Raw genomic sequence first — 144179 nt, 5'->3', positions numbered from 1 at the left:
GTAAATGATAAATTCTTAAATATATTTTCAGAATTTTTTCAATTTTATTTATTTTACATGATTTCTCTCTTAAGACAGACAGAGCTTTTATATCTTATTAAATATACTTGCTTACTCATTGTAAAACAATGCACATTTTTTTTTTATTGTAAAGCAATATAAAATGGGCTTTAGAAGCTAATAAACATAGAAAAGTAACAAAATAAACTTCGATAAAATATCAGCAGATCTTCTATAAGCGAATTAGTGTAACTACTTGTTGGATGGCTGTGGAATGCTCGAATCGAATACAGTAGCAAATAAAAAACCTCCGTTCCTTTTAATAGTTACAATAATTTATTCAATAATTATTGTAATTTTTAAAAGGATTTTCTTATATAAAAATAACGCAGTAATTTTTATATATTTTTGCAATACATTTAGCACTGTATAAATATATCAAAATTATTAATTATTCATTATGAACAAAATATTCTTCAATGTTTCATAATCTTATCTGTATGCGGCTTGAGTATTTATCGCCGATAGTTTATTGGTTGCTTGCGTAACTGTAAATTGTTTTATTCCTCGTGCAGTGCAGCGCGTGGCGAATATTATGAGAAAGCTAAGCCGGAAAAATTAAAAATACAAGAGCACGTGCATTTAACATTTAATAATTAAATTTAACATCTAAATATAATAGAATTCGGAAATATGCAATCGGCAAAAACCGGCAACGATGAAAAAACAAATAAAATGAATTAAATAAATATCTTTATTATATGCGGCTTAAGTGTCTGTTTGTCCCCTATAGTTTATTGGTTGCTTGCGTAACTGTACTAGCCAATGGGGTGAAGTTGCCACGGCACAGGGTTGCCGCTTCAATTGAGACGTAGACAATTTCCTGTAAAACTTGCCTTTACTATGACCATCCATAAGTCTCAGGGCCAAACGCTTAAACGTGTTGGCATATTTTACCTGAGCCTGCATTTGGACACGGTCAACTTTATGTTGCCTGTTCAAGAGTTCGTGAAAGAACGGACATAAAATTAAAAATAATTCATGGTCCTCTGCAAGGCAAGCTTAAAAATGATGGAACGGTCTACACAAGAAATATTGTGCACAAAGAGATCTTTGACATGTGAATTAACATTTTATTATTTAAATCACCTTTATTTATTGAGCTAGCGGTGGCTCTTAAGAAATGTACCGCCAGTGGTTTCCTTCATTGCACTCTACTTTAAGCAATTAAGCAAGCAGAAGGGGAAAACCCCGTGGGGCAGTAAGCAAAGGGGCGCCCTCGCCGCCTGCCCTGGGTAATTCAGTTTGAATTAGCAGACACCTTCGCACAAATACTTTTAATTACAATTTATAATACCTAGAACAGCGGTCATTTCGTAGTACCGCTGGGCTTTCTAGTAAGGATATAAATTAATATGAACTGAATTTATTGCTTTTAGATCTCTCAGTCTGTTATTCATAACAAATTGATAAACATATATCAATCTACAGATATGAATCTGTTAGATAAAACAAACTGATAGACAAATTAAGCATTACGTTTTTCTGAATGGCATCACATTGAGTCTTCACTATGCGAAAGGCAGGTAAATTATTAGTTTATGTCTTCGCACAAAGGAATATCTCTTTTGGTAGATAACCCTTATCCCTTGCATGTCTTGTCATAATCCAGATAATCCATATACTAATAATTTCTCCCCTCTGCGGACTGCGAATACTTACCAAGAACTGATATTATTCCTTCCGTTCTTCCTTACCGTCAGTTTCTGAGGTATGATTTTATCTATGGATTTTATTTAGCTAGGACAGGATTTGATATCCTAAGTGAAAATACTACATCCAAGAATGACCTTGGTAAATTGGTAAAGAAAAGAATTAAAATCGGTGCAGATGTTATGCAAAACTATCAGCTTCGAAGGCAACTACATGGGAGATGTATTAAGATGTAGAGGGAGCACAAATGTGGTGAAGAACGGGGGGGGGCAGATTACATCCATTACGTTTTGTAATTAATCAGTTACTTAATAATCTGAATCTCCATAAGCCATGTGCCTTTCTTTGTCAACGATTTCTATAAACTTCTAAAGACATATATGAAAAAGACTTGGATGTAATGGTGTTATATGAAAAAGACTTAGATGTAATGGTGCTGTAGAAAAACTGATTTCACAGATACATAAAACGTTGAATCCGTAATGAACAGTAAGAATTTTGATTGCGTAGAATGTTGATCCGTAATGAATAGGAAACTGGCAGTCGAGGCAGATTAAATCTTTCTTTTTATTTCAGTAAACATGTTGTGGCCACAAACAGCTTGGCCCACTACTCCTATTTCAAAATACACTGCTGGCCACCGTAAATGCAACACCCTGAAGGAAGCATGCAAATAACATGAAATTTACAACATGCATTAGCGGAGGTGAGATATGCAAATGATTAGAATTTCAGCTCAGGCGCCCATCACACGCGCCTGTGGCGCCACTTCAAAGCGCTATTTAAGGCTTGGAGTTTTCGACGATTTCAAGTTCGGCAATTGTGTTTTTCTTATGGTTTTTACAAAAAAAAAAAAAAAAAAAAAAAAAAAAGATAATTTACGCCTCGTAGTAAACAGCGATCATCGTTTGATCAAGTATCCGAGTTCGACAGAGCGACAGAGGAAGGATAGTGGCCTACCGAGAGTGTGAATCCGTGTTTCAGTAAAGTCGTCTTGGACGAAACCAAACAAATGTAATGCGGATATGTGACCGTTGGATGCAGGAGAGTATGACTGACCGACGTGCTCGATCGCATCCACCTCAGTGCACCACTTCACGTGATGACAGGAACATTGTGCACATGGCAGTGAGGGATCGCTCAGTCACATCAAGAACCATAGCAGAGCACATTCAGTCTGTAACGCATCATCCAGTATCTGCACGTACTATTCGACGCCGTTTCCAGCAGAGTGGTCTGTCCGCAAGACGTCCATTGCTTCGTTTACCCCCTTGACGCAGACGTCTCTGCCGCCAGTGGTGCGATGAGAGAAGGAGGTGGACGGCAGAGTGGAATGAAATAGTCTTTACTGACGAGTCACGCTTCTGTCTGTAACACCGACATCGTGGAGAGAGGATGCTGAACAGCTGCGTTATGCACCGCCACACTGGTCTGCATCGGGTATTATGGTTTGGTGTGGTATTGGATATCACTCTCGCACTCCTCTAATACGCATTGCCGGTACTTTAAACAGCCACCGCTATATCTCCGAGGTGTTGGAGCCAGTTGTCTTTCCTTACCTTCAGGGCTTGCCCACAGCCATATTTCAACGGGATAATGCGCGACCACACGTGGTACACATTGTCCAAGAGTTCTTCGCCAATCGCCAGATTGAATTGCTTCGCTGGCCGGTTCGCTCTCCGGATCTTTCGCCGATAGAAAACATGTGGTTCATGGTTGCTGAACGCGTGATTAGATTACATCCCAGCTGCCACACCAGATTACATCCCAAGCTGCCACACCAGATCAACTTTGGCAACGTGTGGAAGCTGTTTGGTCTACTGTACCCCAAGAACACATCCAAAGTTTCTTTGAATCAATGCCCAGGCGTGTGGCAGCGGTGATCTCCAACAATGGCGGCTACTCTGGCTACTGATTCTGGAAGGAACCACACTTCACAGAAGTCTATAAATTTAATGATTTGATACTTGGTCAACATGTTATCTAGTAAATAGATTTTGTTGTGATATCTCTTGTCTTTCTTGGTGCTGCAATTTGGGTGGCCAGCAGTGTATTTGCATTTTTAACAGTTTCAGAGCAAGAAGATAGTAGCAGGCAGCAATCCAGCTAGGCCGAAGTCTAGAAAGCAAGTGCAATAGTGTTCAAGATGAAATCTTAATTCAGAATAGGTTAGTTTTGGTTCTCAGTGTAGCTGAGTGGATATTTAATACAGATGAAAATTATTATTGGCTCTTTGACTTTTAGTTCCATTTATATCATCGGTGTTATGTAAGAATCATATGAGGTTGATTGGTCTCGAAATGATGCAGTGCAGAGAGAGGTTACTATTTTAAGAATGAAGAAGAGGTGATATACCAAATTAAAATTAAGCATCAAAGGTCTATTGATAATTTAAATTATAATTTATCTTTTACATATTTTTTATTTTTTTTACCTATATACATATACACACACATCTCTCTCTCACTCTTTATATATATGTGTGTATGTAAAAAAATTATTAAAAAAAATAAACAGATTTCTATAAATGTTTACTAGTGGGATAATTAAGAATCTCGATTCATTTACCGCACTTGCTAAAAATAAAAATTTGTAACCCTAAAACTTTGTTTAGCGGTTCAGCAAATTATAATATCCAGCGCATTGAAATTGTACATCGAACAACATTCATCTCAGTGCTTGTTAAAACTGTCAAGAATGCTTATTTAGCTCTAAACGATTGCTATTAAGCTTAAAACCATTGCCTATTTTGAGAACATGTAATGGAATGGTTAACTGGAAAATTTATTATTAAGGCCTTTTATTTGAATGGTAGTTATGTAAATGTAAATGAAAGATACACAATTTTTTTTTTTAAGTCCAAAGGGGCATTTTGCCCAGAAAGACTTTTCCTAATTTCGTTTTGGCATTTTGCGTCGATTCACCATAAACGGCGAATCACTTTTTTAAATTGTTGCCACCAAACATTAGAACCCTGTATTATATTTAAAAGAAATTAAATAATGAAGAATCTGCATGAATGTATGCATGATTCTCGCATTGTGATAAAACAACGGTACCTAGAGATATCAAATTTTGAATAACTCAGTCCTTCACTCGAATATGGGCATCTGGAAGCCCTAATCTGGAATTTGTTTTATTATCTACTTCTTATTTTGAAAAGCATTTATGAGTTTTTGATTAAGAAACTCAACGATTTCATAGCGAGCAATGGCAACACTGTACGGAAAGAAAAACATTTGTATCTCCAGCACGTGAGACTGTGTATGGGCAATTGCAAAGATTTTAAAATTATTTTGCGATACTGCTGTTGAATTGAATATTATGGTTTAAGTACGAAGAACATGGTATTTAATAAATAAAGGTAACACACGTAAACAAACGCCAATTTTAGGCTTAATATAAAATATGAAATCTTTCTTTCTTTTTTTTTGTTATAATGACTATTATAACAAAATATTAGACATTAATAAAAATTATTAATAACAAAATATTAAATAGTCATTATATTTGTTATAATGAATATCAGTCCTGTAATCGAAACTTTACTTGCGATTACAGATGACACCGGTTTATTATGGATAGCAATTGCTCCACTTATACAAAATCAAGGTACATTTAATCATTAATTACATTAATTAGTAATTGGATGGGAAATTCAATCTTTTTATGCCTTTATTAAGAGAAAATCTTGTTGACTTCAACTTTCACTTAAAGAGTTAAATCATTCTATACAGTCTGATAGATTACTGCATAGTGCAAGACGGCGGTCATTGTTCTGTGAAGTGCATTCTATTACAAGGAAGTGAGGTGTTAAGGTGAAGGCTGGATTTACCGATAAGAAATGTATATCTAGTAACATAAATTAAGGTAGAAATAAAATCTGGCAGCAGCCTCCTGTGCCTCCCAGGGTCTGCGGAGTGACGCGTGTCTCTGCAGCATGCATCTTCACGTGCGCGCGCACGCGTCTCTTTGCGGGGGTCAGACCTCCCTTCACACATGTGTTGCTATATTTTGCATGCGGAGGACCGAAATTCATTCACCGGATGTTGGGTCTATTTGTTTTCGAAAAAGATGGAGATTTGTTTTTGCGCTGCGCCTAATATACTGGTGTTTATAGGGAGGTCACAGGGGTCGTGAAGAATGACCAAATAAAACGAACGGAAAGGCGAGAACTGTCTTGAAATGGGAAACCGTTTTCCGGATTACAACTGACGAGCTGGCGTAATTTTTGTTTTATTTTCGCTTTTAGAATTCTTTCCCCACCTTTTTTATCTTGATGGTCGGTTGACGAACTTTCATCTCCAATCTACCAGCTTGCATATAACTATTGCCCTACTTTCCCCACCGGTCTTCGGAAAGCTGACTTTGCAAGTATCATTCTCTATAGTCTTTAATTAAATTCCTAATCAGGATTCATTAAAAAATGCTTAATTACGCAATCTCATTTTAACACACTTTAAAAAAATATTTTTAACTCTCATTATATTCTTTTATACGTGATATTAACATAATTTCAAGGAACAACAAAAGTAATAGTATATAAATGAAATAGATAAGAGTGATTATATTCAATTCATTTAAATTTGGTTCCTCTTTAACAATTTTCATTTAAATTCCGTTAATAGTCATATAACTTTATTTTAATCTAATAAGTACGCGTGATGGCATTTAATAAGTACGCATGATGTCATCTTTTTCGAAGATCTTTCTATCTATCCGATGCCATAAAATTAAATTCAATTAATTTGATTTTCGACTTGATTTCGAAATACGATCTCATCATTCCTTAAAATCACGAGATTGAACAAAAAGAAGATCAATGTGGGATTAAATCCGTTTCTTTAAAAATTCATCATTGTTGGCAATCGCGCGAGAAGTAAAATTTGAAATATTTTTGAAAACTCGCCATTAGAAATTCTAATAAAAACCTCCGTATATGAAATTATTTTCTGATGAATCTGCTAGCGTAAAAACCAAAATTTTGTAGCTGTAAGTTTGACTGTCAATCGAGGATATATGTTAAAATTCAGCAGTAAATAAAGAAGATCTATAGAGAGTTCGGAAAAGCATTCATGTGTAATACTGTGTTCTCATCTCAAATACATATGTACGAAGCATATTAAACAGATTAGTTGGTAAAAGAGGTTAAAAAAATAATTTCAAAATTTGAGCGAAATCTACAAACAAACTGAGAAATTAAATAAAATTGGTGCAAAAATAAATCCAACTATAAAAATAGCTTTTTACCCTCTCCTTTCAATGGCATAAATTAATGGTATTTCATATTGCCGTTTTAAACTTTTATAAGATATTTCTCCCGCCGTCTTAGCATGCCTTCGTAGTGCAGTGGTCAGCACGCTAGACGCGTATTCCAGAGGTCTGTGGTTCGATTACCGGCGAAGACTTTGCTCATTTTTCACTTCTTCCTGACAAAAATAACCTAATGACTCTACAGAGGCGGCGGAACTAAAAGGGTGTGGTGGATGATGATTCTCGACATCCAAAATTTGGCGATTGGGTCCCCTAAAAGCCTCAGTCGCCCCTTAAAAAGGGATGTATATAAGGTATTTCTCCTGCCTTCGCAGTGTAGTGGTCAGCACGCTGGGCGCGTATTCCAGAGGTCGGTGGTTCGATTCCCGACGAAGGCGTTGCTCATTTTTCACTTCTTCCTGTTTCAAAAATAACCTAATGAATGTACGTTTTCATAACTCATCAAAACAGTTATGAAGCAGAAATAACTGTTTGAAAAACAAATAATACAAGAGTTGTTTAGGTATAAAGATGTACTTGCGTTTGTATTATTGCAAATTACTTGAAAAGCAGAACAAATCTTTTCCATACATAATACAGCAGAGATTTGAAATTCTACCAGATCTGAGAGTTTCATCTATGAAAAAGATAAGTATCATTCATTATCAGAGCTATTAAACGTTTTAGTTTTCAGGATATTGTAACTTCATTTTGGTAATGAATTTCAAGAGTTTTCTTCGGATTAATTTCGTATTTGAGGTAGTTTTGCTTTTTAAACAACGTGAAAAAATCTGATGTGGACGTCACATGACTTCCTGACTTATTTACGGCCAAGTTGAAAATGCCATCAAAAATTGCAAATTTCGGAATTAAATATCCCAGTCAATTTTTGTCGTATGGGAGTCAAACTTCTAATAATTTTATTTTTTCATAAGGAGTATAAAATGTTCCCAAACGTAAGTACAGAAACCGGGAGACTGCATTAAAAGTTAGATTTAGTTAGTTATCAAAAATAATTTTTTTTGTTTTAAATTTGGCATTCCCAGAACATGAGAGCATGAAAATTTTCGTCGTTTAAAACACTTATACATATGACTACGAAAAATGACTGCAAAAATCAAAGCCAGGTAAGATCTTTTAAGTCGGGTAAGGGAGTGGGTATATGTACATATATATGTATAATTTATTTACTAAAGAATTATTGAGTATATTATCTACTTTGAGAAAGTTAGCAGAATTTTATATGAATGAAGTAACTTAGCATTTAAAACTAAATCCTGAAAAATTTTTAAAAAGAAACATATGAATCATGAAAAAAATTGAAAATGTAAATATTTAAAAATGAAAAAGTAACCAACAAACCAAGTAATTATCATCATTGATTGGAAATTGGTTGACTTTTCAAGGGGAACAAACCAATCCGCGATTAATTAACAATAATTAATAAATGCGAAGGTGTTTCGTCAATTCATCTTCTGGCCATTTATGTATATTATGTACATTTCCTTTTGTACATTTTATTGCCCCTTATCTACTGTGAATGTTTTTTCAACTTTTATATTTAATAATTGTTTGCAAAGGTGTGTGTGTGTATTTAATTATGGCAAAGCACACTAGGGCTATCTGCCTAAGAGGAGGGATGACTTCGTGGAGGACTTTTTAAGGGAAACTGGCTCGTATACACGTTACACATGGGGAAAACCACGAAAACGCCCATGCAGCCAGCCCGTTCGCGGGATTCGAACCTCGGACCGAACTACCAGTGTTCAGCGACTTTACCGCTCGGCCGCTGGTGGGCAATTGTTTGCAAAGATTGCCTTCTGTTTATTATGTTTATAAAGATTACTTTGAATTAACATGAATAAAAGCGAGGGTGTCGGGGGGACACTTTACTCAAGGGAGAAAATATTACTACTATTCAATTTAACGATCATGTCTCACAATTAAAAAAAAAAATATAAACTTAATGGAACTGCCACATTAATAATGAATTCCATACAGTACATTAACTTAAATTCATCTCACTTAAAAGCTACTTACTTGGCTAAACTCAGCTTACTTAATACCAGTTTGGCATCATAATTCTTACTTGAGTAAAAGACGAAACATCTTCGCATTCATTAATTATTGTTAATTGATCGGGCGTTGGTTTGTTCGCTTTGAAAAGTCAACCAATTTCCAATCAATGACGATAATTACTTGGTTTGTTGATTACCTTTTTCATTTTTAAAAGTTTACATTTTCAATTTTTCATGATTCATATTTGATGTTTCTTTTTAAAATTTTTCAAGATTCATTTTTAAATATTTTTATAAATAAAGTTACTTCATTCAACTAAAATTCTACTAACTTTCTCAAAAGAGATAATATATACTCAATAATCTATCAGTTGAATAAATTATTATTTTATTACTTTGCAGCTTTTGCGCAAGTATCAGGATATTTCTTACGATTAATTAATATATTTATTTTAATTCATATATATATATATATATGTATATACACACACACATTTTGTTCTGCCGATGGCAATAAAAAAAGAAAAGTGCACAACTAGAGGTTATGGCAGTCCTATGTAATAAATTTGAAAGTTCTACAACTAATCGTTTTTCAGTCATGCGAGATACATGCATACATACATACATATGTACGTATGTTACGTATAAATGTCACGAAAAAATCCCCTTTGAATGGATTTTAAATCCCGTTAATCGTATCATTATTACATGCATTGTATATTTGATCAATCTCGAATGTAGCAATATAGTTTTACATCTGCATAAATGATTTATAATTAGCAGAATATAAATTAAGTACTAAAATAAAATTGGAAGAAAATATCTTTAAACTAAATCTGCTATTTATTTATAAATATTATATTCTCAGCAAGGAATTATTATCTCCATTTCTTTCAAATGATTTATTTTTATATTTTCATGTTAGTTTCTTGCTTTGAATTTTCAAGATTCTCAGTTAACAAAGCCTACCACAATCTTCATTAGTTCGAAAATCTAAATTCTATTGATTGAACTAGAAATCATCTTTGACAATATAAAGTCACATAATTTATAATCAATTTTTTTTTTTTTTTTTTTTTTTTTTTTTTTTTGTAAGATACTAGAAATCATGTGAAGCTAGCCACATAAATCGCTAAAGCTTCTTAGTCAATCTCGTACAATAGAAGTCTTGTCAGCATGAAGATTTTGCAATTAGAGGGGAAAAAAACTGCTCATTTTTCAGAACTGAAACAGCCCTAATCCAGTTCCAGAATTATTTTTAAATCCCACGGTCCTTTGACGACTTTGGTTACATTTTTTCCTTCCTTACACGAGGTAAAGGAAGTATTGTAATCGCGAAGATTTCGGGTAACATATTTCAACGGAAACATCCATTTTGACCGCTCTCGCATCCATTCGAACAATGTTTTTGCGTGACAAATGTATGTATGGACAGAATAAAGGACTCCTTTTCCCAAAACGGATTGTAAAATGAATTTAAAATGCATTCAAAAGAGATTCTTTCGAGACGTCTGTGCGTATGTTCGTACGTACGTATGTCTGTATCTGGCATAACTCAAAAAGAGTAGACTTAGAACGTTGAAATTTTCTACATGGAAGTGCTATAATATGTAGTTGTGCACCTCCTTTTTCGTTGCAATCGCCCTCACCAAAAGTATATATATACATCTAGCCAATCTGTTACCCAGATGGGTGAGCTAAATTTTTTATTCTTATATGTTGGTAGATTGTGCATTTTTTGCTTTAAAAGCAATTGAATTATGTTGTTCTTATGTTACGGTTAAGGTTTTTATACCTTTAGTTAATCTGCATGCAATAGTTGTAGAATTATCAACAATTTAAAAGTTGTTTGAGTGCTATTAAGCCTAAAGAAACCGCCATTAGTTTACGTTTGAAACTCTTTAGTAGAATAGGGAATTAGTTTACGTTTAAAACTCTTTAGTAGAATAGTGAATTAAGTCAGATTCTAAACCAACTTCAGTGTCTTTTCGCCGGCCTGGGACGGAAAGTAAAGTTTCAGTTTTGTACACCGAAAAATCTGTCTTCTTGTCCTCTGGACGGATTGTTCGTTTTTGGGTAGAAACTCTAATTTTACTTTGGCTGTTTTTAAGTGTATTTCGTGTTTTATTTACAATTTTCAATGAAGGTGTTTTGAGTTTTATGTTAACTTGCCGCGAAGTGAGAACTGAATAAATGCAAAGGGAAATACATCTCAAATGAAATTCGAGGAAATGAGCTTAAGTGAAGTGCAGCAAAGAATGTGTATAATTTAATAGGCGCTACAAGGAAGTCATGTGGTGTTGACAAATTCTTTTCCAAAACGTATTGTAAAATAGGTTTAAAATGGATTCAAAAGTAATTTTTTAACTGATATGCAGCAGTGAAATATATTGGAATCTCCGTCACAAATTTGTATTATATTTAACGTTATTTATTACTCACAATAAATTATCATCTGATACTTTATAAATAAAATTAATTTTTAATTTGTAAATGATCACATTATTTTCTTCACTTATCACCGATTTTTTCCGAAAGAATTAAAAGTGATATTTAATAAATGAACGAGTTTTTTTTTTCCTTTTAGCATTCACATTTTATTCTATCGTTTCACAAACTAACATAGGTATTAAATTTAAGAATTATATTCTCAAAAGACTTGATGATTTTTGAGAGTTTTTTTATGTTCTTTGTAAGATATTCATTTTTTGTTATCTCTCAGATTTAAGGTTCCGCTCGAATATTCGGCAAATATCTAATATCATTCAGTAGATCTAAAAGAATAAAAAAGTCAAATGGAACTTTCATAAAAATAATAATGAGTTTTAGGAGGAAAAAAAAATTAAAAAAATTAAAAAAAAAAGATTTTTTAAAAAAATGTATAAAATTTTTTAAAACTGACGAAAAATATTGTCGTGTTCTTTGAACAAATGAATTTGAACTTATTAAATTGAAGCATTGAAGTCTCCAATTACAAATAACTTATTTTCGAAGCATATTTATAATAAGTTGACAGAGATAAGGGGAAATTCACTCCGAAGTTGATTCGAATTTTGTAGCATATATGCATATCCCCATACTAGAAAGCCCAGCGGTCATACAAAATGACCGCTGTTCTAGATATTATAACTTCTAATTAAAATGATTTGCGCAAAGGTGTCTGCTAATTCAAACTGAATTACATAGGGCAGGCAGCGAGGACGCCTTTTTACTTACTGCCCCATGGGGTTTCCCCCTTCTACTTGCTTAATTGCTTGAAGTAGAGTCCAATGAAGGAAACCACTGGGAGTACATTTCTTAAGAGCCACCGCTAGCTCAATAAATAAAGGTGATTTAAATAATAAAATGTTAATTCACATGTGAAAGATCTCTTTGTGTACAATATTTCTTGTGTAGATCTTTCCATCATTTCTAAGCTCGCCTTGCAGAGGATCATCCATTATTTTTAATTTTACGTCCTTTCTTTCACGAACTCTTGAGTAGGCAACATAAAGTTGACCGTGTCCAAATGCAGGCTCAGGTAAAAAAATGCCGACACGCTTTGCCCTGGGACTTACTGACGGTTATAGCAAAGGCAAGTTTTACAGGAATTTATCTACGTCTCAATTGAAACGGCATCCCTGTGCCGTGGCAACTTCACCCCATTGGCTAGTACAGTTACGCAAGCAACCAATAAACTATAGGCGACAAACAGACACTTAAGCCGCATATAATAAATATATTTATTTATTTCATTTTATTTGTTTTTTCATCGTTGCCGGTTGCATATTTCCGAATTCTATTATATATAGATGTTAAATTTTTTTTTTGTTAAATGTTAAATGCACGTGCTCTTGTATTTTTAATTTTTCCGGCTTAGCTTTCTCATAATATTCGTCCCGCGCTGCACTGCATGGGGAATAAAACAATTTACAGTTACGCAAGCAACCAATAAACTGTTGGCGACAAACACTTAAGCCGCTTATATATATGTAGATTATGTATAATAAATATCTTAATATTACTTGGATCTTCAAATGGCAAACAAAGCATTTAAATATTTATTTTAAAAATTTAACTTTACAGTGTTGATATACGATGCCACACTAAGCCTGCTCAAACATTCTTGAGTATTACACTAGGCTGTCCAAAAATTTCGCGAGCTAGAGCTACTTTTTTTTTCCTTTCCGGTGACATCTTGATCTAGCAAAGCGCTGTCAAGGTATAAAAAATAATCTAATTTTGTAGCAGACAGATAGTTTGCGATCAACTGTAATGGCGCCGCATTTTTGAACGACAGCTTGCGATTGATGGCTTGGTTGCCATCATGTTTTATATAAATGTTAAATAACTATACTTGGGCCAAACGTAACCTGAAAGTATTATCAAAGTTACCTTGAGCCTTCCAGCAATTTCTCAGCGCTGAATGACTTTTGAAATCGATATATCATGGAAAAATACTGCTATTTTTCTGAGCTTTATGATGAAAGTTTAGGTTAAGAATTAGCTCTACTTGAATATTTTTACCCAAAGTTTCCTAAACATAATTTTTCAAACATATTATTTTTAAACAGTAACGTAGATATTATTTTAAAATTAAAATGCAATTAAATAAACATCTTATATAAATATATATCTTAAAATGCATATTCAATCACTTGTTGATATGCATTTTAAGATATATATTATAAACAAATAAATATATATCTTAAAATATATATCTTAAATATATACCTTAAAATATATCTTAAAATATATATTATATAAATATATATTATATAAATATATATCTTATATAAATATATATCTTAAAAGGATAATGATATCTTAAGATATATATATTATATAAATATATATCTTAAAAGGATAATGATATCTTAAGATATATATATTATATAAATTTAAACAAATTTAAATTTAAATTTTAACAAACACGTATAAAAGTAAAAAAGCAAATTTAAAGCCAAAATAAAGAAAAAAAGCCAAAATTTTTAAAAAAATTTAAAAAAATGCGCAAACATATAAAAGATTTAATTCTCGAACTAATCTACAATATCATTTAAATTCAGAAGCATAAGCAAATCAAGTGCAAAACCAATCCATGAAAATAAATTCACTAATTTAGCAAATTAACATTAAAAGAAACAATTTTTTTAAAAATGCATAAGTGAATGACCGTTGAGTAGGCAGGAGACAGACTTATCAAGGGGAAGTTGCCTCAAAACCTAACTCTCCAATCATTCAATTCGTGTTTCGTCATTCATGCAGGCAAGGGTAAAAGTCAAAACCAAAAGTAAAGAGAAATACCAATAAAGTGGTACCCCTAGAAAATAACATTTAAGAATTAAAGTTCCAAAAGGAAAAGACTAATGAAGTCTTTTGAGAAACAAGCAAGTAAAGTCAAGTATTAAATTAAACTTTTTTTAAAAAATTAAATTTTTTAAAAAAATTAATTTTTTATATAAAAAATAAAAAATAATCTAGAAACCAATGAATTAAATCTTTTATATGTTTGCAAATTTTTTAAAAATTTTTTTAAAAATTCTTTTGACTTTTTTTCTTTATTTTGGCTTTAAATTTGCTTTTTTACTTTTATACGTGTTTGTTAAAATTTAAATTTAAATTTGTTTAAATTTAAATTTCATTCCTTGCAGCAATGGCGCAAAGAATATTTAATTAAATTTGTATTTAAATTAGATTTATTTAATTAAATTCAATTTATTTTATTATTATGAAACTATATTATATAAATATATATCTTAAAATATATATCTTAAAACATATATCTTAAATATATATCTTAAAATACATATTATATAAATATATAATTTATAAATATATATCTTAAAATATATATTATATAAATATATAATATATAAATATATATCTTAAAATATATATTATATAAATATCTATTATATAAATATATATCTTAAAATGATAATGATATCTTAAGATATATATTATATAAATATATAAACATAAAGTATATTCGTGTTTAGAATACCAATTTGTATTGGGTGTGTGCGTAAACATAAAATTTTCTTTTAAAAGGAAGATAATTTTTTCTCTTCCTTTCTCTAGTTTTCTAAACATACGGATACATTCTATCTATAGGCCCCCAGCGGCCGAGCGGTAAAGTCGCTGAACACTGGTAGTTCGGTCCGAGGTTCGAATCCCGCGAAAGGGCAGGCTGCATGGGTGTTTTAGTGGTTTTCCCCATGTGTAACGTGTATACGAGCCAGTTTCCCTTAGAAAGTCCTCCACGAAGGCATCCCTCCCCTTAGGCAGATAGCCCTAGTGTGCTTTGCCATAATAGAATACACAATACACAACACATTCTATCTATATAGGAATGCATTTTTGTTTGGTTTATTACCTCTAAAATAAATTACCATAAAGATACGACATTCAATCTGCTTTTAAAAATTTTAAATATTTATTCTTAAAAAAATACAAATGGGTTAATTCTTCAGTTGAATCGTGACTTTTCAACTTTAATTTAGGCAAATTACACTATAACTGCAAACAAAATAAACGCAACTAAACACTTTTCCCTTTTTATACCTCAAACACGGTAATTAAGTGACAAAATGCATTTAAAATTTTTAATACATTAAACGCTCTGTGAACGTTTCAGAGCACTTTTTAGCTCGCGAATGAAGGTAACATGATAAGTGTTTATTCCCCCTAGAAGCTTTTATTACAGGCAGAGCCAGCGCTAGAAACTTTGCCGCCCACGGCTTTTAAATTCTGTCACCCAGTGCCTGCCTAAAGCGCTAAAATTTTTTCTGCTCCTAAATTCGGCTGCCCGGTGCAGCTGCACTCGTAGTGTCAGCTGAAGCACGAGCTCTAACTATAGAGAATTTTTTTTTTTTTTTTTAAGGAATGATAAAATAAGGTGATTTTACCAATTTAAAATAAATTTGATGCATGAATTACATAGTTCAGCTACTATGCGATCATTCAGTGTTCTCGGTTGTCTGCGGTTTACAACAGCCTCAATTTCTTTTCTATAAATTAAAGAAAATTTGTTTTAATTCTTTACAAGAGAAAACTTTCTTACTACCAATTTAATACCAATTAGTATTGGGGGTGTGCGGAAACATAAAATTTTCTTTAAAAAGAAAACTAATTTTAACTTTAAATTATTGTAGCGAAATATAATAATTAAAATAATTATAATTACTGATGTTGTGGAAAATGCAGACATTCGCAGATACATAGAAATTTGTAATATTCATTGCGGTATGAATTAAACAAAATTTCTGAAATGTAGTTTTTAACGTCTATCATGGGAATTTTAAGTTATTATCTTTGAAATTGACTAAAATATTTTGTGATATGCGGTGTTTTACTTGATTTGGAAATGGTAATCAGTCCAATAACCTCAAGAGAGATAAAGCGGATTATCGCTAAGTCTGAAAATATTACAAAGTCTTGAGAAGTTTAAAATAACCTTTTTATTTAATCAGACTTTAGAATATAAACTCACTCTCTTGTGCTAACAATATAGCTAATAATATAACCTGGTCGACAGAAAAGATTTAGTGATAGTGAACATAAACAGTAAAATCACACATCCCTTCTTTTGTACAATGCTAGAGAGAAAATTTTACCAAAAGACGCAGAAGAGCAGAAGACGTTAAAAGTTATGATTTGTTTAAAAAAAAAATTCAGAACAGATTATCCAATCAATAAGTGCTCTTATAATGTTAGTCAGAATCAAAATTTGCAGCTAAATACGTAAACACCATCCACAAACATAACAATAACATTTACTAATTACAAATAATTAAGTAAGACTACAGATTCTGTTTTAGGAAACTCTTAGGCTCTTTTTCGAATATATGATATTTAACTAACATATATGAATTATTCATCTTACTAAAATAAAAAAATATTACATTATTATACATTAATATTATTATATTAAAAATAAAATTGTACATAAATATTATTACATAAAAAATAAAATCACATGTCAAGATAATTATATTGAAATATTTTAAATATTTTTTTTTCTAAAACACCTTTTTTAACAATTCATCAATGAGGCTGACATTAAGCCAAAGGATTAAAACCGGGCAAAAGTAGCAATTTCATTCCGGATAATGGTTTAGATCAGGATTTCTTAAACTGTGGGTCTCGACCCCTAAGGGGGTCGCAAAAATTTTTAGCAGTCTTGATTTTCTTTAACTTATTATAATAATTTTACAATTACCAAATATTTTTACACAATGTATCTGAAAATAGACAAAGAAAAGACAATACAGACAAAAAAAAAAAAAAAAAAAAAAAAAAAAAAAAAAACCCGAAAACGTGTCGACGCATTCTTTTTATAATATAAACTATAAGGTATTTCTCCCGCCTTCTTGGCATGCCTTCGTGGTATGGTGGACTGCACGCTGGGCGCAGAGGTCCGTGGTTTGATTTCCGGCAAGGGCGTTGCTCATTGTTCATCTTGCCTGCTTCCAAAATTACCTAATGTCTCTATAGTGGCACCCGAACTAAAAGGGTGTTGGATGATGATTCTCCACACCCAGGATTTGGCGATTGAGTCTCCTAAAAATCCCAGTCGCCGTTTAAAAAAGGGGAGTATATAAGGTATTTCTCCCGCCTTCTTGGCGTGCCTTCGTGGTGTGGTGGTCTGTATGTTGGGCACGTATTCCAGAGGTCTGTGGTTCGATTCCCGGCGAAGGCGTTGCTAATTTTTCATATTGCAGGCTTCCAAAAAATCCTAATGTCTCTACAAAACGTTCATTTTCCTTGCTTTGCACGTGACGCCGTCATTTCGTCTGTTACTTATTTAAAATGTTCACATTGTTTTATGCCTTAAAATTATAAATTAAAGTTAATGACCTAAAACTGCGATAGTATATTACTGTACTAGTGAAAAAAACTGACAGTTTCACTCATGCCTGCGTCGGATTTGCGCAATACTTATGGGGGGTCCCACAAAATTTTTGTAAATATAATGGAAGTCCTGGGGGTCGCGAAAAAAATCTCAGTGATAAAAAGGGGCCGCGACTGAAAAAAGTCTAAGAAACCCTGGCTTAGGTGATAGATTAAGGTGATTTTGCATTTTGCAATAGCAGTAGCATTATGCAACAAGCAAAATGTATGCAGATGCAACATGTAACATCTGTATACGCATTAGCGAGACCAAAGAAATGCAATGAATTTATAAAGTATCATTTAAGTTTCTAACCAGTTATTTTATGTTAATGTGCTATCTTATCAGACTAATTTTCATTTCCCCACCAGAACGTAAATTTCTTGCTCGCTCTATATTCAAATGAGATGGAAGTAGAGAGCATTTAAACGAAGGTTTTAGAAGGTAAAATTAAAGTGTGTTCTGCCTGCTTGAAGCCACGTTGCTAACTTTGATTCTCTAGAGACCAGTATTCTGCGGCGTTTAGATATTCTTGCCATGAGGCCTTTTTTACTTCGACTTCGGTCAGACCCAATTTGCTCTCTAGTTATACTGTGAAGCTGTTAAGCTATACTTAATTTCATAAGTTTTAGATCATCCAATACCTATAAGCAATTCATAGTTGTTGACTTCTGCAAGCACGAGTTGATGCCGACACTTAAACTTTATTTAAATTATATTTAATTTATGCCTTTACACATTTTCCTGTCTCTATGGTACTTACAAAACATAGTGAAAACTCACCAGATGTCTTTTAGGGTCCTGATTAGATTTTATGCTACCTAAGAAGTCCAGACTCTATTAATAACTGATGCACTCTGGGAAAAACACCAGATCTGATAAATAAGTATTGAAATTTATAATGTAAGTCTACTTAAAAATCTGTAAAAATATTTCATATTAAAAACTTGTGTAACATTTTAAAATATACATTGTGATAAAAATTTCTATCACCTCAAAAGTCTTTTGACTAATGAAAAACAAAGAGAAAAAAGAGATAAATTAAAATCGAATAGAAACGTAGTTATTGAGAAAAAAAACTTGCTTAGAATCACGGCATACTAGTATAATGTACAACTGTCTCTAGCTACAATGCATAATTATATTCAGTCCGGCGTGTCTTATAAACAACAATTATTGCTTTTCGGATAACTTTGCTAGAAACTTTCATAATTGCATCCTAAACCTACCATGTTAGGAGATGGTTAGTTGATCTGACATGTTGACCTGACATGATCTGACCAGTACCAACGGAAAGATATCTAAATAAATAAGTGATAAAGGGAAGGATGTGATATTATTAAGCAAGTACCTGAAGAAATTCACTATGTGGGATCTGGAATTATCTTCATAGAAGATGCCACTCCAGACATACAGCAGTATAGGTAGCATTGCAGGTGTACTTACAACAGTATAGGTAGCATTGCAGGTGGTAGCTGGATACATAAAAACGACCACGAAGGATCACTCTAAGCTAGCTGATGTCTCAAGAAAATATTCTGCTAAACTATACAATGTGGTATGTGACAAAAGAATGACATTCCACAAGGCTGGAAGGAGTGAAGCGTTGACAGGGTTTCCAACACGTATGAATTTTCAAATTACAAGGCGTAAGACAATGATTACATCATTGTCGAACAGATATTGCTCAAATCTGATATAATCCGCGCTTTACGAACAATCATAATTCTTATGTAGGTACTTTTATCGAAACCAGCAAACGGAGATGTCAAGCCCAGCGTCTTTCAGATTTTTTGAAAGTCTGCATTATGACGGTACATGTCATGGAGATAAGAATACGTAGTACAGAAAGGCAGATAAATGAAGCCCTCACTTTTGCACAATTTACCTCAAGCGTCTTCCAAGCAATTATCTCCTAGAGGCGCAGTTGCAATGATGATGCCCGGGCCACAGTTGGCACGTGTGGTTCATTAAGCCTTTAAATCAGCGGTTCTCAACCTTTTGACTAATGTGTACCATTTAAACAAAAATTGAAAAACTTTAGTACCACCTCTACATTGTACAATGATTATATTTTTCAGTTTCCCAATGGAAATATTAATACATAGTATAATAGAGGGACCCGAAAGTAATGTCGTTTCTGTGCATGTCGACAACATGCTAAGGGCAGAAGTGAAAGCAAATCCATATCAAACACTCTTAACCAACCTTGGTCGACCATTCAAGAACGTTTAAAGCAGAATGGAAAAATAAGCAAAGCAGATGTTTGAGTCCCCCATAATCTGTCCGAAGAGGACAAAACCAACCGATCCATCACATGCAACGTATTGCTTCAACGGCACCCTACAAAGCCGTTTTTTGACCATTTGATTACTGGAGACGAAAAATGGGTCCGATATGATAATCCAAACGCTAAAGGCAGTTTTAATAGGGGTTACAAAGGGTTTACATCCCCAAAAGGCGCTTCTGTGTATTTGGTGGAGTATTCGCGGTATTGTTCATTTTGAATTGCTGAAACCTGGACAAACTGTTAATGAAGATCTTTGTTGTGAACAATTGGATCGAGTGAACCAATCTTTAATCAAAAAATATCCGGCGATTGTCAATAGAAAAGGCATTATTCTGCAACACTACAATGCAAGACCGCACTGTGCAAGACGAACACTGGAAAAATGAATGAATTGGGATAGGAAATGCTGCATCACCCACCATACTCGCCCGATATCGTACACTCGGATTTCCATTTATTCCGATTTCTACAACATTTTCTTACTGCCAAAAAATTTGAAAATTCGAATGATGTCCAAAATGACATCTTGAGATATTTTACTCAAAAACCAATTGATTTATATCGGTCCGGGGATTGAAAATCTGCATACTAGATGGCAAAAGGTTGTTGATAACGAAGGTGATTACATTATTAATTAAAAATAAAAACGTGTTAAAAATTTATTCGTGAGAATTTAATGTAAGGAAGCGACATTACTTTCCATCCAGCCCCCCCCATTATATTTGAAAAAAAGTAACTTTTCCCACAAAAAAATTTCTGTACAATTCAAACACCCTTTGTATGATCAGCTACAAATTTCTCAAATTTTTAAAAAACATCACAATCTGCTACCGAGCCAGCAACTCCAAGTGGCACCTTGTTTTAAGTATGAAAAACATTTTAGGAAGTATGATTGTTCATTACCACAATGTTTTAGCTAATAACAACTGTGATTGCCAACTTCTTGAGAACATTAAATATGTGGATCCTTATCACAGACACATAGTCACAGGAAATCATTGCATCATTCAAGATTGTAACCTGCGACAGCTCATGCAACTAGGAACCAAATTTTAGCCCACTTTCCACCTAAGTAAGAACTTTCGCCTGAAGCAGTTCAGCAATGATTTAAATAAATTTATTATTTTAGCTAGCAATCGAGCAAACGTGATCTGTAATTTATCTAGTTTTACTCAAATGTACAATAAGAAACATCTGGAATATCAAATGAAGCTTCTACAAGAACGTTTCATCATCACCAAAATAGACAAAGCGAGTAACAGTTTCAGTATCATTTGAAGAAAATTCTATTATGACCTTATTCAAAAGGAGTTGCACCAGCGCTTATCTACAAGTTTCTACCAATGCTAAAATTCTTCTAAAAATATTTATAGCATTGCATAGAAGACTCAAAATTCGTCCCAACAAATTGAATAAGATCGCTAATCTCTATGCACTTCCTAAATTTCATAAAACCCTATCAAAATCAGATACATTGCTAATAATACTAAAAGTTATTTAAAATAAATCGGTTATGTCTTTGCCCAGAAACTTAATTCTTGATATCATTAATAATTTCGATTTTCATGATATAAATTGCAACTGCATGATTAGCAACAACGAAAAAGTTCTCGAGACGTTTAATATACTTAAAATAGAACACATTCAATGTTACGACTTCGAAAAACCTTTACACCACTTTTACCTTTAGAAGAAATTCATAACAGCCTACTTACTCTCCCTAATTTCTTTCCACAGATCCTTACAATAGTTGCTAAAGAAGACTGGAAGCATTTCCTCAGCAATATACTATTTAACAATTAACTGCAATTTGACAACAATATCTTTAAACAAGCACAAGGAATTCCAATGGGAGGAAATTGCTCGACTGCAATCTGTGGTCTCTTCCTTTTCACTCAAGAATTTAAATTTATACGTTCACTTAATGATGAAGAACGCAAGTATTACCAGCACGTATTTCGATATATTGATGACATTATAGCCTTTAACAACTTCAACAAACTTGAAAATGCAAATATTTATCCCACTTGCCTTAAGCTTAATATTACCAATGCACTGCAAGATGATATAGTTTACCTTGATCTTCAAATTCTTAATTACAATCTTATTAAAATTTTTGACAAACGCAGAGATTTCAAATTTCATACACTCAAACTCACTAACTGGAATTCTAACATTTCAAAAAGGATCATAATTAATACTATCAATTCTCAACTTCTAAGAATTAAAGGAACCTGAAATAACACAGACCTTCTACAAGAAGAAATACGTTTCGTCATTAACATCTTAAAAAGCAATCTTATTTCAAAAACAATTATTAAAAATTCCTTATAAAAGCTGGCATTTACCTTTTATTTTAGATTATTTGGTTTGGAGATATGAAATTTTTTACCCAAATGCGATAGGAAGGTAGATGATGGATAGCTAAATCAAGTGATCTAATGTAAAAATGTAACATAGTTTCTTAATACTACATCACTTTTTTCTCTCTTGACTTGGCACAGAAATTCAGTAAATTTATTATTTAATATCACTATTTTCTGGCCAACCCTACCCTTTTATTAATTTTAAACTTTGATTATTCCACTTGCTCTACTGTAGTAGAAGCATGGTAAAAGTTCTAAAAAGTACTGTATTTATTTTTAGATGTTAAGTGCTTCTCAACCAAATTGCAGTTAGAAAAATTCCTCTCACAACAAATAATGTTTACAGCAATTCTGAGTAAAGGTCGCAGAAGTATTAAATTATTTATAACTAGCAGCCACACGGCCAGCCTTCTGGCTTTTAAATGTACCGGGAAAATGCCTGAAGGGAACACCAAATGTTAAAATTAAAAACTGCGCAGAATTTTACTCTGCAGAACAACTTCAGAACTTCCCCCCCCCACAAATTAAAAAAATATTACATATAATAAAATTACAATGAAATAAGCAATATCCCTTAAGACAAATATTAATTATCCTAATAAATATATTAACCAACCTCCCGTTGCCTTCTCTCAACAAACGTCCAGTATCCAAGAGAAACATTAAATTTTAAAACTGCACAGAATTATCGCCCTCATTGTTTTAAGTGGCAACAGTGCTGATTTTCAACAGTCAGCAGTCCAGTATACAACTGAATGAAAAACTGTTGCTAAGACCTGCGATGAAATCAAAAAGATAAGATAAAAAAAAATTGATTCGAATTTTGAAAAAATCGCTTCGAGGTGCACTGGCTCTTTTCTAGATGCACCTATATAACAAATTTCGTAGCCCTGGGTCTATTAGCTTACGCGCAGCACGAACGAAAGACACACAGACTCTTTCTTTTATTATATGTAAAGATTGCGTTCTGAAGACTAAAATTTAGATTAAACTACAAAAATTCATTGTGATTGTTCTTTGATCTTTTTGTTTAATTTTTCCAAGCAGTAGCAGAAATAAAATTCCGACGAATTTCTCTCTCAGAAAAAAAAAAAAAAAAAAAAAAAAAAAAAAAAAACTCACTGTGATGAGTTCATATTCATATCACTGTTATGATAGGATAACTGACAATTGTAGTTTTCATGTGCAGGCTTCGATGGCACGAGAAAAGCGTAGCAAGGTCACGAAACTGTTGAAATCTATTTATAATTTCTTTGAATGCTATGTCCACTATAAAAACAAATTCTCTTTTCAACTTAATTTCATATGACAGTTCAGTAATTTGTGATTTGTCACTTAACCAGTGATAGAGTGAATAAGATGGCTGAATACTACTGATAGTTTGATATGGGGGCGAATTTCTAACAAAAGTATAGCTGCATGAGCTTTTCCTAGTTTACCTGATGTGCAATTTAGAGTATATAACGATATAGAAGGCGTCTCAAAAGGTCGTTGCCAAACTTAACATGCTGGTCTGTCATACCATGAGAAACAAGATTTACATAAAAACTTGCGTCCGAAAATGCGAACGGCGACCGCTAGAGGGCAATTTTCGCAAGCGTAGAGGGGAAGAAAGAAAGGATATCGAAAGAGGTATTAATATGACATTTATTATCGAACATGATTAAATCATAGAAGACGTCACCTCGCACATTGTGGACTTCATGTAGTATATCTACAGGCCTAAATCTAAGAGAGTCAGGTCGGGATATCACGGTGGCCATGCGACTGGTCTGCCTTCCCAATTCAGGGATCAAGATATCCCTATTGAGATATTCCCGCAAAATGTGCAGGGGCTCCACCGTGTTGAAACCAGATGTTTTGGCATGTAGCTCCTAGAACATCAACCATGACACCTGGCAACACTCTTTCTCCAAAATGTCAAACAAAATGTCCATAAAGAACTGAGTTAGCAAACCGATTCATCCTTCTCCGGCAGCGTGCTCGCCTGAAATGATCACACTTCTCGATTTCACATAAGCCTGCAAACATTGCCCTCTAGCGTTCGCCGTATGGATTTTCGGACACAAGTTCCTATATAAATCTTGTTTGACGTGGTGTAACAGACCAGCATGTTAAATTTCGCAACGATCTTTTGAGACACCCTGTATTCACGCAGCATAACACGAATAGAAGCCAGTGTAGCCAGCCAGTTACTTGACTTATTTTTAATGTAAAAAAAATATGATGTGTACACCACATAACTTCCTTGTACGGAATATTAAATTTTACGCATTTTTTCTTGCATTTCATTTAAACTTATTGGATTGATTTGCGCATAAACCACAATAGAATAAATGCATTCATTAAAATTCACTCTAGTATTTGTTTACCATAGCGACACTCTGGCGCTAGATTCACTTAACAGTATTAATAATTATATGACAGTTAACTTATATAATAATTATATAACGGAGACTAAGTTAACTGTTCTATAATCCAATAACTATGTAACAGTTAACTTATATATTTCGTTCATATTATAACTCATAGTGCACAAAATTTATACAATTTAAAGAATAGAATTATCTAATCGTTGCCACATGTTCTATTCAAATACTATAATAAAGCTAGAATGATGTATAAAAGCAAACAAAACAAAAAAGAAACAGTTTTCCACAGACCATTGAGTATTTCGTATTCAATTAATTCAGTTTTCCCTTCGCGAGAAGGCAAAAATACATAAAAACTCAAAATATCTGTATTAAAAATTACGAAGTAAATTTTAAACACTTATTTCCTCGAAAACATTCCTGAAAGGATTAAGCACGATTTAATTCGCAATAATAAATGAAGGCGTTATCTTTGTTGTTGCGAAGCTAAGTTTCTCTAGATTGGCAACAAATCCACTATCCTGCTGTTTCAAATGTAAACAAGCAATGGCCGCCATCAAAAAAATTATTAGGTCTAGCGGCACATAAACAACTTTAAAATTGTTGATAATTCTAAAAATATTGCATACAGATTTACTAAAGGCATAAAAAGCTTAACCGGAAGATAAGAACAACATAATTCAATCATTTTTAAAGCAAAAAATATACAATTTACAAACATACAAGAGTAAAGAAACTGAGATCACTGACCCGGGTAACACAGTGGATATATATATAAATATATTTGTATACGCTTGGTGCGGCCGATTGAAACCAAAATACGAGGTGCACATCTACATGTTATAGCAGTCCTATATACAATATTTCAACGTTCTGAGGCTACTCGTTTTTGAGTTATGCGAGATACGTACGTACGTACATACGTTCGCACAGACGCCACGAAAAATTCTCTTCAGAATTCATTTTAAAGCAATTTTATAATTTTTTCTTAGGCAACGAGTCTTTTATTCTGTCCTTACTTACAGATATCACGCAAAAACATCGTGAAATTGCATTCGATAGCAGTAAAAATGGATATTTTCGTTGAAATATGCTGCCTGAAACTTTTCACGATTACAATACTTCCTTTTTACTTCGTACAAGGAAGTAAAAATCAAAATGCTTAGGAAATAATCTTTGTAGGTTTTTTGCATATTAAAATTAAAATATATCGCTTTAATTAAACTTAAAAATTTTCATTACGTATTTTTATACGAATTTCAAAAGTTACAAACAAATGCTCTTTTTCAATTACGACGATTTAAAAGTAGCTATTTAAATTTCATTTCAGACGTTGCTTATCTGGTCAAGGTTGAGGACACTTCAGCTGACCATTTCTTGGTCAAGGGTGCTTTTAAAAGAAACATCAAATAAAGAGTCTCTTGAACTGAATATAAATTGTGACATGATAAAACAGATGATGAGCTTTCGAGGTCAGTATTAAAACACAAAGATAAAAAAGAAAAAGCTCGTTTTATATAGCATGTAGTAGCTGGCAGATAAACAAAAAAGAAGCATGAATTAAAAGAAAAAAAATCATCTCTGCTATTCGTCTACGATATCAGTTAAATTTTGTCGCCCGGAGACGCAGCTGTGAATGGAAGGATAAAAAAGAAATTGGTTTTATAGTGAATGAATATTCTTCGGCTCACCTTACTATTGCGTAAAGAAAGGGGTAAAATCGCTGTTCTCCATTAGTTCGCTCGATTCCCGGGCTCCAAGGATTATCCAATTACAGAAGAGAATTTCGTACGGCCGACCAATTGGATTTTCTTTGACACAAGTTGCTTTTAAAGTTTTCTGTTCTTAATTGGCTTAAAAATAGAGATTTGTTTTTGTGTTTATTTAGGTAAACACGCCTACGAAACAAATTTAAAATAAGTTTTTAAAAATCTTTGTCTGATGCCATTCTTAAGAGATTATATGAATGGTAACGCAAGCGAACTCTACTGAAGCGAAAACTTCGCGCTAACTACGAAAAAGTAAAGATTTCTTAATTATTATTTTATTTAAGTTTGTTTAATTTCAATAAATTATTGATCTGAGTAATTATTTATGCATTAAGTGACGAAAAGCAAATTGATTTTAGATGAGCATTTAGCAAGTTTATAGTTTATCATTTACAATAATATATTATTGATTTTAATTTGCAGTATTGAAACATTTTTATTAAAGTGATAAGAAATTAATTTTAAAAATCTCCTCTAAAGAAAAATTTTAGACGGGAACTTTGTAAAGGTGATTTTTCTCGTTATTTCTTATCTGTGTTAAAGGAATATCAGAGAATTATTTGCTTTTCGCTTATTTTTTCAGATATGACTAAAAAACGTATTTTGCTTTACAGTTAATAGTTATTAATAACATAGATTAATTTTTCATTTGGCAAAAGAATACAAAAATTTAATTTTTAATTTAAAAAATTGTTTTTTTTTTTAAATAAAACATCGCTTTTTAGTATAACATTTCTGCATTATTTAATGCAAATTCTATATTTTAAAAAGATACATTGATACATTTAATTTTGTTTCAAAATATTTTTATGTATTAGATAATTATTAAATAAATATTAGATAATTATAAAATTATATGCTTTCTAGAATCCCTTTCTCAATTTTTACTTCCTTGTACGAAGTAAAAAGGAAGTATTGTAATCGCGAAAAGTTTCAGGCAGCATATTTCAACGAAAATATCCATTTTGACCGCTATCGAATGCAATTTAACGATGTTTTTGCGTCATATCTGTACGTAAGGACAGAATAAAATACTCTTTTCCTTCAAAAAATTATAAAACTGCTTTAAAATTAATTCTGAAGAGAATTTTTCGTGGCGTCTGTACGAACGTATGTACGTACGTACGTACGTATCTCGCATAACTCAAAAACGAGTAGCCTCAGAACGTTGAAATTTTGTATATAGGACTGCTATAACATGTAGATGTGCACTTCGTATTTTGGTTGCAATCGGCATGTTTGTAAGTTGTACGTTTTTTGCTTAAAAAATGATTGAATTATGTTGTTTTTATCTTCCGGTTAAGGATTTTTTGCCTTTAGTAAATCTGTGTGCAATATTTTTAGAATTATCAGTAATTTTAAAGTTGTTTAATTGCCGCTAAGCCTCTTTTTAATGGCGGCCATTGATGTTTACATTTGAAACAGGAGACTAGTGGATTTGTTGCCAATCTAGAGAAACTTAGCTTCGCAACAACAAAGATAACGCATTCATTTATTATTGCCAATTAAATCATGCTTAATTCTTTCTGGAATTTTTTCGAGGAAATAAGCGTTTGAGATTTACTTCGTAATTTTTAATATAGATATTTTGAGTTTTTATGTATTTTTGCCTTCTCGCGAAGTGAGAACTGAATTGATTAAATGAGAAATATTCAATCGTCTGTGAAAAACTGTTTCTGTTTTGTTTTGTTTGCTTAATTTCTTTTATACATAGTTCTAGCTTTATTATAGTATTTGAATAGAACATGTGGCAACGATTAGATAATTCTTTAAATGATATACATTTTGCGCCTTCTGAGTTATAATATGAATGAAATAAAATACTGTTAAGTAAACCTAGCGCCGGAGTGTCGCTATGGTAAACAAAGTGAATTTTAAAGAATGCATTTATTCTATTGTGGTTTATGCGCTGTCGGCGAAGTAGGTTTAATTCAATCTAATAAGTTTAAATAAAATGCAAGAAAAAGTGCGTATAATTTAATATTCCGTACAAGGAAGTCATGTGGTGTACACATCAGATTTTTTAGTATAATGATTATGATTACCATTTCTTTTCCAAAACCGAAGAAATGGAAATGTGCAATATAATTTAATGTTGCAATTTACATATAATAACTTTGTTGTAAGATGACATAGTCTCATGTTAAACATTAAATGCAATAAATGAAGGTACATGTTAGCTCATAAATACTTTATTGAAAGTGTGATTTAAGTAAATTAAATTAAAGTAAGGAATTAAGTGCAACAAAAATTTCTGCGCTGATTTGCAGCCAACTCGTTTGTGAAAGATAACTGGTATTTAATTTTGAGTTACTTCAAGTTAATTGTTGATTTAAAACTTACATAACTATTGATTCAATGGCTTAAATAATTTTTCTATTTTTTAATTAGTGAGTTCCATTTCTGTAACGCCGTAAAACATAATAATATTTATTATTATTATTTACCTATTTCGGCTTAAGAGCACTATACGAAAGGGAAGGATGCCTTCGTGGAGGACTTTCTAAGAGAAACTGGCTCATATTAACACGTTACGCATGAGGAAAATCACAAAACAGTCATACAGCCAGCCGTTTCTTGGGATTCGTGCCTCGGACCGAACTACCAGCGTTCAGGGGTTTTACCGCTCGGCCGCTGGTGGGTGGTAATAATATTTGAAACTAGTTTTATAAAATAATCGTCTGTTCTTTAATGAACTTAAAAAATTCTTATTAATTGACTTTACTTAAAATTATTTCATGAGCAACATTTGCATAAAGTAAAGTGGAACAGAGTGACTTAAGAAAAGTTGTTTAAAGTCAAAAAGCATAAGTGACTAATGTGATACAGAACTGAAATTTGGGGCAATTAAGTATTTCAAAAAAGCAAGTATTGAAGAATGCATCAAGAAATTATTGTACAGATTATTTTAATTTTTAGTTCAATGTACATTAGTGATAAAGCGATGCTCGATCTAAGCTATATTGTTTTATAGAGAAGTTTCACATCTGAATAGAAATTAAGCGAACTCAGAATGAATTAGAATAGAATGTCTTATTAGATTTTACACTAATTTTACACCAAACCAATTTTTACACCTAATGATTTCTTCGTTTCTCTTAGCTAATTGCTTCTCCTTTAAAGAATCCCAATAAGAAAAATGTTATAATAATTTGAAACAAAATCTTAAAAGTAGCCTTAATATACTTTAGGAATAGGAACATGTATTGCATTTCTTTCATCTTAAACATTAATTTATTAAAAATTTTATACATAAAAGAACTTTTATTCTTCGCTAGGTAACTCCAGATAAATTGGAATTTTTATAAGGCTTTACACTGATTTTCATGAAAGAAAAATATAAATTTACTTTCATCTTTTTTACTTTATGATTTACTGACCAGGAGTATCTTGCAATTCAGTTACACGCATCTAAGTGAATCGAACCCATAGTAAGCTATGCGTTATATTTTATGCACTTAATGTTAATGAGCCCAAAGTTTCTAAATGAAGAATTTAGTTTAAGGGTATAGAGACATAAGATATTTTTTGTAAGCAGGGGAAGTGAAGTGAAAAATGAGAAACGTCTTCACCGGGAATCGAACCATGGTCCTCTGGAATACGCTCCCAGCGTGCTGACTACTACACTACGAAGGCATGCTAAGAAGGCGGGAGAACTACCTTATAAGGGTTTCTAATGAAGGTCAAAGATTGAATGATTCTTAGAAATTTACGACAGTAATTTTTGATCATCGATATTCTGAAACAAAAATTATAATTAAAATAATTTCGAAATATTTTTAATTCGCAGTAGCAAATATAAATTTTAAATAGCAGAGTGTAATAGCAAAATAGCAGCGTAGTTTTAAAAATTAAAAATTTTATCTATGCTTTTGTAACAATTTTGAAGCATACTTTCTTCAAAATATATTCTATTTATGGGAGTAATAAAATATTAAAATCTCCAGATCTAACCGTTTAAAAATATGGACATGTTACCTATGATTTGTAAGTCATAAATGGTCTGTCTGTAAGTAAGATTCTTTAACATATTTTTAGAATATCAAAGAATTTTTGGTATTCAAAGAATGAAGAAATTTCTGCAAAAGTTAGCTTATCAGGATTTAACACAGAATTTTCATTTCCATATTTCTTTAGAACGAAACGAACGAACGAGACAATTAAAGAAATGCATCTGGAACGCCTTATCTCCAGAGACGAAGATATCTTCAAGTCTTCTTCCTCCTCCCCAGTATCATCCATCATCTTAGACGATTCTGAGCAAGAGGTTACGGAATGGTGTGACTTTCCAGAAGTCCAGCCACTAACGGTTTTTCCACAAGAAGAATTTCCTTCTTGTCAGAGTGAAAACCTTCCGAGTGGTGAAAGTTCTTTACCAAAAGACTTAGCTGATATACCATTCGGAACACTCTTGCCTCCTGCAGTAGGATTAGATTTTAATAGCTCTACTTCATCTCCGTTGTTCTTCGGGGAAGACAGTGAAACAGAACTGATTCATGATCGAGGAAACTTGGACGATATAACTTCAGTTACTAAAGACAATTCAGCTTTTAACCCAAATATTAATCAACAATTTCATTTCATTACGAAATGCACCTCATCAGTCTCGGATACTCCAGATGTTACTGATTCTAATTCATTATCACACGATGTGCCATTAAATATGACGTGTTCTTGGAAAAGCTGCCCAGATTCCAGAATTAAAAACGAAGAGGAATTCCTAAGCCACGAAAACTTCCAGTATAGATGGCTCGAAGAAACACATTTGTCTAGCCTCGAATCCGAAGATTTGGCAACTATTTTAGACTATGAAGAAAGAACAGCAGAAATGGACAATGAATCTCTTGATTCTTTGCACTTCAGATCAAATAATGCTTCGCATACGGAGCAGGATGTCTGTCAGTCTCAACCAGAGTTAGTGGACTTCAAGACCTTTCCTCCTAAGACATTAAATAAATATGAATCTGAAAACAATATTACCCATTCATCGTCAAAGATTTCAACAAGTAAAAGCTCAACGATTCAGATTGGTATTGGCAACTGCCTGTCTTTGCAAACTTATAAATATTCTGGTACCAACCAAATTAAAAAAGAACAATGTTCTGAGACTCAAACAGAACTTCTAAATTACTACACAAAATCCTTGAATGCGCCATATTATGTGAGAAATGCTAGTAATAGTTCTGCTTCCCGAATGAAACGACATCAAAAACAGTCAAACTCACCTAATGCTGAACATAGTTCTCCAACACCACATATATGTCTTTGGGTAGACTGTAAGACAGCATTTCCATCCCAAAGCACGCTAGTAAGACATATAGAGAAGTGTCATGTCGACCAGAGGAAGAGAGAAGACTTTAGTTGCCTATGGATCGGTTGTCCAAGAAAGTTAAGACCCTTCAATGCTCGGTACAAGCTGTTAATTCACATGAGAGTTCATTCAGGAGAGAAACCCAACAAATGCATGGTAAGTCTTTCCATTATAAATTTGTTCATGTTTTTCTTTGCTTTCAAATTTTTAATATTTAGAGTAAAATGCGAATACTAGTTTGAAGTAACTGGTTGGCGGCTCTTAACGATTTTGTAGCAAGAGAACTCAGTATCCTGTGGGCTGCTAAGACAGGTTTTCGGGACTGAAGCTCTTAAAATGAGAGCTCAAATCAATAATGTTTTAGGAAAAAAAAAAGTGAAGAAAATTTACTCACTCAGAAGCTTGGTTAATACCAACTCGAATATCACAGTAATGCAGATAAATGAAATTTGGAATTCGAATGAAAAATTAGAATTTAGTTTCTGGTGATTCGAAGATCATTTTCAGATACATGAGTGTATAGAAAGTAGTTGAAAACAAACGCAACAAAAGTTTAAATATTTGCTGCAAAATTTAACCGCACCTTCCAGAGATGTTTCAAAGATCTGTAAGGTAAATTTAATTTTTATAACAGTTATTTTAATTTCGAAGCCCTTTCCTATCAATTCTTGTTTCCATTTACAACTCCCTACCAGAATGAGTTTTTAGAATCGCGTTCAATGCAAATGACTTAGAAGAGGTATTTAAGGAAGGTTCAACTATGTTCGACAGAAAATGCAAGGAATTCTAAGATACGCGTATTTGTCTTCGGGCTAAGTCACTCTTGAAGCTGTTACACTCTGCCATATATTACGTGCCTATGGATATTCGCCGGTTAGTTTAATTTAAGAGCCAACTAGACTTAGATAATTGCATTTAGCTTCGGCTAAGTCTCGTTTAGTTAATTATAGTTTAGTTTCTTATTTCTTATTCTGAGTTAAAGCCCGAGTAGAGGCTTCCTGTAAGCCCAAGAAGGAGCCGACTGTTATTCTTGTATGAGTGAATAAAAGGGTATTTTAACCCCTCTCTAGTCTACGTCTTTAATGTTTTGAACTCAGGGATAAGTCATTACATAGTTCACTACGTCCCTCAATGTTCATTTTAGACAAAATTAGTGAGGAACCCTACATATCTATTCTTTATTTACTATTATCATTTGAAACTATTCTTGATTCACTAATTTAATATATAAATAGATTATCACTGAATATCACTGATTAAAATATATATTTAGATTTAAAATATATATTTCTTAAAAGTTACTTTTGATTTACTCTAATCATAAGAAACAAGGCATTTTAGTAAGTGAGTTTCGGCGACAATTAATTGCCAATTAATTAATTGTCATTCCTCGTCAGTCATGCTTAAGATTTAACTTTAAATCGGAAATTTTAGGCTTATTTTTAGTACAGTCAGGATCCATAAAATTACGAGAAATTTAACCTTACAGTACTTCTTTCTTAGAGAAGCATACACTTTTATAGAATTTTGCTAAAGAGCATTTTTTTAAAATATCATAAAGTATTCTGTATTACTTGCTTATCGAAGAAAAATGCGTTTTTTATTCATTTATGTTAGAAAGCAGTGGTTTCTAGAACGGGCAAGAACAAAATCTTTGTAATGCTTACTTTCTTATTACACAATTATATAACATTTACCTGTAGTTACTATTTACTTTATAATTACCAATTAAGTTTTAATAGTTGTATATGTTCATTTATTATTTATTAGTTCATTATTATATTACTTTTTTCTAGGAATCCTTTTGTTTTGCTTCCTCTTTTTCTCTGAGTAAATATATATAGACTACAATAAATCGCAATCACGTGACGTGAGTCGCGACTCATATCCGTATAATGGAGTATGTAAATTGCGCCAGAAATTGCAAGCATATGCATGCGAATCGCGACGTTATGCAAATTGTGCCAAAAATTGCAAGCATATGCATGCGAATCGTTGCGTTGAAATGTTTAGAAAACATTGTTGTAAAGTTTTTAGGTTACCTAATCAGAATTTTATCTAAGTTCCATTACTTTCATTTATTTTATTGTGTTTTCTCTATCCTTTGCAGAAGATAGAAATTAGTAGAGAGTATTTAAGCAGTTGGCAGGAAGGAGTAAAAGGTTATTATATAGAAGTGTGTGAAAATGAAAAAGTAATGATACTGATTTATAAGAAATCACGACATTGAATTGACGGTAGATTTTATTTCAGCGGAGGCATTTTCAGCGATTCAAACGCGATCGCTATCTTCAGCGCTAAGACAGTGTTTCAATCGCTGAAAACATTTCGGCTAAAACAAAATTTGCGCCAAACTGCGCTGTTGTGTTCCTTACGTAAGGACGTGGAAGTAGTTCTAGCGGTTGTTCCGCGACTTTCACTCGCTGCCGGTAAGCTGAAAGCCAGTGAGTGTTTTCAGCCGGTAAGCTAAAAGCCAGTGAATGTTTTCAGCCGGTAAGCTAAAAGCCAGTTTTTGGTTTAGAATACATGACAGATAAAGAAAACGGAAAGCTTTTGAATTCTTTAGGTCAATAACCGTTCAAGATAGAGTTATCGTTTAAAGTTACTAATACTTTTATAATTTAAACTTACTAGTAATTAAAAATTTTTAGTAACAGTGGCTCTTTAATCCTAATAATTTTATATCTTAACCAAGCGTAGATACAAACAAAATTTTATAGTTTTTTCGTAATTTGAGACATTGTCTTCTGCCAACAGTAATTATTTCAGAGTAATAGCAAAGACTTGGCTTTAAAAGTAACTTACAAGTTCTAGCTTTAAAATGAAGCTGTTTTCAGGTTCTACTAGAGTTCATAAAATATTGAATTCACGTTACAGTGGTGGTTAAATATACTGTATCAACAGATGCTTAAACAAATTCATTACATTTAAAATACTGTGACATTCATTACTTTTCGATAGTAAAGGCAAATATGTTCAGTAAAATGGGAATAAAAAAAAATCTGAAAGCTTTCAGACTTTATATTATGCCCACAGAGGCTTTTTTACATTTACACACAAATACACGTTTCGAGAACATTTGGGTAACGGCCCTTTGGCCTAAAATATTTAAAAACAGAATATCTTTAGAATTTCCAACAGACAGTCGTACGCAGGGGATAAAAGTGTTTTTTCCTTACAGTGTTGCCCCTGCTCGCTTTTTTAATCAAAAATTCATTCAAGGTTTATAAAATATGAAATAGACAATAAGACAGATTCCAAATTTGTGCTTCCAGGTGCCCATATTCGGATGGAGTACTACGTTATTCAAAATTGGATGCTCTAGGTGTCGTTGCTTTTTCACAGTGCGAGAAACATATATACATTCATGCAAACTCTTCATTTTTTAATTTCTTTAAATATAATACAGAGTGATAATATTTGGCGGCAACAATTTGAAAAGTTATTCAACGCTTTTACTGATTCGAAGCGAAATGTCGAATGAAATAATTCTTTTCGGCTAAAGCACCTTTGGTCTAAAAGTGTTCAAGTAAAATGGAAAACTATGAAACAAATAAAATTAAACATAAAATGTTTTCAAAATGCTGCTGCATATTTGAACCAAACTGCAATTATAAGATTTCTATTCGAAAAACAACAAACAAATATACAAATCTGGTAAGCGTCATCTGTTTTATTAGAAGCATTTATTTGAATTTATTTCGAATAATGAATATTTTTGAAAACTGAAGGAAGCAAAATATAATTCCGTCTAAGATAAAAATGAAAAATTTAAGTACTTTTTACAATGGTACTGAGTTTTTCCGTCTGTTCTTCACTATTTCTTTGTTTCTGTAAATATTGATTCATTTAAAAAAAAATCGATTTCAGTTTATCATTAAATTACATTGAAAGATTATACTGTTTTAGTTATAACGCAGAAAATACAATTTGAAAACTTTTAGATTACAGTCTAACTCTTTAAAAAATTTATCGCTATTGTTTGTAAAATTTAATATATACATAAAAAATTAGATCAGATTTTATATTCAAGTCTTCAAGATTTAAAAAAAAACTGCAACCTGATCTTGTTATGAATATTTCAATTTAAACCTGAAACATCTGTAAGCAAAGCAGTTATCATATGCTTACTAACTTAAGAAGTAGTTCCTCAATTGTAAGAGATAAAGAAAAAATATCTTATATTTAAAAGAAGTGTTCTGAAGAATAAAGTTAAATGGTAGGAAGAAAAAAAACTCCCATATTATTATTTCATTATAAAGTAAAGCCACGTGGAGATTTATACTCTTATTTATTAAAGAAAAACGTAATTATTCAAAGAGTAGCTGAATTTAATAAAATTATGTTATTTTATACAAGTTGAAAATAAGAATGCTTATTTTACATTTCTCCTCTTTTGAGACCTATTTTCCTTTAAAATTTGGAGATTTTTAAATAATTTTGCATATGGAACTTAGTAAGTTGATAACTCTCACAAATGGGGAAATGGAAAAGCAAATTTTCCCCTTTTCTCTAAAGTAAGCTGAGACAACTACAGTAAATGTACTAAAATAAATTTAATTTGTATTTTCCCAGTTTTGATGAAAATTATTCTTTTCCCCTTTAACTATTTCAAAACATTAAGATATATGTCAGTTTTTTTAGATTTATTTTACATTTTTTAAAAAGAAATTGCCCCCAAAAATCTTTTGAATATTACTCTTATTAACTTGGTGTATGTAATAGATGTTTTAATGTTAATGTAATTTAATTATATGCTGTTTATTCTCTAACGATTTTTCTACGAAGTAAATTCTTCTAAGGCAATCTTAATTGATTATTATAAAGCATGTAAAATGTGCTTTGTGATGATCAGTTAGCTAATTTATCTCTCGGCATTTGCATACTGAATTTAAATTTTATGTGATTATTTTTTTTAAATATTAACAATAAAAATAGTAATAGGTTTTATTTTTTTCTGCTAATGTTTTTACATTGGATCGCTTGTTCACGATGCTTGCCAGAAATATTTCTTTTAAGTGGTAGTGCTTTCTATTTTAAAGATAAAAATTCAGAGAAGTGAGAACAATAAGTTAAATAAAGAGTTTTCCTCTGATATATTATTTTAAAGTAGCGTTATAATAATTAAACTTTATATTAATCTGAGAAAGTTTGCAAGGTGCTAGAATATCTGTGAATATTGTTTAAACTTGAGATAAAAAGGTAAAAACATTGTTTCAAATGCTGGCTGAGAGAATCACAAGATAAATTCTTTGAAATACGTTTGCGCATAAAGACGACGTGGTGTAAATCTTAAAAAGTCTTTTGCATAGCCGTATCATTCCCTCATAAATTCAAGTGAAAAAGTGGTATACCTAAGGGACAAAATATATTACGGAAAAAGATATTTTAAAGTCTGGAAAGTCTTTCCATGCGAATCTTTTTTTAAACTGTAAGCATTGGTAGCTTTTATTTTTTACTTATGTTTTGTTACTTATGTTCTTTTGTTTTTTACTTATGTTACTTATGTTTTCTGCTTCTGATCCAAGTAATACTTTTGGGAATTTAGAAGAATTGTGTAGTTTTTCTTAAATTTATTTGTTATTTCATTTGATGGCATGATTTACAAAATATCATATTACATGCAGTTTTAATGATCTTCTATTTTTTTTCTTTTCCATTATTTTGATCACATTACTCAATCTAGCAAAATATTCAACTTGATTAAAATTTAAAGAATTTCAAAAACACGAAAAACTCTTAGCTGTTATTGCATTGGTAGCTTTTATCTTTTATCTATGCTTTCTGCTTCTAGTTTAAGTAATTCTTTTGGGACTTAAAAGAGCTGTAGGCTTTCGCAAATTTATTTGCATTTCATTTGATGGTATGATTCGCAGATATGATATTATATGCTGTTTTAATGATTTCCTTTTCTTTGCTTTTCATTGTTTTGATACCCATAATTTAATCTAGTAAAATATTTAACCTGATTAAAGTTTACACATTTTCAAAAACTTGAAAAACTCTTAAAGCTGTTATTATTTTCATTTCACTCAGATTATCTCCGAATTCGAAGATCGAATTCGAGATCCTTAAAAAAACTGCTGCCAGTCCATAGGGAACAAGATCTTTCACTTATATTTCTTACTGTGAAAGAATACATTACTTATCAAAGTAAAAGATAAGAATAATTTGAAAACAATCTATGCTTCTATATACCTCTCACAAATGTTTTCAGATACAGTGCCGGTATTATAATTTATACTAAGATACACTTCTGATGTCATTGATTAAATGTATGATATCTTCTGTAATCACATATCTTAATCTGTTCTCAAAAATAAAATCTAACGACAATGATGAAAGTGTGTACCAACATATTGTTACGTATCTGGTGTAGTGATTAGCGATGCTGATTCGCGTACCAATGGGCCAGGCTTCGAATCCCGGGAAAGGTATAGAATGCTTGTGAGTGTACAGTATCTGTGCGGAAAAAGGAGGCACTTCAAATACATGGTGAGCATACATGAAAGTCTTTTCAAGAGAGAGGTTTGTGTTGGGGAAGATATGTGGGTGACCCTCGGACTGACCCCCTGGTGTTGTCCCTCAGAATTCCGTCCGCAGTGGAAGCATAGCAAATAGGCCTAGAGACACATAACATGCCTAGAGGAGGGTTCCCAACCCTTTCTTATCCCATATATTCTCCCTATTGTTTAAAGATGATTCTATCACTCTTTTTCAAACTCGAAAGATAAATATGTATATATATTTATTTAGATTCTGATGAGTATTTTAACGTGTTTTATAAATTAAATAACAAAAGCAGAAAATGTTGATAAATGCAAAAATTTTAATAAAAGTAGTTTTTCGTATTCATAACTAAAATAAATAGTTAACAGATCAATAAAAGGCTGATTATGTTTCCCTCTTTGTAGCTATGAAATTCCCTCCGCAGGGAATTCTCCTTTCGATGACAATTCTTAGCCTGCCTAGACAGATGCACATGTGCCAGCCTTGCTTCAACCTGTATCAATATACACTGACTATCAATTATAAGTATTTGGACACCTGTGATAGAAAAGAAAAACTAACTTTATTCAAAATCAATATTTGGTAGCGTCTCCACGAGGGGTAATTACAGCGTGGACCCTCCAGGGCATACTTTCCACAAGTCTTTGTATGACAGCTAGTGGTATTTTCTTCCACTCGGCTTGGAGGAGACATAGACGTTCCTTCACCGATTTCGCACGGGTAGTGCACCCCTGAATTCGGCGATACAACTCGTCCCAGAGGTTCTCGATAGGGTTCAGGTCTGGACTTTGGGCAGGCCTGTCCATTCCATGAATTTGATTGGCACCATACCAAGCCTTGGTTAACGTCGAAACATGACAACTGACATTGTCCTCCTGAAAGTAACAGGGGTCCAACCCGTAAAACTGCCAACGTAGGAAGCAAATTGTCATCCAAAATAGTGCAGTAGGCATCGGAGTTGAGCTTACCATGAATGGGGACCAAGGGTCCCAGCCCATACCAGGAGAAACACCCCCAGACCATAATTCCACCTTCGCCGAACTTGACTGTTGGCACAATGCATTCTGGCAGGAGACATTCTCCAGGTAGACGCCAGACCCAGACCCTGCCATCCGAACGGTAAAGGGTGAACTTTGATTCGTCAGTCTAAAGAACCCGTTTCCACTGATCTACGGTCCAATTTCGATGTGCTTTGCACCATATTAACCGAGCAGCGCGGTTGGACTTTGTGATCAAAGGCTTATGGGCAGCAGCACGACCATGAAAACCAAGCAGATGTGCTTCCTTACGGATGGTATTCATTGAAACAATACTCCTGGATGCCTGTTGAAACTCCTCGCGGATGAGGGCCATCGGTTGGGTGCGGTTCTTCCGAATTTCTCTGGACAGCACTCGTCGGTCTCTATCTCCCAGTTTCGTTGGTCTGCCGACTCGGGGCACATTCCGACAATTACCGATCACCTTCCACTTCTTAATCACATAGGCCACTGTCGATTTTGGGTAGTTCAGATCGCAGAATATGTCCCTTAAGGATCGGCCACATTTGTGATACTCGATAATTATACCTTTCTCGAAATCAGAGAGCTCCGAACTGCGAGTCATCTTGCATGCGACTAAAGCCGATGCTGTTTCCTACACGATATATACCGGCGGAGTCCGTGATGTACCTTAGGACCGCAGATATCGTCATTTGCATAGGTGTCCAAATAGTTATTGGTAGTCAGTGTATATATTAACTATCTCTTTCTTACTTTCTAGAAATACAGATACATTTGAATTTCAGGTCCAAAATCCTTTTGGCACAGCTAAAAAATTCATACATTGCAACAGTAATTAAATTTCATTAACATGAAAGCAACATAGTTTTCTTTTATTTTGTTATTGTTGCTTTTTATGATAAATTTTGTATAGATATTTTTTCTTTTTTATAAAAAACTTTTATAATTGGATAACTTCTTCGACGCAATTAAATTAAGGTGGTCATATTTCACAGGCAGTAACTGATCTGTAAAGAATCATACTGCAAGTTAAGCTTTTATTTCATTATTTTTACTTACTTTCTTGTTCGAAGTAAAGGAAGTATTTAATCTGGAAAAATTTCGGGTACCACATTTCAATGGAAATATCCATTCTGATCATTCCCGAATCCATTTTGACTTTTTTTTTTTTTTTTGAGTTGATGGACAAAATAAAGGATTATTTTTTTCCAAATAGATTTAAATGGATTTTTTCTTGACGCCTGCACGTATGTACGTATGTATCTCGCACAATTCAAAAACGATTAGCCTTAGAATGTTGAAATTTTGTATATGAGACTATAATACCTAGTTATGCATCTCTCTTTTGTATTGCAATCTACAGTACAAAAAATTATATATATATATATATATATACATGTATCCCTCTTACTCGGTCTTTATTTGTGCAATCGTTATTCGTAGTCATACACTTCCAGTTATAGAAATGCTTTAAATGAGAAAATATTCATATTTTGGCGGTGTCAAATGAAAAAAAATATTTTAAACAAGTAATGAAATGTAAAACTTTTTTGGTCTTCCGGTTTCTATATAGTTGCGATGTTTTAATACTCATTATGAAAAATAAAAATGCAAGAAGTTTGTCTCCCGAAGACAAAAATTGATCAATATTATTTAATTTCAAAATAACTAAAAGCAGAATAGCAGAAAATCAAAATTTGTAATGTTTGATTTCATTTTCAACTTGTATTGAAGGATCGGCTAATTCAATTAGAATAATTCGAGAAATACAGTTTAATGAAGTGCAACAAGAAATGTGTATAACAGACCGTACAACTAGATCTTGTGTGGCATCCACATCAGATTTTCTTTTGACTTGATATACGAGTACTGTGTATCACAGAAAAATAGCATTAACATTTTCAAAACAACTATTTTTTCGTCGTTAAGTAAGCACTTCTTAAGATTTAATTAAGAGAAAAATTTCTTAAAAAACCTTTTTGGCAGCAATTCAGCTTCTCTGCATTTACTGACAGAATTTCCATGATGCTTGGTACAAAGCCGTTTGAGTCGAAATGAAGCTCGCTTAGCTTCAATAGAAAATTAATTAGTCAGTATAATACTAATTTCTTAAATTTATATTATTTACATAATCTCCATTCCTGGGAGGAAAATTTCCTACTCCTATCATCATTAAAATCACTCACTTAAATTAAGTGGTAGTCACTAGCGTGTATCACTTTAGTGTGTAGTCACTACACGCTAAATACGGAATATGATCTTTAACATCTAGAATCATTAGGTTATTTTAAAAGAATGTGCAGTGTCATCTCTGGGACTCGAACCTGGACCTCTCAAATACGCGCTGAGTATGCAACCAATAACACCACAAAGGCTTGCGGTAAAGAGGGAGAAAATGCCTTATAAACAAAAAGCTTTGGATAAAGCAATCTGAATAAAACCATTAAATATTAGGGAAGAAATATGATTGGAATCACTAAGCATTAGAAAAATTACTTCGAATAAAACCTTTAAACCTTTAAATTTCTTCTGGAGTTCTTGTAAGAAGAGATGGACGAAATTTTTGAAGAAGACTTTATGGTTTAATTTATCAAGGATAAATTACTAAAGAAAGCTTGAAAAAATTACTCTCCACTGCAATTAGTAAGATAACTCACTAATAGCACATAATTGACATACTAAAGAGAATTAAATTAATAGCTAATAGTAAGTTATTCTTACTAATAGAGAATGGTTTGCTTTTTCCCCCCCCACACAGATAGTTAATTTCACAAGACAAATGAACCTTACATTCTTTGCTATTAGTTAGATTCGTATCAGTAGAATTTTTAAAGTCCGAATAAATTTAGATCAAATTAGAATCTTTTCTTCATGCTCAAATTCGAGAAGAATAGTTTTTACTATGACGTCAGTAATTACGTCAAGTTGGACAGAAAATAGGATTTCACGAAAAGATCGTTTAATCGTCGAATTAAGAACGGAAGAGTAAATTTCCTCTTCTCAATGCCTTACCATATATATTCATTATGAGAGTTTAATTAACTGTGCATTTATTAGTTGAATTTGAAATTAAACTAATTTAATTTCATATTTTAATGATTAATTTTAATGATTGATATTTTAATGGTTTTAATAAGAATGTTTACAAAATCGAACGCAATAAGACGTTATAAAAATCAAAGGCAATTTCAGAAAACTTGAAAAAAAAAATCTTATGTGTGTACCACATGACTTCCTTGTATGGAACATTAAATTAAACGCATTTTTTCTTGCATTTCATTTAAACTTATTGGATTGAATTAAATCTACTTCGTCAATAGCGCATAAACCACGATAGAATATATGCATGCATATTAAAATTCCCTATATATGTTTACCATAGCGACACTCTGGCGCTAGCTTCACTTAACAGCGTTACATTTCGTCCATATTATAACTCAGAATGCATATAAATTTATATCATTTGAAGAATTCTCTAATTGTTGCCACATGTTCTATTCAAATACTATAATATATCTAAAACGATGTGCAAAAGAAATTAAGCAACCAAAACAAAAAAAGAAACACACAGACGATTCAGTATTTCTCATTCAATTCATTTAGTTCTCAGTTCCCGACAAAGCAAAAATACATAAATACTCAAAATATGTATATTAAAAATTACGAAGTAAATCTGAAACACATATTTCCTCGAATAAATTCCGGAATAGATTAAGCATGATTTAATTCGCAATAATAAATGAAGGCGTTGGCGTTATCTTTGTTGTTGCGAAGCTTAGTCTCTGTAGATTGGCAACAAATCTACTATTCTGCTGTTTCGAATTAAAACAAATAGAATCGCCATGTTATTTAAAAATTAGGTTTAATCGCACTTAAACAGCTTTTAAATTGTTGATAATTCTACAAATATTGCTTGGAGATTTCGTAAAAAAATAAAAACCTTAATCGGAAGATAAGAACAACATAATTCAATCATTTTTAAAGCAAAAAATGCACAATTTACAAACATATAAGAAGAAAAAAAACTTAGATCACTGAGCCGGGTAACAGAGTGGATATATATAAATATATTTATATACTTTTGGTGCGGCCGATTGCAACCAAAATACGAGGTGCACATCTACATGTTACAGCTGTCCTATATACAAAATTTCAACGTTCTGAGGCTAGTCGTTTTTGAGTTATGCGAGATACATACGTACGTACGCATAGAAACCACGAAAAATTATCTTCAGAATTCATTTTAAATTAGGTGTACAATTTTTTGGTGCGAAAAGAGTCCTTAATTTTGTTCTTACGAATAGATGTCAAGCAAAAACATCGTTAAATTGCATTCGATAGCGGTGAAAATGGATATTTTCGTTGAAATATGCTGCCTGAAACTTTTCGCGATTACAATATTTCCTCTTTACTTCGTACAAGGAAGTAAAAATAAGCTGTATCTGTATGTAATAAATGGAATTAGGCACAACTTTTTTTTTAATTACAATTAATTTAATCGAAACTAACAAGTGCTCGTCAAGGCTGACTCACTGCTTGAAGGTCACGTGGAATCAACCAATAAGTTAACTGTGTGGGATAGTGAATCAAATTTAGATATATTTTTAAACTAAAACTTAGTCATAAGAATCGATGTCCATTAAGGTTGTTGGCCATCAGTGACCTACATGTTAATGGTCATTAGCAATCAACTCATATGTCACTTGAATGTAACGGTACAGTAAATTAAAATACAACATGCGGGAAGGGTGAAAAGACCTTTTTATTCATCTCAAGAAAAGTATTTGCACTTGGCACTTCTAGTACTTAAATGTCCACGCCAATACCTTTGGCTGTAATAAATGTAAAATTAAAACTAAGCCTAAGTGAAATAATCAGCAGAAGCTGCAAAGAGATATTTTAACGAGTAGTTGGTTCTTGGTCCTACCACCGATGTAGACTAACCGGCAGTTCATGTGCAGGACCGTAAAATAGCAGTGAAATGCCGAGGCTGAAGGGCAGAACACGCTCGGTTTCAAGTAACTCGTACTTACTTAAATAGTATCTTGCTACACTATTCTTCAAAACACGCGAAACTGAAATCTCATTCTGGTAAGAAAGTGTGGGTTGAAACCGAGAGCAATAGGAAAGATTGCTTCAAAGTAAAATTAACTGCGAATTAAATTAAATAAGCCACCAAACACAAATTTAATTTTTAGCATTAAAATATGAAAATAAAAATTTAAATAAAATTATTTATTGATGTACAGAATATCAGTTTGATAGGTGATTAGTGGAGGTTGATATTTGTGATTTTAAAACTTAATATATAAGATTTGACTCGCTTTCCGATTATCGAGTCGTACCACGTGTTCTGATGATAAATAAACATAAGAAAATATCTCTGACTTTTTATACATTGTCTCGGTTTTATCTTATTTCTGATCTGCATGTGAGCATTTCCGCGTCTTTTGGCAATGTACAGATTGCATTTTAATTTCATTTCTCTCGCAAAACAAAGGCTGTTATTCTGATTAGATTATGAACGCATTAAAAATTAGACACAAGCCCTTCAGTATAATTAATTTTACTTCTGATTCGTATTACTGTGTAAAAGTAAAATGCTAAATGTGAGTTTATTACCCCATTATGCTGTCATATGTTGACGGATATATTGGAAATAATGTACCGGGTGATCAAAAAGTCAGTATAAATTTGAAAACTTAATAAATCACGGAATAATGTAGATAGAGAGGTAAAAATTGACACACATACTTAGAATGACATGGGATTTTATTAGAAGAGCAATAATTAGAAAAGCAATGATCTGATCAGAAAAGCAATAATTAGCATAACAAATTAAGACAAAGCAAAGATGATGTTCTTTACAGGAAATGCTCAATATGTTCAACATCATTCCTCCACAATAGCTGTAGTCGAGGAATAATGTTGTGAACAGCACTGTAAAGCATGTCCGGAGTTATGTTGAGGTATTGGTGTCGGATGTTGTCTTTCAGCATCCCTAGAGATGTCGGTCGATCACGATACACTTGCGACTTCAGGTAATCCCAAAGCCAATAATCGCACGGACTGAGGTCTGGGGACCTGGGAGGCCAAGCATGACGAAAGTGGCTGCTGAGCACACGATCATCACCAAACGACGCGCGCAAGAGATCTTTCACGCGTCTAGCAATATGGGGTGGAGCGCCATCCTGCATAAAAACGTTCGTTCCAGCAGGTGTTTATCAGCCAGGCTGGGGACGATGCGATTCTGTAACATATCGGCATACCTATCACTCGTCACGGTAGCAGTTTCAAAACCAGAATCACGCATTTCCTCGAAGAGAAAAGGCCCGATAACAGTAATCTGTCGGACATTTTTTTAACTTTTGTTTTTGGTTCTAATAAAACCCCATGTCATTTTAAATATGTGTGTCAATTTTTACCTCTCTATCTACATTATTTCGTGATTTATTAAGTTTTCAAATTTATACTGACTTTTTGATCACCCTGTATGTAAGTGGACTGCGAATCGGATTAACATGCAGACTGTCAAGCATACCGAAGCCAAGGGAGATTAGATGAAGTACCTAAAAATTGCTGTAACATGTATGTGTACGTACGTGTAAATGTTATACTCTGGAACAAGCACTGTTAGCGTGCGAAAATTTATGGTCGGAAATGTCAACTAAACTAAAAAGAAACATTTAAATATGCTATGATTGTTTCTTATTACATCAAGACATTCAGATATATTTCTATAGCACACTTTGATATCTGTGTCATCAATGGCTTTCCAGATTAAAACGTATATTAATAATAATATATATACATCTGTTGTATTAATATTAAATTTTTGCCTAAATTTCGTTATACATGAAATGACGTGATCGAAACAATCGAAGAAGCGGCGTTTGCAATCAATGGTTATGTGTTAAAATTAATATATGCATTAATTCCGTGATATCGCTAACTAAAACTCTGCAAATTTGTTTCACTGACAGAAGTAAGGAATTTCATCAACAGATGGCAGTACTGCTGTCATTAGATCCGTTGATGAAATACGTTTAATGCAATACTAAAGCCAAAGAACGTAACGAGTTAACAAACGTAATTAACAGATGTTTTCGACGTGTATTTTCTCAGTATCTTATTTTGCTTCTAAGGGGATTAATAATATTCATTGCAGTTCTATATGGAGGCCTGTATTATACTAATATTTATTTGGTAATTAATTTACTGCATTAAGTGCTTATCGTATTGTCAATTAATTATATCATTCTGGTCAATTAATTATATCAATACTAGTAAAAAATCTATAAGGTTGCTTAAGAATTTACTTGTTACTTAACCTTGTAAACTCCAGTTGAAGAATCAGGCTTAAGTATTTTAAGTTTCGGCAATCGTTTAATGTTTTGACCATTGAAAGCTCGTCTTGCTACAGTTTGCACTTCTATGTATTTCACAAAGATGTGTGAGACTTTTAACCCACAGTTGAAGTTCATAAGAATTCATGGGTTTTTAAAAAAGTCGTACATGAACAAGGAGTAGATCATTCATCTTGTAAATAAAGTTAAATACCTAAATATTAGATACATTAAATTAACAACGTGTAGTTCTCTCTCATGCCTCATTGGTGCCAAACAATATTTACCTCTAAGAATAGTAACGACAGAAAATATTCTTTATTGTAACTGTTAAGTGAGGGTTTTTTTTTTCGGAGATTTAAAAACAAGTTTCCTTTGCAGAACTCCTGCAAGTATACGAAAGAAATACATTCTAGATAAATAAAATAGAACGTTGGAGTTCTAAAATCAGTGCTGGTCATTTTCTTTGCTTTTTGAAGGTTTAATTGTTTCTCAGTTTTTATTTTAATTACTATTACGCCTAGGTTTTTATCTGAGGGGAAAAATGTGACAAACTCATTATTAGGCGGCATGCAAAACATTATTTTAGTTAAAAAAGAAATTATTTTTTCAAAAATTATCCTACCTGAGGAAAAATATGTAGGGCAAATAAATGGTGCCTGTAAAATGGTTAAATAAGTGAAAAAATGTTTTAAGCTCAAGATGTAAATAAAACGTTTGCTATGAAAGCAAAAAAAAATGTAAGAAGTGGTGTGAGCAATTAAATTAAAGAATGATAAAAAATAATACAAATAAGATATTTATCACGCTTTGTTTAACTTTTCAAACAGAACTTATCAAGGGGTTAGCATTTAAAACATTAAACGGAACGATTAATGAGTGCCGAAGAATTCTTTATTTTTCTCGACATTATTTGACTCAAACGGTTGTAATATATATATATATAATGAAATTATGATAAATATAATTAAGAAGTATACATTGTTTCAAAATCTAACCGTTTGTTGCTAGCAAAGTACTACATTAATTCGGCAGATAAATTTAAGAATTGTAATAGTTTTGAGAATTTGCAGTTTGCTAGTCCGCATAATTAAACCATAAAACATAACAAACCACAATGAATTGCTAGCTTAATAGTAACGTAATGTTATGAGACGCAAACCACGGAGAACCATGATTATATATACTTCCCATTTTATTCATTGTCCCAGTGTGCCTCATTGAAAGAGCACAAAATTATAAAATGGTTGGACACAAAATATGTTTGCCAAGGCAGGAAATCTAAAAAAAACTGTGAATTAGATACGTACGAGTGTCACTGATTACTCGAATATATGAGGGATATTCCGTACTTTTAAGAAGTACTTTAAAATATTTCGCATAAGGAAAGGCTAATGACTTCAAGTGTGCACACATCTACATTAAAAGTTGGAGCTTTTTTCTCACCCTCTACTCTTCTCTTGAGTTTGTGCAAAGAGTGGTCCTTGAAGAACATTTTCTTTATAAAAAGTGCATTAAAATGACTTCACCGCTCGTTAAATACGCGTTTAAATGCTATTATGCTGCACCGTGGACAAATCTCAAGAGTGGAATATGTCAAGAGAATGTTATCTTCTTCCGATGGCCTATAAACCTTACGAGTGTCTTATCTGCAACGTAAGATACGTGCAACAGCAATAGTAACAGCCTGATCTCCATTTGCAGTTCGGCCCTATCGTAGATCCATTCTCTCATATCTGTGTCCTCAGTTGCAGTTGCAGTTCCCACGCTAGCGCATCTTCAAGGGCGGAAGTTTCATTCACTGGTCGCACCCACTGCTCTGTATCTCCAAGATTTTTTAACGTCTAATTTCTGTTTTATAAGATAACTTTTTTAAGTTTTTATTTTGTGAATGGAGCAGAGGTCAACTAGAGACCAAGAAACGGCCAAAGTACGTGTGGAGCTATGATTTCCTTCACCATTTTTTTTCGCCCCCTTCACTAAATTTATATGGTTTATGATTCTAAAAGCAATTCTTTTTATATTTTTCTCGCTTTTTATATTTTTTATATTTTATATTTTTATATTTTTTATATTTTTTCTTGACAGTCGGGTATACTTTTCTAATGCTTATAAATTACATAAATAAATATACTACTCAACGGTTGTTGAAATTAATTCTCGAATTTCAGAATCTAAAGAAGTTAAGTATAACTGTAAATTTGATAACAAGTGATGTCGTTATAGCTTGAGAGAAGTTAAGTCCAACATTCCTTACATTGTATTAATTTGTTTTTATACCTTTTGATTATTTTATTTGCACTTGAGTAAAGACGAATCTTCAGACGAATGTTTCCAATATTTTGAATGTTGAACTGGCTATTGGTTTAGTTATTGTTCGATAAAATTCCAATTAAATGCTAGAGATATTTTGAAAAAATTCAACGCTTTTAAGTTAGAATTATATTTTATGATTACTTTAACGCTCTAGAAAGGAAATAAATTTTACAAATTTCTGGTGCATTATATTTTTGTAACATAAATATAGGTTTCTTTGTCTTAAGAAGCATATGCGAAGGAAAGTAACATTCATATACTTTGTCCGAAATAAGCTGTCAACCTGCACGGGAAAATTTAACTTATCACGTGATTACAGTTGTAAATAATGTCAAAATTTTTACGAGGCTTTTTTGTTGCAATAATTTAATTCTTTTAACTTCTCTTTTTCACTTAATTCCGTACCAGAATGGAGATTAACAGAAGCAAAGTGTCATACCGATGTGTCGTTAAGGGACAAAGATCTGTGCTTGATAAGGTATAAGTTTTATACCTGTCGTTTTTCACGTCGAGAATGGGTACATAAAATCCGTCCCTAGGAAGTTCTGTTGTGTAGCTGGCTTTAGGGAAACAAGAGAATGAAACTCGGATGCCTTCACTGGGAAGGCCCAACATTGTGCAAAAAAACATTTGCACAGTATATTGTTTGGTGCAAATGGTGCACTCATAGAAGTAAAACGTGGGAGATAATGAAGCTGGAATAACATAGGAATGACGTTGTAATAACACTATAACGTAGGAAATAATAACGGTGTGCTAAGTAGTGATTATCTAACATTTTTAGATTCTACACCTTGGCCAAATGTGAAAGTCTACTGTAACCTACTTCTACAGAAAGTTCCTGTACAGGTTCAAGAATGTTTGAAGAACTATCGATAACTATAGAATAATCTATAGTGGCACATTTTATTCCGCTTAAAAGCATGCGTATTATAATACCTAAATCGATCTCAAACTTACTAGCTACCATCAGTAGTTCGTCGAAAGAAACGTTTCCGGGAATCTTCACTTCCGGGATATTTGACTGATTAATTTAAAGTAAAGACCACTTTTCTAGCAGACACCTGCGCAAGACAGAGCTATGGATGAAATATTTTTCCTGGTCTCGTAAAATGTTACGTGTACATGCACAAGATGTTACATCATCGAGCGCAAGTGTTTTGGTTAGAAACCTCCCATTGAAAGAATGGTCCGAAGGGAGAAATACGGTTCTCGGAAAAGTTTTGTCCATTGTTTATGTGATAAGTCCATTACTCGATAGATGGAACCAATGAAAATTGCCTAAGCATGGGGTATAACTCCGGCTTTGATTCTGTTTTAATTAAATACTACCAAGGCCTGAAAAATCCTTGTTTAGGAAAAAAGCATGTAATACAAATTGTAGTCTTCACGCATGTTGATACAAAATATTACTACAATAAACGTGTTGCATAAAATAGAATTATTCGATACCATTGGCTTAATAAATTTAACAAACTCCTCTGACTAATCAATTCATATTTGTAAAGCGAGAAAATAAGAATAAATAAAGAATATCAAACTTCGTTCTTCGCTTTTGATATACCAAAAAGTAAATTAGTGTCTGCTCTATGAATATAACCGTAGAATAATTGTTTGTGAATCCAAATATAATTTAACTGAAGGTTTTGAAGAGAGGTGTAGAGTTTTAGAGCATTTAACATAAATTATTATGCTTTGATGTATATTATTTTTTACATTTAGTTTTAATGTATGAGCACAATGTTCTGATTATCATTTTGTCACTGACTTACAATCTCAAATGTACATTAATTACACCCATAAATGTATAAAATTAAATACGTATCTTCGTAACTTCGATTTTGCATCAGTCGGGTATGATAATATCAAAAATAGAGGATGTTTCTAAATTAATGGAAAACACTTTAAATTGTGATAGAACCCTTCCTATCAGACACTTTTTATCACGGGATGCGCAGTCGTACATTAAGCAAAATGGTAACGAAGGATACGTTTCCTTGTCCTGCCACGCTATTTTTCACTACGTGGAAACATATGATACTTTTATATTTTTGTGAGTTTTCGTATATTACAGTAATATAAAATCTGAAAGATGTTATTATTACAGAGTAATTGAATAGAGTGAATCTAAAATCATGCGGCACAAAGCATAATCTTTAGCTTCTTTACTTCCAGAATCTTACTGATTGAATCAAAGTTTCCTATTACAGGAAATCAGTATATTAGAGTACAGTATAAAAAAGGCGAATCAGTACTGAAACCATTATAGGCAGAATTAAAAATCACTGGATTATTTCAAAAATTCCGTAAAAACTAAGAATAACAGCAAAATAATTTTACTTCAGAATTTTGCTGGGCTAATCTTTGGAATATGGTAACAGGTAGTTTGGCGACATTTTGGTAAGGCGATAAAGGTTACTAGGTAGAACTTTAGCAATAATCTGAGAAATACACAGTTCGAATCACAGATTATTTTGTCTCAGAGAAATGAGAGATCATGAGACATATCATGTGACATTTTCCGGAAAATTCCGATCGTGATTTTAGCTAATAAGCACTTAGAAACAATTTCGCTGCTTAAGTGCAGAGTCGCCCACTTATTTGTTTGGCGCTTTTTACAAGAGTAAGAAGAAATGGATTTTTGTCAATTTTCTTTGACTTTTTAAGTGAAAATAGGTCGATGGATAAAGTCAAGCGTGTGCGCAATGCAATTTTTGTGCAATTCTGGGATGTTTTTTTAAGTGAAAATAGGTCAACGTGTACATGGATACCGCGTATGTGCAATTCTTAAAAACGCGCGAAGCAGTGGGCGATTCTGCACTTTCTCCCAATTTCGCACCTAATCTTCGTCATGATTAAGCACTTTTGTTCCATAAAAGTTCTAGCATACGCGTAATTCGGCTAGCAGATTTTTGGAAAAAATGTTGAGTTAAAAAAAAAAAAAAAAAAAAAAAAAACTAGCAGGTTGTTGTAGCAGGGTTGGTCGCCAAATTTTCGCCAAAAAATCGCCAAGTTACCATAATTCGAAGATTCACCTTTTGCTGTTAGATGAAATTTGATTATTATCTTTCTTTTAAATAGAAAGCTTGTTTAAATACATATTGCTTAAAATCATTATGCAATACTTTAGACTGTCATGCACACATGCTGCAAGTAAATGACATAAGCATGCGGTCGCGCCATTCTTAGATGCATTCAGCATATATGGATCTGCGGTAGCGATATAACCGATGATGAAACTTTTAATTTCTGTAGACCTGAGACTTCAAAAAAGTCTCATAACCAAAAACTCACAGGAATCAAATTCATAAATTAAGAAAGCGCTATAGTAGGGGAAATAAAGTTTGGGCAAACGGACCTTGTAAAGGCAAACCCCCTTTCAAGGATGTGCTTTACAGGGGTTGCTGTTATACAAAATGTTACATTATATTGCATAAACTTAACTGTCTCTATAAACTTCTTGCCCTAAATTATGGTAACACATTCTCTTGCAACATTTTCAGGTAGCGGTGATTTGTTTTCCAGCCACTTGCTGAACATAGTTAGTTCTTCCGTAAAGAATGGTACATTGATGATCGATATTGTAAAACCATGTCACATAGTTACTGGTCGTGAGTATAGCACATAGTACATAGTACTGGTCGTGGTCATACAATGGCTTGTATGTCTAGGATTGTCCTTTATTATTTGATTTATTTATTTGATAGTTATATGTATTAATACAAGGAAGCTGTGCTTCATCTGTCCATCCTTCATCTGAGAATTCATGATGGATCATCAGCAGCCTTCTCAGTGTTCATGTAGTGAATCCCTATAGCTTATGGATATCAACTGGTTGCAGTTGATGCTGTGATAGTAGGTGCGGTGATAGTTAACCAATAACACGAGAATAGTTCCTTAACAAGAATAACAATAACCGATAACAATAGAATAGTTCTTTAACAATAACAATAACCAATAACTCTAGAATAGTTTTTTAACAATAAGAATACTAGTAACACTAGAATAGTTTCTTAACAATAAGAATACTGGTAACACTAGAATAGTTTCTTAACAATAACATTAACCAATAACAAGAGAATAGTTTCTTAACAATAACAATGACAATAACCGATAACAATAGATTAGTTTCTTAATGAACAATAACACTAGAATAGTTTCTTAACAATAACAATAACCGATAACAATAGAATAGTTTCTTAACAATAACCAATAACACTAGAATAGTATCTTAAGAATAAGAATAACCAGTAACACTAGAATAGTTTCTTAACAATAACATTAACCAATAACGCGAGAATAGTTCCTTACAAGAACAATAACCGATAACAATAGAATAGTTTCTTAACAATAACAATAACCGATAACATTAAAACTCTATCTTATATTTATCTTCGATTTCTTTACCAAGTGTACGAAGTCTATTACCAACGTTTTCATTAGAACAGCTATATAAGTGGAATTCTGTCATTCTAATGCATACTTGATTGCATATTAATTTATTCACGTATGGAGAGAAAATTTAGTACTAGCTATTGAAATGTTAAAAGTTATAGATACATTATTTAGTTGCTATTTATTGAAATCCTAAAACTTACAGGTACCTTATTTAATTATTATCTGTCGAAATGTTGAAAAATTGTAAATTTTTTGCATGGGAGTGTCAAGTTCAAATATAATATTATTTTGAAGACAATATATAATAATAAATATTGTCTTGAAGAAATATAGAATTAGTATTTGCTGCAAAAATTTTACTTCAGATAAAATGGCATATGCTTTAAGTACATAAACTTCTTTTTATCAGTGTGAAGCAGCTTCGGTTTATGAATAAGCACTATAGAGAAAGTTTTGAATTCAGAATGCATGTAATTCGGATATCTGATGAACAACACATGTGCTGTGATAGTAGTTAATATAAGTAATATAATGTCGCATACATAATAAAAATACTAATATTGTTAATAATAATAAGAAGAAGAGGAAAGTACAACAATACTGTAATAATAAATTACGGAAGTTTTTATTAACCTCGTGCTTTTAATTCGAGAAAACAGATCATATAAACCTATTCATAAGGGAAGTTTAAGTACGAACTTATATTTGAATAGGGCGGAAGCATTTTTACCCTGATGTGAAACTAGTTTTCCTTTCGAGCGAGCAGGGAACGTCTAACATGGCGCATCATGTGAGAAACACCATCAATTCTACCTCAAGAGGAAAACAGAAGGAAATCAATGGCAGAACAATTGTTTATTTATCGAAAAAAGTATTTTTTGGTGCATAAAACAAGAATAAAATTAATTCGGAAATTTAAATGTTTGGAAATTAAAATTAATTTGGATGGAATCCCACTGACATCGGTGGAATGGGTACTGAAGAACCGGAATTTGATTATCATTGATGGCATGGTTGTCAAGGCTAAATAAAAAATGTACTCAGCGGGCAAAAATTTTATATTTAAAGGTACTGAAGAACCAGAACTTCACTGCGGTTGTTGACATCATTGTAAAGGGTAAATAATACATACTTGGCAAAAGCAAATTGAAAAGTTAAGATGAAATGCTAACGATGCTAAGTGTAAGCGGCAATATAAACAGTAAGACTAGTTGTTAGCCTAATGATGCTAAGCCAAAAGGCTAAGCGCTTAAGCTATGCGGATTTGCTTAAATGTGTGGAAGACCTTAAATCGTCCTATAATAGTTTAACTGTTTAGTTGTGAATTATCAAATAGGGAAACTGAGGTGGCTCGTTGGTAAGTATGGTACACCGTAAACTGTGTCTTTCATAATCCGTGTTTTTAGAATAATTAAAAGCAAAAGAAAAATTAGAGATTTGTTTTGAAAGGAGAAAAAATGAGCTTATTAACTATAAACGTGTCTTTTTTAAATCTCTAGAATTACCGGTTTGCAATCTATTGGAACATAGAGACGTTTTTGGATCTTCCACACATCAATAAAGTGCTCAGTGGTTGACGTAAATGTCGTGTAAAATTAACTCACTTTCGGGAGATAATCGGTGGCAGGAAGGCAACAAAACTCATCTGCTCACTTGTCATCCCGCTCAGGAAAGGAGCAAAAAAACTGACCTTTGTAACGTATCGTCTTTTTTAACCGTCTTCGAAGGATGCTAATGATGGAACTCTTTCGGAGTCAAGGTTAACCGATGGATTTCAAGCCCAACTATGTCTTTACGATGCGGGGATATCTATCTACTGCGGAAACTCATGTTTAGGTTAAATAAACTCAGTTTCAGATAATACGACTTTCATCAGTGCTTGAACCAGCGTCCTTGAAACGGACTTCAATGTAATATACTGTGTATTTCAATATTATGCAATGATTGAGAACGTAGCTATAATGGTATTCTTTGCATAACATTCGGAAGTGGCACTGAAAGGTTTTGTTTTAGTTAACACATTTATCTTATCATTTTGCGTTCCTGAAAACTTCCATTTTCGTCAGCTTTTACGTTAATGTAAGTTAGTGAAAATATAGGTAACCTTAGAGAAGTTTTTCCGAAAATCCTGAAAGCCTAATCGTTTCTCTGTTTTAAGTTCATTCTGTTCAATTTGCCATCGTTTCGCACCTACTGGCATTTATGATAGGTGTGTTAATTTTCTACTCTGTATCTGTTTCAATCTGAACTTTTCTTTTGGTTTCTCGCAAGCTGGAAAAGTTTTGTTTCTGTGAAACCTTTAAATTGCGCAACAGTCAGGTTATTGTTATTGTGTCCATATTACATGGAAGAATGGTTGCCATAGCTTACTACATAAAGAGAGGTTGAATTTTTATTCTCCCTCCCCCAATTTTGAGAGAACGCACCCCGGAGCGGGTGTCCGAGGGGGTTTCCACCTCTCTCTCCTTCCGTCAAACCACACGAGTGGACTTTCGGCTCGCCATCCCCAATTTTGATGGAGATCACCCCGAGGCGACGGGTCCGAGAGTCTTCCACCCTTCTTCTCCAACCACAGCCTCTCGAGAGGACTTTCGGTTAGCCACATATTTAGAGTGTCCCCCATACCGTACGGACATTGTACATTTACAAATATCCATGCCTTCTCCGGGATTTGAACCAACACCTCCTAGAACTAACTGAAGGCCACGGCGCGTTTCCCAGGAGGAGGTGTGACGTCAGTGTCAGTAGGGATTGTATTTCATTTAACTCTCCCCACCCAGGACTGTGGTGGGTCGATTTCCGGAGTTTTGACAGTCACTTGGTCAGAAATCGTCCATAAGAACAGTCGACATTTTCTTTCCTTTTTCAGATATTTCTATATTATAAGTATTCCACTTTATTATTTGTTTTTCAAATTTTTGATATGGTTTACGCATGCTGTGTACCTAACTGTAAAGAGAACTATCCAAACGGTCCAAAAGTACAGGTTTTCTCTTTTCCGAAAGAGAAAGAATTCTTAAATAAATGGATAAAGGCGATTCATAGAAGCAATTTCAAGACAACAAAATTTTCGAAGGTAAGTTGCGTTTTTTTTTTTTTTTTTTAATGAATAAGTTTATACTTATCTGTGCTTTAAAAAGTGCTTCTGTGTTAAGTATGTTATAATTATCATAAACTAAAGCGAGTACATACATTTATAGAAAGTAAACATATTTAATCTTATTGTAAGTCTAATAGTGATTATATAAGTATGATGATTTAATCATACTATTAATTTAATTTATAGCAGATAGTACTGTTTATCATCATGCTAATCGTTCAATCTATAGCAGATGGCATTCTTTATCGTCATGCTAGTCAATTTGTAGTAAATAGCATCATTTACCAAGTTAAGTAAATTAAACAAATGTGTGACTTAAAAGTAGGATTAGATTAAATGTAGGATTAATAAAAATTCAAAATTGTAAATACATTTTGTATGTTGCAAAATGCTTACATTTAAATATCTTGATACATTTGTCACAGGAACAGCGTATTTATTAAAATCCGAAGACCTTGAAAAATCTTGATAATATCTCTGTAACTAATACCAATTTTATTTCTGATGTTAATGCGAAAAAATACGCTATTTAAATTTTTGTGAGTTCATGCCTGATATTCTTAAAATTCACTTAATATAACATAAATCATTAAATATGAAGTTTTACAAAATCTTGTATTTAATTCTAGTTTAGATAATTAAATCCGATTATAACAATCTTTGCATGCAAGTGTTTCGTATTTTTTGTAAGTAAATAATTAAATTTATGCAACACTTTATTTGACAAAAGATTTTTCTATCTAATTAGACATTATTCTTCAAAACTAGTACCTGTTTCACTTTATACAATTAATAGATAAGTATGATTTCCTTTCTATTAGTCGTGAATAAACATTAACTTATATTATTTTAGTGGCCGACCAGCGGCCGAGCGGGTAAGTCGCTGAACACTGGTAGTTCGGTCCGAGGTTCGAATCCCGCCAACGGGCTGGCTGCATGGGTGTTTTCGGGGTTTTCCCATGTGTAGCGTATATACGAGTCAGTTTCCCTTAGAAAATCCTCCATGAAGGCATCCCTCCCCTTAGGCAGATAGCCCTCGAGGCTTTGCCATAATTAAAATAACCTAACCTGTATTATTTTATGCTACAAAATTAATGAAATTTAATAATGTATGCTCAGTTTAAAGCCGAAAAACTTAATGTATACAAATTCTTGCTGATAGGTTTGTGCCCTTCATTTTCACCCTGAGGACATTTCAAAATGTACAGAATTCGTTGATGAAAGGACTGGAAGGAAGGTGACTGCTCCCTTATCGAGGTACAAATTAAAACGTTTTGCGATTCCTAGTATTTTCCCAAACTGCCCAAAATATATTTCAAGGGAATTTATCGTGAGAGAAAGCCCAGATGAACGTCGTAAAAGGCTAGAAAATAAAAATCTTCAGTGGGCTGTAACTGAAAGTATATCCCAGTTTCAGACGAATGAAAAAGAAAAATCCTTTTCTTCTTTTTCTGAATTTTTAGATAAGATGGGAAAAGAAAAGCTACCTGGCTCGTGGAACTGTATTAAAAGAGCACGGGAAGCTATCTTTTTAATTATTGAGCTAACACCGTGCCCTGAAATAAATATTTCAGCATTAATAAACGAAAAACTTGAACTTTCAGTTTACATGGGGAAAACTGAACTTAAAAAATTTAATAATTTAACTTTGCCAGCATCTGTTGGCAATGTAGATGAGGTAATTTCTATTTTAAACGCTTTGTTGTCGTATGAATTTAAAAGTGATGTGCAGAATTTAAGAATAAATTCTGTTTGTGAAACTTTAGAAAATATTGAAGAACAATACGATGAAAATAAGCAGAAAGCCATACAATTCATTAGGGAGCAATTAACATTAATTAATACATCCAAAGAAAACTTACGGTATTCTCCAGAGAGTATGATACTATTTAGTATTTTATGTACAATTTCACCCCATGCTTATAAATTTTTAAGGAGTTCTGGGTGTATTTTGGCTCCTCACCCTCGGACAATTCAAAGGTTATGCTCATCTTTGGTAGCTAATTGTATATTTTGTATAGCAGTATGTCGAAGCAATTTTTTTTCAAAGAAATCGAATATATTGTCATACATATATACGCATGCATATACATACGTATGGAAATAAAAATGTATGGCATGATATTTCATAAAGACTACAATTAAAATTCTTTCTACAGATAGAAATGTAGTCTTTATGAAATATTATGCCATACATTTTTATTTGATGAAATGCAGTCTGTGATAAAAAAAAAAAAAAGGCAATATTTATCGTTCCCCGTTTACAGACAGTTTTGAATAATTCTGAATTGACTGCAAAGACAATTTCGGTGATTTTCTTCTTTTCCTCTATCCTTCCTCTTTTTAGTTGACTGATTGAAAACAATCCTTCCTCTTTTTAGTTGACTGATTGAAAATAAGCATATACATATTATCTAAAGTATTTCTGTATAAATTGTTTCAAATTGTAATGTATAATTTAGTGCATCCTAAGGGCATTATATGTTAGTAATTTTATTCGGCAGTAATAATGCAATGATAGTTGTGCTTTTCACTTGTTGTGTTCAATATCCCAGTTTAGGATTTGTTACATTTGCCTGCTGCTAACCATGTTATAAAATTTCCCTGTAAAGATCAGAGGTTAGCTATTTATATCTATATCAGACCTCTATCAGAGATTTGATATTTGCCTTTTAAAATGCAAAATAATATGCAATTCTCTTTGTGCACCTAATGTCTTAAATAATTATAAAAACTTATTTAAATCGTTGCAAGCTTAGCGTTATTTGTTTCAAACATGAGTATTTATTATTATTCGGCAACATATGTCAAAAATAAGATATATTACTTATCAAAGATGTTTATTAGTCAAGGCATAAATTGTTGTAAGTATAATTAATACGACCCTTGACCAATAAACATCTCTGATTAATTATATTTGTTTTCAACTAATGATTTTATGTTGCTATATGATTCCAGGTAAATTAGCTTCATAATTTAAATCAGTTAGAATTTATCTCAATTTTTAGGATCTATATCCTGCCTTCATGTCTTAAATTGTCTTTCTGTTTAATTATTGCGTACAAATAAAATTCCGATTCATTAAGTGTGAAGTTTCTTTCGTTAACAAGAGTTTCTCAGCGATTAAATTTAGTAACATCAGTAATAACTTTTAATGGAATTAAAAATTCTAGTTATTCGTATCGAAAACATTCTAAAAATAAAAATCTCGGTTCTTAACATTCTAATGAAAGCAAGGTATTTTCCAGTTTTATAAACGATGAGAATTAAATATAAAAATTTCAGTTTTTATATAAGCCTGTCAAATGGATATTTAAGAAGGCACCCTTAAAGTTGGCGAGGACGAAAGTATCCCTACTGCAGTGACGTCACGAACTGCGCGCCGTGGCCTTGAGTTAGTTCTAGGTGGTGTTGTTTGAACCCGGGGCATTTAGTACCGCAGTAGGCTTCCCTATAGCGTCTGGGCGACGCAACAATCAGGTCAACAAAAATTTTATTTTAAACCTTTTTTTTTCTATGATAGTTAGTTTTAGTTAAGAGTCAGCGGATACGAAATATCGTCTAGCAGTCTTCTATGGTTACTCAAAAGTGAATTGGAACTTTTAAGCACTTAAGTATAACTATACAGCCGCGAGATATGAATCTGGAAATGCTGGCGAATATCGATCGATTTGAAATGGGTTCTTAAGAAACTATCTACGCAAACAAACCTGTTCATATCTTCACTCTGAAACGTCATAGAAATCGGAAGCGAATTCCCAGTTTGGAGAAGGCAAAGAATCGAAGATTGCTTTTTTCGGAAAAGAGGAAAACTTCTTAACTTTCTTCCCTCTAACACAGCTAGCTCAAAGCTCATAGGAATTGCTTTCTCCATCTTTCAGCTGACATGTGCATCGAAGCCAGAAGATGTTTAGAAAACAAAAACCAATTTTCAAGCGTTTGGAGCTTTTCTGAAGATTCACTTATTATCATGCATGTTTTTAGTTTTTTGATAACCTTATTTTGGTTCCTCAAAACTGCACGAAATTAAATATTGTGAGATTATACTGTTTCAAACGAAGTTTGGAGGGGTACAACTTGGAAAGTTGAATCTAGAAGACATGAAAGCAATGCTTGGCAAATTTAAACTGGGAATTTATTGTGAATATTTAATAGCATCTGTATAACATTCAAATAAGAAATTAAACTTGATAAAAGATTAGATCGAAACTGTAAAGTATGCTTATAGAAATATACTTGGCTTACGTAGGAACATAATGACTGGCCTTTGATTCTGGCAAATTATCTTAAAATAGTAGTTTAAAGAAGATGTTATAATGATAAAGGGAAAGGGATTTATATTAAACACTGCTTACTACTTACTAAAAAGAAAGGGATTTATATTAAACATTGCTTATTACTTACCACCGGTTGAGTTGCTGTACCGCCTGTTATCATCATCAACTTTTGACTTTTAGCCCCTAGGTAACCAGGTCCAATGTGACCTAGATCCGATGTGTTGGAATTTGATTTTAATCTAAATAGCTATTTAAATTTACTTTACAGATCTACGATCTAGATTAGAGATTTATAGGTTGAGCCACCGACTTCAAATGACTATCAGCATTTGAACTCGGTGGAGAATTTTGTTGTCGCTAGGCTTGTAAGGATCTTAAGTTTTACTAACGTTTATTTTATTTTAAATCTTTACTATCACTTCTTATTTTCTACTTCCGGCCAGAATTAAAAGCTTTAACTTATTTATGCAAATTTGTCTTGCGAACGCCAAGTACTTAAGTTGTGGCTTTTTGCCAAGCGAGAGAGAGGAAGGAGTTAGTAGAAGCAGGCCGCTTGCCTTAGCAGTTTTACTCGGTTGCTGGTTGCCTTCCAGGCCAGAGGTTTAATCCTCTTGATAATTTTAAGCGTATTGTAGTGTTAACAGTTCTCTGTACAACATACCGCTTCCTGTTAATATACGGCCAATCTTCCACGTAGGCCCTTGTTTATTATTTCAAAGTTAAGTTAGAGTTTAGTTAATATTTTTATATTCTTACGTTCAGACCACAAGTGGTTGGTCTCTGTATTCCGAAGTCCGGAAATTATTGTAAAGAGTGAAAAATAAAGGGTTTCGTATACCCTTCCTGTGTATCTTGTCTACTTCCCACATTTATTGAACATAGCTTTAATAAGCTCCCTGTTCCGAGTCAGGTCTTTGCATGTTCCCAAAGCAAGTAAGGCGGAACACTGAACCTGATAGGCTCAGCCAAAAATCTCTATTGCATATTAAATTTTGTAGCGGAATTCATAAGGTTACTTCAGAAGATGGATATTTGTGACCTGTGGTTATTAAAGAGACCCTGTCAAGACTTTGACTCTGCTGAAGTTCATTTGCTTAAGTTCAGAAATTAACCACACAACTACATAATAACAGTTAAAGTAACGAGAAGGGTTATTGTGGGAAACGGCCATGCAACTGTAACTATAACTGTAAGACGTAACTTTCATGCGTAACTTCATCTAAATGAGTGCACATACGAGACATAAACGATGGAAAATGCAGACGCATGATGTGACAATTTCTTTTTTTCCCCTCCATTTTCAATTCACGTAAATAAATCGTAGTTTAGTAATAACTCGATGAGTATTACAGATGTTTACTAGTGAGTGTTTTCCTATATTATTACTTTATAAACAGAGACGAATGAGAAATATATTGACTGGTGGATTAAGATGATGTTAATTTAAATCCCCAGCCATTCATTTAATAGAAATATAGATACTAGGGGTGTGATAAGTAGATTATGGGAATAAAAAAATAATTAATGTTTATCTTACTATCACTAAAGAAACTATGAAATTCCAGTGTTATGTAGCTCAAATTTTCTTTAAGTTTGAGAGATGTCCTTCTTCAGAAACAGGACTACTCATCTGTGAAACGAAATGCTTTGCGAAGTGCTGAAATATGCTTGATATTATAGGTTGAGCCAAAGTGCTTCTCAATTAGTTGGAACACGTGTCTCGAGCACTGGAACGCAACATAAACAGTCTTCAAAAATGAATAAAATGTCAAAAGGGCAGATTATGAAGAATTATAATTTACTTTCGTTCCTTGATGTTAGAAACCTCCTTAGCAGAGAATTTCCAAAATTTCTGAACGGTTGCATTACTTAACGGTACGATGCGTTACTTCCACTGGTGGTGGCAAACGTTACCATTGCACTGTTCTACGCCAGTAACTGAAAGTACGTACATAAATCATTGCTGACATGCGTTAACAGTCATCAGTGTTCTTGTATTTAATGTTAACAATTTATCTGTAATTACTGTATTACTTTACTTACTATTAGGGTTTATATTTATTTTAACTAATATTTATTTTAAACTATCTTTCCTGTCAAGCCTTTATTTCCCCTAGAATTGTTAATGCCAGAGTATGTAAATTGTAGTAGAACGCGCAGTATATTCAAATTTTAGCAGAAGTAAGTTGAGTTTAAATAGAAGGGAAACGAGACTGTATGTGTGCTTCTTGAATCGCTAACGTGAAGGTTGCTAGGTAGAAATTTAAGAACCGCGCGTTTCGGTTTGTGTGCCTATTTCGACAGTTCGTTGAATCTTCAACTGCTTAGTCAGTAAGCTTGCTAAATCCCAGCTGTATCTTAGAACGCGGTTAAGTTAGTTACGATTTTAGAGCCTCGTAGGTAGTGATCTTGTTATTTATTCATCCTGTCATTTATTTTTAGTTTCACATTTCTGTTTTGTTAAACCGCCGGGTCGGAGTAGTTTGTGAGCGTCAAGTGAACGCAGCTGTTATTTCTAAAGTGGAATAAAAAGGGATTTAAGAGTTTGTGTATTACGAGTTTGTGTAAATTACAGTTCATAGCAGTCACTACCACTGTCGCTGACAAGTTGGGGCCTCGCAACACTGTAACTTCATATGAGAGATCTACCGGTTGGTCGCCAGTGCCTATAATCACAGGTAAGAACCTATAGGCCACCAGTGACAGCTGATTTGGCAGGTTTCGATGTCTTTCCGTTAAATTTCCTAAATTTTAGTTTAAATAAGTATCTAAATTTAATACATCGCTTTACTTTTGTGGCTTTATGGGGTCGGTTCCTCAGTCTGTAGTTAATGGTTACCTAGGGGCTAAAAGTCAAAAGTTGAAAGTTGCCTTGTTGGACACCGATGTGCTGGAATTTGATTTCAATCTAAATAGCTATTTAAATTTACTTTACAGATCTACATTAGAGATGTATAGGTTGAGCCAAAGTGCTCCTCAATTTGCAAGTCATCAGCAACCAGCACCTTTGAAAGGCATAAGGATCCTTCGGTTAATTTTAATTAAAAATTTATACTTAATTTATTCATTGATGCTCTTTAGTTGCTCGAGTGTAAAACTTGAATGCGTTAAAATATTTGCCATGAAAGTTTTCTTCCTTTCGAAGATTACCCTCGCATCATTTTCTTTAATTAAGAAAAAAAATTATGATATTTCTTGCTTTCGATCAGGTTCCATAAATTATTCGACCATTGGATAGGACAAAGCATACAAGATGAGACGATGTTACGTTTTTTGTCTTTCGCAAAGCCAGGACCAAATATCTCTTGCAGTTTTGTTTTCTCAGGGTAGTGTTAGTCAAAAATATAGAATATGTATCACCTCACTCATCACATCACGATAATATATAGACAGTGAATTGTTGCAGCAGTGTATTTCGGATTGCGTAGATAGAATGGGTAGAGCAAGAGACTAGGCATGCCTTTAATGTATATCGACTGATATTGGCATGTTTCTACATTGTAAGAAATCACAATCATTTAAGCAAATAACATCTGAATCTGCCTCTGCTGCTAATAATAGAAATTCAGATCAATTTATTTATAAAATTCCAATGCAATACTTAATACATTATTACTTAAGATAACGGATTTCACACATATGTGAAAATCAGAACTATATTTTACCTAAGGGTGCCTAAATATTAACACATTAACTAATCTTAACTTTTAAATATATATTTTTATATATTTGATTTCTTCCCCTTTCGTATGCTTTGCCAGTTTCAGAAGACTTTGAAAGAAGGCGAAATCTTATTCCTTACATGTACATACACATAACTATGGATACTTACAGAAAATACTTTTCAGACAACATTTGATTTAGATTTTTATGAAGTGACAAAAAGAATATAAAATTAGCTTATTACTTTATATGTATTTCATTTCTTCAACCTGAAGATTTTAAGGTATTTTTTTACTCCTTCCAGTATGCTTTCGTGGTGTAACGGTAGCATACTCGGCACGTATTCTAGATGTCCAGGTTCGAGTCCCGGCAACAATATTGCTCATTTTTCATGTACTTCTGCTTCAAAATAACTTAATGACTCTAAACTAATATCAAATAAAAAAGATTTTTGTGTAATAGCAAAAGTATTGTTACGATATAATTAATGTTAACTGCAGTGCATATTTTAACAATGCATAGAATAGGCAAGGACTTTAAATTTGCTTTAGTTATACTATGTGACTTGCTAAAGATAGTCAACCACATGTATACAACAGACATGTAAGAATAATTGAAGTTATAATTGTCTATATATGCATATTGTTACGTTACATTCTTCCTTCACGATCGTACGGGGTTCGTAGATTTGGAGTGAATAACGACGACACTTGATGAAGTATCGAAACACACTTTATTTAGCCAATATTAATCAGGACAGCTCCAAAATCACGTTTTGCAGTCGTCGAAGAACTACTATAAACACGCTGACACAATCAGCAACACAGCCTTTACACTATCAGGCTATAACGGTCGAGACAGCTTCACTGCAAAGCACCAGAGTACAGCTCCTGACTCTGCTCGGTCGTTCTCGGAACTCCACCTACTCTCGAGACTCTCCACGCTACAACTCGCGATGCTCTCGACGATACACAAGTGTACAGCTCTCGACTCAGCACACTCTATGACAAAACTCGACGACGCACTAACTCGCGATACACTAAAAGACTCCATCGATGCACTCGACGACCTACTGGGCGCTAAGACTTCGAGACACTCGCTCAATGACTGAGTATCAGCTCGCTAGACGAGGCAGGCACACTAACTGACTGCGGACCAGCAGGGTTTTTCGGCTTGTGTTCGAGAACATTCTGTGCTAAACCGGTAAAAATTCGTTTCAGAAGGTTCTCCATCCGTCCATGACATATCTCCAATTTTGTTGCCAAGTGGGCGATATCTCGCCATATGTAGCAACCCTGCCTTCCATGTCATTTTATGGCAACCCTAAAACTGCTTTGTGGGGAAGCCATCTTACCACGCCTTGCCATTTCGTAACAATATGAAATTTGCAAATGCACATCACACTTATATTTTGCGTAAATGCAGATCTTTTTCGCATCTCCTGTTTCAAAATGAGCTATTGACTCTACAGTGGCGCCCGAACTAAAAGGTGGTGGACAATATTTCGTCACCAGCAAGATTTGGCGACTGGATCTCCTAATTCCCAGTCGCCCTTTAAAAGGGGGAGTATATAAGGTATTTTCTCTCTCATTCCAGCTTGCTTTCGGGGTGTAACGGTTCGGCGTGCATTCGAGAGGTCCAGGTTCGAGTCCTGGTGAGGGCATTGCGCATTTACCACATTTCCTGTTTAAAAATATCTTAATGTCTTTGCAAGCTATTCAGATCTATGACGTTTATTTTCGAGCCACGTGTTTTCTTAAGAAATGATTCTCGAATTTAATTTTTCCTTCAGGCAGACAAATTTGAAGCACCTTTTCCTAATTAATACACTACCAATAAATGCTTATTCATCTTAAGCCTCAGATATGACTTTCCCTAATTCATTTTCTGAAATTCATTATTGATTTTCTACTGCTATAACATTGGGACATTTAACAGAATGATCCTCGAAAAGAAAGAGAAAACATTTGAGGTAAACAGTTTCAAAATAATTCTAACACTCGTTACAAAATATGCCCTAAAATCTTTATCTGCATCTTATTTTATTTTATGAATCTGAATGTTTTCTGAACAACTCACGCAGATGCTTGTTCCCCGTGACACATACTGCTAGGTCCGGTATTTAATAAATATACGAGTTTAACTTCTCACAGAACTCAAACGAACTTCGAGACTTGAGCAAATAACATTCAAATGGCATGAAATTAATGTCAAATATTACGATCATTCAATTATTTCGCTTAAAGTTATTTAACAACATTATTTCAAGATACTTATTTAATGAGACCGAGGTTAATCAAATACAAGAATACAAATTCTTTTATGAGAACAGAGAAAAGAATGCAAAAGTAAAAGTAAGAGGGAAAGAGTAGAATTGATTAAATCTCAGTATTTAGGAAGTGCTTAGTTAAATATTTCGTTTAGACATACATGTAGTTTGAATTGAATGTTTGCTTAAATGAAAACAAACTTCTTTTGGAAATTACAGAAAATCTGAAATAACTCTTTATTTAAGATAACTTTACTGCTTTATTTCAAATATTAAAATTTCACATGGCAATAAATACATGAAAGTATACTTTTTTTTCTGTTTTCTAACCTAAATAGAAACTCGGTCTCTCATGCTTCATTAGATGTGCGCCCTGATCTGGCGAACGATACATGCTTTCCGCACATGCATCGTTCGTCACATTAAGGCAATGATGGAGTTATGTGTAAATAAAGTAACATATTTCTGCATGCATAATTTCTAAAACTACCTATAAGTAAATATTGCAGCTATATATAAACATTTAATCAAAAAGAAGTTTTCCTCCTTCTGAATAAACCCACATCGATGTATTATATACAAGGGATACCAGATGTAAATTTACAGGAACTTAGAATATGAATTTTAAGAGTACTAGAAAATAGGATTCCATTAACAAAATTTGAAAATTGTTTTAAACTAATCAAGAAAATATTTTCTTCCATTTTTCATTTAGATAGGGGTTTATTTTCTTTCAATAATTTTATAAATAATAAGCTTTGGCTAATTATTCCTCTATGTTTCTGCATCAGTTTTAAACTACAGTTTTAAAATTTTGTATAAGATCAAGAACATTATGTTTCTTTGGGAAAAACACAAATATATGATTTGTGCAGATACACGAATCAGGTTTTCACTTCGGAGAGATTTAAGCAGTATTCCGACAATACCTATAATTTAATTCCTTACATCTTGTAAACGCAGAAACTAAAATGAAGACTATTCTTCGGAAATAATAAGAAACATAATTCCATGCAAAGGTAACTAATTAATTGAAATTTTCTTCGTTAACTTTTGGAACTGTATAACTTATAAATAGTTATAACAAACAGCCGCCGCCGGTGATAAATGATAACTGCAATTTGCATTAAAGCGAGATATATTTATAATTAAGATTAAGACCAGCCGCCTAGGCGATATAGTGGATAGGGATCCTCTCCCGGGGGTCGACGTAGAGAACTCTGCAAAGCTACTGGCTAGGATCTATACCTAGGCAGTCTCTGCCACGGGAGTTCTAAAATTTATGAACTTAGTGTTTCTGAAAGCCCTGGGAAAGGTCACTTATTGGCCGCCCTCGGGGTCTGACATGTTCTGAGCGGTGTGGATCCGTAGCCGGGGGTGCTCCCCCCAGTTTGCTGGGTAAGGGCCACTGCAACGGGCTCGCCCATGCGACTGGCAGGTAGCAATTGACGACCAGTGCTGCCTGGAGATTTAATAATTTCCAGGTGGTGCGCCACTTCTCTGGAGGGGTTATAGTGGAGGTTGAACCTCTACAGTGTGCCCAAAGGAGAAGTGGACCTGTAATGTTGTCATTAAGTTCACGAAGCAGGGCAGCTAATACTCATGTTATGTTATAGTGGACAGGGAAACCGACTGCGGTACTGAAAGAAATCACTTAGGGATCTCTGGAGTGTCCTTCCAGTACATAATTGGCACTCGAGAGTTCGCCAGGTGGCGCCCTATTTTCGGGGGGCCATAGAAGCTAGCAGACTTCCATATCACGTTTTGCAAGTGGACACTTGAGGAGTCTCTCCTGTCAACAAAGGTAGAAAGCTCTTAAGACCTGCACCAAGTATAATGCTGCTCGGGCATCACCTGATCATATTTTACTTCCTCTTGATTTTACCTTGAACGAGGCTTTTCTCTAAATCCTTCACTTTTTAGACTTTTTAGAGGTATTTGGACTTATGGAATTGGTCTGAAAGAGTTGGACTACTTCGGGGATTAGAAAGAACAACAACAACTGCGATGTCGAAGGGCCCTGGTTCGAATCCCGGGTGGTAGCTGGCTGTTTAATTGTCCGTTCCTTCATAGGAGATAACAGTGATCTACCTATTAGGTGCTTTCATAATAAAGTGGATACTAAGTATAGTATATTGGGATAGTCCTACCTCTTACATCAATACTTCATATAATAGGAGTTAAAATGTATATTTTTTGCAATACAAAAGTATATTCGTGTATCAGGTTTCGGAAAAATATTTTCAATAGCCAATCAGAGCTTTAATCAGAGAAATGAAAGACTAATTCAACAATTTTATTACAATTATTTGACATATGAGTATGTTTTGCAGATTTAATCTGTAAATTTGTAGGTTGATTAAAATGTTTTTTAATAAATATTGTTGCGTTCTACGGGTTCGTTGATTTGGAGTGATTGATGAAGAATCAAAACACAATTTATTTGTCAATGTCATACAGGAGAGTTCCAAAGGCAGTCGGAAAACTACGATAAAGTTGAAAACAATCAGCAACACAGCCTTATCAGGCTATAACGATGAAGACAGCTTCACGGCAAAGCACTAAAGCAGAGCTTCCGACTCGACCAACCGCTCTCGAGCTAATCTCTGAACTCAAGACACTACTACTGAGCTCAATGTACTTCGCGTATTGGCAGGTATATATATAGCTTTTGACTTGCCTTCGAGAACATTCTCGGGGAAACCGGTAAGAATTCTTTTTAGAATGTTCTCGCTCTGTCCATAGCATAACCCCAATTTTATCGCCAAATGGGCGCTTTCTCGCCAAATCTGGTAACCCCGCCTTTCTTTTCCACTTTATGGCAACCCTAAATCTGGTTTGTGGGGAAGCTATCTTACCGCAGCTGGGCATTTCGTAACAGTATGATATACCTTTGGAGCTTTCCTCACTATTTAGTCTATTTTGAGATAAAACTATATTAATTGTCTGTAACATGAAATATAATTTTAATTTTGCATAACACTTTTAAAATGCTCTAAGATTGCTTTGCATCATTGTTATTATAGTTATTAGAAATCAGAAGTCCAGCAACGTTCACATGCATAAAATTAAAACAACCTATAATAGGTCGTTCAAAAAATATAAAACGTCGTTCAGAAAACGTATGAAAGATCGTTTATAAAGGTCTAATTCTAAAGGAAATGTTTGTAAACATTGATAACTTGCATTTCCAACTCGAAATACCTTTTGTTATTAATTCAGAAATGATTTTAATGTAGAATTATTTATTGATTTTCCGAAATTAATGCTTTCTCTTATGACCGTAACTTTTCAGTTGTTGATATGTTACAGCCTAAAAATATAAACATGAGATTAATTTAATATTAAGTAGGAAATATTACGTAAACTTACTAAAAACTGAAAAACATTTAAATTCATTCTGAAATTACCTGAATAGTGAACAGTTGTTTCTGCCAAAAAAGTGTAGTTAATTAATTTTTAACCTTATTTATTTAAGGTGAATCTTTGTTAAAATGAATTGACAGGATGCAAGAAATCGATCAAATACTTTTCTAATATAAAACTGAGTTTTCCTGATATTGAAATGTGTTTCTGAGCGAAATTTTCAAGAGAAAAATGAAATATATACTTTCATAAAAAATGAAATTTTATACTTGTATAATAATTATTATAAATGTTTAAGTATTTTTTATTTTCAATTTTTATTTTCTTAAATTAAATTTTAAACGTAAGTGCCTAGCTTGGATCCCTTGAATTTTTAACTGACTCACTGAAGCTGTGTTTTGAAATTAAACGTTAAAACACTATTCAGCAAATTTAATTCTTTTTGCTACCAAGAGAATAAATTTATTTCTTATATCGAGCAACTTAAAGATCAATAAAGATCTAGAGGGGAAAACGTATTGCCCTATTATGTTTGGAAATAAAGTTTAACACTTGGAGGAGACTTTTTTAATCATCTTTAGTGCGAGTATTAATAAGAATTATACTTTCATATTTTTATTTTTTATACTTTGAGTATGTTAGTTTATGGTAATTGTATCCTCACAGGTCTACAACGTATTATTTCTGTTTTTCTTCTCGGAACTGAATATATGGTCAGTATTCGTATTGTATGAATGTACTGTTTTTAAGTGGTAGTGCTTTGTATTTACCGAAAAGTGCCTTGAAAATATGGAACTCTATATATTGTTTACCTTCTTTTTCTTCACTATATTTAGGGGCCTATAAACGGCCGAGCCGTAAAATCGCTGGACACTGGTAGTTCTGCCCGAGGTTTGAATCCCGCGAACGGGCTAGATGCATGGGTATTTTTATCGTTTTCCCCATGTGTAACGTGCATATGAACCAGTTTTCCATAGAAAGACCACCACGAAGGCATCCCTCCCCTTAAAAGGATTTGCATAATTACATAAACCAAACCAAACCAAACTTCACTACATTCAGTGAAAAACACTTCGAGTGCAGAAAAAGTTAAATGTTGAGTCGCTTTTTTTTTTTTTTGCTTATTACGTGCTCCGCCCTTGGGCACTCCATGGAAAGGAAGGGATGCCCCGTGGAGGTCTTTTTAAGGGAAACTGGCTCGTATCCACGTTACATATGGGGAAAACCACGAAAACGCCCATACAGCCAGCCCGTTCGCAGGGACTCGAACCCCGGACCGAACTACCAGTGTTCAGTGGATTTTACCGCTCGGCCGTTGGTAGGCCGTTGAGTCGCTTTTGACTGTTAGTTCTCTCAAGAGTGGAAACACTGAAATTTTATCCACACGGATTTTTCCACAGTGCCATGCTACAGAAATGAAAGGCTTGGTTTGGTTTATGTGATTACGGCAAAGCCTCGAGAGCTAGGTGCCTAAGAGGAGGGATGCTTTCGTGGAGAACTAAGGGAAACTGCTCGTATACACGTTACACCTGGCGAAAACCATGAAAACGCCCATGCAGCCAGTCCATTCACGGGTTTCGAATCTCAGACCGAACTACCAGTGTTCAGCGACTTTACCGCTCGGCCGCTGGTAGGCCATGGAAATGAAAGAGATTTAAAAATAGCTAAAGACGGTTTCAACGTGGGGCCCAAGTGGTTATAGTGGTTAAAGAGCCTACAGGCGATACCGAAAAGCCCGGGTCTAATTCCGGAGAAGGCATGGGTGTTTGCAAATATATAGTGTCTTTGCGGCATGGAGACACTCTAATCGAGGCGAAAGTCCTCTCGTGTGGTTTAGTGACAGGGGAGAGGTGTGGCGAAGACACGCCGGGGTATTCCTCGGACCACTCCCCGGACGTGCTCTCCCTCAGATTGGGATGGAAAGGACAACCAATGAAGATATATTGATGTAAAAAATCATTGGGTAATTGAATTAAGAGTTTACTCTTTCTGCCAAAGCTAATCATACTAAAGCAAATTCTTCCTTGCACTAAGCATAAAATTAAATCTGATTCTTTCGTTTATTTAAAATTACGTAGTTTATTTCTGGGCACAATAACTTTGCTAAATTTTCACTGATTGAAACCTTTCGCGAAGGTAGGTACCATGTGACTGCTCACACAAAATGTGCAACATTTTCCTCTGCCTTTGACCGAACAAAATCGTGCTTTGCGGACTGCTTGAAGAGGTTTGCCAAAGCCCAGTCACCGAAACTTCACAATTTTGAAGATTAAAAGAATATTTTTCCTTCTTTTGTTATTTCCATAAATACTTGTTATTTGATTTGGTGTGCAACATTTGCTTTTCTGCTGCCCTGCTTTTGACTAACAAAGTCGTGCTTTCGGATCTGCTTGAAGAAGTTTGGTAAACCCTAATCACTGGAAGTTCACATTTTTGATGATTCAAAGAATGTTTTTTGATCTTTTGTCATTTCCTTAAGTACTTGAAATTTAAATTGACTTTGAATTCAACCTTTCTTTGCTGTTAACGTACTTCTGCAAACCTCAAGTTGTATTTGCGTGGTGCACAGAAAGAACGCACTTATCTCAGTTTCAACAAAAAATCCTGTATTTATGCATTAGCGCTATCTAGTATTGGCTCAATTTGGCGATTTTTTGAAGAAATAAATTTGATTTGGTGAATTTTCGGATTCTAACTTACAAGAGATATGATTACCTAAGAACTGTAATGCACATGGTAGTCGAAGTTTGGTGACTCCTGGAAATTTGGCTACATCTACTAAGATGGTTACAATAATACGTTAAGTTTCTAATGTTTTTGATAGTGATTGTGTTTTCTATTGCTTCGTCGTCCGTCCATATAAAGGTTGTGCAGTCATTAGTATATTTTGAACTAGGTGGTGTAGTGTATGGTGTATTTAATTATGGCAAAGCACACTAGAGCTATCTGCCTAAGGGGAGGGATGCCTTCGTGGAGGACTTTCTAAGGAAAACTGGCTCGTATACACGTTACATATGGGGAAAACCACGAAAACGCCCGTTCGCGGGATTCGAACCTCGGACCGAACTACCAATGTTCAGCGACTTTACCGCTCGGCCGCTGGTGGGTCTTATTTTGAAGTAGAAGACATGATAAATGTGCAATGCCCTCGTCGGGACTCGAGCCTGGACCTCTCAAATATGCGCCGATTGTGCTAACCGTTACACCACGAAGGTATGCAGAAAGGAGGGAGAAAATACCTTACAGGTATTGAAGATTTTTTTTGCCAGTGGTGCAATGATGCTTTGCTGTTAGTGTTGGCCCACAAAAACTGTATTTTCATTTGCATTTTTTGCACTAAATGTCCGTTATATGGGAACAGCTCACTTCATCCGTTTAATTTAATGATTAGTTGCTGTAAATGCCTCTCTAGAAGTGCCCACCAGCGGCCGAGCTACCGCTGAACACTGGTAGTTCGGTCCGAGGTTCGAATCCCGCGATCGGGCTGCATGGGCGTTTTCGTGGTTTTCCCCACATGTAACGTGTATACGAGCCAGTTTTCCTTGGAAAGTCCTCCACGAAGGCATCCCTCCCCTTAGGCAGATAGCCCATGTGTTCTTTGCCATAATTGAATAATCCCAATCCCTCTCTAGAAGCTCATTTTTCCCGAATTTTGAACCGGTTTGAAGCGACCGATTTTTGAAGACGTATTTTTTTCGGTTTTTAACGTTCTTCTTTTTTAGCATCTGTCAGCTTCCGTGACTAATAGTTGTCGCTCTTTCGTGATCGGAACCCACAATTTTAACAATAAATATTCTATTAATAACATTGCACTCTTGTAAAATATTTGGGATTACTGTTCCAAAGCACATTGTTTTTAAGTGACCCGTTTTATTATGCTGAGAATTTTGCTTTCTTGTTTAAATACAGCCAAGCACACTAGAGTTATTTGCACTTAAAGCTATCTGCCATACAAAGATGAAAGATGCTTGCGTGGAGAATTTTCTAAGAGAAACAAGCACATATTCAGTTAGACTGTACGGAATAACCTAATTTTATAAAAGTTATTTTAAGCTTATACCTCTTTCCGAGCTCTTCTAGCTTCAGCTTACAATTCCTTACCAGAATGAGTTTTTAGAATCGCATTAAATACAAACGAGAAGGAGAAAATATTTAAGTCAAAGTTCTTTGATTTCGAGAGAGAGAGAGTTAAGATCCCCGAATAGGGCGCTTTTGCCTTTTGGCTAAGTCTCTCTTAACTGTTACTACGCTCGGCTGTCTTACGTGCCTTTAGATAGCTTCACTAGCTAATTTAATGTGTCAACTAGGTTAGAATTTGTGTTAGCTTCGGCTAAATCTCTTTAGTTAGTTTTTAATTAGTTCTTATTTCTTACATTTTAAGTTAAGTCCAAATGGAGGCTTTGTTGTACGCCATGAGAAAGGGGCCGACTATATATCTTTATTTGGAGCAAATAAAGAGTAATTAACCATTCGTGAGTTCAGGTTTGTGTTCTTGGACTTAAGCGATTATTCATTTAGCTGTTCACTAGATTCCTCAACACTTAGTTTAGTAGAATAAAAGGGAGGAACACTGCAGTGGCGCCCGAACTAAAAACGTTGTATTATGATAATTCTCCACAACCCGGATTTGGCGATTGGGTCCTCTAATCCCCAGTAGCTCTTTAAAAGGGCAAGTATATAGGATATTTCTTCCGCCTTCTTAGCATGCCTTTGTGGTGTAACGGCTAACACACTCGGCGCGTATTCGGAAAGTCCGTGGTTCGAGTCCCGGCGAGGGAATTGCACGTTGTTCATGTCTCCTGCTTTCAAAAAATACCTAATATCTCTACAAGACACATAGAATATCACGAAAATATCTATGCAACTAGCAACTAGCCTCCCTCCTAACTAGCCTGGGTTTGGAGTCCTAGATTGATCCAGTAATGTTTCGGGATGTTATCTTGACATTGTTTATCTCGAGATTATCTCGACTTTCTCGACATTGGTGGTGGGAAAAATATTTTATATAACTATCATCTGAATGGTAATTTAGAAAGATTTTTTACAAATCGGGGTATTCGGATTCCTTAGAAGGAAAAAAAAAATAAATAAAATGTTAGCAATAATTTTTTTTTAAATGTGATATGGAGAGTGATGTCACCTTAACAATGAGGAAGACAAACCAGAAAGATCATTCGAACACAAGAAATCATTCAGATATCAGTACTTCCTTCTGATAAAGACAAATGTCTCTTTTTCTATAGAAGTTCGTGCTGGTCATTTCATTATGATATTATTTTCAGTTTATTATAGCCTAGTTATATATGTCTAACCACATACTAAAATAGTGGATGCAGAAACTTCTAATTACATTTACCACACAAGCTATGATATCAAATTCAGAATATTCATATTATTTAACTGAAGAAAATAAAAAGTGTAGATAACTGAAAGAGGGGTAATTTTAGATTACATCTCTCTCTCTCGACCCAAATCGCAGTTTTTTAGCTTCTTTTACTCTCCTCTTCATCACAGAGGAACAAAAAATAAAGAAAAAAATTGTTAAGAAAAGCAAACACCAGTGGTTTCTAAACCACTGTGTTACGCACCCTATCAGGAATCACTTGTTAGGGAAATTGTGACCCTGAAAGGGTAACTCGAAACTACTCCTTCCTGCCAGCTGCTGTTTTAAGGGTTATAGCTCGTACCGAAGCTGTCAGCGGGTGACACTGGAATTGGTGTTACCTCTTGATTCCCTAATGGAACAAAACATTCCCTCATGGCTTGACAGTCATTTGGCATGTGGTTTGGCTCAGCTCTCAAGCTCAAACCAGCTCAGAAGCCACTTACGTTGTAGCTTTCGAATATGGATTGCTCTTTAAGCTTTATTTACGTAAAGAGTAAAGGTGTTATTGTGTTCAACTTACCAAAAAAGTGCTGAAATTATAAGAAAAGGAACTGTTGCTAATTGATAAAGCAAGATCATTTGTTGACCTTCCAGAGTATCCTGATTGTTGGCACATTTTTAGACGGGTTTTATTGTAATTATAGAAATATTTTACCTAATATTTTTATGTTTTAAATGTTCTATTTGATAACCATTATTCTCAACTAGCTTTATACACCAACTAGCTTTATACAACTGACAACTGCCGCCTTTTGTAGTATCAGAAGAGGAATTCTATCCCATTCTATAACAGCTTTCCAAAGTCTGCGGAGGTTGTAGGTCGGCGTTTGGACAACACGCTTTTTTAAAAGTCGGAAAGCGCAAAATTACATTGATCATACATCAAGAGATTTAGTAGGAATGTGAGGGAAGGATATGGCCTTGATACTCGTTTCTTGCACCATTTTTTTCCAGGAAATTAACTGTAGATTTTGACGGGTCGCTGTTTGCTTTATTTTGATGCAGTTCTACTGATCGATCCCACTGTGTGTAAAGAGAAGGTATTTCATATTTGAAAATTGTGTATAGGATATGTTTTAGATAATATGTGGAGTTGATCTCAACATTTTCTCCACTCTTTTTAGTTTTAATTTGCCGTTATATGAAAAACCAGCAACAATCATAAATCCCTTAGAAAAACTTTGGTTAGATTCCTTGAACCATGTTTTTAAAGACTTTTCTCCTACTCTTTGATGATAATAAATGAATTTCATTTTATTGCAGACATTTAAGTATATCCAAAATTCGTCTATTGAGACAACATTTTTCTATTTTTGTCCGGATACATGTTTCTCATAAAGAATTCTTCAGCGCAATCGGCGTTCGGCTGTATGTCGTGGAGAAAGACTATGCACATTATGTTTTTTCGCCTTTTTTAAGATTCAGATCAGCATGAATCACTTTATTTACAGTTGACACTGAGCATTTTAATAACTTTGCAACTGTTCTTGGACTTGGTGGATTTCTTTTAGCATTAAAGATATTACTTTGGCAACATTCGAAGCATTTCTTTCCTTGGATATGTATTTGGAATTTTTTTTTTCCATTTGAACCTAAGTTTTGACGTTTTTTTTTTTTTTTTTTTTTTTTTTTTTTTTTTTTTTTTTTTTTTGCTGTTGATAACATTACCTATCGTCTTTTAGATATCGAAACACCATAGCTTTCAAAACATTTTTTAATAGCTAGATACAAATAACATCCATTGCTTGTTTAAAAGCAACATTTTGCATGAAAGCAAAACTATCAATAATAATATATCAATAATTTATCCTTTCAAAAACATAGTTGCATTTAAAAAAATTTCCTATCAGAAGATTTTTTTTACAGCAACTCAAAATTATCTATCAAATGTGTGAAAAAAGACCTCTGTATAACAGTATGTTTCTTAGTGTTTGCATTCTTTTCGGTACACCTCATGATACCCGTTTTTGCAAATTATTAACTTAATTAAAACAACTATTAAGTTAATTAATTTATAGAAGTTAATAAAAGATTTGCATGATAAACTCCCTCCCCCCCAAAAGGATCCTATTTTAATGTTATAAAAGTCAAAATAAAAAATATTTTAAAAGCGGAGCGGAACATCTTACATTTAACATCCGTTTTTGCAAATTATTAGCTTAAACAACTATTATGTTAATTAATTCATAGAAGTTAATAAAAGAATTGCATCATAAAACTTTTCACCACCCACCGAAAAAAAAAGATCTTATTTTAATGTAATAAAAATCAAAATCAAAAATTATTTGAAAGCAGAGGGGAACCTCTTACATTTAATACCCGTTTTTGAAAATTATTAGCTTAAACAACTATTATGTTAATTAATTCATAGAAGTTAATAAAAGAATTGCATCATAAAACTTTTCACCCCCCCGAAAAAAAAAAAAGATCTTATTTTAATGTAATAAAAATCAAAATCAAAAATTATTTGAAAGCAGAGGGGAACCTCTTACATTTAATACCCGTTTTTGAAAATTATTAACTTAAACAATTATTATGTTAATTAATTTATAGAAGTTAATAAAAGAATTGCATCATAGAACTTTTCACCTCCTCCCAAAAGATCTTATTTTAATGTAATAAAAATCAAAATCAAAAATGCAATTTTTGTGCAGAAAAACAGAAATGCAAATAAAAACTTTTCAAATAACTTATCGTCTAAAAAAAAAAAAAAAAAAAAGTAAAGGCAGAAATTCAGTAAAAGTAAAAATAAATTTTCTGGTTGTATTTGGAAAACGTGCTTAGCAGTCCCTGTATATACGAACAACAAGAAAGGCTGCTTCTTCTTACGAAGTAATTTTAAATTATATTGTCTTCAAATTGAATATTTCAATTTCTTTCAAACTTTCTGCAGCTATGATTCTCCGTAAATTAGATAAATTATTAAAAACATCGAAATGCAGACAACCAGCAAACAGCAGGGTATTTATTTATTTATTTATTTATTATTATTTTTTGAAGAAATGGAATATCTAGATGAAAATCAGTCAGCTGGGAATATTGAATATTGATAAGTTAATAAGTTAGTATAAAAAGTGAGCCATTTTCGAAAGAATACTTGTACCTCTTAATAATACTTCAAACCACTTCGAACAAAAGTTTTATAAGCATTCAAATCATTGCTATAACAAATAAAAGACTTTTAAGCACCACTTGTCATTTCTCTAAGCTGCAAGAATTTCTCTTTTTACGATTTGTAGTGCATTCGTCGCTGCAAGAAACTAAAAGTTTAACGATAATAATAAAATTATTCGACAACGTAAGTATTTTACCTTCATATGTATATCTCTTTCTTTTTTGAAACTTTAAAAACAACGTTTCATCGAATGCCAAGAGAGGCTATTTAATATTTAAAAAAACATATGATGTGGACATTACATAACTTCATTGTAGGACCAATTAAATTATGTACATTTTTTATTGCACTTCAGAATTTAAACTTATTTCCTCGAATTTTGTTAGAGATATATTTCTTATTCAATCAATTCAGTTCTCATTTCGAGGGAAGGCAAAAATGCATAAAAACCCCAAAACATCTTCATTAAAAATTGTAAAATGCAGAAAAACCTAAAACACTAAGTGCAGCTAAAAACAATTAAAAACAAATTGCAATTAACAGTAGACTTTCTACGCCAAAACAAGCCATTCAGCCAACGGAGAGGAAGACCAAATTTTCGGTGCACAAAAATGAAAGTTAACTTTTGGTCCCACTGGATAAAAAGTACATTGAAAAAGGTGCACAAACTGATTTAATTCACTATTATAATAACAGTTTCGAATGTAAAAAAATTGTAGCCTCATTAGGCCTAGCCCACTTACAATTTTAAATTGCTGCTACAACTATTGCACGCAGATTAACTGAAGGCATAAAATCCTTAACCGGAACATAAGAACAACATAATTCAACCATTTTTAGAGCACAAAATGCACAATTTGCCAATACATAAGAATAAAAATACTGTTGGAAATATATATATATAAGTCTGGTGCGGCCAACTGCAACAACAAAGGGAGGTGCACAACTAGATGCTATAGCAGTTCCTACTAGAAATATTCAACGTTCTACGGATAATCCTTCTCAAGTTATGCGAGATACATATATATATACGTACGTACGTCACGAAAAAAAGTCTCTTCCGAATCCATTTTACAACCCCTTTTAGAAAAAAGAGTCTTTTTTTCTGTCCATACGTACAGATGTCATGCGAAAAAAAAAAAAATCATTCAGATGGATTTCAGAGCGATCAAGATGGCTGGTTTCACTGAAATATGATACCCAAAAGTTTTCGCGATTACAATACTTCCTTTAATTCGTGCAAGAAAGTAAAAATATATTAAATTATCACTCATTTCTTAACTATCACATAACATTAAAAAATATTTTTTATAGATGTGATCATACTAATAGATTAAAAAATATTTTTTAAATTCTTAGATTAAGCTTATTAAGTACAAAAGTGTCAATATATTTACAATAATTTAATACTTAATAAAGGAATCTTTTCGCTGTCATAACAGTTTTAATACGTTTGTTCATTTAGTTAACGATTCGCAATTTTTTAATATCTATTTCACAGTGCCTTATTTGAATAACACGTTAGATCCATTCGAAATTGAAATTTTTTAACCTACCAAGTCACATATCTCTAAAACATTTTTATATGATTTTGAAAGGAAGCTTCCTTTGTAAGGTAAATATCATGTACCAGCAATTACAGATTTTATTTCGCTTAATTTGAGAAAATGCGTAAGTGATAGTGTGATAATAAAGTATCATAAAAGAAAAGAAAATGTCTAGAAGCTATCTTAGTCTCGCCAAAAAATTAAAAAAACATAAAAGTCTGAAAGATTTCAGATTTTAAATATCCTTCAAAAAGGCGTTTTTTTAACATTTTTTCTGTTACCTTTATTTATTCAATATCATGTTCTTCGCCCTTAAACCATAAAATTCAGGTTAAGAACAATATCGCAAAATAATTTTAAATTGAGCATATCTTTAGAATTTCTGATACACAGTCTCACGCGTTGGAGGTAAAATTTTTTTTCTGTACAACATTGCCGTTGCTCGCTTTGAAATCCTTGAGTTTGTGAAGCAAAAATCCGTTAAAGTTTTACAAAATATGAAATCGATAATAAATCAAATTTCAAATTTAGGTTTTAGATGCCCATATTCGTAGTATATCGTAGTAGTATTCGTAATATCTGAAAGCTTTCAGATTTTATATTACGCCGAAAGGGGCGTTTTCTTATTTATACATACATACACGTTTGGAGAGCATTTGGGCTAGCGACCGCTTGGGCTAAAAATGTTTAAAAACAGCATAGTTTTAGAATTTCCGTTAGACAGTCTCGGGCGCTGGAGATAAAAATATTTTATTCCGTACAGAGTATTGCCATTGCTCGTTTTAAAATCGTTGGGTTTCTTAATAAAATGTTCGTTAAAATAAAAAAAATATGAAATAGATAGTAAAACAAATTCGAAATTCAAGATTCTAGCTTCCATGTGCCCATATTCGGGGTGGAGGACTACGTTAGTCAAAATTTGACGGCTCTAGGTGTCGTTGTTTTTTCCCAATGTGAGAAACACGTATACAGTTATGCATATACTTCGTTTAATTCCTTTAAATATAATACAGGGGGATAATATTTGGTGACAACAATTTGAAAGGTGATTCAGCCGTTTATAGAATTCGACGTAAAATGCCGTTTCGAGACTAATAACTCTCCTGGCATAAAGCCCTTTTGGGCTAATGATTCTTATAAAATTATGTTTGGGTGTTGTTAAAAGAATTTGTTAGTTGTAAATATATTATTTGTTCATAATTTTACATAACAGGTTTAATCATTTTCATTTTAATTCTGACATAACGCATGGTGTAGTTAATATAAATATGAAGAAAGTTATTCACATGAAGATGCTCTAAGTCAGAGTGGATCAAATGACACTTTGTGTTTTTCAGAGAAATTACGCGTAATGTTATTACTAATCAGATAAAGAAAACAGTAGTGTAAAATTACTTTTTCATAGGATTAAAAGTCTGATTATTAATAATCAATTTGGCCCACCAGCGGCCGAGCGGTAGAGTCGCTGAACACTGGTAGTTCGGTCCGAGGTTCAAATCCCGCGAACGGGCTGGCTGCATGGGTGTTTTCGTGGTTTTCCCCATGTGTAACGTGTATACGAGCCAGTTTCCCTTAGAAAGTCCTCCACGAAAGGCATCCCTCCTCTTAGGCAGATAGCCCTAGTGTGCTTTGCCATAATTAAATACACCAAATACACCATAATAATCAATTTTTAAAGAAAGATCTTACACGTAGTAACAAAGATTTTACATAAAGAAATTAACTATAAAAAAGAGGTCTTACGAATCTCATATTTATAAGCTGACAGGGTGCGTAATGAGCTCATTTCAAGTGCATTAACATATGAATGTACATTTTATGGTTAAGAAATACGCACATAAGGAGTGCAATTAAACTCATGTTAAAGTTTTCTGTAACTGAGCTAACAAAGAAAGCTGTTACTACTTTTACAATGCGTTGCAAAGCAAAACTGCTTATCTCACTTCTTAACAAATCAGAGGTTACCGATTTCGCGCTAGACTATTTTTGAAATTTTCTCCTACGGTGGATTTTTTCATACGCTACAAATTCATTGTACAATTCTGCAATTGGGATATTTTAGTGCAAATTCAAAATTTCGTGGTCGTATGGAAAAGCATAGTCAAATATTCCAGAAATTCTTACTTTGGAGATGATTAAATTATATTATTTAATTATGTGTATGGGATACAAATCTAAAATATGCAATTCCTTAGTATGGAACGTTATAAAGGAAGCGATCCAATTATAGTTACAACTACGAAAATTTCATACAGCCAACTATTTCACCGCTGGGTGTGGAACTCGGGGAGAACTACCAATGTTTGCAAATTTATCTATTCGGCATTTGACTTTCACAAGTCTCGAAGCATCAAAGATAAATTACATCTTGTCCAACCCTATTAACCCTTCGACTACTACTACTACTTCGACTTCGTCCTTTTAGTGGGACATTATGAGTCCCACTAAAAAAATGACTGCGGGGTTAAAACGTACTTTGAATCTCCTGTATGCTGGTTATCATCTTCCCAACAGTTGGAAAATCAAGACACCGCTATGCCCGTTGTACACAAATGAATATAGAGGAAAGAACAAATATGCGTTGTCTAATGTATAATGTTGGGTTATGCAAAGAATGCTTCACCCTGTACCGTGCGATTTTAAATCTATTTCATATAATAAGGTTTTCCAGAATAATAGGTGGGCTTAAGTCCGTTCGCTACGTGTGGGACATAATGTATCTCACCATTAACTACGGGTGGGACATATGTGTCTCAGACTTGAAAACTATTTAAAAAAAAAAAAAAAAAAAAAAAAAAAAAAATCCCAAATGCTAAATTTACCTTATTTATGACATATGTTGTTAACCTGTATAGAAAAATCCGATGTATACACCACATGACTTCCTTGTACGGAATATTAAATTATACGCATTTTTTCTTGCATTTTATTTAAACTTATTAGATTGAATTAAACCTACTTCGCCGACAGCGCATAAACCACAATAGAATAAATGCATTCTTTAAAATTCATTTTGTTTACCATAGCGACACTCTGGCACTAGGTTTACTTAACAGTATTATATTTCCTTCATATTATAACTCAGAATGCACAAAATGTATATCATTTAAAGCATTATCTAATCGTTGCCACATGTTCTATTCAAATACTATAATAAAGCTAGAACAATGTATAAAAAAATTAAGCAAATAAAACAAAAAAGGAACAGTTTTTCACAGACATTTGAGTATTTCTCATTTAATTAATCCAGATCATACTTCGCGAGAAGGCAAAAATACATAAAAACTCAAAATATCTATATTAAAAATTACGAAGTAAATTTGAAACGCTTATTTCCTCGAAAAAATTCCAGAAAGAATTAAGCATGATTTAATTGGCAATAATAAATAAATGCGTTATCTTTGTTGTTGCGAAACTAAGTTTCTCTAGATTGGCAACAAATCCACTAGTCTCCTGTTTCAAATGTAAACATCACTGGCCGCCATTAAAACAGGCTTAGCGGCAATTCAACAACTTTAAAATTGCTGATAATTCTAAAAATATTGCACACAGATTTACTAAAGGCATAAAATCCTTAACCAGAAGATAAAAACAATATAATTCAATCATTTTTAAAGAAAAAATGTACAATTTACAAACATGTAAGAGTAAAGAAACTGAGATCACTGAGCCGGGTAATAGAGTGTATATATATATAAATATATTTATATACGTTAGGTGCGGCCGATTGCAACCAAAATGCGAGATGCACATCTACATGTTATAGCAGTCCTACATACAAAATTTCAACGTTCTGAGGCTACTCGTTTTTCAGTTATGCGAGATACGTACGTACGCACGTACGTACATACGTTCGTACAGACGCCACGAAAAATTCTCTTCAGAATTCATTTTAAAGCAGTTTTATAATTTTTTTGAAGGAAACGAGTCTTTTATTCTGTCCTTACGTACAGATATCACGCAAAAACATCGTTAAATTGCATTCGAAAGCGGTCAAAATGGATATTTTCGTTGAAATATGCTGCGTGAAACGTTTCGCGATTACAATACTTCCTTTTTACTTCGTACAAGGAAGTAAAAAGGGCAATTTTTTTTTAAAAACTTCGCAGTCAAAGGGTTAAATAAAAGTTGTTTAGACGGACTCATACCCATTTTCAAAGCTCCAATCAAATGCAAAGTGCTACAGAAGTAGTTATTGATTTGAATTTAAGGGATGTTAGCTATGGAGGTCTCAAAAAGGAGACAGTGGGATGGACATATCTTTTAGAAAACATACGAGGTGGTGGAGACGGCACGTTCTTCGTCTCACTTTTTGTTGTCGGACATGTCTGGGCACATGCCTTCGCGGGGAACATCACCCCTTTCGCGCGAGCGTCCCCTCATTGATGAATACGTAGCAGCTGGGATGAAGTTCGTTGCTCTTCAGCAGTCTTCACTATCACCGGATGCTGACGCTATCAGGTTAAACACCAGGCGACCGTCATCATAAAGCACGTGGTTTTTTTTAAAAACATTTCTTAAAAGAAAAAAGTATGCAGCTTCTCTCGTCGTCTTTTTGTGGCCACCCAAGCCAACGTCGTGCACGCGTTTAGAAAAGGGGTATTCGTCCCCCTTTTTCATTCCATTAGCATGCCCTTAGAGTTTTTTTTCTTTAACTCCACTCTAGAAATGGAAGCAGAATTACGATATCCTTGCCTGCTTAGCGAATTTTATACAATGGTGTCTAATGCAGGGTATTAACTTTCTTAAAATGTATGGTAAAAGATTGGATTAATCTAAGGGGTCGGCTAACAGATGTTATCCAGGACATTAGAAGTTAAATGACCTATTAATGTTCAGCATTATGTGATACAAGGAAATTTAGACCAAGGGAAAAGGATTGGAACAAACTGTGAATTTTTACAAAACACATTTTTTAGGTTTGAATATGGTTACTTAATTACGCGTTTCGGCTTGTACGGGCTTCAAGCCTAAATGAAGAGGGGTTTTTTTTTATTAGAGAACATTTTAAAGGAAACTGTCTGGTACTGAGTATACATCTAAAGAAAACAATGGAAATTCCAGAGAGTTAACCCATTTCACCGCCTAGAGTAAATGCGGTAGAGAACTACCACCATTTGGGAAGTAATGGATTTTTACTTGCCTAACTTTAGCAAAATACGAAGAATGTATCACATTTTCTTGATAACTATTAATGAAAAGTTCTTTCACGAGTGGTATACTTAAAGAGAAATTTGGTTTTTTCCCCAGGAAATAGGAAAAGACCATCATTGTTGCACGTGGTGAAGAACACTGAAACACTGAGGGTTCACATCTATGAAAGCACTCGGTGAGGAAGGAGAAATCTTTTAATGAAAATTTAGTTTTTGAATAGGGCTCCGTGAAATGTTGCATGGTTTTATATCTTCATTTATGTAAACGTTAGAAGATAAAACCCAATGATCTTATTACGCTTCTAAGCCCTCTAATGAAACAAAATATTGTTGGCAGCACATTTTGTTAGCACTTATTAGCCCAAAGGCTCGATTTGCCCAGAAGGGCTATTAATTTCGTTTCGGCATTTTGCGCCGTCCACTATAAAACGAAGCTTCAATTTTCAAAGTGTTGCCACCAAATATTAGAGTCCTGCATTAAGTTCAAAGAAATTAAATAATGAAGAATCTGCATGAATGTATGTAGGTATGTTTCCTACACTGTGAAAAACGACGGTACTTAGAGACATCAGATTTTGAATAGCGTAGTCCTCCACTCGAATAAGAGCCTCTGGAAGCCCAAATTTGGAATTTGTTTCATTATCTGTTTCATATTTTTTAAAACTTAACGAATTTTTAATTAAGAATTTCAACGATTTCAAAGCGAGCAATGGCAGCACTGCACGAAAAGAAAAACATTTTTATCACTAGCGCGAGACTATGTGTGGGAAATTCTAAAGATATGCTTTTTAAAAATATTTTTTGATATTGCTGCTGAACCGAATTTTCTGGTTTAAGTGCGAAGAAATATTTAATAAATAAAGGTAACACACAAAACGTTAGAAAACGCCCCTTTGGACGTAATATAAAATCTGAAAGGTTTCAGCCATTTTTAAAATTATTTTTATGTTTTTATCAGATTTTGCTTTATCTATTCATAATAAAAAAGTACAAATTATTCACGTAAAAAATAAGAATGTAACATTAAAATCATGTGGCAAACTAAAATTTTCATATTTATATTCATAAAATTGTAACAAGTGTTTAGAAGTTTCCATCAGTCACAAGGAAAATTTTAATTATTATTCCAAAATTACTTAATATTTCTATTGTCTTTTTCTTCCATGAATTTTAAGGTATTGGATCTTATAAAATGCATAATTTGGTTTGAATGTCCCACAATACCAGACTAAAATCGCTCTAGAATCTTGACAAAGACATTAATAATAATGATAAAGAAATCATTAAAATAACTTAAAAACTTTCCAATAAGTTTATCTTGCGTTCATCCTTCTGCATACATCACATCGAAAAAATTAGATACAATTGCATTTCATGAGGCTAAACTGCATTTAATAAAAATTTCGATTTGAAAACAACCATTTTACAGCTAAGTTTCCGATTTGAAATGATTATGGTTATCATTTTGAAATATTTCATTTATTTGCAATAGATATTTGGATTAAAATGTCCTGAGCATTCTAATATAAATATACAATATATATATATATATAATACTTATTGCATTAATGTGCATATATTTATATTGTATAGATTTATTTTGTTGGAAAAACAAATATTTTACAGAAATACTAGGACTAATATCCAGCATATCTTAAATATATATCGTTACACATGATGACAAATTGTGTATTCAAAATATTAGAAGCAGCAGTGGGGATAAATGACCTCCTCTTCAGCAGAATAGATCTAAATAAATATATGCTACATATCGAACACCTCTTTTTCTTGAGAATGTATCATGATACTAATTCAGAAGTCAAACAACAAAAATCAGCGTTATATTTTCAAAATTTTCACAGTACTAGTTTCGATGGTTTTACCGAACCACCATCCTCGGCTGCAAAACCGCAAATGAACAAGATAAGAAATAATGATTAGATAAGATAAGAAAGCCTGGAGAAGAATAAGCAAGTGGCGCCATCTGTTGATGAAACCAGAACTAAAACATAATTTAGGATCGTTAACTAGTTAACGATCCTAATTCCAATCCATCTTTGCCTTCGACCTTTAAAGGAGTTATGTTTTAGTTCTGGTTTCATCAACAGATGGCGCCACGTGCTTATTCCTGTCCAGGCTTTCTTATCTAATCATTATTTCCTATCTTGTTCATTTGCGGTTTTGCAGTCGAGGATGGTGGTTCGGTAAAACCATCGAAACTAGTCCTGTGAAAATTTTGAAAATATAACGCTGATTTTTGTTGTTTGACTTCTGAATTAGTATTTATTCGGCATGTTATTGTGTCTTAATGTATCCTGATCTTCGAAAATGGGTACATGTAGTGAATTTATGAATTTCTTTACACAGATAATCAATAAATAAACAGGTAAGATAGCTGTGTTGGTGTATTTCTAAAGAAGCATTGATTTTAATGTTCTCAAGCAAAAAATACATTCAATTTAAACTAGTCATAGAAAATGTTTCCAATTTCAAAATATTTTCGATGATCTTTTATGGAATAAGCCTAGAAAATAACGCGAGAGAAGAAACGAGATCCAGGCCGGGGAAATGAAAAAGCACATTAACAAGTAAATATTAAAGCTTTTCTTTGAAATATCTTAATTTGTTGCTATTTATCACGTTACAGATGGCAATGGTAAATCTCATGCTGAAAGTATTTTACAGTTGTAGATAATTAAATGAGTAATACCTTCGTTTAACTAATCTAATGAGTCTCTTTGCCTTCTTCGTATTTATTATATGCACATCTAAAGGTTTTGATTTTTGTTATTTTTATTGTATACGGAAATAAAAAAGGAATTCAGAAAACCTCCAGCAGACTGGGACTTTTTTCCCTAGCGATTCCGAAAACTTACTTCCGTATAACGCTTTCCACTGACTGCGGTTGAAAATTTATGATTAGGACGAAGAAAAAAGATGAAAAAATGAAACTAACAACTGAGATTTTATACTGTGGCTTTTTCCTGTTTATGAACTAGCTTCGTTTGGAACCGTATCTGTCTGGGAAAGCGTATTGTGGTTAAATGATTTGAACTGATGAAAATACTGAGGCTTTTTAAAAAAGGCATTTAGTACTACTTTGTGCTGAAGGATATATTTGTCTTATTAATTTTTTCGTGTTTTGAAAGTGAATTTAAGTTTCAATGATATTTGCAGAGTTCAATTAACATTTCCCCAATCAATTAAAAAATTTATCTCAAAGTAATCTTTAGAAAAATAATTAATTATAGCAGAATTATCCCCAGATGAAACACCAGATGAACAATTTATAGATGAACAATTATAGATGATGATGGTTTTAGATGAACAATTTTTATCAATGCATATAATTAATGTTATCGATTATGGGTACAGGAAAATTGAATCATTTCTTTCATTCATTACAAAACTATATCATTTTCTATAAGCATAAATGATAACATTAATTACAGTAAATAAATTTGAAAGAATTCATACTTAGTTAATTTGTATTGCAATGTTTAAAATTGAGGGAGAAAAATTTAATCTTTTCTTTTGCAGTGTAAAGTTTATTCCAAGCTCCTTGCCAGCACCACCAATCAGAATGGTGATGCAAGCTTTGGAAGTATGTTATTAAAGCGTTGACCTTAAATGAGATTTAACTATTCAAATAGAAGAAAGTTAGAAATTCTAATGTTTGTCCTATACACAAAAAATTATTCCGAAATTATTTTCGTTTTAAGTCATGTGATAGATAATTAAGATGTAAAAAACTGAAGAAATTTTTAAACACCCCAGAAGAATACACTGGATTTAAAAACTGGTTTATGTCTGTTATCTGGGAGAATTATCTCTTAATTAATAATTATATAATCCATCTAGCTTTCAAAAACGTAATTATACCTCACGATAATTTTTGGGTAATTGTACTAAACTCCCTATTAGAAACAGGGCGACTGGAAGAAAAATGAAATACTCGAAGCAATAAATTTCCAAATAATTAAATTTAAAAAAAATTATGTTTAAAGCAGAAGAGTGTATTTTAAAGAAAAAATATATATATAAAAATTCAGTATTCACTGCAGTGAATAACACATTTTTAAAGCTTTTTTTAAACTTTTTCAGTCTTAAAATAGTTTAGTACATTATATATAATTTCTTCCTAAAGTAATTACATAAAAATAATGCAATTATTAATTATTGGTCTTAGTAGTTGTTGAATTAGGACAATAAAAATTTTAAAAAGAAACATAAAATCTAATTTATGCTCAGAAATTTTGAATCCGAGCTTAATTGTCCCTGCAGACAGATCAGAAAGATCCTGTTCTGCTTAAAAACACATTTTGCTGTTTCAGTACAGCAATAACACAGCCAGCTCTCGTCTAAAATCTCACGTAAGGAAGCTAAGTAGGCGTACATAACTCGTGCAGAAACATAAAACGTTGTCTACACAGAACTGTTCACTTGTATTACGACTGAGCGAAGGAAAGAAAGTCTTTTTAAATGACAAAATAATGATGAACCCACCAGCGGTATAAGTCGCTGAACATTGGCGGAACAAGTTTGGTCCAAACGGGCTGGTTGCACGGGCGCTTTTGTGGTTTTCCCCATGTATAATAAGAATACGAGGCAGTTTCGCTTAAAAAGTCTCACGAAGGCATCCGTGCCCTTAGGCAGATAGGCCTCGAGGCTTTCCTGTAATCACATAAACTAAAACAAAACAATGGTTATTTTACATTTATATAATATGCATAAAACAGCGAAATGTTTCATTTTAAATATTTTGTGTGAAGTATATCAAATCTGAGATTACAACTATCATTTTTCGACCCTACTTATAGGATTTATTAAGGACTAAAAGGAACGTAAGAATGTGATTATATATAGTTCGTGAAATGTGTGGTGAAAAAGTGCTCGGTAACAGTCGTAGAATCAAGGGCAACTCGCGTAAAGAGTAATACGAGTACGAACTTTGCTTACCTTGATTTTTTTTAAATAGAAAATAATTGCTCACGTTTGTGTGCGGAAATAAAATTATTATTATAATTTCTGTTTCTTATTTGCAGCAAATATATTTTCTCTCTTTTTCTTCTAGTTTATCGGCTGCGAAAAAGCTTTTTCACGCCTGGAAAACTTGAAAATCCACTTTAGGTCTCACACTGGTGAAAGACCGTATCACTGTCAATACTTAGGTTGCCCGAAAGCTTTCAGTAATTCGTCTGACAGGGCCAAGCATCAGAGAACTCATCAAGACTCGGTAAGTCTTAGTTTTCATGATGATAATATGTCTGGATTTTTTAATAAAATAACAGCATTTGGACCTTTCGTTAGCGGACTTTCCACTTTAATGGACACTCTCATTAACGCAGTTCGTAAATCCTCAGATCCTTCAAATGGAAGAATAGTGCATTCTTCTTTAGTGGAGAGACTCTATCGTAACAGACGAACACTCCGATGACTGACGAGACAATGACGTTCGCATAGTATTTAGAGCGTTCATATCATGAAATGCAAGAAAAATGCGTATAATTTAATATTCCGTACAAGGAAGTCATGTGGTGTACACATCCGATATTTTTGAATAAGTATACCTCAGTTTTACTGTCTTTTTTAACAGTACAGACCTTTGGAGTGGTTGATCATTTGGCATCATGTTAGGAAAAGTACATAAATTGCAAAAGATTGCATCTAAATGTAGGTTGTGCGATGTTTTATTGTTGTGCACTAAGGACTGTGACTTAATAAAACTTACTATGTTTTAAGTGTGGGAGACCAATGTAAACATTCATACAGTTAAATCTGTGCACAAAAAATTTGACATCACTATGAAAATTACCAGCGCTTGTTTTAGACATCTAACATTTTTGGGCTAACTATATTATGCATAAAAATATAAAATTAGATCCAACTTTTCAAGAGAAAATTTATGAATTTCACATATTTCCCTCTAAATTAAAACTTGGGTTTAAAAAAAAGAAAAGGAAAGAAAAATAATTTTTGAAATCAATATGCGGAACTGTGCAGCGAGCACGGCATTTCTAACAAGATATTTACTTAGCTTAAAATTCATATTTTATACTATTAGTTGATTGTTTAATTAAATACTAGTTAAAAGTTATAATTAAAATATTTGTTTCTTAGACTTATGATAAATATTTTAAAACCATTTTCATTTATCGGAACGATGTTGAAATAAATGTAACTCATCGGTTTTCAGATGTATTTGATGTATATTTAAAACAATTTGAGGTAGGTTGGTCAACTTTTTTATATTTCCAATACTTGTTTTTTTAGAAGCCATATTACTGTCAAGAGCCCGGCTGCAGCAAAAGGTACACAGATCCAAGTTCATTGCGGAAGCACGTCAAAAATCATTTCCTGAGAATGGAACAATTTAATAAAAAAGTAAGTGTTTTAAAAACCATTTGATTTATTTCATAAATAAATTGGTAATCAATGCAATTTTAGCTTCGAGTTGAATTTTTGTTTACAATTGTAGCGTCTATGTCTTTTTGGGAGCACCGGCAGTAGACCCTACGTGAAAGACTGCGTAGCGAGTTCTCGCTATGTCTTGAAGAACAGACACTACAGAAGAAGGTTTAAATAACTTTTTTATTTGAACTAAAGAATTAAGATGCACGCACTCGGTGCTCACAATTCACCACCACTTGTGGCTAAACTCAACTGAACAGAAAATAAAAATGTGCAATCACTATAAATTAAGATGGCTAAACGACTGCCTCCTTAGTTATCTAAAACGCTAAATCGGCTGCACACAGCAATGCCGAGCCTAGAATATTGTTACGAAATGTCAAGGCGCGGTGAGATGGCTTCCCCGCAAAGCAGTTTTAGGGTTGCCATAAAATGGCAAGAGAAGACAGGGTTGCACATTTAACGAGAAATCGTCCCTTTGGCGACAAAATTGGCGATGTACCATGGAGGATTGGAGAACCTTCTGGAACGAATTCTTACCGGTTTAGCCCAGAATGTTCTCGAACACAAGCCGAAAGCTATATAAACCCTGCTGGTCCGCAGTCAGTTAGTGTGTGTCTCTCATCGAGAATGTGTGTGCCTCGCATAGCGAGCTGATAGAGAGAGTGCCTCGTCTAAAGTGCAAGATAGTTAGTATCGAGCTGGTGTCTCGTCTAGCGAGTCATTTCCTGAGGAGTCAATCGAGTTGACAGCCGGGCAGCGAGTGCCGAGTAGGTCGTCGAGTTCACCGTAGGAGTCTCTTTGTGTATCGCGGTTAGTGCATCGTCGAGAGAGCGTGTTGAGCTCCAGGAACGACTGAACCGAAGAGTCGGGAGCCGTGCTCTGTGTGTCGTCGAGTGCATCGCGAGTTGTAGCGTGGAGAGTCTCGAGAGTAGGTGGAGTTTTGAGAATGACCAAGAAGAGTCAGGAGCTGTACTCTAGTGCATTGCCGTGAAGCTGTGTCCACCTGATAGCCTGATAACCTGCAGGATGTGTCCCTGATTGTGTCAGCGTGTTTATAGTAGTTTATCGATGACTGTAAAAACGTGTTTTGGAGCAGTCCTGACAATACTGGCTAATAAAGTGTGTTTCGATACTTCATCAAGTAGTGTCGTCATTATTCACTCCAAATCTACAAACCCCGAAGTAACGTGAAGGAAGAAAATAACACAACAACTACTGTCAGAAAAAGAAAAACGCAACAATATCAATATAATATGAAGAACACCAACTAGAGAGTTAATTCAAACACGCAGCATAAACTCGGAACTAACTCCGCTACTCCTCCTCATGAACTATTAAAACCGCAGCTTAAATACTGTTTCTGAAACACACTTAGATTTTGAATACTACGTAATTAAAATTTACATTCCGGCAGGAAACTGAAGTCAGGAAGGAAAGGAAAGTCGAACTAAAAATAATTGTTTAGAATAAAACAAGGTCTTTAAAATATCTTTATGACAAATAAAGTTTCTGTCAAGAAAAATAATGTGATTATTTATAATTTATTTTAGAAGAAAAATGTTCAGCAAAATAATTTCCTCCAGATGCTAGAACAGTTGTGCAAATTTTTAATTTTTTGGTGCAAGTTGAATTAAAATTAATTTTAATTGAAATTGATATTAAAATGTGAATACATTTTGCTAGTTTTTAAATAATCAGAAATCACGTGACTCTTAATAATGCACATAAAAAAATAAAATATATTTTTCTTAGACAGATTTCTTTTCTTGAAGAGACAATATTATAGCGAAATATTGAAATCTAACAAAATAATGCATTTACGGAAAAAACTTTGTTAAGAAGAGATTAATCTAAACTTAACCTATATAGACCTGAATATTTAACGAATAGAACCAACCAATTTTGTTTATAGTATAAGTTAAAGCCGCCTAATTTTTTAAACTAAAGACTGTGATTGAAAAGCATCTTTACTAGCAGCCCACCAGCGGTTGAGCGGTAAAGTCGCTGAACACTGGTAGTTTGGTTCGAGGTTCGAATCCCGCGAACGGGCTGGCTGCATGGGCGTTTTCGTGGTTTTTCCCATGTGTAACGTGTATACGAGCCAGTTTCCCTTAGTCCTCCATGAAAGTCCTCCACGAAGGCATTCCTCCCCTTAGGCAGATAGCCCTCGAGGCTTTGCGATAATCATACACACACACACACACACACACATCTTTACTAACATCCAGATTGGGTGCATTTTGTATATTAAGAAGTTATGCGGAACCTAGCCTTTTACAGTAAAAAGAAGAAAAAATAGCAAAAAGTAAAAAATCGAATATACCACGAAACGCTCACTTACATAATTTATTCACTTTTAGAATCAAATTAATACGAAATATTTTAGCTCAAAGGGGCAATTTGCCCAAAAGGGCTGTTAATTTCGTTTTGGCATTTCGCGTTGGTTCACTATAAACGACGTTTCGCTTTTCGAATTGTTGCCACCAAATATTAGAGCGCTGTATTATGTGTAAAGAAATTAAATAATAAGAATCTGCATGAATGTAGGTACGTTTCTCGCACTGTAAAAAACAACGGTACCGAGAGATATAAAATTTTGAATAACGCAATTCTGCACTTGAATATAGGCATCTGGAAGCCCTAATTCGGAATTTGTTTTATTATCTATTTCGTATTTTGTAAACCTTAACTGTTGATTAACAAATTCAACGATTTCAAAGCGAGCGATGACAACACTGTACGAAAAAAAAAATTATCTTTAGCGCGCGAGACTGTGTGTCGGAAATTCTGAAGATATGCTCTTTTTAAATTATTTTGTGATGTTACTTTTGAATTGAATTTTACGGTTTAAGTGGAAAGATATGATGTTTAATAAATAAAGGCAACACACAAAACGTTAAAAAACGTCCCTTTGAACGTAATATAAAATTCGAAAGCTTTCAGATTTCTTTTAAAGTAAAATTATGTAAGAATCTTTACAAAATGAAGTCATTAATACAGTGGCCTCAAACTCTAATTGCACGTTGGCGACGTGGGTTAAATCTGAAAACGACTGACGTTAAATTTTAAATTTCCTTTACTAAATATAACTTACTTATAAAAAAAGATCTTTTAAGTGTTCAGAGGGAACTTCCGAAGTGGAACATAAGTTGAGAACAAATAATGACAAACTTTTCCATTCTCTTATTCATTAAACATTTCTTCGACACCTAAATAAAAATACATATGGTTCTTTGTAAAGAATTACAAAATTCTTTATTTCTTATACTCGATGGCGCTAAATGGCGTTTCGATTCACAGATAACGTTTGTAGTCTTGGTAAAAATTTGCCAGAAAATATCTTCATCACGAATTGTAGATGCTCATCGGCCAATCATGTTGCTTTCTTACTGTAAAGATCGTGACTTGTAAAGATCATGACTTGTGAAGATCGTGACTTAAAGAGAACGTGAAATATAAATAATAGGACAAGAACTTGCATTTTACGGTGTGGCAACAAGAAGAGGATTCGAAAGATTTTTTATATTTTTTTTGTTTTAGAGAGTTTAAGATTATTTAGTTTTTTTGAATAGTTGTAAGAGTTTTAGCTGCAGTAGTTAAGAGTTTAAAATTTTGATAGTTTAGAGCTGCAGTATTTATTTTTTTTTGGTTCTGTTTTAAAATTTAAATAAAAGTATTTTGTTTATTCTGAAAAATTAGCTTTATTCTTCCTACAAGATTCAATATTCATCATATTGAAATAAGGAAAGGATCTTTACTGGCGCAGTCGACAGGATCGGGATTTACCCGCATATAATTACGAACCAAAATAACTCAGGTGAGAGCTCAATTTACCTTGTAAACGTAAAATAATTAATTAAGATTATGAAAAGTTAATTATTGTTTCCGTCATGGAATCTTAGTTTATTTACTTGTAATGAATACGCCAGTGTTCAAATGTAATTTCGTTTGACTCGCCAGAGTAAGTGAACAAACACATTAAGAATTGATTCCACTGATTGATTTTCGTGCCGAATAAAATTAAATTCATTGTGAATTATATTTAAATAGAAAAAGAAAAGAGAAAAAAAAAATGTTTTTTTTTTTAAAAAAAACTAAGAGTCTATTGACTGAATAAAATCGAGACATGGCTTTTATGGGACGTGGGAAAAAAGAGGATTTGCTGGCTTTAGCTGCTGAATTAGAAATTCAAGTAGATCCAAGTATGAAAATCGTGGCGATAAAAAATGAAATATTTCAAAGTGATACATATGATGAAGCATTTGCTAAAGAAGTGTTTTTAACGATTATTGAAGAGAGGAAAAGAAAAGAAGAGGAACAGCGAAGAAAGGAGAAAGAAGAGCTTGAGGAAAGGCGAAGGAAAGAAGAGATTGAGGAACAGCGAAGAAAGGAGAAAGAAGAGCTTGAAGAAAGGCGAAGGAAAGAAGAGATTGAAGAACAACGAAGGAAAGAAGAGATTGAGGAACAACGAAGGAAAGAAGAATTAGAAGCACAGCAGAAAAGAGAGCAAATGGAGTTTGAATTGAGGAAACTCGAAATTGAATCTCGTGTTCGACTAACACAAACTCCACCAACAAATGAAAATGGACATCATAATTTTGATTTAATTAAGCTTATTCCCAAATTCAATTTAAGACACGATGATATTGTGATTTATTTATCCTTATTTGAAAGACAAGCTAAAAGGACAAAGATTGATCCTAAAGATTGGGTTTCATGTTTATTGACTTTAATGCCATCTGAAATCATTCAATTAATTGGTAGGGAATCTGAAGAAAATTTTGAAGATTATGAGTACATTAAGGCCATTTTATTGAAGAGATTTAAATGAAATCCTGAAAGCTTTAGAAAAAAATTTGTGATGCACCAAAAGAGCGCTGAAAAATAATGGAGAGATTTTTGCTACGAAATTACAAGTTATTTTGAAGAATGGATCAATGGTCTTGAAATCACAAATTTTGACGCGTTAAAAGACTTGATTATTACTGACCAAATTAAGAAAAGAGTACCCTATGAAGTAACAGACCATCTTCTTGACGACTGGGCGAAGTTCGTTTCTCCAACCAAATTAGCTGATAAACTTGACGAATATAACAGTGTTCGTAATATCTCAAAATGGACTGGTGGTAATCCATCAGCAGACAGAACTAATAAAAAATGGCAACCTCATTCTCCACTTCCAGAAAGAGCTTTCAGAAATAAATCGCTGTCCGCTGAAAACACGCCAAGAGTGTACCCATCCCGTAAGAGTGACGGACCACAAAAGCCTAGTTTCAAACTAACTTGCTATAATTGTGGAAAAGAAGGTCATACATCTAAGTTATGTACCAAAAATCGGATACCAAGAAGTGCTTCTGCAACAGCACAAAACAACTTAATACAAACACAAGCACCCCTTACAGAAAAAGAAAAACCAGAAGTGCTAACTGCCTAGATCTCTATTCCTGTCTCAAAATCAGTGGACGTGTCTAGAAACATAGATGAATTAAAACTTGTCAAAGTTCAATGTGGAGATATTATTTTAAATGGAATCGTAGACACGGGAGCACAAATCTCAGTAGTCCGTGAGAAATTGGTTGACAACATACCTTGCGAAGGAGAAAGTAAAATAGAGATATCTTCTGCTTTTGGTGAAAACGAAATTACTCCACTAAAGCATTTCCAGATGAAAATTGACGATGATTTTCACGGTAGAGTGTCCATTACGTGTGCTGTTTCAAAAAAGCTAGTTACCGATTTGCTATTGAGTTCTTCAGCTTATGAAACACTCTGTGGGAATATCGAACTGTTTAACTGTGATCGTTATTGGGATGCATCCCCCTTAGAGTACAAAGAGACAGATGATAAACCCTTACCAGTTGAAGACAATACTACAAATTTGGCTGTTGTTAATCAGATTTCCCAAGAAAACATAGAGTCTCTGAAAACAACGAACAGAGTAAGACTAGAATTCAAGACACATCAAGAACAAGACGAAACTCTGAAAAAATGCTTTGAATGGGCAAATAAAAATCAAAATTCATATACTTTCGATGATGGCATATTACTTCATTCCGAATATATCTGTGGTGAAAACATTAAGCAAGTTGTGTTATCTTTAGAAAAAAGAAGGCAAGTCCTAAGGATGGCACATGAAATCCCTCTTGCCGGACACCTCGGTGAGAAAAAGACAATTCAACGAATCAAGTACGCATTCTTTTGGCCTACTATTAAGCAAGATGTTTAAAAATTCTGTGAAAGTTGTAAAGAACTGCCCTTTACAGAAATAGAGAAAACAGAAATGATAGAAGACAAAATTTTTGAACAGGAAGCACAGAAGGAAGAAATTATAACTGAAGAAACTAAGAGGGTAGAAAGAGAAGATGAACTCAAAGAGGAAAAGTTAATTGACAGCAAAATAACAGATGTAGAAATTATTCCACCTGAAAGTAAAAACGAATTTATGGGTGAGACTGAAATCCCAGTTGAAAAAGAAACTGTCAATGAAAGTGAAACTCAAGTGAAGCCAGTAACCAAAACAGAAAATACAGATGATGCTGAAACTACAGCTGAAAAAGAAATAATTGCAGATGACAATAAAACTCAAGTAAATCTTGATAATGAGAACATAGAAGAGAAAGAATATATTGCTGAAATTGGAAGCGAGAAGCAACAAGTAGATGATAAAAAGAATGACTTAATAATCCATAAGGAAAGTGTGAAAGCTGAGTAACTGAAAATGAAAATGTAAATCACACGGAAGCTGCAGATCTTGAGACTGAAAATAAACTTGCAGATAACAGTGAACTATTACAATTTACTGAAAAAGAAATTCTGGATGATAACAGAAACAGAAAGTACAATAAGGACAGCATAGATACTGTTAAACTGGGAGATGAAAAGGAAAGTGTGTATTATACAACAAAAGTTGAAACTGAAAAGGAAAATGTCATCCACAATGAAACTGAAAACCACAGAAACCTTTCAAGTTCAAGGGTGAAAACATGGAAGATTGAACAGAAAGTTATTCGGATAACAGCGAAGAACTGGAAGACGAGAAAGAAACGGAACGAATTGCTGAATTAATAGAAGAGCCCGAGCCCGAGGTAGACGATCTACATGTTGATGAAGAATTATTAGAAAAAGCAGAAAAAAAAATTGCTGAGATTTTTTTTTAGTTTATAGGACTTTCACCAAGCACAGAAATCCCATATTTGAAGAAATTGATAAAACTGAAACAATTGATGAATGGTATGAGCTACTTGACAAAGCCATTGGAAAGATAGAAGAGAGGAAAGATGATAAGGAACAACAGCTACTAGGATTGCCTACCATAGGTGAGAATGATAATGAAGATAAGCCATTTACAAAAGAAATGCACATAGCATTTTTCAGCAAGAAATTAACGCCCTGTCAACAACGATGGTCAACCATCGAACGAGAAGCATTTTGTGTCATCGAAGCCTTGAAAAAATTTGACACATGGATTTTCGGTGCCAAAGTGCAGATTGTGTCTGATCACAATCCCCTCACCTACTTGATCCAAAGCGCCCTGCTAAACTGTCTCGTTGGGCCTTAGCGTTACAACGGTATAACATGACTGTGACATACCGCAAAGGAAGTTCACATGGTCATGCTGATGCTTTGTCAAGGTTAGCTGTTAACTCTTTCTCTCTCAATGAACTCTGAGCAACATTGTCTCTACGGTGACGAATGTGCTTCTTGTGGGGGGACTTGTAAAGATCGTGACTTGTAAAGATCATGACTTGTGAAGATCGTGACTTAAAGAGAACGTGAAATATAAATAATAGGACAAGAACTTGCATTTTACGGTGTGGCAACAAGAAGAGGATTCGAAAGATTTTTTATATTTTTTTTTGTTTTAGAGAGTTTAAGATTAGTTAGTTTTTTTGAATAGTTGTAAGAGTTTTAGCTGCAGTAGTTAAGAGTTTAAAATTTTGATAGTTTAGAGCTGCAGTATTTAATTTTTTTTGGTTCTGTTTTAAAATTTAAATAAAAGTATTTTGTTTATTCTGAAAAATTAGCTTTATTCTTCCTACAAGGTTCAATATTCATCATACTGAAATAAGGAAAGGATCTTTACTCTTACTAATTTTCCATCGAGAAAAATTGCTGATCACTTTAAATATTTTCCTACATAAGGCAATCATTCTTAGAGCAAAATTACGTAACTGAGTATATCAATCTTTTGAAAAGTACGAATAAAAATGAATCAAATCTGTATCTTCAAATCTCTGAATGATTTTTATATTACGCTGTAAATTCGTAGAGGTTTTGGTGCCATTATTCATAATCGTTTTAAATGGTAATGAAAAACACCGTATTCGCAACAAATACGTCACTGAAATGTCTTCGAGGGCAAAATTGCTTCAGGGGCTGCACGCCATCCGCGAGTTTGAGACCACTGCATTAACATACAACATATTTAGTTTTATTTATCAACATCATTAATTTAGAATTAAAAGCAACAAAAATCAGTGTTATATTTCCAAATTTTCACAGGACTAGTTTCCATGGTTTTACTGAACCATCATCCTCAGCTGCGAAAGAGCAAATGAACGAGATAAGATATAATGATTAGATAAGATGAGATAAGAAAGCCTGGACAGGAGATAAGCTACTGGCGCCATCTGTTGATGAGACCAGAACTGAAACACAATTTCTTTAAAGGCTGAAGGTAAACATAGATTGAAATTAGGTTCGTTAACTAGAGCAGAAAGAGCTTTTTGTTGTTTTCCTTCTAAATTAATACTTGTTCGGCGAGTTATTTTATCTTAATTATCAGTATCCGTGACATCCAAATTTTTTTTATCTCGTGCGTCACTAATGCTCTGAATGATGTCAGCATATTAACTTTACAGTCATACTATTATAATGTCCTGATTCTACTTTTATGTTTTTTGCTTTCATTTCCTTCTCAAAAAGATGTGTTGAATGCAACAGATCTCACTTTAAAATTGCTTATTTTTTTTAAATATTAAGTAAAACAAATGACTTTGTATGTAAGCAATTTAATTTTGTTTGTATTAAGGATAAGTTAAATTTAAGAAATTTCAGAAGAAAGAAGTACTGAAAAGTACTGTGATAAAAAATACTGCTACTACAAACGTATATTATAAAAAATTAATTAAAACATATTCGATATTTTTATTTCATTTATAGCATAAATTCCAAACATTAATTGTCAAACTTATCACACTGTAATAAAATAAACTTTATGTGTTTCCCAAAATTCGATTTGTTTAAAGCTTCTTCAAAAAATGCTGTTTTCTTTTAGCTTCGCCCTTCAAAGGAAGATAACAGCTCTCTCAAAGCGCCTCTTTTCTTGGATTCCTTAGATTACTGTGATTACAGTAAAAAACAGTTCTCTGAAAGTTCATTTACAGGTATTTTGGTGACGTATATTTTATATTTTAGTGCAATACATTTGATATGTTCTTCGAATTTAATCGTTATTTTTTTGAGAAAAAAACTTATTTTTATGTGAATAATGCAACTTAAATGCAGTGACGTATTATTCGATTAACTGTATGGTAATTAAAAATACTTTCTTGTGTAACTTTTAAACATGAAAAGGTGTAATTGATTTGTTAATTTCCCAAGTAGTAAGCCTAGAGGAAATTTTAATGACACAGTTTCTTTTCCAGATGGTGAAAATGGAGGCAATTTTTCTTCTGATAACGAGGACGCTTATGTTTTTTCATGGAGCACCCAAACATTGGTGGATGACGGAGAGTGGTAATTATAAATTTAATGACTTTTGGAAGCATTAAACTCTTAGGATTAAGCGAGTCATTTAAAATATGAAATCGAATCTTTTTATAAGAAATGCAAAAGTTGTTTACGTCTGAAAACCTTTCTACACTACAAGTGGAATTTTTTAAACTAAGAATTTTTCTCCTAGAAATGAGTGTTTGTCGGTACTTTAAACCTGCCATGAAAATAAGGGAGTACATTTACATACATTTCCGAAAGCAATTGACTAACATCTAAAATTTCGTATCAAAGTATTTAAATAATTTTTTTAAACTAGCTGTTGTCAGAAAAATAAGCTACATTAAGGTAAATGTTACAAACAAATATATTATTTGTTTTTAGGTATTAAAATTAATTTTCCAGCCCTACACTTAAAAGCGACAGAAAAAAGGTCTCTTTCGTTTTTATTTTATGTTTCCTTCAATAGTAGAGCGATTTAATTTAATTTCCCTTTATCCACATTTAACTAGTAAAAAACTCAATTTTAGTTTCGCATAGATTTTTGAAACTAGTGGCTTTTGAGGACGATTAGAAAAGGAAAAGAAGCAGAAGTGGAAGGGGCACCAAAACTTTTAGCAGTGCTACGAATCTCCTTTATAGACTGCACCTTGGGCTAAAATAAAGGTGTGAACTACGTAAATCACATTGCGCAGAGAGGTATAATCTAAAGCATAGATCACTGAGCGAAGGACAGAATCTGCCCAATATACAGAGATTCACTAAAAGAACTACAGGTAGAATACTCAGCAAGAGAAACGCATCAGCAGGTTTTCCCGATAAACGTTCTCCAAGTCAATCGACAGTCAGCCAAAATAATGTTAATGCAATTTATGACAGAAAATAAAATTTGATCCAAAAAGAATAGAAGAACCACTTCTGTCTATGAACAAACCTCTGTCATACAAGAGCCACATCCCCGTGTGGGTAGTCTAACAGATCTTTCTATGGGCTGGAAAGCCTTCTTTTCTGACAACTCCAAAGCTGGGATAATTTATACCTAGCCTTTTGATTCGCTTCTACTCCAAACCTCTCATTAGTCAGTAACAATAATTCTAGGCGACCAAAACGCAAAAAACTTACCATCTATTTCTCATCGATATAGAACATGGGAGAAGCATTTACTGCCTTACAGCATCCAAAAATAAGTGAACGCTGTAAAAATGTAATTAAGGGAGATGTAAACGTGAAAAGCCCTGTCTGGGAAAGCCCGATTGAAGATATAAGAGGCTAAAAATTTATCTAGTTCTTCTCAATTCAAGACACTCCTCATCAACATTCGAAACATTACGAGCAAACGTCTGACCAGATGTCACGCTCATTTCTACAGACCTGGCAAATAATGGGAGCAACTGGGAAGTCCTCAATACAGATTCAATAACGGATCACAACTATATTTCTTTCACAATCTGTCATAGGGCAGTTAAGTATCTTAAATTCAGATTTAAGACTAAATACAGGGATCATTCAAGCTTCACAACACTTTAAAGGAGCGGAAGAGAGTTTCACTCTATAGATAGCTGCCAGTCACATTTCAGCCTGTCTTGAAGAAACATCAGAAGCTCTTATAGAAAGCATAAAAGCAGATTCCTACGCAGCTCACGAATGAAACAAGCTCCTATTAAAAATCACCCCACGTCGTGGTCAAAGGAACCTAGCATCCACAAGAAAAGCTTAATGCATGTAGGCGTCGCTATCAAATAAGTTATGGCAAAAAACGACGACAGCACTACTGCATACTCCTGAAAAGGAATCGTACCAGATATAAGTTGGCAAAACTAGATGCAAAGAAATGGGCCTGGCGGGCCTTCTGCACTAATACAACAGTGCAGTTTGGTATAACCTTCAAAAGGGAAATAGCGTGCTCTACAGAGGATGAAAAAAATTACTTAGAAGCTTTTAGCACCGCCGCAACTGTGTGAATTTTCTTGAGAATCTGTTCTCCAAAAATATCATAGATACGGATACCTCTTATCATACAGTAGTTAGGAAACAAGGAAGATATATTACACCCAACCTAGATAAATTCAAAAGCAAACTCTCTCAGAAAGGGCAAATTTAATAAAACGCCTAACTATTAGTTAAGCTCTAGGACCAGATAGACTGGACAACACCATCATAATAGAAGTGATTCTAGCAGTTCGTGAACATGTGATTTGCTTTTCAAGTCGTTGCTGGGAAATGGGATGTTTTCCAGTTTCATTAAAGGACGCTGAAGTAGTTTTATTCCTCAAACAAGGCACATCAACGACGTTGCTGTTCTCCCATACAGCGATCAGTCTCTTGGCCGTCCTTAAGTAAGCTACTTGAGAGACCTGAGATTGCAATGTGATCTGTACAGAGCTGCCAGACAAAGCCACCTTCAGTTTGACTTTGAAGAAGGACTTTCAGTTGATCCCGCGCTGTATAATCTTAAGAAAGTCAGAGACAGCAATCTTTTAAAGGGTAAACACACGGCGGTGATCTCGTTTGACATCAAAGAGACTTTTGACGCCCTTTGATAGCCAAATATACTATTCTCATTGTACCTCCTGGGAGTTAGTAAGGATGCCATTCGAATAAGTAAAAACAGTAACAGCTATCTATGATAGAGCCTATCTGTCACAAAGAAAAATTAAGGGTCACGACAAATAAAGGCATCTTCAGAAGATATTCAGACAGGCTGCCCACAAGACTGGTGCATTGGTCCGTACTTGTAGAACGTCGTAGCGGATGGAGCGCTTAATATATTTAAGTCTCAATTGAAATATACGTACAAAAACATATGCGGACGACATTCTGATAAAATAGTAAGGGCCAGTGCCAAAAGAAGATTAGAGACCAAGGCAAATGAAGCGCTTGACTGTCTCGCAAACTAGCGCTCCCAACATAAATTTACGTTTCAACACGAAAAAATGGTTTTCATAGTAATTTTATATCCCCAAACCACAATCACTCGTCCAATCCTTAAATTAAATGAGCAACCAGTAAAGATAAGCAAAACGCAAAAAAATATTTCGGCATTATTTTAGATGACAAATTCAATTGGATTCCGCGTATAGAAAACCTGAACGGGGAAACATCTCTGCAATACAACAGTATGCTCTCGATGACAGATAAAACCCGGAGCATCTCCTCAGCACTTCTAAAAATCTGGTATTACACTGAGACAGTGCCAAGAGTCTGCCACAGAGCATCAGCTTCGTGTACCACAATAAATGCCCAAAAAAGTGAAAAAACGTTCTCAGCCCTCAATGGGGGATGGCTGTCTTATTTTCCGTAATATACATGACTGCGCCGACAAATGCAATACTCAATCTTGCAGGCCTCAAACAACTGTATCCAACAGCGCAAGAGCAGGGAAAAGTGGCGAAATTGTTAATTTTAAGAGTAGACGCCAACAACCTGAACATTGATTATGAGAGGACAGTACCATCGGCAAAAACCCATCCTGCAACATATGACCACGAGGTCTTTATCAGTGGCACACCAGAAGGGGCAGTAGAACTTGAAACAGATAACAATGGCTCAAAGAAACTGGGGACGTTAGTGTCATTGTCGTTTCCACGAAGACGGGGAATAACTATGTTTCTCAATTGTTAAATTGATTGAGAAACCTTAATTCTGTGTTTTAGGAAGAATTATTTGCAAAATAAGCAGTAAAACAGGTTCTTTATAAAAACTTTAGAACAGTTATACGCCTAGATAGCATGTGCAGTATTGAACCTTCTTGTGGGGACACTTCTAAAAGTGGTTTGTTATATGCTTTGTTAGGGAACTTCTCCTCAGCAGCGATGGTCTCATCATCCTGCAGCGGATTAAAGCTTACATAAGGGACGAAGGAAATAAAAAGGCAGAGAAAAGTGTTGGCAAAAGTAGCAACAGCATACTTGTGCCCAGTCACTGACATACTCCCAACCCAGCGTCAATACTGAAAAGAAAATTCAAAATAAATGCGAGCAATAGCTAGCAAAAGCAATGGGACAGAGAGACAACTGGGCCTGTCATTTATGCCTATTTTCCATTAGTCTCGCCGGTCCTAAGATCAGAAAGTTCCATGCTGACCCATCTGTACACTGGACACTGCTCTACACCGGTCTATGTGCATAAGTTCAGCCTTAGGGACTCGTACGAGAGCTCCTGTGGAAAAGTAAACAACTCGAGTCATTACTTACATAAATCCCCCCTAAAACAGGACGTGTATCTTTCAGAAGCCTCCGAAAATAATCTTCAGACTGGAGAAAACTAGTAGAAAGTAAAAAAGGTCTAAGGAAAGTCAAGATAAATTGCATGTATTTCCGCTAATGCTGAAAATATAGGACCTTTTGCACACAGGGCATTACTCAAAAATGTCCACTGGAAAGTGTATTGCTCAGGCTCACTTAACGTTTAATCTGCAACGCTTATATTTCCTTCACATCGTTTAAATAGTTATGTTATAAACAGTGTAAGTATATCTGTGAATTATTATTTTGATACTCGCATATATTCTATAAAAATGTTCCAATAATATGACACAGTATGCTTTTATACGAAATTGATGCAATTTATATAGTGCAACTTTTAAGCTTATGATATAACGTTCACTTAACTATAGCAACACAGGATTCCAATGTATTTCCTTCAACGGCTTTGTATGCGTAACATTTGTTTAAACTATGTCGCTTTTCCAGACCTCTCAGGCTTTGGCCGTGGTGCAAAGACGGTAGATTTTCTCCTCCATAGATACGCAATAACGGTTTCAACATGTGGCGTTCCGACAGATACTTCAACTTCTATTCATGAGATGGCGCCACGTGTAAAATCCAGTTTTTAATCGGAGCAGCAAAGCGACGTCATTATTCACTCAGACTTCTCGTCAGATAACTGTACGCGACGGTAGCATGAACTGTGTTCCAAGCTCTGCGTTGATCTCTGCAATGTAATTTAAATTGTAATTTAGTACTTACTATATTCTTTTTGTTATAGGAGATTGTCTACTCTTATTTTCTTTAATTATATCATGCATTAAGCCCACGACAACCAAAAACATAACCTGTTGTTCAAGGTCCTGTTGTTCTGTCCTCAAGGGCATGCAGAGATGTAGAAGGAGTGGTCCTTCCGTGCTTACTGTATAGATTTACAGTACATGCTATGGATATTTATTTATTTATGTTACAGTATATTTTACACTTACTGTACAGATCCCACCTAATTATCCCCTTGTAAGGTTTAGCTTAATTTTATAACATTTTAATTTTGTACCCTTTCCTTTCAAATCTTGTTTCCCACTTACAACTCCTTACCAGAATGAGTTTTTAGAATCGTGTTGAATGCAAATGAGTGAGTGAGTGAGTGAGTCAGTGCACCGCTATGATGGCTTCCGACCACGGGCATGAACCAAACGGAATTATATACCATCACGGCGGGGAAGACTCCAGAGTAACAAGGTTGAATATTATATATTAATAACAGTTTTTACATATTGTTAACTGCAAGGCACTAAGCGTTATTCTGGTTATCTGCTTTAAGTTCTGAACATTTGAAACATTATAATATTATCCACGGTTGTTTCTGCTTAGGCAGCGTCCTGAAATTTTCTCTATTTTATCAAGGGCTATTCTGTGTTTGAGTGTGTTAGTCGTCCACATTGCTCAGGCACAGTGCGCTGGTTTCTTCAAGCGCCAAGTTCTTGTAGGGTTAGAAGTAGTATTTAAAGCAAGTTCAACTTACTTCAAAGTAGAGAGTGATTAGGAGTCCTTAGTGGCGCATGTTTGCTTTCTCGCTACTTTGCTCTTGAATCTATTACGGTCGGCCATATTGTACGTGACAGCTGGTAATCCCCGGCTACTTTAAATTAAGGACCAACTACGTTAGATATTTGTGTCTAGCTTCGGCCAAATCTATTTTAGTTAGTATTAAATTAATTTTTTATTTTCGTATCCTGATTTAAAAGCTCGAGTGGAGGCTTCCCTGTAAGCTCGTAAAAGGGCCATCTGCTATCATTTCTGTTAGTGAATAAAAGGGTATTTTAATCCTCTTCGGGTCTACATTGTTAGTGCTTGAACTCAGCGATAATTCGCTACACAGTTCACTAGGTTCCTCGACATTTTATCATAGACAAAGTAGCGACGGATATTACACCCTTACTGGGCGATATTTCTTTGTCACTTGGCAAATTTCATTATCAACCTTGAACTTATTTGGGGGGATTTGCTTAAAAAATTTATTCTATAATATTTTAATCATACAAAGAAATTTTTTTATGACAACGAGCGATACATTTTCCATGCAATGGGCCGGATTTCAGGTACTCGATAACAATATGCGAATGATAACATTAACCGTGGTCACATTAAGCGGCGTTTACTGTATAATTAAATATTCAGACTTCTTCGTCACTGATCCTTGTATGAAGAGGCAAAGCATGAAAGGCAAATCAATTTATTTTTCGATCTGAACATTCTGTTATTGTTGTTGCTAATGGTCACTTGTCTGATCAGTCAGCCCAAGCCCACGGAAAAGAGAGCAAGTGAGATTTAGTTTTGTTCCGCCTCCCAATTTTGATGAAGAGTACCCCGGGGATATCAGAGGGTCTCCCACCCCTCTTCCCCTACCAACAACCTCTCGAGAGGACTTTCAGCTCCCTGCATATTCAGAGTGCCCCTATGCCGCACGGACACTATGCATTTACAAACACCCAATCATTCTCCGGGATTCAAACCACTATAGCGGTTGGGTGGCTCTAAACCTTCTTATTTTATGGAAAGTATAACAGAAAATTTAATATTCAGGGAAAAAAATTAATGATTTTAAAATTTCATTGCTGTAATATGATGTCTATGTATACTAATGTGATGGCCTCAGCAAAACAATTTAGTCTAATATAAGGTAAACTATATTAAGGGGGCTTATACACCTTAAACCCCTTATGATCTTCGAATATGTGACTGTTTCAAGAATTAAGATATTTTATGTATTTTAAAAGCAATGACTTCCAACCTTTTACAGCTGACTACATAATATAGCTGCTTTGGGAGCTAGTAACCAGAAAGTTTGTGTTGCCACAAATATTTTTGTAATTTAATCCGCTTTGTGACAAAAGATTTCGTCATATTTCCACCTTGCGCGCATGATATTTTAAAAATGGCTAATGGTACGTACTTGAAAGTTGATGGAATTCTTTATATGGGCACTATCTTCTAACTGAAACAAAAATATGATGAATATTTTAATATTAAAAATTTTTATGCACAAAAACATTACAGATTTTTTAAATAAAATTCATTTTTTAAACTCAACTTCAAATAAAATAAAAATTTAACATGGAATTCTTAGAATTTTTGGTTCACAGTAGTTTCCAAGTATTATAAAAGATACATATTAAATATGGAATAAAATTATGCAAAAGAATGTTTTAAACTGCGCGCGCAAGGTGGGAACATGACGAAAACTTTTGTCACAAAGCGGAATAAATTATAAAAATATTTGTGGCAACACAAACGTTCTGATTACTATTTCAGAAAGCAGCTGTATTACGTAGTCAGCTGTAAAAAGTTGGAAGTAATTGCTTTTAAAATAAATAAGTTATCCCAATTCTTGCAACAGTCACATATTCGAAGATCTTATGGGTTTTAAGGTGTATGAGTCCCCTTAATTTAAACTCATAGGCAGACGAATGGTTTAAGCAACCTGGGAATATGATTTCTCAAAATGGTCATCTCTGAATATTACTATTATTTCTGAGAACGTAAAACAGCATAAATTAATAAAGAAAGTCCTTTTCTCTAATGTGACAAACACCAGTAACATATGTAAAATTATTTAACACTATAAATGCAAAGTACGGTTTATAACTGTCTTCAAACGGTTTTATAACCATCTGAAGCAAGTTTTACGCTCTCCTGTACAACTGTTTTAAAAGTTAAGTGTTTTTGAAACTTGCAATACAATAACCAGTTTGAAAACTATTATGTCTAACAAATCTGAACTGTAAAAATATATCTATATTTTTCTTTAAATAGAATGAGGAAATGAATTTATCTTAAGGAACTTTTATCGAGTGCTTTGTGTAATTCTCATTTAATTCTTTCTCAGAAATATACACGCTAACATGATAATTAAGCTATAATAAAAATATTTTACGCTAAGAATATCGGGTAAAAAGCAAACATTACTCAATCATTTTGAATTAAGAGAATGTTCTTTGTTACATCCATGAAATTTTTAATACGCCGCATAAATTATTTTATACTTCCATGGCAGCAGTCACTGAAGAGTACCTTTTTATCTGAGTTACTTTTAGTTTGCCTTTAATGTAACAGCTGATTAGTGGACAATCTTAAAAGCATGTGCCATTAAAACAAGAAAAATGAGCAAATGGGAGACCACTTATTGGTTTTTATACACCAATACTTTCATCACTTTTCAGATAAAAGTAGCTGTAGAAAGCAATTATTTGTTGTGATTTTCAGCACTTACGCCCGCGTAAATCTACGCAGGAAAAACACTAATTGGTTAAAGCGTCTGATACTTTAAAGCTGCCATCTTTTATTTTTAGTTTATGCTTGATATTTATCGCGTAAAGCCGTAATACAACTAAAAAAGTGATTTGTGAAAAAAAGTAATCCGCTTATGATAATAGCGTTATTTTTAAGATAAGAATATGTTATTTTTCTTATGTTATTATAAGGTATTATAGCGCGAAGAAATGACCTGAAGAATTTTTATTTTAATTATATTTTTACAATTAAGAGTTGAAAAAATTAATTTCAATTGATGCATAAAACTCGACGAAGTCATTGCAACTTAGTCCTTCAAAGATAAGTAAACTCGCAAATTGTTTATTGCAGAAGTATTGTGAATAATTCTCAAAATACACATTTTAAAATTAGCAAAGGTCTGGTTGTTGGAAAAAAAAAAAAGCATTTTAAAGCTGTTGAAACACTATTTTATGTGCTAAATAACTAGTAAATAAAAATAACAATAAGCACATTTCTAGTGAAAGAAAAAAACATGAAACATCAGTATATTCATAAGTCGTTAATTCGGTACTTTTCCGTTTTGCCGGCGCAAGCGATAAAGTCGCCAATAATGGTACAACCCATGCCAAACGAAATATTCTCACTGGTAACCTTTTACGCCTCATTTTTAAAACAAGTCGCAGCTTTTACTTATCAGATTGATTGTTTCTTTCAATACTGGCATATCATTACATATAATTTTTATCAGATAGTTCGGTTTTATGTTTAAGGCAATTTTCGGTAATTAAGTTAATTAGGATGCAATCACAGCACTTACCCGAAGCCGAAAAATATAGAAAAGGTAAAGTCAAGGGTTAAATTCATCAATTCTAATGAGAATGCATTAGCGAAGTAAAGCATTGCAGTTTTACATAATTTCTGAGTAAGCTATTCGTACGAATTGAAATATTTCTTGCATTTAAACTTGTGTTCCAAATTAAGATTTAACTTGAAATTAATGTGGATAATTACTAAGAGCATTAGATTTTTGTAGAGTAGTTTACGTGAGATGAGATCGCTTGGGGTCACGTGATATGAACCGGCGAATCAGGATGTTGAACCATGAAAGCATAGTAAATTCTTAATGTCTTTTTACAAATTTGTTGTCTTTATTTATTGGCTTTTTATAAAATTTTAAGCGATATTAAAATGTTTATGCCTTCTTTTTTAAAAAGAATTCTTAGAACTAACATTTTTTTAATATTTTTTACGTGTATACTGTATGTTGTCGCCAATAAAGTCTGCTTGGCGAGATTTGCGCCGGCGAAACGGAAAAGTACCGTTAATTCTTTTACGACGTTAATTTTTTTAAGTTCTTAACTATTATGCTCACTCGTATTGAATTTTAATCATAGCCTATTATAGTAGATCTATTCAAGTACTAGTAGACGCCTCTAGGGCTTGACCCTAGACACATTAGCAATAACGCTTCTGCTAAAACTACTCACGTTTGGCACTTCGAAGTTTAAATGCTTATGGAAAGATTTAAGGAAGATACTGAGATAAAGGTAAGCATTTGTATACTTCCTGTAAAAGTGGGTTTTCGGCATCTTATAAAGCACATCTGTCATTCATCGTCTGGTCGCTATTTTACCATGTGAATTACCTTCAGTAAAGACATTGTGAGGAATTAGGAGAAACATAACTACTAAGCCTTTTTAAGTTTCTTTAAATAACGTAGCATCAGTATTTCAATAATTTTATAGCTAGAGATAAAAATAATTTTGCTATGCAACGTTGCCATTGCTCGCTTTGAAATCCTTGAGATTGTTAAGCAAAAATTCGTAAAAGGTTTACAAAATAGGAAATCGTTAATAAAACAAATTCCAAATTTCAAATTTGGTCTTCCACATGCCCATATTCGTAGGAGGATTACGTCATTCAAAATTCGATGGCTCTATGTACCGTTGTTTTATCAAAATGCGAGAAATATACATACATTTATGTAGATTTTTCATTATTTAATTTCTTTAAATATAACACAGGGCGATAATACTTTGTGGCAACAGTTTGAAAAGTGATTCGCCGTTTGTAGTGAATCGACGCAAAATTGCAAAATGAAAACAATAGTCCTTCAGCCCCTTTGGACTATTAATAACTAAATTATAGACTTTTTAGGCCCACCAGCGACCAAACGGTAAAAGCTGCTGAACACCGGTAGTTCGCTCCAGGGTTCGGATCCTTGTGACTGGTTGGCTGCATGAGCATTTTCGTGGTTTTCCCCATGTGTTTGAGCCAGTTTCCCTTAGAAAAGCCCACCAGCGGCCGAGCGGTAAAGTCGCTGAACACTGGTAGTTCGGTCCGAGGTTCGAATCCCTCGAACGGGCTGGCTGCACGGGCGTTTTCGTGGTTTTCCTCATGTATAACGTGTATACGAGCCAGTTTCCCTTAGAAAGTCCTCCACGAAGGCATCCCTCCTCTTAGGCAGATAGCCCTCGAGGCTTTGCCATAATTACACACACACACACAAACACACCCTTAAAAAGTCACCACGAATGCATCACTTCCCTTAGGAAGATAGCTTTCGAGTGCTATGCCTTAATCAGATAAACCATAGACGTTTTTAACTCCAAAAAATTTAAGTTTTTAGTTTTTCATCTTTACGAATAAAAACTAATTTACATAATACTGCATGCTTATTGAAATTATGGTTTCTGATGAGTATTTAGTACGGAATTCATTTTTTGCATTCAAGAATCCTGCTTATTAATTTTAACAAGGAAAAATAAAATAAAATAAATATTCAAAATATAAAATTAAAAAAAAATTTCTTTATCTTTGAGATCAAACTATACATTCATAAGAAAAACATTTCTGTTTATTTCTTATTAAAATTCGATATAAGAGGGTTTTCGATTTTTTACTTTTCAGTATTGAATTCTTATTTTATGTAAGACTGTTGAGTTTATTTTACCATCTTCAAAAACCAATTCGTATTATTTTATAATGGAGGCTTTCTTTTCTTAAAACACACTTTCTGTCTTTGCAGGGATGAATATCTCTTTCCAAAAGAAGAGAAGAACGTGCCATCTCTTTCCAACAAGTCTCTTTCTGATTCGGAACCAGAAATGGCAGATTATCAACTTGAATGGATTGAACACGGAATCTGAGTCGAAGACTGAATGGAGAAAGAATCTCTCTTAATGAGTGCCGGAACGAATAAACATATCAAAAGGGAAATGAAAAATCAAATTTCAACCGCAATTCTTTAAAATTTCAAAAACTCTTATCGTCTTGGAGAAGGCTGTGTACTAACAGAAAGGGAAAAGCTGCTATAAGACTTTCAGCATTTCAAAGAGCCTAAATATAATGCATTTACAAGCAAGCATATTTAAATTAATATCCCTATATTTCAAAAATACTTTCAAAGACCGTACATTCATAACTTTAACGATATATTAATAGAAGTATATAAATATTAATAAATATGAATGCCAGACGTTATTTGTAAAATTGAAATAGTGCTTATGACGCAACTTGCGCAGTTTATGGAGAATGAAAATCTTTTAAGCAAATTATTTTGCATTAATTAAACAAAAAACTCTATTTTCATAAAAATGGAGTTTAGAAATATTTGAATTTTATTCTCATTGAAGTTTAACATAGATAGATTTCATGCAACGAAAAATATTTCCTTGCCTAACATAAATGACACTTCCTACGCAGTGACTTATCTAATATAACTTTTTATGCACTATATATGTTAATCACTGCATTTTTATTTCCTTTTTTTCTACGCAATGGGCCGACCAGCGGTACAGCAGACGTCGCTGAACACTGGTAATTCGACCTGGGATAGAATCCCGGCGAAAAGGCTTGCTGCATGTTTGATTTCTGTGGTTTTTCATGTGAATACGAGCCAGTTTCCCTTAAAAATTCCTCCACGAAGGCATCCCTTCCCATAAGCAGATAGCCCTCGAGTTACTTTGCCTTAATCAATTAACCTAACCTAACCATTACTACACAGTGGCATATTTAATATAATCTTTTATGTATTATATATGCTGATCACTAAAATAAAAATAAGATAAAATAAAAATGCAGTGACCAGCATTTAAGATGACTGGAAATTAATTTATGTGAATAAATATAAGTGATTATAAACGATATTTCGTCATTATAGAACTATAAAGAAATGGGAAACTATTATGTAGATGAAAACTGTTATGTAGAACTTTTATGAAGCAATTCAGTTATTTTTAATATCACACAGAGGTTGATTCATGAGAGTTTTGGCATTAATAATTAAAAATGACCACTGCTTTAGGTCAAAGCAATGAACTAAAAAATCATTGTGACATGAATTATGAAAAAATCAAATTCAAACGAAAACTGAGTTTTTGCTGAGAAGCGTAAAAAAAATTCCTAATTAATGTAATTTTTATTATCTAGATCAGAGTTTCTTAAACTGTGGGTTGTGACCCCCATGGGGTCACGGGACCTGCAGCAGGGGATCGCCAAAAATTTTAGCAGTTTTGATATTTCTTTAATTTATTATAATAATTTAATTACCAAATATTTTACACAATGTATCTGGAAATAGATGATAAGACAATACATTTAAAACGTTTCGGTGCAATTTTTTTATAACATAAAAATTCGTTTTACTTGCTACGTGTCGCTGTCATGTCGTTTAAAATTTTCACGTTGTTCTATGTCTTAAAATTAAAAATTTATGACCTGAAACTGGAACAGTATATTACAGTACAAGTGAAAAAATTGACAGTTTTACTAACGCTTTTGTCGGATTTGAGCAGGGTTCCACGAAATTTTCGTAAATATTATGGGATCCTGGAGTCACAAAAAAATCTCAGTGATAAAAAGTGGTCGCGACTGAAAAAAGTTTAAGAAGCCCTGATCTAGTTAAGGGGGCTCATACACCTTAAACCCCTCATGATCTTCGAATATGTGACTGTTGCAAGAATTGGGATATTTTATTTATTTTAAAAGCAATTACTTCCAACCTTTTACAGCTGACTACATAATATAGCTGCTTTGGAAACTAGTAACCAGAAAGTTTGTGTTGCTACAAATATTTTTGTAATTTAATCCACTTTGTGACAAAATATTTCGCCATGTTTCCACCTTGCGCGCATGATATTTTAAAAATGGCTAATGGTACATACTTGAAATTGGATGGAATTATTTATATGGGCACTATTTTCTAACTGAACCAAAAAATACGATAAATATTTTTATATTAAAAAATTTTATGGACGAAAACATTACAAATTTTTTTAAATAAAATACATTTTATAAACTCAACTCCAAATAAAATAAAAACTTAACATGAAATTTTTTGAATTTTAGGTTCAGAGTAGTTTCCAAATATTTTAAAAGCTATATATTAAATATGGAATTAAATTATGCAACAGAATATTTAAAACTGTGCGCACAAGATGGGAACATGACGAAAAATGTTGTCACAAAGCGGATTAAATTGTAAAAATATTTGTGGCAACACAAAATTTCTGATAACTAGTTCAGAAAGCAGCTATATTGTGTAGTCAGCTGTAAAAAGGTGAAAGTAATTGCTTTTAAAATAAATAAGTTATCCCAATTCTTGAAACAGTCACCTATTCGAAGATCGTATGGGTTTTAAGGTGTATGAATACCCTTAAACAAAAAAAGGCTTTTTTTAAAATTATTATTTATTTAGTTGAGAAAAGTTTAAGCTTTATCATTAGGATAAAAATACCGATAAAAATAAATAAGGAAAAAAAAGGTCTTAAAAGTTTAGCCTTGTGAAATCAATACTGCGGAAATTATTCTGTTTGAATTTTTTTTAACAGATCTCCTAACAATAAAGATAAATAACGTGTAGCTAAAAATAAATGAAGAAATAAATGATGGCTCTTTTCCTTGATTGATAGTGCAACCCCAAGAAATTCTTTTTATTTACGACGCTGCTTCTGTACAAAGGAGTCTTTTGGCTTAAGTGTCAAATTCATGGAAAAGATAAAAATAATGGACCATTTGGCTGTTACACAGCTTCTGCGATACGCGATCGTAAATACCCAGAATATGTATCTGTTCTGAGAAGTTGCGTAAGCGAATGGTGAAATAAATGGGTGCTGTACCATCGTGAAATACTTTATGTCAATGCATTTTGGGAAACGAACGACGCGCGTGTGCTTAGTGATATTTCAGATCTGTGATGAATTAGGGGATGAGCATTTTCTTCTCAGCTTCGATGTATACTACTAATGCCATAGTCTTTATTGGATGGGTAAACGAACGACGCGCGTGTGCTTAGTGATATTTCAGATCTGTGATGAATTAGGGGATGAGCATTTTCTTCTCAGCTTCGATGTATACTACTAATGCCATAGTCTTTATTGGATGGGTTGGATGGGTGATACTTATATCTGATATGTTCTGTACTTAAATTTACTTCAGTGTAAATTCAGTTGTATTTAGCTTACCGATACGATCTAATAGGTGGAAATTTAAACGTTTTGATATTTGCCAGCACCAGATTAGGTGGTGACTTTAGAGGGCTCACAAAATCAGCCTGTAATTTCCATATTCCTGTTATTCTCTCTCTCAGAAAGAGAAAAGTGTGAAAGTTTTCAGATTTTATATTACTCCCAAAGGGGTGTTTTTTAACGCTTTGTGTGTTACCTTTAATTTATTAAATATCATATTCTTCGCACTTAAACCGTAAAATTCAATTCAACAGCAACATCAGAAAATATTTAAAAGAGCATACGTTTAGAATTTCCGATACACAGTCTCGCGCGCTGGAGATAATTTTTTTTTCTTTCCGTATTGCTCGCTTTGAAATCGTTGAGTTTCTTAATCAAAAACTCATAAATGCCTAACAAAATATGAAATGGATAATAAAACAAATTCCAAATTAAAACCTTTGGCTTCCAGATGTCCATATTCGGGTGGAGACGCACGTTATTCAACATTTAATGGCTCTAGGTACCGTTGTTTTATCACAATGCGAGAAACATGCAGATTCTTCATTATTTAAGTACTTTAAATATAATACAGAGCTCTAATATTTGGTGGCAACAATTTAAAAAGTGATTCGCCATTTGTAGCGAATCAACGTAAAATGCCAAAACGAAATTAATAGCCCTCTGACCTAAAACAGGTCTGAAAGCTGTAGGATTTTATATTACACCCAAAAGGGCATTTTCAATGTGCGTTACCTTTACTGATTAAATATCATGTTCTTCGCGCTTAAAACACATAAAATTCAATTCAACAGCAATATCACAAAATATTTAAAAACAGCATATCTTTAGAATTTCCGATACACAGTCTAGCGCGCTGGAGATAAAAAAGGTGTTTTTTTTTTCCGTACAGTGTTGTCATTGCTCGCTTTGAAATCGTTGAGTTTTTTTATTCAAAATTTCGTTAAAAGTTTATAAAATTTTAAATAGATAATAAAAATTTCAAAGTTCGGGCTTCCAAGTGCCCATGTTCAGTTGGAGGACTACGTTATTCAAAATTTGATGGCTCTAGGTACTGTTGTTTTTTCACAACGCTAGAAACATTCATGCAGATTCTTCATTATTTCGTTTTTAGTTTCTTTAAATATGGCGATAATTGGCGGCAACAGTTTGAAAAGTGAATCGACACAAAATGTCGCTTTGAAATTAATAGCAGTTCTTGGCTAACGCCCTTTGAACTAAGAAAAGAAAAAACTAGACAAATAGGCGAGAAAAATTTTTGCCTAGGTTACCAGACTGCATATTCGGGTGTAGGATTTTCGTCGTCGCCGTTTCTCCGCGGACGTTTGGCCGCTGCCGTTTTGCTGATAGGACTTTCCGCTGACAGCTGATTCGCCGTGGGCATGTAAGAGTAGAAGTCAAAATTATGATGTTACTTGAAAGAGTATAAATGATTTTTAATATCCTGTTTAATATTTAAATTTATACTCAATTAATGAGCAAAGTACACAGCTAAAATACGCGTTTTAATGCACTTACTAAAATATAAATATTTTCCTTAGATACTTTTATTTAAGGCAAATAATAAATTTTCCTAATGTTATCTCCAGGTTTACAGCAGAGTATACTGTAAAAATAAAAACCAACATTTTGTCGCATTTAGTGAGAATAAATTAAATACATGTATAGATAACACTTATTTTCATAAAGTGTAAATTTACAAATGTTGCAAATACGTTTGACATTATTAACATCACAGATTTTATCTATAAATGTATCTTAATACAAATCATAGAAGCATTTATAAATATATCTTAGTACAAATTATAGAAGCATTCAATTGCAAATTTTAAAGATATTGCTAAAGGCTCTGGCAAGTTTCCAGATTTTTATCTACATGAACATTTGAAGAAAATTTGATTTGTGTATCACGATTTTATGTCTTTAAAATGATTCACCTTGTTTTTTTTTTTTATATTTTTTTCACTGACCAATTTGGTTTAATCTAGATCAGAAAAGATTGAAAACCATGTGATGTCTATTTTTATGATCTCATTATTTGTAAATATTTATTTTATAAATGATTTTTGTGGACCAATGAGCAGATGTTTACACTGCTATGAAAATCTCATTTGCAATAAAATTACACTGACGGATAACTAACCTGGATTTATTCTTTATTTCACAGATAATTTATACACATTATAACTCGTATGTACATCTATATATTAATTATTGTACTATAACTAATACATCATGAAAGGACGAAAAGCTTATCTTTAGTGAACTAGCAATGTCAATTTAGTTTTTTTTCGTATTAGTTTCTATGTTTAAATAAATAAATGAATAAAGTCATAAAATATTTTATATCCATAAAATCCATCCAGTTATAAAGTCTTTCCATAATGTCTTTTATATATGGGCTATGTTGATATAAAAGCCGTATTATACTCATAGAAAAAGTAGCTGAGAGTATGGGTAAGTAAATATTAAAAAAAAAAAAGATTAATAACTATTAATCGAGTGCCGTACGAAATAAATAAATAACAAGAAATAAATGATCTTGCACACGTAATAGCAAACAACACAAGAAGAAGATGCATGGGGAAAAGCGATCATTTTTTTCACAAATTGAGAGAAAAAACTCTAAAACGATCTGTGTAACAAGTTGTTTGTACAGAGTCAATTCTAAATTTGTTGTTAAATTGTACCATTTATTTTATGTTGTTAAATTGTACCATTTATGTGCTTTAGTGCATTTATTAATGACTTGGATATCCTTTGAAATATGGTTCATTATTTTTCACAATAGATATATTTGCGAAAAATCTTTCTTAATAAAAAAAAAAAAAAAAAAAAAAAGTAAAGGGAAAAAGGTTTGGAGAATAAATCTTCTTTAAAATATTACTTTGATTTTATTTTCTGCATATTTAAACTCAAAGAACACTTCTAATGATTCTAAGAAAGGTAAATTAAAAAAAAATAACGAATAATTTGGCTGAGCTGTTTCTCGCTTCTTAAGAAGGGGAGAAAAAAAAAGGGAAAAATAAAGCGTAGGAGGAGATATAGAAATATAAACGAAAGCATGGTTGTTTGCAGAAAAAAAGGGATAAATTCTCTGTTTACAAATTTTGTATCACTTTTAAAGGATTATGAAAACTATGTGTAGAGGAGAAATTACATATAATTGCAGTGATTATTTTGAATTTATTTTTCTTCTGTACTATAATAAAATAAAAATGCATAAAGGAGTCACAGATTTTTATTAAACTGAGCAATTATGCTACTACCGCCCAGGAGGGATAGTGGTTAGCGGCGCTGACTGAAGTACCGAAGTTCTCAGGTTCGAATGCCGGAGAATGCATGGATGCTTGTAAATGTATAGTACCTGTGTGGCTTGTAAATGTATAGTATCTGTGGATGCTTGTAAATGTATAGTATCTGTGGCTCAGCCTCTAGCCTCCAGGGAATCCAAGGCAAATGTAGTAAAAATCCACTCGTCAGGGTCATACAAATACTCTTACTAAGAACACCTAAATACTATAGGCCTGAATTCCAGTGGGTACCTGCCCACACTGGAATACTGGGTAATGAAATTGCAGATGCAATAGCCAAAAGAGCAGCAACTGAGCCCCACGTTCGCACACTTGACGTGCCTCTCCCGGGTTCGTTCTTAAAAGCTGAGCTCGAGAGAGAATTACTCAAACGTTGGCAACATCTGTGGGAGACAGAAACCACCGGCAGAAGAGTTTACAGATTTTTTCCAAAAGTCTGCCGGCTTCTAAAATCTGGCTCATTTCACTTCACTCAGTATCTAACAGGACATGGTCCCTTCATGACTTACCTGCATCGCTTCAGACGACGCGAAAACGAGCATTGCTCATGCGGGATGGTAGGAGATCCGGACCACTATCTGTTCGCTTGCAGAGAGACCGCTAAATATCATCTTAGGCAACCAGTAGCAAACCACATCCATGCATGGGCCGAAGCTACTTCAAAAAATCGCAATGCATTGAAACGCATATGCGATTGCATAAACATTGCACGCATAATCTCAGACAGGCTGGAGTAATTCTCAGCCACCATCCTCGTCACCAGCACAGCCCCTGTATCTCTGTACCTGTAGCGAACTAATTTTATCTTAAATTAGCTTATTCGGCTTTTCTTATTCCCTGTATATCTTCTTGAACTGTAAACCTTGAATTATGAACCTTGAACTATGTATTTTGCCTTATTTTATGTATTGTTTCCACTGTTTTGCCTTTTTTTAAATTTTACGCATTGTTTTACTTTCTAGTATTTTACTTCTTATTACTTTTAGTATTTGTAACCACCTATCCATTACTCTGTAAATATGTAACTAGAATTGTTCTTCACGCCCGCAATGCACCCTTCTTCCATCATGCACTATCGTCTTCGTCCAGCATTTGTTTGCACTGCCCCCAGCAGTGTCGTCTTGAGCACAATATGTATTTATAAGTGTGTCTTTTGTTCAAGTTATTTCCGTCAGCGGGGCTACCTGGCCGATATGCTAACTACCCAGTGGACCGGCTGCCTCGCTGTCGGTGGAAAGAAAGTATCTGTGTGGCATGGGCGCACTCCAGATGTTGAACGGAAAGTCCTCCCCAGAGGCTATGGTAGGGGAAGAGGGACGGGAGACACTCTTACCCGTCCCTCCAGGGTGCTGTCCACTAAAATGAGGGGGGGTGGAACTAAGCAAAGTCGTGCAGTCACCTGCATGGTGATCAAGGCTGTTGCCAACGTCAGGCGCAATCTTGCTGTTCTTGCCACGATGAATTTTATGGGCTTGTTCTGATGTTACTGTCAGATAAGTCAGATAAGTCCCAACAACAAACAATTATGCTACTTCTGTTAATTACTAAATTTTTGCAAAAAGACCCTTTTATTAAGAATTGAAATAGTTGAACAGAAGGCACTCTTGGTGCTTTCAAAAACAGGAAGCAGTTATGGTGTAAACTCAAAAGTAGACTTCAAATTTAAAATAAATCTAAGTCTTCATTTAGCCAAAGGCTACGCAGAAATAGTTAATGCCTAAGTTGGCTCAAGTTGGCCTATACCGGCGTGACAGCGCCATTAGCAAGATTAAAGCAACACCACAGATAATGCAGTCGTACTATATCAACTAGCAACATGGCCTTCAGGCGGACCGCGCTCTAAATAAAGCAATCTCAAACCCTCCTTTAAGTACGTGCGAGTTAAAATTAGCGGTCTGGCAGGAAAACGGAAACGGAGACGTAACAGTAAGGGTTCGAAAGATAAAATAAATGGTAAATTAAAATAAATAAATACCTTGTTTTTTAACGTAAATGTTTCTGTCATCAAAAGTTAGACCTCAAAATTTAACACATTTTCATTTATACTAGTAGACTGAAACACTCTGAATAGACAGAAACCCAATGAAAATATATTTCACTCTTAAATTTAAATCCTGAATTAGCCATACTGGAAATTTTACATTTTACAACAATATCTTAAAATAAATTACTAATTTAATTTTAAGGATCATTAATTTCGAAAACATTATTAATTTAGATTACTATTTTAGTCTTGCTGTCCTTGTTTTTCATTTCCTTTAAAAGCTAATGGAGTATCGAATTCGAAATATGTGATAACAGTTTTTGATTAAATAAAATATGTATAAAGATGAACTTAAAGTTACCACAGAGTCTTACAGACAGTATTTTCTTAGAAAGATACACAGAGTTTTGAAAACAGTTTCAGCGATAGAGGTCAGAGGCTTCTTAGTTCCCACAGATTGAAAAGCTCATTAGTGAAACATTCAATATTTTTATGAATTTTGCACATAGATACATGATTTTAGCGCAATTTTATGTGGAAATTTTGCATTCTTCTGCATAAAATTAACACGAAAATCTAGACAGAGAATGCTGTGACGGAAAATAGGAATACAGGGACAAGCCTAATTAACATTGTGTAAATGGCTACCTTGACAATTTGGTGAGATATCGCCAAGCTGGCAGCGGTTTTGGTAACTGATTTTTATCGTCAAATTTGCTGAGAAAGCACCAAAAGTCGTCCCGCTTTGCGACCATTTGGCGACATATTGTATCAACATAATAGGCATTGTAACTGAATAACTGTAGTAACTGACTTCCGATACAACTGTAACCGTACCAGCCTCATATGCCTTACAGTAATTTCGGGAAGTACTAGACATTTCTCGGCGGCCGGATGAAAACTATATAAAGCCAGAGACAGCTTCTGCTATCAATTGTTGTGAGTTGTTAATTCAGCGGGAGTTCGGAATACTCCGGGTTAGCTTCCTATTTAGATGCGCTTTACATTGCGTTGCGTTTAACGTTATTACTAGTTTGAAGTGTATCTACTCATTGCACTCTTCGATCAAGTACAAAATTCTCTAGAAAGTTCCAGAACTCTGAAGTGTTTCTTTTAATAAATTAAACTTTACCAATTTATCATCGGATGCGTGTGCATTTAATCTATTACGAATCCGTAGGCAATCAACAATATATTTTAATAAGTTGCATAAGAAATGCCCCTGCATTTCCGTGCAACAATCCCAGATACAGTAGCAATTAATAGTTTCGTGGGGTAACCGGAACCATTTATCATCAAACAAAGCAACTTTTATTTTGTAATTTTTTCTTAAATTTGGTCAAAATCCTCTTGAGAGTTTGGGCAAGAAGCATTGAAAAAATAGCTAAACCGAGAAATTGCAGGAGATTTGTACATAAATGGATGGAAAGTTTTATATTTAACTTAAAAGACATAATGATTCTTTTACAAATTATTCTTTTGGATCTATCTGAGTTAAGTTTAAAAATTAAATTTTATGATTGCAGAATTCTCCTTCTTCAGAGCTGAAGCATTTTGCACAAAATTCTTTCTTATTTTCAGAAATATTAGCTCGAAGAACTACACTCATGTCCATAAATTAAGGGTAATGCAAAATCAGGCAAAGGAAGAGTTAGAAGCAAAACAAATTTGACTTATTTGTAAAGCTTATTTATTAAACAAAAGGTAAAGAGCAAAAAAAAAAAAAGGTGCTATATGTTTGATATTATTCAAAAAATTAGCGATTTTTTCTCCCTGGAGCAAATTACAAAAAAAAAAAAAAAAAAAAAAAAACCTATTTACAAAAACCAATATTACATGGTTAGTATGATTGTTAATACATTATCTTCCAGACGATGCAATACAGTCCGTACAACGCCTGGGCATGCTGAGTATCAAATTATCGATCTGATCTTGGGGGATATTACACCACTCAAAAAGCAATGCTCTCCGAAGTTCCGGTAGACACGTGGGAGGAGGTTGACGGGCTGCAACTCGTCGGCCAAGCATGTCCCACACGTGCTCTACTGGATTCAAGTCCGGTGAGAATGCTGGCCAGTCCATACGTGTGATATCCTCCGATTGAAGGCATACGCTTACGATGTTTGCACGGTGAGGATGGGCGTTGTCATCCATAAACACAAATTGTGCGCCCATGGCGAACCGAAACAAACGTACATGTTGTTCCAGAATGACGTCCCGATAGATTTGGCTTGTTATGGTTCCAATTTGAACATGCAGGTCAGTTCTGGAACCCAGAATAATTCCACCCCAAACGAGCACTCCTGCACCACCGTAACGGTGTCGTTCAATGATGTTTTCTTGGTGGTAACGGGTACCTAGAGCTCTCCATATGAAAGTCTGGCGAGAATCAGACTGCAAGCTAAACCTGGACTCGTCGGAAAACATCACGCAAGCCCACTGTTGCGGTGTCCACAATGCATGCTTTCTACTCAAGGCTAACCGCAGGCGACAGTGAGTTTCAGTAAGTGGAACGCATCTGACAAGTCTACGAGCATATAGACCAATCTGCCCTAAGCGTCTGTACACGGTCTGCCTTGAAATTGTCGTACCAGTGGCTGAAGAGAGCTGACGAGACAGGTCTGAGGCTGAGCTCCACCTGTTTCTTTTGGCAGTAACTGCCAAATACCGGTCCTCATTCGGCGTTGTAACTCTGGGGCGACCTGTGATGTAACGTCTACTCACATTACTATCATCTTGGAATCGTTGCCAAAGCCTGGAGATGACACAAGCCTGGAGATGATACTCTGGGCAATTCCAAGTTCGTCTGATACTTCCAGTTGGGTACGCCCACATTCCAGACGGTCGATAATTCTACCACGTTAAAAATCATCCAAATGCGTCGTTTGTGTCATAACTATTCGGTTATTGCACTGAAATGCTTATAAAGTGCCTGCGAACAATTTTACTTCTTTGTCTGTATTCCTTATATATCACTTATTAGACTCTCATTGTGACGTACCATCGATGTCAATTGGTGACTTCCTGAAATTTGCATATGATTCTTGAAGATGTGTGTAGTGATTTTACAGGTGATATATTTATTTCAGAGTTCGATTTCCGCGTGACTCCGAATTATCCTTAATTTATGGACATGAGTGTAATTACATACTGTGATTGATTTATTTACGTGCGTTTTGTCGAGTTATTTCATTTAATATTGCATGTTTATTTTATCTTTCCTTTCTTTGACATATATTTATTTATTTAAAATTTAATATTTAGTTCTATCTGCGTCAGTTTTTAACTTTTTTCACTTAATAGTTCTAACTTTCTTTCTGTCTACTTTTATTTCCTTCGTTTATTTTTTGTCTTTTATTCAATTAAAATAAGCTGTCAAAATAATTCTTATATTTATTAACCTTCTTTGTCTAAATTGCCTTTATTTATGCGTTTTTCGATTCAGACTTGTAAGAACATATTCTGAATCAATATTTAATTTAAAATTCTCTTCTTTAAATAATAAATAAATAATGATGCATTTATTTTAAAACTCTGTATGCTATATTTTTGAAATAAAATTTTAATTCCAGCATCCTAAATGATCACATATCAAATGACATTCGCATTTACCATTAAAAAATATCGACGGAGTAAGGAATAAGCTGTATCAAGAAGATGAATCTATATTATGTTCAAATAAACTTTGTAAATTCTTTGAATATTCTGTTAAGCGTAAAAGCAACTGCCACCTTAATTCTGTTCCATTCGATAATTCGGCATTTCGTGAATAACGAGTGGACAAGATGGCTGAATACTAGCAAATCCATCTAGGCTTAAATCTAAAATGGATTGGCTACTTTACGTGTATTTATCTTATATATTAGAAAGGGAATGCAACACTGTATTCACGCATGCATGACATGACTACGAGCCCTTAACATGAATTTGAGCCAGTATCCAATTTTTAAGCTTTTTACAGAGAATTTTAGTGTTCTACGAAGACATCCTGTTTAGACATAATCATAGAGAACTTTACTACAAGGTTTATCCGGGAAGTAGTAGGTGTGATCTTTTCCTGCCAAAAACGCTGTGAAAGAGAGAAATGTTACTACGCTGGTTGGTTGGGGGAATCTTAGCTACCAGCGCACCAATCGACAGTCGTCTCCAAGCCTTCATGGAGTGTAGATCGAGTTTAAAGTGAACCCTTTTCAAGGTGTGTTGTCCTCTCCGCAATGAATCGCTTGTTAGAGCAGCGTTACGCGATGACGTTTTGCGTTAAACTGGGTAAAACTGTGAGTGAGACCCAAGATATGATCAAGACTACTTGTGGGAGTGATGCCACGGGTTTTTGAGTGGTACAAATTGTTTCGAGAGTTGAACTGAAGATGAAGTTTATATTGATCATCTTTTTGATTGCAAAGGAGTGATTCACATAGAATTTGTATGGAGGTGTGGCCATCGATTGGTCAGACTGTGAATGCTGCATTCTACTTGGAAGTACTTCAAAGACTCAGAAAACGAGTTGCCCGCGTTCATCTAGCAGTCGATGGACCATGGAAGCTCCATCACGACAATTTGCCGAGCCACACCGCCTTTGCTGTCATGGATTTCTTGACCAAACATGGCATTACACAGCTTCCCGAGCCACCCTACAGAACAGAAGTTGGTCTTCAAGACATTTTACTCTATCCCTGACTGAAAACGGTCATGAAAGGACTGCGCCACTGGTCGGTCCAGGCCATTCAAGAGACTATAACGAGGGAGCTGAAGAGCGTTCCAGGAGAGACTCCAGTGAATTGCAGAGTCACTGAAAACGCTGTGTTGATACAGAAGGGGCGTATTTTGAAAACTATTAAGTGGATGTCTAAAAATCGGGAATAAATGTTTTTAAAAATATTCAGTCCTACTACTTTCCGGACAAACCCTATATAATCAAAGAACTTTTAATCCTTCTTTTTTGGTAAGAAGATCCATTCCGCTAAATGAATAGTATGTTTAAGATAAAAATTGTAGCCTCTAGAAATGCGCGCCCTGAGCGGGCCCGCCTACCCATTCCCTCCTAGCTTCGCTCTTGGCTGCTATTCAGCCCGTTATACAGGAAGCTGTAAAGGATATCTAGAATCCAAACCATACTTCCAAACCAAGGAGGTCAGAAAAGATGGAGTAACTACGAAGTTACAAATATGAAGCCGAGGAAACGTCAGCAAAATGACGTCACGACTTATCATGGCCGTTGTAAAATGTACGGTTGAGACTACGAAACATATTATTAAATCAAATTACAATGACTCTGAGAGCAAATATCAACGTACGAAATATCAACGTCTGGGAAAAATGCTTTTAAGCATAATTTGCATAAAATACCATTCAAACTTTCACTGTCTTCCTGGTTTTACCATGTATATATCTGTCTTATAATTACCGTTTACACATTCTCATGTGCCTAGATGTTATTAAATTTGGAATAATTATTTGCAAGCCTTGTGATTTTTATATGTACTAAGTAGAGAATCAATTATGTTAAGGGGACTCATACACCTTAAAACCCATAAGATCTTCGAATAGGTGACTGTTGCAAGAATTGGAATAACATATTTATTTTAAAATATATTACTTCCAACGTTTTACAGCTGACTACAGCTGCTTTCTGAAATTTGTCATCAGAAAGTTTGTGTTGCCACAAATATTTTTATAATTTAATCCGCTTTATGACAACATTTTTCGCCCTGTTTCCACCTTGTGCGCACAGTTTAAAATATTCTGCCGCATAATTTAATTCCATATTTAATACATAGCTTTTATAACATTTGGAAACTACTGTGAACCTAAAATTCTAAAAATTTCATGTTAAATTTTTATTTTATTTGGAATTGAGTTTATAAAATGTATTTTATTAAAAAAAATTGTAATGTTTTCGTCCATAAAATTTTTCAATATTAAAATATTTATCAGATATTTGGTTCAGTTAGAAAATAGTGCCCATATAAAGAATTCCATCGAATTCCAAGTATGTACGTACCGTTAGCCATTTCTAAAATATCATGCGCGCAAGGTGGAAACATGGCGAAATATTTTGTCACAAAGAGGATTAAATTACAGAAATATTTGTGGCAACACAAATTTTCTGGTTACTAGTTTCCAAAGCAGCTATATTATGTAGTCAGCTGTAAAAGGTTAGAAGTAATTGCTTTTAAATTAAATAAAATATCCCAATTCTTGCAACAGTCACATATTCCAAGATCATGAGGGGTTTAAGGTGTATGAGCCCCCTTAAATATTAAAATGAGAACGGGAGACTTATAAACGTTCAATAACGCATAGCTAACATGTAGACAACACCGATTAGAATGTAAACAAAACTAACCAGAAGTCAACATATGGCAGCCGCCGTAATTCGTGACTCGTACAGTGACATTTCATGGCTTTATTTTATTCCGCGTAGTGTACAGGGGAGGCTTACTCCATTTGTTCTAACCTCCTTCCTCCAAACCTTTCTTTGCTTATAATTTCTTTCCTGAAGGAATTCCCTCATCAGCAACAATATTCTTTGAATGTGATCTGTAGACGCTGACTAAAACCACATTAAAACTTTTAGGTAAGTAATGCAGCAATGCAACACTGCGTCAGTTTATTAACTTAAGCTCATCAAACAGGACAGGAGCAGAATGTTAATGCAACAAGATTTCTCAAAACATTTATAGTAATGAATCTGACAAAGTAAGCCCAGAATCTTTCCACGACAAGCATAACGATGTATACAGAAAGAACTTGCTACCTGTGCGTTCTACGTTCTAGATATTAGAGTAATTAATGATGCACATGCAGTCATGCTTTGCAGGCTAAGAATGCGTAACTTGCATTCCCCGGTATAACTAAACGAGCTTACATACGACTTGGTGCAGCCTGTATATTGCACGAAGGTTTGAATGACATGATATGGTATGGTTTTGCGAGAATATACTTGTCGTAATTTTAATAGTAGTGGTGTCAATGTTTAAATTATTTTGCAGTGCTCACTAGGGCTATTTGTCTAAGAGTAGGATGCTCATATCCACGTTACGCTGAGGAAAATATTGAAAAGCTCATGCGACGAGCCCTTTCAACAAGGTTCGAAAACTGGCAAAACTACTAATGTTTCTTGGTCTTACCTACTCGGCCAATGGTGGGCGGTGAAAGTCTAAATGTTTGTTTAAAAAATTTTTAGACAACCAAATCTTTTAAAAAATATTTTTACTGTCCAATTGCTTCTTAATGTTGCCGCCCATACGGTGGTGGTTAGTGACGCTGGTTATCGTAGCAGTGTGCCTGGAATCCCAGAGATGACGTGGATGTTTCTATGCGGCAAGACGGTATTCAAAATAGACGGAGAGCCAATAATCTTTTCTAGTGATTGTGGTAGGGGAAGAGGGGTGGCAGACACATGGACACCGGTGTGAAATTCCCGTGTTCTGGGGCGAAACTTCACAGTTAGTGCGGTAAGTGGTTTATTTAGTTATGGCAAAGCACTCGAGAGCTGGCTGTCCAAAAGAAGGGACGCCTTAGTAGAGGACATTTTAAAGGAAACTGACTCGTATACACACACAAAATAGAAAAACCATGGAAACGCCCATGCAGCTAGCCGTTCTTCGGGATTCCAATCCCGGACCGAAGTACCAGTGGTTAGTCTAGTAGGATTATAACTGTACGATCTATGGTAGAATTATCGCGTTTGTCCACTTCTATCTGTACATGCTCCTCAGTCGATGATTTTGTCTACATTGGAGAACTATATATTCTGTATCAGGGGTATTCAAACCTTTTTCTTTTCTCCAAACTTGTCCACAGACGTTGGCCACTACTTAGGTCAGAAGCGGTGGCCATAGATCTGATTCTGGAGACCTCTCTCTTACCCAGTTTATTATGAAAGTACCTAATAGGTTGGCCACTTTTGCCTCCTACAAGGGACGGATAGATACAACCATACTTTCTCCGGGATTTGAACCTGGGGCCTTTGGTATCGCATTCGGCTTCCCTAACTACTATACCATCCGGGTGGCACATCCCTAAATATAAAATTTACTACTCTCATAATAAACTATTTTTTAAGAAAAATATTCTTAGACTACTATAATAATACAGATGACTAATTAGTTAATAAAAAGCAATATATTATATGGACACATAGGTTTATAAATTAATAAGATATTATTAATGCTAAATTGACAATATTATTAATGCTGTTACATGAGACAAAAAGTAATTCAAATACTAATTCAGAAGTCAAACAACATAAATCAGCGCTGTATTTTCAAATTTTTACAGGACGGACAGGAAAGTAATGTTTAGCGTATGATATTTTTACACACTACATTGTACACACACTGATTTTCTTCTATAAAACTATATCTTTTGCTCTATAACTCTTTATTTTAGCTCAAATGTTTTACAAAATTTACTTATTTTTTACAAAATGAATGCAGAGGTGAAATTCAAAAAGGTATTCAAAACATGGGTCTCGAAAGTGAAATCGCGAGGCGGATAAAAAATCCTGCCATAAAGTTTGAATAACCACTGATCTATACGATGCTTTTGCCGATTTAATAAATATGCAAAACTGCTTATAAGATCAAATATGCGGACGTCCTCTAAAATACCATTCATTAAACGATTTAAATATGTTTGCTTGTTTCGCAAAATTTATGACTTTACTACCATCATCAACTATCTCTTTATTTCTTAAAAGGTACAATATAAGTTTTATTTAATTAAAGACATGAAAAGAGTCATTTAACGTACCAACCCAAGGCGATGACATTTTTTGCATAATTAACAACATGAAAGCAATTAACCTGTCTTGGAAAAAAAATTAATGAAATAATGCACTTGTCCTTTCTATTGCTTCATTTAATGCGATAAAAGAGTTTGAGGAAGCGGAACTAGATTCTCAGTATTTGTTATCTGAGTTACTAAACAGGAGACTTAAGTTCCTTTAAAAATAAAAAAATAGATAAACAGAAATCTTACAATCCAGCTTCGTTTTATATCACTCCGGGTAATAGCATATTAATTAAAAAGATGACTGCTGAACAGATGTAAAATATAATGTTCTTTCATATCATACTTTCTCTAAATAAAGTGACATAAATGACATATTGCACGCTACTTCTGCATTCGCGCCAACTCTTGTGTTGCTTGATTAAATTTTGATTTAAAGCCCAATTAATAGCAGTAAAGAACAAATTAATGAATGAAATTTCATTGCGGAATCTTCCAGATTACAATCTATCACTTCAAAGAGCTAACAACTGAAGTTTGAAAAAGTTGAAAAATATTGAATTGAAAAACAATGGAAGGTCATATGACTAAAAAAAATCTGCTTTTGGTTATACTGATTACATCTGAAAACCTGAAACAGTTTTAAGCTAAGCTGTTCTAATAGGTGAGTTAGTTGAATAATTTGCTTAACGGAAACTGAACATGTAGAAGAATACAAAATCTTATACTTAAAACGAGCGGTTAAAATTGTAATAATAATAATAAAAAAAAAATGCCATGATATTATTTCGTCGTAAAATTGATGCTATGGGGAACATGTGTATTTAGTTCATTAATAAAATATTTAATTTTCAGTTCAGAACTGCATATAATTTTCTCTAGATCGCTTATGCATGAGATATGCAATATTTCTCTCAAATGGCAATACTCTTTGTTTTACAAGGGCACGAAATCCGAAAACCTAAAATAATAATCTGAAGGCTTTCAGATTTCATGTTACTCCCAAAGGGTCCAAGAGAAATATCACAAAATAATTTTAAAAAAAGAGCATACCTTTAGAATTTCCGATAGACAATCTCGCGTGCTGCAGTTAAAAAATGGGTACTCTTCTGTTTTGAGGGCTGTAAAAAAATTGCAGCGAAAATGTTTGCGCAAAAGCGCCAAATCTAACAAACGCGCCCATTTAACAGCGCGCCAAATCTAGCGCACGCGCTGGTTTCAGATTGCGTAAGTTTATATAGTTCTATATTTCTTAAGACGCCATTGAAATACTAGTTTAATTTTTAAATCCTTTTTTTGATTTTAAATCCTTTTTTGATATCCTATGGATTTAACAATTTGGGAATTGCCCATGATGAAAAATAGGCAATAGAATTTTGGGTAAAGTGCAGAATCACTCACTGCTTGACGCGTTTTTAAGAATTGCACATACTCGGTATCCATGTGCACATCGATCTATTTCCACTTAAAAAAAAAAAAAAAAAAATATCCCAGAATTGCACAAAAATGGCACTGCGCACCCCCTTTATCTATGTACACATCGACCTGTTTTCATTTAAAAAGTAAAATAAAATTGACAGAAATCCAATTGTTTTTTACCCTTGTAAAAAGCGGCAAACAAGTAAGTGAGCGATTCTGCACTTTGGAATTCCGATTCTGAATATTTTCAAAAAAAAAAAAAAAAAAAAAAAAAAAAAAATTGGGGTCATCATTTATTATAGAAAATTATGTTTGAACTACCAACGAGATGAAATTATGCTTTTTAGTGATAAGTCGGTAGCGAAATAGCGATGCAGGCATCCATTCAGTTATGTTTAGCAATTTTTATATAAATTATAATAATGATCTGAAATAGTTATTTACTCTTATGCTTCCATTCAGTCACGTTTAGCCAGTCATGTTTTTCCATTCAGTCATGTTTTTCGTATAAATTATAATAATAAAAAAGTATTATATGAAATTAACCTTTCATCTAAATTAAAACATCAATCTTAAATAGTTATTTACTATTATACTTCCATTCTTGCAGCAAATTTTAGGGCTGCAGCAATTATTTTTTGGCAGCATTGGCATCAACAATAGTTTGGCGATTTTTTACGGCCCTCGAAACAGAATAGTACCAAAAAATGTTTTTTTTTCCTCCCCGTACTGCGTTGCCATTGCTCGCTTTGAAATAGGTGAGTTGTTAAGCGAAAATTCGTTAAATTTTACAAAATATGAAATAGATAATATAACAATTTCAAAATTTGGGCTTTCAAATGCCCATATTCGAGTGGAGGACTACGTCATTCAGAATTTGATTTCTTTAAGTACCGTTGTTTTTTTTAAAGCGCGAGAAACATGCAAATATGGTGGCGACAATTTGAAAAATTGAAAAGTGAAACACCTTTTGTAGTGAACCAACGCAATATGCCAAAACAAAATTTAAAACCTAGGTAAATTGCCCCTTTGTACTAATAAATAAGTAAATAAATCAAATAATATTGAAATAAACACTTTTACGGAGGTTTCCTTGGAAGTGCTTAAAAAAATAACGAATATTACTTCAGATCCGATTTGCAGGATCATGAATTCGATTTGGGTGCTTTCGAATAGGCAAATTGAATAATAAACTTTTCGATACAATTATATGATTAATGTTTAAAGGCATTCTTGTTTTTAATGTTGAATTAAAATTATAAGTGTTGCATTTTGATGTAAAACTCTGTTGCTGTGTGTAATTGAATAAAAGAGTTAATTTTTCGGGAGAAGATCGTAAGGAAATTAAACATAATTTTATGGGTACTGCTACAAAAAGCAGAACATTTTCAAACGAAAGAAAAAAGATTCAAATGAATGTACTTCAGCCAATTTGCAGGTTGAGGGGAGATTTTTTGCATTTGTCTGCAAAAACTCCATTTGATCATTCCCACATTGTTCCAGTTTCGAGTCGTTTCAATCGCGCAAGAATTTGGACCCAAATAACTACTTATTCTGCAGTTAAATATTAGTGAATCTTCCTGGTATAATCACACAGTATACATTAATAACACTCAAAGCTTGAATTTTGCTTGTTTTAAATATGCATCTATGGCTCTACGTGGATGGCACAAAATCGTATTCATTTGTATGCAGTCTAAATTAGCAATATAATACGCAAACAATTTTACTGTTTAGTTATTCACACCGCTATATCAATGGCTCTTGACATCTCGAGTCTTTCAGAAGACAGTGAAATTGATGATCTTGTTTACTTCAGTATCTCCGCTACGAATTAATGGTGGACACTTGTAAGCCTACATTCTAGTATACGAGTATTATTCAATAGACACCATAGCATATTCAAAGCTGTCATAAATTCCAAAACTATCATAAATTTATTGTGCATCATTGGGAGACATATTTCGCCGAAGTGAAGGCTTAAGCCTTTTGAGCACATTTAAAATAGGCTAGGCCTCGCTATGATGCCCAGTGGGTTAAAAGCATCGGATGCATTTTTGACACATGAATGAGTATTTCAAAACACATTCTCCTCTTAGCATGGAGCTCTAGATAAGCTCTACATTTCAGCGCACATTACACACTACAACGCGGCGTGAGAACTGCATGTGCAGAACATGCTCATTATCAGTTACTGTCGTTAAAAGAATTTTTTTTTTTTTTTTTAGTTAAGCGGTTAAGCATTTTAGAGTTTTGGGTACTATTCGGTTTCGAGGGCCGTAAAAAAATTGCAACGAAAATGTATGCGCAAAAGCGCCAAATCTAGCAAACGCGCCCATTTAACAGCGCGCCAAATCTAGCGTACGCGCTGATTTCAGATTGCGTAAGTTTATATAGTTCTGTATTTCTTAAGACGCCATTGAAATACTAGTTTAATTTTTAAATCATTTTTTGATTTTAAATCCTTTTTTGATATCCTATGGATTTAACAATTTGGGAATTGCCCATGATGAAAAATAGGCAATAGAATTTTGGGTAAAGTGCAGAATCGCCCACTGCTTGACGCGTTTTTAAGAATTGCACATACTCGGTATCCATGTGCACATCGACCTATTTTCACTTTAAAAAAAATTCCCAGAATTGCACAAAAATGGCACTGCGCACGCCCTTGACTTTATCTATGTACACATCGACCTATGTTCACTTAAGAAGTAAAAGAAAATTGACAAAAATCCAATTGCTTTTTACCCTTGTAAAAAGCGGCAAACAAGTAAGTGAGCGATTCTGCACTTTACCGAGAATATTTTCAAAGGAAAGGCATCATTCATTATAGAAAATTACGTTTGAACAACCAACGAGATGAAATTATGCTTTAGCGATAAGTCGGTAGCGAAATAGCGATGCAGGCATCCATTCATTATGTTTAACAATTTTTATATAAATTATAATAATGATCTGAAATAGTTATTTACTCATATGCTTTCATTCATTCCTGTTTAGCCTTTTTCATATAAATTATAATAATAAATTAAGTAATATATGAAATTAACCTTTCATCTAAATTAAAACATCAACCTTAAATAGTTATTTACTATAATACTTCCTTTCTTGACGCAATTATTAGGGTTGCCGCAATTATTTTTGGCAGCATTGGCATTAACAATAGTTTGGCGATTTTTTACGGCCCTCGAAACCGAATAGTACCGAGTTTTGTTTCATTATACATAGCCCCAAAGTAAGTTTCAACACATCCGTTTTATTTTAGAATTTGCTCCTCTGAATTACGCACGTTACATCTATCATTTTGAATAAAGATTTTCTTCTTCTTTACCTCCGACCTCACCAGTGGCAGAGTGGTTAAGACTTGTGGAATGCTGGTAATTCGTCTTGGATATCAAATGCAGGTGAGCGGACTGGCTCTGTGGTTGGTTTCGCTGTTTTCCCCAAATGTAACTTGAATGTGAGCCAGTTTTCCTTAGAAAGTCATCTACGAGGGCATCCCAGGCAGATAGCGCTTGGGAGGTCTGCCATAGTCCAATAACCATAACCTTCCTTACCGCGTACCTTCGAGGTATAATTGTAGGTACATCCACCTAAAAAACGAAAGGTCCGGAATTCGAAGCCTGCTAGAGTTATCACTGAATACTAGGGCCTTGTGGCTTAAAAAAAATTCGAAATGTGTCTGAAACTTTATAGAAAGAATCTTGATCGACTATAATCTATGCTTTCCTTGCAAAAAAACAGGAAAATATTCATATACAAGTCTCTGCTCATGCGAAGCATGCGTTTGTTACCTTTACAAACAATTCAGAATTAACGAAAAGTGGATTGTTCTAATTAATAATTTATTTTAATGACGGTACAATAAAATGATAATATAATAATTGCAATAAATAATTAAAAATGATATTATAATCATATGATAATGATAATTAATATTTATTTTATTACAATAAAATAGGAAGGAAAATGGTTATTCTCAAAGTTATACAGCGTCGTTTAATTACTACGATTTGGTGTCTAGAAAGGCAATAAAGTATAGTCACTAAAGTATAATCACTAGTTGTACATTATAAGATATATATTAATTTCTAGAATGCAATGCTTTGACAGAGACTTAATTAGACAATATTCTGTTATATGTCATTTTCCAATGCAGAGTCTTTGCATTATTGGCCAGTATAAAATACAAGCATTTAATGAAAGATCCGGGCCCACCAGCGGCCGAGCGGTAAAGTCGCTGAACCCTGGTAGTTCGGTCCGAGGCTCGAATCCCGCAAACGGGCTGGCTGCATGGGTGTTTTCGTGGTTTTCCGCAAGTGTAACGTGTATACGAGCCAGTTTCCCTTAGAAAGTCCTCCACGAAGGCATCCCTCCCCTTGGGCAGATAGCCCACGATGCTAATTAAATAACCTAACCTAATGAAAGGTCCTGTTGAGAAAGTATTATATATAAATAATAGTTAAATGTCTCAACAATTTAACTTTTACTGATTATTACATTTTATATCATAAGAATTGCTTTTAATTTCCCTTTCTTCAAAAAAGAACTTTCATTGCCCAATGCATCAACAATAAACTTAAACTGGATGAATTGCATGAATGCATACATGTTTCTTGCATTTTGAAAAAAAAAAAAAAAAAAAAAAAAAAAAAAAAAAAAACGTACGTTACCATCAAAATTTGAAGTTCGTATTTACTTTATAATATATTTCATATTTTGTAAAACTTTAATGAACTTTTTTATTAAGAAACTCAACGATTTCAAAGCGAGCAGTGGCAACACTGTACGAATTAAAACAATTTTATCTCCAGCGTGCGATTTTGTCTGTCCGAAATTCTGAAAGTATGCTGTTTTTAACCATTTGGTGATTTTGCCGCTAAATTGAATTTTATGTGGCTTTAGTGCGAAGAAGGTGATATTTAATGAATAAAGTTAACACAGAAAACGTTAATCATAAAAAGATAAAAAAAAAAAAAATTAAGCCATATTACTAAGAAAACTGAGCATTCATATTATGAATTAAGAAAAAACTGAAAAAAAAAAAAAAAAAAAAAAAAAAAAAAAAAAAAAAAAAAATTTGTATGCCGACATGTCACACTCCACCGAGAATTCTAAACATATGTTGCTATGCTGCTATTAAAATATTTATAATTTTGCTCTTAAATTCTGCATGGCGCAATTGAGAAGAAAACGATGCTTAATAATAAAGCTAAAAAGACAAAAAAAAAAAAAAAAAAAAAAAAAAAAAAAAAGAATCTGAAATGTTTCAGATTTTAAATTACGTCCAAAGGGGCGTTTTTTAACATTTTGTGTGTTACCTTTCTTTATTAAATATCATGTTCCTCGCACTTAAACCATAAGATCCAGTGCAACAGCAATATCGCAAAATAGTTTTAAAACGAGCATATCTTTAGAATTTCCGATACAGAGACTCACGCGCTGGAGATAAAAATGTTTTTTCTGCACAACGTTGCCATTGCTCGCTTTGAAATCCTTGAGTTTGTTAATCAAAAATTCGTCAAAGTTTTAAAAAATAGGAAATCGATCATAAAACAAATTTCAAATTTCAAATTTGGTCTTCCACATGCTCATATTCGTTGGAGGATTACGTTATTCAAAATTCGATGACTCTATGTACCGTTGTTTTATCACAATACGAGAAATATACATACATTTACGCAGATTTTCATTATTTAATTTCTTCAAATATAATGCAGGACTCTAACATTTTATGGCAACAGTTTGAAAAGTGAACCGACATTTATGAGTCCGACGCAAAATGCCAAAACGAAACTAATAGTCCTTCGGGACTCAAGTCCCTTTGGACTAAAAAAAAAAAAAAAAAAAAAGTGATTAGCAGAAGTGAGTGCAGCAGAAGAGTGATAGACTGTGAGCTCTTCTAAACATATGCACATATGCTGCTTTTAAAATTTCTGTCATTTTGCTATTGAATTGTACATGGAATAAGAACGAAGAAAACGATGTTTAATAATAAAACTAAAAAGACAATTAATTAATTAATTAATTAATTGGTTAATAGAACTGATTGCAGCAGCAGATTGATAGACTGCGAGTTTAGCGAGAGCGTAAAAAATCTCTAACAAACCCTTTTAGGCTAAAGTTAAAATCTGAAATCTTTCAGATTTTTTAAAAATATTATTCCTAATTTTTTTCTTAGTATGACGGAATTGATTTTGCACTTGTTTCTTAAAAATGACATGTTTTACCTCTCTTGAAAAACTGCTGGTTTAAAGCAAGAGTCCTCCGCTTAATAAATATATTCTTGATATTTGTAATTCTGGAGGATATTAAGGGGATTTAGTCTATAAACCCAACAAAAAATACTCCAAAATATAAACAGAACAAATAAAATCTATTTTTGTTATACATTGAACTCTAAATAAGAACTGTACTCTAAATAAGAACGGAAAGGTTATATTACTTTATTCCCGAAATATTTTTGTTTTATTTATGGGAAAATGCTAATTCGTTCCATTATTATTAGTAAAAGAACAATGGATATTTATAAATGGTTACTTATAAATAGTTAATGTTTTCTTTCCGTTTCCATGTACAGTGCAATAAAACTATTTATGTTGTATCATATCGTATAATACTTTGCTCTATTTCTGGATAAAATATTAATAAAGTACACGAGTATAAATGCTAAGATTATAATTTAGAAAACAACTTTCTGTATTAAAGAAGTAATTTTTTTTTTTTTTTTTTTTTTTTTTTTTTTTTTTTTTTTAGTCCAAAGGGATTTGAATCCCGAAGGACTATTAGTTTCGTTTTGGCATTTTGCGTCGGACTCATAAATGTCGGTTCACTTTTCAAACTGTTGCCACAAAATGTTAGAGTCCTGCATTATATTTGAAGAAATTAAATAATGAAAAATCTGCATAAATGTATGTATATTTCTCGTATTGTGATAAAACAACGGTACATAGAGTCATCGAATTTTGAATAACGTAATCCTCCAACGAATATGAGCATGTGGAAGACCAAATTTGTATTCTAAAAACCACGAGTTTTTATCTTGTAATGTCTACAATATATATACAATTTTACTCTGATATATTTTTAAATAATAAAATATTTATTTGCATCTTCGAAAGGGATTTCACAGAAAAATATTCATTTTTAAACAATACGGTAGAATCTCTTTTAACCGGCAGGAACGAAACCTCACCGATTTCGGATAAGAGAGCTTTCCGAATAACTGAATTTGTAGTTTTAGAATTTACTGCTCATATTTTGTGATGCCATTTGTAGAAACTGCAGCATGCAAAAGTCCATTGGTTGTAATTTTCGATCTATCGGAAATAGTTAAATAAATAATACCTAAAATTTTACACATTATTTAGAAATACAACTCGTCATTTTAAATTTCATAAATATAAAACAACATTTTCAAATTACCATATAATCACATGAAAGTTACGAATATCTTAGTGTAATGACATGTAACTTTCTGGAAATGTAACATTCTGTACTTAGTTTGATGACATTTAACATTTTTGTCTACTTTCACCTACTTACTACCTTTAAGATAGTCACATCAGGATTAAAAATTCGTTGTGTATACAGTGGTGCTTCATAACATCACATGCTTACACACATGAATGCTATTCGGTACATCTTATGAAAGTTTACAATGCTTTGTCAGCTTCCTCCTTGTAACTCTCTCATTCAAGTGTGCCATTTTCATCTTCCTTCTCCTTTTCCAATACATGTCTGATAATTTTGTCGTCATCTTGAGAGAGTGTGACAGGAACAGAATTATCTACACCCATCCGAGCTTGCGAAACGATCTTCTTCGAACATGAAGCTAAACTCAAGATGTTGGAACTGGCGCTGGACAATTTTTTTAATACCAAGCGAATCTTCATCGTTCATCTCATCATCTACGAACATAAGCACAGATTAAATTTACACCAACAGCGATATAAAGTAATGCTTTTTACATCTTTCCAGACAAGAGCCAAGGTAAATATGGCGTCGATCTGTGCGAATTAGTTTTGAAAGTCATGAACATTACCTTTAAAAATGGATAGTTAATTCATGATGTATAAAATGAATAGCATGAAAAAAAAATTAATTATGAATGTTGAGATCTAAAGTAATATTTAACAGAAGAAGGAAGGCACTGAGCAGTCGAGCTGGTGAGCAGGGTGGATAAAACTGGAAAAAAAAAAAAAAAAAAAAAAAAAAAAAAAAATCTGAAATGTTTCAGATTTTAAATTACGTCCAAAGGGGCGTTTTTTTAACGTTTAGAGTGTTACCTTTATTTATTAAATATCATGTTCTTTGCACTTAAACCATAAAATTCAGTTCAAGAGCAATATCGCAAAATAATGTTAAATTAAGCATATCTTTAGAATTTCCGAACACAGTCTCGCGAGCTGGAGATAAAAGTATTTTTTTTCTATATAACGTTGTCATTTCTCGCTTTTAAAGCATTGAGTTTGTAAATCAAAAATTCGTTAAAGTTTTACAAAATATAAAATCTATAATAAAACAAATTTCAAATTTGGGATTTCAGATGCCCATATTCGCAGTAGGATTTCGTCATTCAAAATTCGATGGCTCTATGTACCATTGTTTTATCACGATGCGAGAAATAGACAATCATTTATGCAGATTTTTCATTATTTAATTTCTTCAAATATAATGCAGGACTCTAACATTTTGTGGCAACAGTTTGAAAAGTGAACCGACGTTTATGAGTCCGACGCAAAATCGCAAAACGAAAACAATAGTCCTTCAGGGACAAAGCCCCTTTGGACTAATAAAAAAAAAAAAAAAAAAAAAAAAAAAAAGCTAAATCATCTTTATGTTTTGGATAGTTCATTTTCTGAATAAAGATTGTAAGACAAGTGTTTTCCGTATTCTAAGCGGCAAGGCCGTACATATACGGCCTACAATTATTTTTTGTGATATCTGTAAGAACGTATATATACGTGCATATTAAAATATGTCAACGAAATCAAGGCAGTATATCAAAAGAAAACAAATTCAGGCATGAAATACTAGGAGAGTTTTTACATTAAAATCAAAAAAATAATTTGTTCTCATAGTAGTTTTAGCAAATTTGTGCTTTCTTAGCGAAAACCCTGGCCGCTCAGAGGGTTAAGTCAGATTTTTAACCCGCTACTTATTGGCTTAAAGGAGGGTTAGTGCCATTCATCGGGAAACGGAATTTTGCGTCGGTTTACTATAAACGGCGTATCACTTTTTAACTTGTTGCCACCAAATATTATCGCACTGTGCTATATTTAAAGAAATCAAATAAAGGAGAATATGCATGAATATAGGCATGTTTCTCGCAATGTAAAACAAAGACAGTGGCTAACGCCACCAAATTTTCAATAACGCAATTCTCCTTTCGAATATGGGCTCCTGGAAAACCGAATTTTGAATTTCGAATTTGTTTATTATCTATTTCACATTTTTTAAACGAATTTTCAATTAAAAAACTCACCGATTTCAAAGCGAGCAGTGGTAACACTATACGGAAAGAAAACATCTTTATCTCCAGCGCGCGAGACTGTGTATCAGAAATTCTAAAGAAATGCCAGTTTTGAATATTTTGTGACATTGCCGTTGAAATGAATTTTATGTGGTTTAAGTGCGAAGAACATTGTATTTAATAAATAAAGATAACACACAAAGCGATGAGATTAAAAAAAAAAAAATATGAAAGATTTCAGATTTTTAGTCTAAAGGAGCCTTAGTCAGAAGGGCTATTAATTTTGTTTTGGCATTTTGCGTCGATTCACTATAAATGGCGAATCACTTTTGAAATTGTTAATATTATCGCCCTGTATTATATTTAAAGAAATTCAATAATGAAGAATCTGCATAAATGTGTGTATGTTTCTCGCATTGTGATAAAACAACGGTAACCTAGAGGTATCCAATTTTGAATAATGTACGTCTCCAACCGAATATGGGTATCTGGAAGCCCAAATTTGGAATTTGTTTTATTATCTATTTCACATTTTGTAAAGCATTTATGAGAGTTTTTGATAAAAAAACTCAACGATTTGAAAGCGAGCAATGGCAACACTGTACGGAATGAAAAAGCATTTTTATCTGCAGCCCACGAGACTGTGTATCCGAAATTCTAAAGATATTTTTTTAACACCAAAATTTGCGATGAATGTATTTTGCGATAATGCTGTTGGATTGAATTTTATGGTTTAAGTGCAAAGACCACGATGTTTAATAAATAAAGGTATCACGCAAAACGTTAAAAAACGCCCCTTTGGGCGTAATATAAAATCTAAAAGCTTTCAGATTTTCTTTTTAAAATCTTATTGGCCTAAATTTCGGATTTAAATTTTGACTTTCAAAAGTATTGTTATTTTGATATTGTTGGTTAACTGGATGCTGTTATCAGGGATTTAACTGTAATTCTAGCACTTACATAATGGAACGTTACTTTTCGACACTTCATGAGAGATTAAAGAAATTAGAAACACTAGTTCAATAATATGTGTACACAATGCTGTACATGTAATGTGCTATCATATGACATTTAATAGTGCATTACATACACAGGATTGATTTCGTGTCAAATTCCTTACGTTTAACACACACACACACACACACACACACACAAAAAAAAAAAAAAAAAAAAAAAAAAAAAAATGGGGGAGGACGGGAAGAAAAAGGAACCCACTGATTATTTCAGCGGCAGAAATGTTAACAATTTTAGAAATTTGAAGTTCTTAGATTAAAAAAACTTCCCCCCCTTTTACAAAAATCTGTTATTGATAATATGACTCACAAACTATGCTATTCCTTAGTAGAATTTGAAAAATATTTTCGAAAGGGATTACAATAAACTCTCTGAATAAAGAGGATAGTTATATGAAACATAAATTTAAAATTATTAATTAAGTTTTCATTAAAAACTAAATTATGCTTGTATTTTTCGAGTACCATCTTATTTATTTAATCGCTCTTGAAATTTAATCCTAACAAATTATTTTTCAAGAAATGATATATTCATTTATTGGATTTCTATAGGTTCATATATTGTTCAAAGCCACATACGGTTTAGTTTGGTTTATGTGATTACGGCAAAGCGTCCAGGGCTATCTGCCTGCGGGGAGGGATGCCTACGCGGAGGACTTTCTAAGAGAAACTAACTCGTATAGCAAAGCTATATATGAAAGTCTTAAAATCTTTTATGAAAAGCCATAAAATATGCTTTAAAATCCTGTCTTGCCAAATCAAAACCGATATCTGATTATCTAAGTTAAAATACACTCATTTAAAATACATAATTTTAATACATTTTATGAGCATAAATAATAAAAGATGTAAAAAAAAACTTTCAAATTATCATAGAAAATTGATAATTAGGTATATCAGGAATTAATAGCATTTTTTATTTAAATCAGTCAGGTATATAAACAAAAAGTTACGAAAACATTATTTAAGCATTGAATTTATTACTTTTAGACGTTTAGTTTGTTAATCAATAACAGAAAATTTAAATTGGAAAGATAAAAACAAAAGGACTTTAATTTATATTCCAAGCACACTTTTACACAATCGATTAGAACTGTCATTTAGTAGAGCTTAGAAATTTTTTTCTTTCAAATTTATAGAGTGCTACTGGTTAACAAATCGAATGATTTAAGAGCAATAAAAGCATTTTCTAATTACTTAAATATATTTTATTTAGGTTTAAAAAAATAAATGTATCAGATTGGCAAAACACATTCACATTTTAATATATCATTCAATAATTTTTGTGTGCATTTGTATTTTTGCGGAAGTTAAAAGATTTTTCTGACGCCAGATAAATAAGCGGCAGATAATAATACTTTTATAAGTTTTATGGTATTGTACATTTCGAACTTTTTAATATTTCTGGAACTTTAGAAAAGTTTAATGGTAAACGTACATCTTTGAAATGTTAGAGTGTAAGATGGAATTTCAAATTGCAATTTGCTTGTTCTATTTGCTCTTATTACATGGACGGATTTGAATAAATCAAGTATTTTGAAGAATCCAATTTTACAAGAACATTTACCTAGAATTCTTACAATTTACATAATAAACTTCGCGGAGAAGATATTTTGCTGCCTTTTTCTTCAGAAATACTTAGTTATACAAATATATTTTTTGTTCATGATAAAATGTAATTCTTCTGAACACCACTAGAGCGAATATTTCAATTATTTATTTAATATCTGTGTAGCATCCAATACATTTAAA

General features: G+C 33.4%; 1 protein-coding gene across 1 annotated transcript; it reads left to right on the top strand.

Annotated features, from left to right (window-relative positions):
- The first annotated feature begins 26772 nt into the window (after window positions 1-26772).
- LOC118194068 (uncharacterized) lies at window positions 26773-118628 on the top strand. The gene is made up of 7 exons (XM_035365254.2): window positions 26773-26908; window positions 30794-32123; window positions 90486-90647; window positions 91685-91795; window positions 101103-101211; window positions 101473-101563; window positions 113048-118628. Exons 2-7 carry the CDS (start codon window positions 30825-30827, stop codon window positions 113166-113168), a joined length of 1893 nt encoding a protein of 630 aa, XP_035221145.1. The 5' UTR covers window positions 26773-26908; window positions 30794-30824; the 3' UTR covers window positions 113169-118628.
- Window positions 118629-144179: the final 25551 nt, after the last annotated feature.

Source organism: Stegodyphus dumicola, chromosome 10 (assembly GCF_044657685.1).
Source record: "Stegodyphus dumicola isolate Sdum_Otavi_A_Nest chromosome 10, ASM4465768v1".
Classification (NCBI taxonomy): domain Eukaryota; kingdom Metazoa; phylum Arthropoda; class Arachnida; order Araneae; family Eresidae; genus Stegodyphus; species Stegodyphus dumicola.
This window is presented reverse-complemented; position numbering and strand designations above follow the sequence as displayed.

Bases quoted from the DNA above. Each gene is read 5' to 3' on its own strand.
- LOC118194068 (XM_035365254.2), top strand. From the start codon at position 30,825: ATGCATCTGGAACGCCTTATCTCCAGAGACGAAGATATCTTCAAGTCT. The intron at 91,796-101,102 runs GTAAGTGTTTTA...GTTTTCTTTTAG, and splicing joins TGGAACAATTTAATAAAAAA to CTTCGCCCTTCAAAGGAAGA. The intron at 101,212-101,472 runs GTATTTTGGTGA...TTTCTTTTCCAG, and splicing joins CTCTGAAAGTTCATTTACAG to ATGGTGAAAATGGAGGCAAT.